The sequence below is a fragment of the Equus quagga genome, unplaced genomic scaffold (assembly GCF_021613505.1).
Source record: "Equus quagga isolate Etosha38 unplaced genomic scaffold, UCLA_HA_Equagga_1.0 146_RagTag, whole genome shotgun sequence".
In the NCBI taxonomy this organism is placed as follows: Eukaryota; Metazoa; Chordata; class Mammalia; order Perissodactyla; family Equidae; genus Equus; species Equus quagga.
The window spans coordinates 4,964,569-5,108,747 of record NW_025796728.1 but is presented as its reverse complement, the minus strand read 5'-3'; the positions used below and the strand labels follow the sequence as shown (position 1 = coordinate 5,108,747).

At 34.9% G+C, this 144,179-nt stretch overlaps 1 protein-coding gene across 1 annotated transcript; it reads right to left on the bottom strand.

The window, feature by feature from the left end:
- Positions 1-66,762: 66,762 nt before the first annotated feature.
- Positions 66,763-135,208, bottom strand: LOC124232981 (gamma-aminobutyric acid receptor subunit gamma-1). Its single transcript, XM_046649963.1, has 9 exons — positions 135,045-135,208; positions 119,705-119,853; positions 105,639-105,706; positions 86,885-87,105; positions 85,973-86,055; positions 82,523-82,660; positions 82,243-82,395; positions 76,806-77,017; positions 66,763-67,032 (listed from the first exon to the last, which is right to left on the bottom strand). Exons 1-9 carry the CDS (start codon positions 135,146-135,148, stop codon positions 66,763-66,765), a joined length of 1,398 nt encoding a protein of 465 aa, XP_046505919.1. The 5' UTR covers positions 135,149-135,208.
- Positions 135,209-144,179: the final 8,971 nt, after the last annotated feature.

Below are 144,179 nucleotides of genomic sequence, written 5' to 3'. Positions count from 1 at the left end.
AAACTGCTTGCCAGAAGAGTCCCATGTTGAGGAAAATTGCATTACCTTCATGCCTCCACCACGCTCAGTCATTGGCTGGGGCTTCCCAAGAAGAGTGTGGCTGTAACTTGAAAGCTGAGGCAATCCTGAGGTGTTAATAGCTGGAGGCTGCCAGACAACTGTGTTCCTTACTACTGAACAGTGAGTGTTTCATGCTAGCCATCCGTGTGGTACATCTCCACGGCTGCCACAATGGGTATTTTAAGGTACCCAGATTGGAAAATTCTGACAATGACATATTCATATGAATAGGTCCAATCAATCATTTAAGCAAACTTAATTGCATGTATGGGGTTGTGTGTGCATATTGTATGTGTGTGTGTGTTTGTGTGTGTGTGTGTTTTCTTTTTCTCTTATGAAAGCAGCAGCAAAAGCTGCCACCTAATATTCCTGAGAATTTACAGGATATGGAATTTCCTCATTTTTATATTCTGGTCTGCAAAATGAATACGAAATGATGACTGGCTTAATTCTCAGTAAATGCCTCCCATATTCCTCTCAGACCTGAATGTGATCTCAAGATACTGTATTGCTTAGTTTCTTGCTTTCATGAAGGTAAGACATTATGATCCATCTTACATGGAGCAGCAGGTGAGGACTAGAAGGTTTAAAGGACTAACATAATATCCGAGATAGCGCATATTATATAAAAATGCTATCTAGAATGGGATGTTTCCAGAAATCTACCCAAACTCCTACAGACGTTGAAGTTTGTGCTGTGATTACAAATAAAAAATTTGTTACATTCGGAGTTTAGTTCAGGACAAATCTATATTACATTGGTTTCCAGACCAAAGAAGATGGATGAGTTTTTTACTCAATCTTGCCCTTAAGTTTCAGAGTTTTATTTGTAGTGATCTATGAGTCATTCCTGACTTGGCCCAGAGGTCAAATGGAAATACCAACTGTAAAATGTAATTGTTTAAGAGAACTAGGCTACATTTTATGATAGTTTTACAAGAATTTGGCTTTGACTTTTAACATGACCCACACATACCCAGGGAAAATAAATTAAGCAGTGTTCTTTATGTTTACTATTCACTATACTTTGCGTTTATTGTGAATATAGCTCAGCTTGAATGGTTGCTGTTATTTATAATGAAATAGATAGAAACATGGATAGGTCAGATTTTTAAAGTTGGTTGTAGCAAGAGAAATGTGATCATTTTATAATCTTACAAATAACCTGTAAATTCCAATAAAATTTTCGTTATAAAAACAGATTTGGCCCGCAGGTCATAGGTTTCTGACCCTTGTTGGAGGGTAACTTTATAGAAGCTTGGAAGCCTGGAAACCATGCGCTTAAACTTTCCTGGCTTCTGAAAGCTGATCCTGATAGTTACCCACAGCCACACTTTTTCCAGAAGCCAGTATGGCTGTGATCTGACAATGTCTAGAGATCAATTTTTGGCTACTGAAACAATCTCTTTTGACTTGTAGAAAGTATAGATCAGAATTTCCAGAGGAAAACTGTTGGGGGCTTCCACTTTTTGCTTTAGTTCATCTTTCCCTTTGCTGATCCCCAACATCCTGCTTCCCCAGCCCCTGCAGAGAACAGGAATTCGATGATACTCAAGCACATACTCTTGACTGATACACTAGGCAGAGAGGAATGGACATTCATGGAAGGCTGGGTCCATTTAACTGAAATCACTGCAGCATAAAGTAAATTGTGCCTTATAGTCTATAACTCTGAAATTTGAGGGAAAACCTGCCTGAAAATTTGCGTGTATAAAATCCGGAAAATCAGAACGAATCCTTAGGGTTAATGGTGACTTGAGATGAATCTAGCACATTTTACGTCTTCTATACACAGTAATGCAGGAAAATATGTATCGCTGTGTGCAGGTTCACTAACACTGGTAAACAGAATTTAGAGCTCAGCATTTGTGTGTCCATTAAAGGAAATTTTACCCATTGGATACACAAAGATTATGGCTTTAAATCATTAACAGTTTAATATCATTTCTTTATTGCATTATTCATCAGCTTCATTTAATTAAACTCAAATCACAGACAGGTAGGATTCAGCCAAGCGTCTCTGTCCCTGAACCACCCCTCTTCCTTTGAAGCCCCTGACATGAAGCGAGAAGCCCAGGACAACCATCTCTTCAGGTTTACCATTAATTTGTTTTTCCCTTGGGAAAAAAAGATAAAAAGTTACTACTGAATAAAACAAAAGTTACTTCTGAACTCAAGAATAAGAAGTTACTGCTGTTACTGAACTCTGAATGCATTGATTCTGCTTGACTTCTATTATTCCTTATATAGTTGAGAATAAATCACAAAAACCCTTAGTAGCATATCTTTGTCTGATATGGAACTTACTTGTTTCATGTGTATTTCTAAAACTGACACTAATTTTTGTGCATCGTGAAAGGAGATCCTTTTATTCAGGGAAAGGTTTAGGCAATTATAAGTTGGTACACTTTGTTTATTTCTGACTCCCCTAATGATTGTAATAATTAATTTAGTAGCTATCATGTATTGCATAATTTCTGTGGGACAGACATGGTATTTGATATTTATCTCCAATCCTTAAATAAGCCACGTGAGAGAACATTATCCTGATTTTACAGTTAAAGAGAATGAGAACACAATTGTTCACTTGACTCGTGCAAAGTTATACTGCTACGTGTCAATGTCACATTTTAATCTCTGTTCTCTTTAGTTTCAAAGTCCTTCTTTGCGTATTTTTTTGTTTTCCCTTTTTCCTGCCATGTCATGCTTGGTTTCCCAGGGAAAAGGAGTCCTCCCGGGTTTAACTTGCTGAATCAGTCTATCTGGATTAGGAAAGGAAAGGAAAATTGTGCTCATTTATCTCTCTTCTCAGAATTCCCGTGTTCCTCAGGCTGTGTATTAAATAATCAACCACTTAATTGCATATTGCCTTAAAGAGGTCTCTGATTTTTGAAAACTTCTTAAAAACAAGTCCTTGTTAGTGGACAAAACTTGTGTGTGCTTGAGCAAATGATTTTTTTTTTAATAAGCTTTGAAAAACCCACGGAGTGACTACCTACAGAAATAAGTACAAAGTAATAACAAGGAAAATAAAAGAAAAAACATGTATTCAAGCTATAAAATGATTACATGGATCAAAGAAGATGACAGCATTGTAGAACAGTGGAAATGTGTATTGTGATATATGAATATAACAAGAGAATTTAAGAATAACACTGATCACACTTATTTTCCCTACACTCTTTTGGAGCAATGTTTACTGCATATATTCATACTGACTTTGGAATTGTATCCTTGGCTGTGACAAATTTTCTTCCTTATATAGGGAGACTATCTGAGAGCTCATTCATCACAATGTCCCACATGGAATCAGGAGACCCATGATTTGATAGAATTACATCAACTGAGTGGCAGGCATGCACATACCAGTATGTTTATATGAACAGTACAGTCCTTTTGTTTTGCCTTTCTATAATTGTTTGAACTGAATGGAGAAGGCAACAGAATGGATTTCAAATTTGCTTAACCAATATTTTCTGACAGTAGATTTTTAAGCATTAGAATGAGTTATTTAGGGATGCAATACAATCCATTTCCTCCTGAGAAAACTAAGAGCCAGACAATTCTATCCAGAATATATTTGAGAAAAATCTACCAGGAGACACAATGTTGGAATAGAGTCTTTTCTCCATTTTTGACTCAGGATTTTTCCCCTAATAATTAATTGGATAAATGCAGCATATCTAAGCAGCCATGTTAAAATCTTGTTTCAATTTTTGTATTCCATTTTCTATATCAGCTTTGTACTCAAGCCTGGATAACAGTATTGTATATTCATGCATTCCACTGCAAAGGGATCAAGTCGTCTGCAGAGCTTTCTTAAATTTATTTTGAAACAAGGTAGACTACAAATAAATACATTAATTAAAAAGTAGAGAAAATCCTCTTTTGGTTAATTTGTTTATTTTAATTGGTATTAGAAATGTTTCTACATGGACAGTTTTGAAACTAATGAAAATCAGACTTTGAAAGAAACTTTAAAATACATTATATTTGCTTTTTAACTATTTTGAACTGTGATTCTGTTGTCCATATTTAGCGGCATTGCTGAGTACATTAAATTTAGTAAGAAAAAAGGAAATCTCAAAAGAATCTTGGAAACATGCTGTGGCTCAAACATTTATCACTGCTACTGGGCAAACTTTCTTCTTCTGCAACTCCTACAGGAAATCTAGTTTCACTGACTCAATTATTGTAATCCTTCAACTAGTAAGCAACTAGTGAAGCAAAGAAGGAGGAAAGGATGAAGTGATAAGAAGAAAATTCTGAATTTAAGTCTCTTAACTTCAAAAAAGTTTTTTTTGCAATTTATGAGAGCTGATTTAATCTTTTCTGTTAATCATTCCAATTTGAGAAGCTAGCCAAACATAATTAACAGAAAAGAGAAGCCGCAGAATCGAGAGAGAAATATCCAGAGGGGATGTTCTGAACAAAAATCACAGTGTTTGGTATTCTAAAACAGAGTTATATGTGGAATCTCTCTCTGGCCATGGTGTACCATGAAAACTACACGAACAAAGAAGAATTATTCTTGGCAGGCCTCTTCCTTTGTGCCACAGTACACCTTGACAGATAGGCAAGAAGACTTAAGAAAAGGCAAAGCCTAATAAAGCCAACCTTCCAAAACCGAGAGTTGGCCCCAAATTAATGTATTTATCCTCCTCCTCGTAAAGCACCATGCACTGGAAAGATGGTCCATGTGATTCTTAGGTCCTGTCCTCTTAAGAAGTGAAGAGACGGGAGAGGTTTTCTTGAGTTTCCCTTAAAATAGGAAACCAGTAATCTTTGTTCATTTCTTTGTCAACTAGGGCCACTGATATTCTCTTCAAGATATGACAAGGCTTTATAGACGAGGACCACTTCAAGCTTTTACTCTTCTTAGCGATTTCTGTGTTTTCGTTTGGGAATAATAAGATACCTAATTCAGATCCTTGAGACTTTATGAATGTCTATTTGAATTTCCCCCCAAAAAACAAAAACACTAACAAAAATAAGCCCTGTGATAGTCAATAAAACCTCTTAAATGGTTCAAAGCATTGTTTAATTTTACCTCACTAGACCAAGAAATCACCGCCGAAACAATACCCTCACCCATTCCATATCATCAGTAACCGAGCTGAGTGGCTAAATTGGCCAAACACTGAACAGAGATACACAATGTGTCACAGAGAGCAAAACAAAGAGATGGTAATGAAAATGATCCAAATATGACTCTGTCTGATCACTCTAACAATTCAGACTTCTTTCATCATGAGTCAATGCTCAAAACTCTTTAGGCCTAATGTTGATAAACAGACCTAATAACAACAGGAGCTTCTATTTCTTAAGTGTTAACTCTGAACCAGGCACTGCATTAATGTACAATATAAATGTGGGACAAAAAAAGAGAAAAATCCAACCAAATGTGCATTAAGTGAAATTTTCCAAACCCATGCTTGTTTATATTAACGCTCCTCTACTCCACTTCCTAATACAGGCTCTATTATATCCTTGTATTGGATCACGCAATCTCTTCTTCTTCTAAAGCAATGGTACAAGAGAGTAAGGCAGGGGATGCAAACCGTGGCCCCTGGGTCAAGTCTTACCCAGGGCCTATTTGTGTTTGGTCCACAAAGCTAAAAATAATTTTTACTTTTAAAGAGTTATGAAGATAAAACAAAAAAAATATGCAACAGTGACTTTATGTGACCCACAAAGCCTAAAATATTTATTATGTAGCACTTCACAGGAAAAGTTTGCCAACCTCCAGATAACACACTGTATTCATTTTCTAGGGCTGTTGTAACAAATTTGACAATCTGGGTAGTTTAAAGCAACAGAAATATATTCTCTCACGGTCTGGAGTTCAGACGTCGGAAATCAAGGAGTCAACAGGGTTGGTTCCTTCTGGAGGTACTGAGGGACAATCTGTTCCATGGCTCTCTCCTAGCTTCTGGTGGTTGCTGGAAACCATTGGTGCTCCGTGGCTTTTAGATGAATCACTCTAATCTTATCACATGACCCTCTCCGCCTGTCTCAGTCTCCATTTTCTTTTCTGGTGATCATTGGATTAGAGCCCACCCTAACCCAGTATAACCTCATATTAACTAATTACCAAAGACTACTCCTGCATAAGGTCATGTTCTGAGGTTCCAGGTAAACAAGAATTTTGGGGGGACACAATTTAATCCAGTACAGGCATTTCTAATTTCTTCTGTATTTGAGAATGTAGCAAACATTCCCCACTATCAACCTAAGAAAATGAGCGTAGTGTGCTTCACCCTATTTGAACAATTATCTCATCTTAAGTGTCCACTTCTACAGAGAGACATTCCTGACCAGTGAGTGTAAAGTAGCTATGTGGTCATTCTATTATCACCCCCAAATTTCAGATGTACTAATTGTCATTTTACTGAAGTGATGATTTAATCATACTTTTTACATGAAAAAAGTGTATAGAATTAAGTTCCTTCCCTATGGAGGGAGTCTTGCCAAACTCCCAATATTCAAAGTTAATGCAGTTTAATTGTTTTTTGTTCTTTCAACTATTGAGAGAAAAAGTCTTTAAAATATTTACTTAAAAAAATTCCTTCTGGGGCCAGCCCAGTTGCGTAGTGTTTTAGTTTGCATGCTCTGCTCTGGAGGCCCAGGGTTCACAGGTTCGGATCCCAGGCGCAGACCTAGCACGACTTATCAAGCTGTGGCGGCATCCCATATAAAACAGAGCAAGATTGGCACAAATGTTAGCTCAGCAACAATCTTCCTCAGCAAAAGGAGGAAGATTGGCAACAGATGTTAACTCGGGGCCAATCTTCCTAAAACACACACACACACACACCCCACACACAAAATCCTTCTAACATTGTTAGTTCTCATGGGGTAATTGAGATCTTCATGCAAAATTAAAGTTGTAAAAAAAATAAGGGGATGATGTCTTTTTTCCTACATTAAGCAATGAGAATTAGTTAATACATCTCACTTAATAAGTTGCAATTATATAGATCCTACAAAAGGGAGGAAGCTATGAATAACAACATAACTTGAGAGAGAAGAATTTTCAACAGTGCCTTATTTAGACACTGGATAAAATGAATATTACTATCTGGAAAGGTCAGATGTTAGACTAAAAATAATAAGTATGTAAAAATAATACCACCACATAAATATATAAATATTTTGTATATTAACTTTTGAAATATAATTTTAATTAAAATCCACAGACTTTTCTATTTATATTTTATAAATGTGAAACTAATAGCACTTTCCAAATATGAAATCGAAAGTGTCAAATATGTTCTTCTAAAAATACGGATAGCTTCTAGTGTTACTGATTCTCATAGAATCCATATGTGGATCTTTGTACATAAATTGATTCACTGGTTTCAGGACCAGAAGCAGTTATGGATAACAAATGTAAGGGCAGACGAAAATTAAAAATAAGAGGTTTAAGTCTCCCAGATAAAAATCAGGGAAGAGGCTCCTCCTCCCTTTCTGCCCTTTTCTTAGAGCACTTACTTTAGAAAACTTGTAATTTTAAATTATTTCTTTGTCTCTTTGAAATGTATGTAAATCTTTTTAAAAGCTAAATAAGGCTCTTGCCAACTTTAAGACCTGGGAATGTCTCTCTCCAGGACCTAGGAAACATCTCTCTCAATGTAATCACGTGGGAAGACAGCATCCTTATCTCCTACTTTCTGTAGGAGGAATAGGCGTCTACGTGCAGTGGGGGCCTAGCTCCCAGATCACCTCCTGTCAGAAAGATGTGAGGAGTTTACTTTCCTTTGGGTGAAGTCAATTAACTAGCACAGATGGTCATCTCCATTACCAGATGAATTTAGGATGAACTATGTGTGATAAATGATTCTGTCAAGTCCTCTTACTGGGGAACTAGTCACTGTTTATCTTGGGAGCATATATGTAATGGGTTGTATCTGTTTGGCTACACAAAGGGATGAGATTTTTTTCCTGTCTTTGCAACCACTTAGCAGATTGCCTGCAATATGTGCCATCTTCTGGTTTAATGCTTATTCAATAATAAAACTATTCTCTTTCTCTTCTACCTTTGTGGAGAGGTTTTCTGGGTTGGGAGAAAATTTTGTTTTTAATTATATTTCCCCTAGATGGACCATACTAAGTAATGCATGCACTCTCTGAGTCAGTATCACATTAAAAATAGTGTCTATTTTATGCTTTCTGATATCACCCATATTAACAGATTGGCTATTCAACTGGGCTTTTCAAAAATGTAGAAGTGTGATTAAATATCTTTTTTAAAAAGTTTTATTCTATCTTTCTGTAAAAATAAAACTTTAATTTGACAATATAAACTCATCCTGGGATGTTGTATTTGATATTTGAGAAAATATTTTAAATTACATTTTTTAAGTTTCAAATTTTATTTGAGGTCATTTCTGATCTTATTTTACTATTAATTTTGGAGTTGCCTGCTAGATATGTAATTTGTAAAGTCTTCCTAGTAGCACACAACTTTACTTTTTAACTCTTTAATACTTTTGCCTTTAATAGTCTTCACTATAATCAGCAAACATGAAGTTAACAGGTAAACAAATATTATGATCACTAACATCACGGTAACTAAAGCTTGTCAAAACACTGATGGCAAGAGAAAATGGGGTGCTGTGGCACCTCAAAGACAATTACAGAAATACCAACCTGTATACAAGTCAAATGATGATATACGTCCATCATCTATAGAAAAAAGCGAGGTAGCATTTAACTTTGGCTTGCTCTAGAGAATTCCCAGCTCTTGCCCCCAATTCTCAGTAAAGTCATGGTCACTATGAGGCTCCTATTTGCTTGAACAACTGGCCAGGCAGGTGGCTGTCTGTTGAGAGAATTGTCAGGTCGTTTTACCCCCATGGACTTTTTATTACACTGCCCATTTGACTAATTCCAAAATAGCAGATTGATTAGAAAGCATGTTGTAGATTTACCTTGAAGATGACTAGATCTGGTACATAGTTACAAATATAGAGTCAATCAAATACAAATTAATTCCCAGCGTGGACATGGCTGTGTTAACTACAACAAGTTACTTAATTTCTCTTCTTGTCTGTTTTCTTCTCATCAGGAAAAGAAACATAATAGCAGCTATTGTAAAAGGCTGCAGTGAGGATATGATGAGGCAATTCACTTAAAGAGTCTGATACAACAACTGGCACATTTAGGTTTCTTGCTACTGGTAAGTATTGTTTATTGTCATTTCACATTGCAGAGAAGGGACTTGTAGGGTAACACTCCAGGGGCTGTTGATTTGTTCTTATGAAAAATGCCTCCATGGGAGTACTTTAGTTCTCCCATTCTTGCATTCAGAGTGCAAATGATTATACAAGATATTGGTGTTAGCAACATGGGAAGAAAATTTAAGAGATTTTCCTACTCAGTTTTACTTTAACAACAGGGTAAAACCTATTTATGTCACTGTGAATTCTGTAGTAACTGATATATTTTTCAGGGATTGTCAGAAGGAGATTTCCCCTTCCCTCAAACTAATTGCAGTCATTGTTGTTAATCCCATTATAAAACAATTGTTGTAGCTGGTATCCAAAAAGTCCTCCCTATGAACTGTGCCTCTGATATTCACTCTGCCGTGTGGTTCCCTCCTGAGTTGAATTTGGGCTGGCCTTATGGAACAGACTGATTGTGGTGAAGGTGACTTCTGAGGCAAAGTCCTAAAAAGTCTTGAAGTTTCCATCTGGGTATCTTAGAAAGCTAACTGGGAGAAGCTGGAGACTTCATATGAAGTTTGGCTATCCTGAACTGACATCCTGTGATGAACCTAAAGCTAATCACATATAGAGGCAATATGGAAAGAAAGAGATGCCAGCCAGTCTCCAACTGTTCCAGCCATTCCTGCCTGGGTGCCAGACTTGTGAAGGAAGAGCCATCTGGTCACTCAGGCAAGTTATACCTCCAGGTGACTCCAACACAAACCTGTGGTTTCTGACTAAAGCCACCTGTGAACCCTAAATGAGAACTGTCCAAGTAAGGCCGAACAACCCACAGAACCATAGACATTGTAAAATATTTCTTAAGTCAGTGTTTTTCAGGTAGTCTGTTACACAGCAATACAAAAAAAATCATTTTTTATACTTAATTTGAAAAAAATGGAAAAGAACGTACCCTTTACTCATTTATGTAATTGGAATTTATACATACTTTGGCCTGAATTGTCCAAAAACATTTAAGAATACAAATCTGACACAAGGTAAAAAACTAAATCCATACATAGGTCACACATCCTGCTGAGGACTTTGAGTCTCGTGATAGTGTTTTGCACTGAAATGCATCCCTTCAAAATTCACATGTTCAAGCCCTAGTCCTGAGTGCCTCTGAATATAACTGCCTTTAAAGAAGTGATTAAGTTAAAACGAGGCCATTAGGGCGGGTCCTAATCCAATCAAACTGGTGTCTTTATAGGAAGAGGAAATGTGGTCAACCTGCAAGACACTAGAGATGCCCGTGCACAAAGCAGAGACCATGTGAGGACACAGCAAGAAGGTAGCCACCTGCAAGCCAAGAAGAAAGAGGCCTCAAAAGAAACCAACCCTGCCAACACCTTGATCTTGGAGTTCCAGCCTCTAGAACTGTGAGAAAATAAATTTCTGTTGTTTAAGCCTCCTTGTCTTGTATTACAGTAGACCTAGCTGACTAATACGGACGTGAAATAAGAGTTAAAATCAGAGTACTCCCACAGCTGATTAAAGGAGTGCACCAGGGTTGGCTAATATCAACCTGCACATCCCAGCCCAGTAGGGAAAGCTGGGTTCTGCCTTCTCTGCCGTGGCTCTGCCTTGAGACTTTCCATCAGTTTTATGAAATCCATGACACACTTTAAATAAATCCCCTTTTCTGTTTAAATTAATCTGATTTGGTGTCTGTAGTTTGTAACCAAGAACAGTACCTATGAAAGATCTATGGTTGAATACCGATATTTAGATGGGTCATAGTAAACCATATACGGTAAGAGACCTCCACAAAATGCCTGTGCATGCCTTTACAGCAGGAAGTGAACACACTTACAAAAACACACGGTGGAAGAAGAAAAGCATCACATTTTGTAAAAATATAGGAGGATGCAAATTTGGCTTAGTGCAATATTTAGAAAGAGCTACAAAATAATAAAAATAGTCATAGTAAAATAATTATTATTATGCTAAACAAGAAGGGGCTGCCAAATGCTTATTAATGGCACTTTGAATAATGAATTATAAGAGAGATCTTAAGAAGTTCTTTGCTTTAGGAGTAAACTAGTGAGTCATGGCATTTATAAGGACTGCTTTTAGAGAAAGACAAATGTGTGATTGAATTCCGACTACATTATCTAACAGACATGGCCTTTAGTAAGTTATTTCTTTTATCTACAAAATGGGGATGTCTTTTAGTAGAATTCTTCTGAAGATTTAAAGAGAAAATATGTATCAAACATTAGTCATGGAATACAACAGAGCCCATATTTTCTTATTTTCAAGTCCACACCTCTGAAAGAGATGGGGAGGATGTGGTTAATTTGCCAAGAAAACTAAATTTAACCTCTTCTGAATGTAAATAGTCTATTTCGATATTAAACAGTATTTGGGGGATAAATATTCAGTCAATTCAAAGTTAATTACCTATCAGGGGTAATCTCTCCTATCAACGGATGATCTTTCTCCTACCTGCTTGCCTAGGAAGATTCCTGGATATGAATGCAGCACATAAGTGACCTCACGCAGCAAGGCAAGTGGTTCTTGCACTGGTGCTTGTGCCAGCTGGTTTGCTGTCCTCAAATGCTGATTCTCCAAGACATGTATTATCCCTATGTGGTTATTGTGCACGTTAACTGCTACTGAACTTTGATGATAGTTTTCCTTTGGTGGAGCTTCAGAGAATAACTCTCTGTGAATTATCAGGGTCTAGTTGTCTGTCTCTCACATCATTGATCATAGGCCCAGTTTAGCAGTCACTGGCACTCCGTCGGTCCTGTATCCCGTCCCTGACTAGGTTGTCGTCTTCATGGTGTCACCATCCCTTCATCACAACAACCCTGTGGTAGACAGGCTAGTACCAGCCTACTATTTCTGGTTCATCTGCTAAGAGCAAGAGAGGAACCTCTATAACTTGCATGCCACAAGGAACAAAGGGGAAGCAATGGAGACCGAGATGGTGGAGTACTAAGGTAGATACTTTTTGAAATTGGCTGTAGCATGCTTCCCTTCCTCCTCTGTAATGCCCATGGTGGAACGAGCGCACATTCAGAAGTGGTCTACACACCCTGACTTCAAAATTGGTAAACTCAAGAAGGATAAAAAAATATTTCTTCTTTTGATCGTCTTCCACTCCCAGCTTGTCTATGTTCTTCCTATCATTCCTCTCGAAGTTCAACTCCAAAGTGGGAGAAGATGAAGAATCAAGGACTTTCTGTCATCTGACTCCTTGCCCTTTCCTCTCTCTCTCTTGTCTTCTTTCTCTCAAGGTCTCAAAAGTGCTCTTTATTTGCTCCTTCAGTGGGTAAGAATCCCCTCCTGTCTCTTCTTGAGGTCTCTCTTAATTAAGGCTCAAATAGTCCATAGAAGCTTGACTTTTGATGTAAAAATGAGAATTCCTTTAAAATTTAAAAACCCTTTGTCTTTCTACATAAAGCCTGTCATTCAAGGTTATTATCTTGCTTTACACACATGCACATGCACACACACACTATATTTCTTATAAGTTAGCAGTGGTTCTTCATTGTTCTTCTCCTCTGTGCATTCCTACCATGACAGTTGTAGTTGCCCTTCTAGCATTGGAGGCCTCAGGTAAAATAGAAGCAAGATCTTTATGTGGAAAAACAGAAGAGAAAAAGCATCTTAAAGTTTTTTTGATGATATCATTCTGTTTAATAAGAGAAATGCTTATAATTGAAATTATATATTCAATTTACTCTTTCATGCAATCAGTGAAAAAATATCTGTTGACCTTCCACTATATGCAAAGACTATGTTAGAAGTAGGAGGACTGAACAGGGAATGAAATGGAAATAATCTCTCTTCTCGCGATGAAGACAATCACAGAACAAGTAATTACAAGTGTGATAAGGATCACAGAGGAGAAATTTAGGGTTCTATAGAACACATTACAAGAGAAAACTCAACTTTTTTTCCTCCTAAGTGACTATTTTTTTTTAACGTTCAAGTAGACCTACCTGAAAAATAAGTTTGAGTGTAAATTACTTTTGAAATAACTGAACATTTATTTTAGGATTCTGTTGAAATCTTGACGTTTTAATCTACTTATTTTATTAGCAAAATTAATTATAAAAATGACAGGTAGGCATTTTCTCTAAAAACTAGCAAACTTTTTTATTAATGAAAAATATTTCTTTATCTGAAAACTTTAAAATCAAATATACTTTTCTTAATTTAGCTGGATAGAAATAAAGAGCATAAGCTATTGAAGGAATGACTACCTGAATTGAACAGGATGCATTAAAATGTATTAAACAAATTTGTTGTGGTGAATGTCTATATTTGCATTTTTATTAACACTGTCATTTAAAGCGGCAATAATTAGCCTCTACCCATTAAGGAAAACTTGATTTACAGATTTATAGCCCATCAACTCTGTGATTTCTGATGTTTAGGCAAAAAAAATCTGGTTGCACGGCAAAAGTGTTTTCCAAGGACAAAAAGCAGCTGAGAAATGAGAGGGCCAATTAATCTCTCATCATTCAGAACAGAAAAGCAAGTGTATTCCATGCTGTCCTTTGTCTAACAGCATGTAAATGGAACAAATCTGCTATGACAAGATAGAGTATAAGACCACAGTCTACCGTGTTCCATCACCTCTACTAGCCTGAGAATGCAGCAGTATGATAAATAATATCAAAGCACAGGAATAATTCTATGCATCATTGGTTTGATTATAGGATTCTGAGTCCCAAAGGTGCCCTAGCTCTCCAGCACACAAAAGAATTTCTGGTTTATCTTTGATGTAATATTTAAAATATATGGGCTTCAGTGGTATTAAAAATCATTTCTATCAAGTTGGGATATATACACATTTCTCTAGGAAAAAAAATAATTCCAGCTTCTATTTATTGAGTGCTCATGTCATACCAGGCTTTATACTAAGGCTATTATATACATTATTTGATGGAAATACCATAAAACCTTATAAGTGAATAGCATCTCTTTTCTAATGAAGAAAGTGAGTTTTGAAAGGTGAAAGAAATTGTTGAATAGCACAAATAATTTCATAGGTAGTAGAATCTGTCTGATTTCCAAGTACACATACCTTACTAATTTTCCTACACACACTTTGATTGTTGTGGCCATATTTTATTTGAATTGAACTTTGTCTTTTCAAATACCTTTTATGTTCACCATCTTATTGAACTGCCGTCAAAATTAAGGGAGCTTGGGAGAGTAGAGTTTTTTTTCTCATTGTATATAGATGAGAAATTTCATAATTAAAAATTTATATATATTATCCAAAGTCATGCAATTTACTAAGTGGTAGCAACAAGACAAATCCTGGTCTTCTAGCTCAAAATCTAGTGCTCCTCTCTTTTTCGTTTGTTTGTTTGTTGACTTTGCTTCGCACTTGCCTTCTTGATTAGAGGAGAGAATTGCCTCAGTCTAAAGGCAGTCCCTGAGGCAGAGTTGCACATTTTGAGCCAGGAGACCTGGGTTTTCATGCTCTTTGAACAAATTCAAAGGAGAGTAATAAGCTCAACCACATGTACATGAGAGAAAAAATAAGTTTTTAACATCCAGGCTCCCTATCTGAACATCTCCTATGCTGTTTTACCCCAAACTATAATCCAATTTCCTGGTGCATGATCCAAGTTCTCTCGAACACCTGTGATGTAAATATGATTAAAGGCCCAAACCATGGACATTTTTATAGGTGAGAATGCCACAGATTTCTCTCTTCTTTTTGGTAGGGTCCTCTTCTTAATTATTTCAAACACACTTTAAACTCTTAAAAATACACTAAAAATAGAAGGGCATTTAAAAGGAGTTATAAAAGGTGAAACAAGGTCTTAGAGACTTCTCTAAAGAGCAGCTTTTCCTCAGCCTGTGGGAGCCTTTACTGGGACTTTATCTCGCTTTGTAGGACACAGTGCAGCAGTGAGGGGGTGATCTGGTTGCCTTAATCTAAATAAAAGGATCTTTGAGTAGGTGATGATGCTGACAGCAGCATTCAGCAAGTACCCAAGATTTTCTCATTCATCACTACACACCCAGTACCTTGCACAAAGTAGGTGCTTGATAAATATGTGCTGATATGTTAAAGGACAGTGATAAATAGCAAAATTGATACCTGTGCTGTGACCAGGCTGAAGAGTAAACTTGAGTGAGTTCAATCTGTTGTAAGATGGTCAGGCACAGAAGCTTCACTTTTGCAGTGATCAATCGGAAGGTGCTCTTTACTCAGCAGAGTTCACGGAACATGTAACTCTATCCACCAACCCCACCACCCCAACCCATGATTTCCTTCTTGGTCACATTCCTGGGAGGAAATTTTTGGAAAACTAATGCTAGAATAAGAATAGCAATGGCAAGAGAAGATCTTCTGACTTGGGGAACCCACTCTCGCTTTTTACCTGGAGGTGTTTACTGGAAGGATAGCTATTGGGAGGAGGCAGAGGGTTTAAGATCTTTTCCTACTAAATCTTGACTGAAGCTGACCTTGGCTTCACCTTTTCAGGAGGGAGCAGTAGAAGTGGGCAACCTCAACAAAGTTCGAATGGGTGGATGGCCTATACTGGAGAGCTATCAGGATAATCAAATATGCAGACACCTCACAAAAGTTATGTGAGTTAATGAAGAGCTGAGGCAGTCTTTGCTAGGAGCTCATAGATCATTGATATTGCAAAGAGGTTTCGGGGACACAGTGAATGGATATTATTTTTACTCTAACTGGAGTAAGCTAGCCATTCTCCTTTGATGATGATGATGATGATGACAACAACAGAAAAACAATTAAAATCCTCTTACTATTTATCCTTTTTATTGATCTTTTGTTCCTCCATTTCTAGATGTGAATATGAGAATTGCAACTGCCTGTGAAGAACTATCATATTAATACTATAAGCAGTGCCATACTGTGGTTTTGCCCTGATTACATATGCAATTTTATTTCAGTGGGTGAACATAAAATATTATTGAATTTTCTTTCTTAACTCAAAACTGTTCAGACTTATAAAAAAGTAAATGAATAAAATATAAAAATTTAGTAAATTGGCTTTTAACCATTCTTGTGAAATAGTTGCAGGCACTTCTAGTGAGTTTTTAAAGTATACATATATTCTTATTTAAAAGTCTGAAACCAAAAGAAAGTAAAAGGTGACATCTCTTAACTAAAGAGAGTTTTCATTTACATTGGATTGATTCTGTACATAAGAGGCACCCTGAAGAAATCAAACTGAAACTTCACAGTCTTAGCAATTGGCTCAAAAAAGTTTTGACTAAAATATTTTATTTGATTTTCACCAAATATGACTTTGTCAATCTATATTAGTTATACAAAAACTGATTCCATTATATCCAAACCTAACATTCACATATGTGTTCAAAAATGATTTAATTTTAAATTACGTAAATCTACTGGTTCCATTTATATTACTCAATCACTACAATGCCATAGCATTTACTGTAGATAATGAAATGTTTGCTTTTGTTTTTATTTTATAAATGATTTATCAGGAATCAAAGTTGTCTTCTTTCTGTAAATGGGCTTATGTAATATTTAAAAAATTCTTATTAGTGTTCTGGTTGTGATTATACACACACACTCAAAATAAATATTTAAATTAACATTTAAACACATTTCGTTTAGAAGTCTTCAAAACAGATATATTTAATTTGGAAAAAAGAACACACAAAGAATTTAGTAAATTTTGTTTTATCATTTAGAAATTTTAAATGTCCTGACAAAATCATTTTATTGATGTTATTTGTTTATTTATGTTGATGTTATAACTTGGCCATCAAGAGAGAACCTTTTATTTGTGAATGGATATTTTAGATAAACATTCTCCTTTTCTATAGTAGGAGGGATCTAGGCTAGCACAAATGCTGGAAATTTATAAGAACTCACACAATGATATACACCAATGTGACCTCAATGAAATAACTATAAAAAAAACTGACAACATACAAGTTCACAAAGTAAGTCTCAACAAATTTCCAAAAATCAATATCATACAGATTAAAACAAAAAGAATTAGATGTAGATGTACATAAAGAGAATCACCCACTTTTAAAGAAGAAAGGAATATCCTTTACTGCAAATCAGTGCTGTTGTTAAGAAAATGCCCTCAGGAACCAGATGGCCTGGATTTGAATCTTGGCTTTTCTACTTAATAGTTTTTTTTTTTACTTTGGAGAGTGTACTTAACTTTCTATGCTTATCCCCTCATGTGTAAAATGGCAATGCTTAACTCCTCTGTTTGTTACGAGAACTAAATAAATTAATAATTATCCAAATCCTAGATCAGTGAAAAACACAGGTTAGGTTAGGTTAAACCATGTGAAATTGTCATTGTTATAACTGAAAAATTATTGCATGTCAGCAATTTTATCGTCCCAGCCTAGTACTACTGTTATTATCTAACTACTACTCCTTCTTTAAGATTCAGAGCAATGATCACTCCCTCCCAGGGCCTTCCCTAACCCTTTACCCTCTCTTTCCTGTGACTAAATTCACAGGAAAGTTCCACAGCTCTCTTCTCTGCTGCTATAAAAAATAAATAATAATATAATATATATAATAAATATATGTAATAAGTATTAATAAATAATAAAAAATCAGAGTATATTTCTCTATTAAACCTTAATTGTATTATTCTCTGTTTATTTCTCAATCTTGAAACATCTTTCTCAAGATTGTGCTTTTTATTTCTGTAGCCCTGGCGCTTATCACGTATTTCATTATATTAATTTATCAAAATTATATTAGAAGTGTCAGTAGCAATATTGGCACAGAACTTTTCTTCTCACCTTGCCCTGTTTCACAGCCGTCCTGTGAGCCCACCCAGAAACAAGCCCCCAGCCCAGTTTGTAGGCTTCCCGCTGTGCCCCTAGGGACTGCATATAGACCCCATGGGATGCAGGGACACAGCAAAGAGCAGCAAAGACACCTGTACTAAATGGAGAGAAAGGGACAATAAAAAGGAAATTGATCCTGCTCTTAGAACTATCTAAACAACAATCCTCCAGAATGAATTCACTATTTTCTAAAAGGTAATTTCCCAGATATAAAATTATGGCCACAGGAGTAATAGGAGATTTGATGCAAGGAGAGGGAGCTCATGATTTCTCACACACAGGGACTGCCATAAAGTGAAAGAGAAACACAGCAATCCTACAGACTTCAAATCTTGAATATCGTATGCATTCCATTCTTACAAAGAAAAAAATGAAAGAAAAAAACAGACACAAGAAAATAAGAGGAAAGAAGGATGGAAGGAAGGAAGGAAAGAAAAAGAGGAGAGGGAAAAGAAAGAAATTTAAAGTTAACAACAGAAAGAAAGATTTTTTATTTATGTTTTTTTTTTTTTTTTACCATAAGTGCATTTATCTCATCATGAACACAAATATAGTATCATGACCAGCGACTAGGCTCTGGAATCATTATAAACTTGGTTTGAATCTTGGCCATTTACTATCTCTGTGAGTTTTAGCAGGTTAATTTCCTCTCTATAACTCAGTTTCTTTACCTATAAAATGGAGATTTTAATTATAGCATCTACCTCATAGAGTTGTGAAGAGTAAATAAAGTAATGTGGATAAATTATTCAATGCAATTCCTGGACTGTAGTAATTGTTCAAGAAAAGTTCATTTCTGTGTGATAGAGGTTGTGCCAGTTCATAACTAGATATGTTATATATATTTATTTTAAAAGTACAATAATCTTGGAAAGGAATATTTTCAGAGGCTATTGCTCAAAGGAGATTTCAAAATGATTGTTTTAAAAAGACCTAATAACCATTATTTTAACTTGTTTTATTATGTACAATTATAATTCTTATTTTGGAAAATGTGAACATCTAAGAATTTACATTCAAATTTGGTAAATGACTCTTGAACCATTGTGGAACTTCCTATATAAGGCTGTAAACAGGAACTTAGACAAGAAAAGTGTTTATTTCTCTCTTAATTACATAAGAGATCCAAAACTGATATGGAAGCTCCACAATGCTGGAGACCCAGACTCCTCCAGCTTCGTCTTCTGCCTTTCATAGGATGTTGATCTGTCCATTCATTAGTCAGTATATGCTATTATATATTAACAAATTAACCCTGAAGTCCCAGAGGCTTCATGTAGGAAAGGTTATTGTCACTCTTTAGCATATCATCAGCAAAAGGCTCTGCTCCACAAAGTCATTCAGGGATGTGGAATGATGGGAACTCTACCATCTGATACCACCATCGAATGGAATATGAAGCTTCCCTAGTTAGCATGGCAGGGGAAGAAAGAGACTGCAGATTGGCACCTGGGTTTTTTCCTGCCTAAACCAGAGTGATATAGGTCATTTCCACTCACAGTTTATTGAACAAAGGTAGTCATGTGGCCTTACCTCACTACAGGGGCCTTTGATATGTTGGGAATACATAGAATGTTTGGTGAGCATAACTATCTCTGTTAGAGCCTAAATTCTCTAACACGGCTTACCACTATAGCTTCTTTCAGCCAGAGGGAAAAGATAAAAAGAGAAGTGGAAGGTATTCTCCTTTTTTTAAAGACAAGATCGAGAAGGTGTGCACACACTTCTATTCACAAGCCACTGGGCCAAACTTAGTGAGGTGGCTATACCTAGGTAGGCAAGGAAGACTAGGGAATACGGTATTTATTCTGATAACTAAGTACCTTTCTACTACTTAAGGGTTCCTTTACTTTAAAGAGGAGATAATGGTTATTTAAATAAAAATTCCAGCCTCAGCCATAAAATTTGTGGACAAAATTATATAATAAGTTCAATTCATTTTGGGGAAATATTTGAATTTCTGGATTCTGATATAAACAAAAAAAATCAAAATTCAAAGCAATCTTAGAGCATTTACTATGTGTCACCAAAATACTTATTTGAAAATCAATAGGCAGTCTATAGATCTGCTGAAATATCATCTTTCCTCCTACTCACAAAGAATTTCTTCTGAATTACCAAGCCAGTTTGTAGGCTTCTAGTGACAGGAAATCTTAGAGGACGTCAGTGAACTAGTGTAGAATACAGATTAAAGAAAGAAGAAACATAGATTTACGGTTCATGGTTTATCTTTCTCTGCAGTTACATGTGGGAAAACAAGTCATCCATTACCATTGCTCAGCAGAGTTTTGATGGCTTCTTTTCTCTCTCAAGAAAGGCTCAATTCTTTGAAAGACACATTTGACAGTTCCAAGAACTAATGTTCCAGTTCTGTAATTATATCAAAATCAATTTAAGGGAGACAGTTGCTGGTTGTTTTCTTCTTTTGACATTATTTTTTAAAAAGACAAGACAACCATTGCCAAAAGCCCTTTGCCCAGTTGAAATTCATCCTTAGATAGTATTTTTTAAAAAATCATTATCACTGACCACCTAAGGATTGCATGAAAGCTAATTGGTAGAAATTACTTTATTATGCTGCCCCTTACAACCTGAAAGAATATTTCTGGCAGTGAATATTTCCTGTAGTGAATCCACTTGGCTGTGAAAGAGAACTATTTTTTTCATGTTTTAGATAACTTCCTTACAAGTTGATTTGTAGTGGACTGGCTTCCTTCAGAATGCCACCAATTTTTAAAGAATGCATAGATTAGAAATGTGTGCTAGTTAAAAATTTCATTATCATTCTAAGGCAAAGTGCAGAAATGGAGAATCATTCCTCTATGTTTGGGACACACTTTATGTAACTCTCCAAGTTTGCTCATCAGTCACTTTCTGCTCTAATCTTGTGATAAACTAATTAAACCTATCATTCTGATGGGTTTAATCTTCTTGGAGGAAGTCTTTCTGAGCTCCAAGGCCACCTTGTCATGAGACCCATAGCCTCATGGAAATATATCTGCTTGGGCAGCTAGACCCTCACTCAGGCTGGGGCTTCTGGTTGGCCATGATGTTCATTGACGTGAATAGGCAGCACTTCACCTCACATCTTTACCCACACAAGTTGCCTTCTACCATGGGTTCTCTTATTCCCTCTGAGACACAAGGTACCCCTGGACCTTTCAGAGGCAGCCTTTGCTACTTTGAGATTGGCTTCCCCAGAAGATGTCCAGTAAAATGGGATGGCAAAACCTGGAACTCTGGGTTTAAGGAATTTTGTGGAGTTAACTTGGCCAGTGGGAGATAAGAAACAGAGGAACTTTCTGCAACAGTGGTTCTCTCAGACGTCCCTCACACTGAATAATTGCCTCTGCTTGTTATGTGGCTATTGCCAGCTCAGAAATACACCCCCTTGTGTGGGATCTTCCTTCATCCTCAGCTCATTTTTCCTCACTCCTATTTTCCTGAGATTTCACTCACCCATAAAATGTTAGCATTTAGGTTTGGGTTTCAGCCACCATTTTTTAGAGAACCTGGGGTAAGACAACCACAATTCAAATATTCTTAATGTCAAGAGCTACTTCATATCTTTCTCCCATTCTTCTTCCATTGTTTCTTCTTTTCTCCTATATTCCTTTCTTCTTTCATTCCTATTTTTTCATTTCCTATTTAGATTTTATAACTAATCTTTAGGCTATTCTGTGGAATTAGCAAGAGCGAAAACAAGTTTACACACATTTGGAGGAAATATAAACTATGCTGTTTTTCTCTTTAAATGGAGATATTATCTTAAAGGACCTCCAAATAAATATGTATTATTACTCCCAATAGAGAAAAGGGCCTACAAATCACTTAGGAGAGTTGCTGTCAAACTGTAAGTTATCGCTCATAAGAAAACTTCGGTTATGTGTTCTTGGCAGATATGAGAATTTATAATGAATATAATTAACATATTAATCTGCATTGGGATTTTTTTATTTGTTTTTGACCATAGGAATTTAGCTGTAAATGTGTAAAATGTAATTTTAGAGACTAAAAAGACCTCAGCATTCACCTAATCTTAACTTTAATTATCATATAAGGCTATTAAGTCTCAGAGAGTTGAAGTGAGTTTTGAAGACATATAGCTTCCTAAGTTCAGAGACTCGACTAACCCAGGTCTTCTGAATCAAAGATCAAATCCTTTAAGTCGCTTGTACTCAGTTTGCTCTATGCCTCAGCTTTAAAGTTCTCTCTACCTTGACTTTTTGAAACTAGAACTGGAAAGAGGAAATTAAAAAATAAACAATAAAAGAAACAAAGGAATTGAACACTAGACTTTGAAAAATCTTCATAAATTGACAGATTTCATTTATGTGTTCCTTTAGGGAAATGGCCCCAAAGCTCTGTTTCTTATGTGCTACAAAACGGAAAGCTGTGGATTCTAAATTATTTAAGCTCATGTCTTTCCAGAAGGCATGGCTTTAAACCGTAGAGAAGGAATCTATTGGCAATACTTGAGATTTTCCAACTTACGCTTCTCTGGAATATTTTGGAAAAGCATTCTTTTTAATGCATACTCAATACTCCGGGCGATAGATGATTTTTAGCAAATCTGCCATGTAGAGATAATGAATCACAGCAGTTAGGGAAACATAACACATTTCTGCTTGCTTGTGCATGTTCTCTAGCTATGATGAACATGTGCAACATTAGCCATATTTTTATTTCATTTTACTTTTAAAATTTTGGGTTTTTATTTGAAAAGTAAATCATAGTAATGATATGAAAAATAGACAATACAATCAAGTAAAAAAATGAAAATAATACTAGTACCTCACAACCCAGAAGTGACAAATATTAAAATTTTGGAGTTTATCTTTATAGCCATTTTTCTATTTACATACATTATTTGTTTTTAGAAACATGGGATCTTACTATAAATACAATTTTTATCCTGCTTCTTTGCTTTAAAATATATAGTATATGTATCTCCAACTCTGAATATTGTTACATAAATTCATGCTAAATGTTTCAAAAATACTCCATTATATAGACTATATCAATATAGAAGTAGAAAGAAAAAAAATAAATATAAATAATAAACAAACTAGGAACTGAATAGTAGGCTGTGAATATTCTTGTTAAACTGGTAAACTTTATCTCTTTCTATTGCATAGACAAGAAACAAATTTTTAATTTATTTTCTTTCTTTTTTGATGGGTCAAAGATATACATTTACAAGATCTTTACTATATCAATCTTTTATAAAAATAATAATAAAATCAGCTAGTATTGATTTTATGCTTATTGAGGGTCAGAAACATAACACCCATCAAAGCTAGATATTTTTATTATCTTCACTTTACAGAAGGGCAGAGACTCTTAAGTTGAAGTAGCTTGCTTTGTAATACAAAGATTCAGATGATGTTTTTCTGTCTTAAAAATTTTGTCTAAAGTCAGGTTTAATTATATATTCTTGTATATGAAATATACATGCCAAAGTATATATAATATATATATATATACACCAAAAAGATTCACCCCATTTAAGTATATTTGAGAGGTTTATACAGTCATGTAAACATCACCATATCAATATATAGAGCATTTCCATCACCCCAAAATGTTTTTGTCTCCACTTCAAAGCAAATTCCATCTCCAGGCAACAACTGACACACCATCTCTACAGTTTACATTTTCAGAATGCCACATAAATAGAATCACACAGTATGTAGTTTTTATGTGTTTGGATTCTTTACCTAGCATAATGCAATCAACATCACCCATATTGTTGCACCTATCAGTCGTTCATCCCTTCACATTACAAAGTATTACACAGTATGCATGTTCCACACTTTACTTATCCATTTAACATGTGCTCGAGAGTTTGCTGACACTTTTTGGTGATTATTAATAAACTTGCCATTTTTCTTACTTAAAAAAATTAACTAGGAAAAGAGGTATGTTGAAAACTCCAACTATAGTCGTGGAATTGTTTATTTCTTTTTTCAGTTTTTGCTTTATATATTTTAAAGTCCTATTATTGATGCATTTTTGTTAGGGATTATTTTGACTTCTTGATAAATTGACTCCTTTATCATTATGTGATATCTCTCTTTATCACACGTAGTATTTCTTGTCCTAAAGTCAACTTTATCTAATAATAATAAAGCCTCTCCTGCTTTCTTTATTTTGAATGGAATATTTTTTCCCATCATTTTACTTGTAACCCATCCATGTCTTCATATTTTAAGTTAATTTCTTCTAGACAGTAAATAGTAGGGTCTTGCTTTTTTAGCCAATCTGTCAATCAATTCCTTTTACTAGAAATATTTACACCATTTATACTTAGTGCAATTATTGATATGCATGTATTTAAATCTTCTACCTTGCAATTTGTTTTTTATTTGTCATATCTTTCTATTCTTTTTCTTCATCTCATGTCTTCTTTTTGATTATTTGAGTATATTTCTATTCCATTTTATCTCTACTATTGGTTTACTATTTATATATTTTTTTATTCTTATAGAGTATGCCCTTGAGTTAACAAAATATATTTAACTTATCCTAGTCTATCTTAAAATAATATTATACTATTTCCAATGCAGAATAAAAAACCTACAACAGTATATTTCCAGTTCCTCCCTCACACCCTTTGTGCTATCATTTTTGTACATTGTATGATATAAACCTCACAGTACTTTGTTAATATTTTTCTTTAAGTAATAAATTATATTTTAAAGATATTAAGCATGATAAAAATTCTTTATGTTTATATTTATTTTTACTATTTTCACTGCTTTTCATTTTTTTATGTAAATCCAAATTTCCATCTAGTATCATTTCCTTCTGCCTGAAGTATTTTCTTTAACATTTCCTTGAGCACAGGTATGCTGGCCATAGATTCTCTAAGTATTATTTTGTCTTGATTTTTGAAGTTATTCTCACTGGTTATTAATTTCCATGTTGAGTGCATTTTTCCCCAATATTTTAAATGTGCCACCACTATCTTCTGGCTTGAGTAGTTTCTGAAGTCTCCTGTAATTTGCTCTCTTTTTGTCTCTGATTTTCTTCCTTTTTCTGGCTTTATTCAACATTTTCTCTTTATCTTTGGTTTTAAACACTTGATTATGATATATCTAAGTGTCTCTTTGTTAGTATTTGTCCTTCTGGCATTTCTCTGAGGTTTAATCATTGTGGCTTGTTGCTTTTCACGATTTTAAAAAATTGGTCATTGTCTTCTCAAGTATTTATTCTACCTAGTTTTCACATTCTCCTTCTTCTCAGACTCCATTTACCATATGTTAGAACATTTGATAATGTGCCATATTTCTTGGATGCCTTGCTGGCTTTTTTCACTCTTTTATCTCTTTGTCTATAAGTTTAAATAATTTTAATTGACCTTTTTCTCAAGCTCACTTATTCTTCCCTCTGTGCTGTGTCCAGTCTTCTCGTAAATCCATTAGAAAATTATTTATCTTGATAACAACACACTTAACTGGCTCCATAATACTCTTAGAAAAAGTTTGCTCATTAGACAAAATCAGGCAAATTAACACCTATAAACGTGAAGAAAAGACAGTTTTCATCGTATTTAAGTTTGTTTTAGTGTTTGTGGTAGATTTGTTTTTGTGAGTCAGAAAATTCTCTATGTCAACTTCTTTTTTAGCCCCTTGAGATGGAGAAGGTACACTGTGTGTTAAGAAAGCAAGTCTTTTGGGGCCGACCCTGCAGCCAAGTGGTTAAGTTCGCGCACTCTGCTTTGGCAGCCCAGGGTTTCTCCTGTTTGGATCCTGGGCATGGACATAGCATTGCTCATCAGGCCATGCTGAGGCAGCATCCCACATGCCACAACTAGACGGACCCACAACTGAAATATACAACTAAGTACTGGTGGAATTTGGGGAGAAAAAGCAGAAAAAAAAAGAAGATTGGCAACAGTTGTTAGCTCAGGTGCCAATCTTTAAAAAAAAAAAAAAGAGAGCAAGTCTTTTAAGTTCCCTTTCTAAAGCAATGACCCATCACTTTGATGACCCATTCTTATGTATAACCAAAAAACTGTATAAATTTTACATTACTTTTTGGTAAAATATTAAAATAATATAAAGATATAAAATCTAAAGTAATGACAGATATACATGAAATTTAAAAATTCATAAAATTGCTTTCAAAGAATATAAAATATTGTACTTATTAATTCTATGTTTTTACACATGTCCACAAAAAATTTTTGGATTTCACAATAACTATTTATGGGACAATAATGAAGTTACAGAGATCGCAGCAGGTATAACCAAAGACAGCCTGCTAAGAACACAGTAGACAAACAAACTATGGTAATTTTTAAATATGTATATATGTTGACCCAAACCTATTATGTAGAAATTCTAGAAAAAACAACACGCAAGCACGTATTCCATTAATAATCAATGATGATGTCATTATATCACATATTCTCTAGAAAAACTCCACTATTAAGAGGAGAAAAGTGAGGATGAGAAACGTAGATCATGACTTAGCATTACTACAAAAATTTATTTTAACCTCTCTGACCCCATGAAAGTCTTAGTGATCCCTAGGGGTCTATGGACCACCCTTTGTAACCCACTGCCTTTGTGTTCCATTTTGCTATTTTACAATTGCATAATTTTTAAAAATCAATTCCTGGTTACCATTATTTATATTAGATTTTCTCAGCCGAAATGACTGAGAGGATTCTGCCTAATTTACACCAGTCCGGGGAGTGCCTCCCTGGAGAGCCCTGCGAAAGGCATCACCCTCTCCCAGGCCTCCTCAGAATAAAGGCATTGTCTTTGGTCCGGCCTATGTTTGCTCTTTATTAGGTTTGGTTCCATTTAGAGCATGCAGAGATCCCCTCACATACTTGCTAAAAGTTTAATCCCCAAATTTTCCTTCACTCTGTTTTTATCCCAGACCCCATGACTGAGTGTTCAAATTGGTAAAAATGGTTCTGAGAAAAATGAGATTTGGAGTCAAGTGGCAGACTTAGTATCTTAACTTCCCAACTACCTTTAATTTATTTTATATCTATAAAGCTCTCAGTTCATTAATTTTTGATTTGAGAATAGTAATACCACCTCTCACCTATAGATTTCTTGAGTTAAATGTGCTGATATGTTTGAAATTGTTTCATAATTTTCAAAACTTTGCCATGCTACAATGGTTAATTATGACTTTTACCCATTTTATTATTAATAATTGCACGCATTGATCAATGATGTAAAAAAAGTGAAAGTATTCATTAAAAGATAACTAAACTTTTTATTCAAATATGTCATACAAATAAACCAATTTATTGTTTAAAATTAAATATCCACACCTTTTCAATATCACATAAGCACTGCTTCACAGTGAGGTGGCATTAATTAACATCCGTTAACTCAGTAAATACTTCTTATGCACCTTCTCAAAGCTTATTACACATTTTTCTTAATTTGACTGCTATGCACATGGCATGGAGAATCTCTCCAGAGATATGAGATGAAGTCAAATGTTTTACTTTTAGCTATGTGAACTTTTTGTTAATACATATTTTTTGTGAAAAAACATTTTCTTTAAACGCAGTGTATGTAACAAATGTGAATAAATTTTTCCTCCCTTAGAAACAATGACAATTGCTAATTTTACATTTTTACTATATGGCTCACATTGTTCTAAGAATTTGAACATTCATTATTTCACTTATTCCTCAGAAAACTTAATTATATAAATAGTATTATAATTCTCATTTTATAGATAAGGCTATTCAGTCTCAGAGAAGTTATTTTTTATCAAAAATCAGACAGCTAGATAGCTAGAATCTGTCAGAATTTGCATACCATTCCAAAACCCATATCAGTCTAGAATCCATACTGTTAGTTATACACTGCTTCTAACTAATAATATTAGTAGTAGTAATAATAATAGCATTATTTCTTTTTGGTGAGGATGTACTAACTTTGGAATTATTCATACCACCCTCCTCTCTCAAAATTTGTAAATAGATACTCATAATACAATACTTAAAGCATTGTATATAGAGTATATGAAGCCTGTGGCAAATTTAGTGAAAAATCACTGAAATCATTTGTACTGCACTCACTTTACAATCCGATTTTACTGCCAAAGATGGAATTTTTATCAGTAAAAAAAAAGTATTTCAGAGAGAGCCTTTGATTTTGCTGGAAAACATTTACACCAATAGCTAAAAAAGGCAATGACCTGTTCTGTACTTTTAAATACATACTCCTAAAACTTGAGTATACTGAATGGTTTCAAGACGTTTTTCATTGCTGAGAAAAAGAGGACTCAACACTCCCTACTTTATCTCAATTGAAAAATGTATCTTAGTTTCCTCTATTAATGAGTAGATCTTTTTGCTCTTTGAAGAATTTGAGCCAATCTGGCGTAAGCAAAAAGGGAATTTTTTTGGCTCATGTAACTGGAGACATCCAGAGGTAGGGCCACTTCCAGGCACAGCTTGATGTACTGGCATAAATGCTATTCTTAACATCTGTTTCCTCCCTACCACTTGGCTCAACTTGACTCTTCATGCTTTGACTCTGCTCTTCAACAGCCTCAAAAAAATCAGCTGTAGGAAGTCAGGACTTTATATTCTCTTAGCTTCAATTCCTTAGGAAGGGATAATGTTTTCTCTCACAGGAATCCCAAGGAAATCTCACTGTGTCTCGTTGGTTTAAAGTGGATACCAACTCTGAACACAAACTTATGGCAGGAGAATTACGTCGCAAATTGGCTTAGGTCCAGGTCACAAGATCTCTCTCTGTCTTAGGTTAGGTTCCCCCAGAAGCTGATCCTGAGACAATGATTCCTCTGTAGCTGATTAAGGTAGTATTTGTAGGAGGAACCAGGAAGGAGGATGGGGATGGGAACGAAACCAAGGAAGGGTGTGATTTCAGGCAGAGTACAGAAAAGTGTGTTTCAGGCGCTGTACAGAAAAGTGTGTTTCAGGCGCTGTCCAGAAAGAGATGTCTTTAACCTTTTCCTGCAGAGAAATCTGGTGTGCAATTTACCTTTACATTTTTCAATTATTGAACACGGATAAACGTAAACTCCAGGCCTTCTGTGTGTGAAGGCAGAGTGGCTCCAGGGTCCTCAGGGCAGTCTTCTGAACAGAAGTCTTAAATGTAGGCCACTGGAAGAAAATAAACATGGACGCTGGGCAGGGGTCCACAAAAACTCAAAAGGATTGGAGCAACAGTGTTTCCTACAAACTCTAAGGTCAAGAGGTAGCTAGGGATCTCACCCTGATGAAAACCAGGGTGAAGCTACCAGAATATGAATGAAATGAGTGCTGTGTAGCACAAAACGAGAGTTGTCCACTACATTCTCCAAATTAAATTTGGAAACGAATCAAAATACTTTTTAGTAAAGTATTGGTTAACTGGTTCATATTAGAAATCTTGGTTTTATATTTTAAAGGACAGTAGCAGTAAATTAAGCGGCTGTTGTGAAGTAGAATTTTTACTGCACAGAGGGCACGATCTGCTCGCCGTGAGACAAAAGCCAATCATCAAGAGGCAAGATGGTGGCAGAGAAAGGGCATTTTATTAGAACTTGCTAGCAAGAGGGAAGATGGTTGACTAACGTCCAAAAGAATCATCTTAAGCGGGGCACAGAATCTTGAAGCAGTTATATAGGCCAGTGGGTTATAGGGGAGGGAGTTGGGAATGTTGACTCAGGAGTCGCCTCACTAGAACTTTCAGTTTTTCCTTGGTGGTGGCTATCAGCATAGACTCTCTGAGGGGAGGGGGTGTCATCACATTCCTAAGGAACTCAAAAGAATGAAGTTATCAATTTGTCGCAACTGGGAGGCACATGGCACTAGCAGGAGTCATAAAATATACAGAACAGGTGTGTCTGCTAGAGGGTGCATATACAGCTAGGTTAGTTAGGCAGAGGTCATTCAAACTTAGAATATGGTTTATTTCCTACAATACGGCTTCGCTTATGTCAACCTGTGTTGAGCCCGTATCAGAATGAGCATAAGATTTAGGAAGAAGTTCTGGTTTCAGCCTCTTATTTGGAGTGTAAATTTGGACAAATTAATTAACCTTACTGAGCCTCAATTCCCTTATCTGCAAAGCGAGAATTAAAATAAGACCTCCATCACTACTTGCAATGAAGATCAAATGAGATAATGAAAGCAAAGGAGGTTTTGTAACTGTAACACTGCTTGGAATGTTAATAGCTCCACCTTGCCCATTTGTGTGTAAATTCCTGAAGGCTGGGACCTTAGCCTCCTCAACTCTTCTCAGTGTTTAGCCTAATGCCTAATCCTAATTTATACTCTTTGGGGATTTAATAAGAAAACATATATTTGGAAGGCAAGAATTTTGCTTTGGGAGCTAGATGTTCATGGGCATGATTGTTTTATCCAAAAATATTTGTTTTAATAGAAATATAATAAACTTTCAGGGTTTTTTTGAGTCCAACTTGTATACTTCATAAGGAGAAGAAATAAAGACTATGAGGCAAATTCTTTCTGTCTTTTTTTGTCTAATGTCTTTTTTGTTTTATTGATCAGGAACTAACTGGGCATCAATTCCAAATGTTTGAAATAATTAGCACTCATTTGTTGCCAGAGTATTCTGGTTCCTTCAGAAAATTAATCTTGTGTGTGTCAGGAAGGAAACTATGAGTGCTTTTCAGAATTAAAAGTGTCATCAAAATTTTCTTAAGGAGACGTAAAAGATGTTGAGGCAGTGGGGAGAGTGAGAGAGAGAAAATGATAGGTAAAAGAGATTCAAGACATTGTAGTGGCTAATTGTCTAGACTTCAGAACGAGGCTACCTTGAGTTATCATTTCAGTTCTCTCAATTTTCTCATCTACATAACAGGCGATCATAATAGCATTGCTCTCAGAGGTTGTGTTGAGGACTAATTGTCTTAATACATATAAAACATTTCATTAAAGCATATGCCTTGTTTTTACCCTAATATGGTTATTGTCAGCCTGAAATTACCATTGGATAAAAGACACTTGGGACATTGTAGAGTATCCATGAATATTAACTGCAAGAATAGACGAACACCTGTAAGGGTGAATAAAATTAAAAATAAGGAGCTTCACTCTCTCTGTTAAAAATAAAGGAAGAGATTTCTCCCCCTCCCTTTTCAGAGACCATTTAGCTTAGAAAATTTGTAGTTCTAAGTTCTCTATCTCTTTGAAATGTATGTAAATTCTTTTAAAAGCTAAAGAAAACTTTCGTTGGCTGTATGAATACCCCAGAACAGCCTTCTCAAGGGCCTGAGAACCACTTGATTGGAATGTGAACATTCAAGGAAAATAGTATCTCTCTCAGTTCTGTGGGAGGATAAGAGCCTAACTTTAGCTAGCTTCAAGTTGCAAAACTGTCTCCTGTGATAGAAATATGAAAAGGTTATTTTGCCTTTGAATAAAGCCAATTAACTAACACAAATGGTCACCCCAATTATCAAGTGAATTTAGGATGAACTACTTGTGACCAATGATGCTTTCAGATCCTCTTCCTTGAGAACTATTGTTTATCTCAAGAACATGTATGCAGTGGGTAGTATCTGCATGGCTATGTCAAGGGGTGAGATTTCTTTCTGTCTCTGCAACCTCTTAGGAGATTGCCTGGGATGCACAGCACATTTTGATTTAATGTTTACTCAATAATAAACTGTTTTCTTTCTCTACTACATTTATGGAGACGTTTTCTGGATTGACAGAAGATTTTGTTTGCAATTACATTTTGCCAAAACACGTTTTTCTTTATATGTGGGCCAAGAGATACCTGAGAGAGAGGAAAGGTGACAACTGGCAAAGAAGCTCTTGGTTTATCCCTTACTCAATCTTTGATAACTTTTTTCTCTGCACAGAAAGCGGTAATCACAAAATCTAGCAAATGTAGGATTTAGATAGATAATCTTTCTTAAAGTGTTGACAAAGAACTAAATCCATCAGAATTACTTGCTCTGCTGATAAAAATGAAGATTTGGGACCCACTGCATCTTACCTCGGTTTAGTACTATTGACCTCCAATTGCCAATCCTATGGATAACTTAACTGTTGTAAGTTTCAGTTTAATCATTATTAGAATGAGGCTAACGATGCCTAGTTCACTGGGTTGCTCTGCTTCATATACTTCCCGTTGTAGTATGTCAGTCTGTTTTCACTAAGGGGGTATTGTGAATTTGCTGTCATCATTATCTTTTTGTTTCACAATAATCTGTGATTATCACCAGATTTCTTGGTTCCAATAAGGACATCTGCTTGCAATTTGATTGTGATTGTGGCTGGAGTAGGTAACACCAAAGCTGTCGACCAAAAAAAATGAAAGATCAAAAGGAATTGAAAAGTTTTAAAAACAGATTTCTATATTAATACAAAAAATGTCCAAGAAACTCAAATCAACAAGAAAACACAGTAAACCTGTTAGAAAAATGGACGAAGAATGTGAACAATCATTTTACAGAAAAAGAAACCCCAGTGACCATATGACAAGGCAATTGACGCCTCTAGTAAATAGAAATGGCGAATTAAGCCTACAGTGACATACCTCAGTCAGACTGGCAAGCATAGATACGTATCAAGGGCTCAATATTAGGTGACAAAATAGTAGCATGAGTGAATTCTTTAGTGGAAATGAAAATGGATCTAGCTATTTTGGAGAGTACTTTAATAGGATGCAGTAAACTTTAAGCATATATAGCATGACCCAGCAATTCTACTCCACATCCAAATATACAAACAGGCTCAGAAGAGAATTTTGCAGAACGTTTACTGCACTGTTGTTTGTAGAAGCAGAGAGTTGGAAATAATTTGGGTATCTCTAATGAGGAGAATAGTTAAATAAAATGTAGTTAATATACACTGTAGGACAGTATGCAGCAGTAGCAATCCAAAGCAATGAATGACATTTGAACCCAAATGTGGACAGGTCTTAAAAATATAGTCTCATGTTGAAATTTAAGATATGGAAATAGATCTATAGAGCAATGCAGTGTACATAGAAGCAGGTTAAAACTTCCAGATTCTAGAGCTGCATTATGTCTGGGTATGACTTCTTGCTAGCTGTATGACCTTGGGCAAATCATATAACCTCTACGTGCCTCAGTTTCCTCATTTGTAAATGGAGAAAATAATAGTACCTACACCATAACATTGTTGTGAGAATTAAATGAGTCAATACATGAAAAACACTTTGAAGAGTGCCTGACACAAATTAAGAGCTGAATAATTCTTAGAAATGTTTATTATTTAGTTTAAAATGTATTTAAAGCATGTAGATTCACCCAAAAGTACTGTATATTTTTGAAAAGATCTATGTAATTTCTTGATGATATATGAAAGTGAGACTCTGTTTAAAGGCAGCATGGGTATAAAATAAAATAAAATGTCGGAAATAAATAAAATAAAACATAAAATATAAGAGAGGACTTGTACAGATTGATGATGATAGAGTCCCATGAGTGGAAGAGCATGAGAACCTGAACTATCCTCATACAACTGAACTGAGAGCCAAACAGAACTAATCTACTTAGTTTTTGTATGCTATTTTAACTTCAACTGTATTCAGGCTTTTTCGGGACAACCTGGCACAGTTAGTTGGAACACAATTTTTATACAAATCCTTAAAGGGAAAATTCACATTTGATTGTGTATGGAGAGAAGGGTATCTTAAAACCTTGTAGGAAATCATGTCAAGACACTCCATCAAAATTTGTGTTCCTCATTCTCGCCATAACAAAATGCACATATGAAACTTCTGATTGTAAAATAAATTATATTCTGATTTGTAGAAAGGGAAAGGGAAATGGAGTTTGCCCTTCTAGAATATGAGTATCTACTTTTTTATTATTATTATTGAGGAAGATTAGCCTTGAGCTAACATCCGTTGCCAACTCTCCTCTTTTTGCTGAGGAAGACTGGCCCTGAGCTAACATCTGTGCCCATCTTCCTCTACTTTATATGTGGGAGGCCTGCCACAGCATGGATTGATGAGCAGTCCATATGTCCGTGCAAGGGATCTGGGCCCTCGAACCCTGGGCCACAGAAGCAGAGCGTGCAAACTTTGACTGCTACATCACTGGCCAGCCCCAGCATGTACTATTTGTTAATAGCTTGGACTCTAGCTCCTATAAACATGCCTGACACTTGATAGATTCTCAATTATGATTTGTAGAGTTAATAAACAGATATTACAAGCAGATATATTCCCTCCTCCCTCACTGCATATTTAAGAACTTATTCTCTCCTAGGGATCCAATGGTCACTACTTCACGAACAGGAAATGTAATCATAACGCTTGATGATCTGCGTCTCTCCATGCCTGTGCTGAGTTGCCCAATTAACGAAGCCTCACAGATGCAGACACAGTTCCTTTCTGTCCCCAGGCCAAGGAAAATGACGCTGGTAGCAGATTAGAAGACTTTGATGCAGCAGAGTCAGCATTTTGTTTTCTGTTTTAAGTCCATTATCTAAAATGGATAAAGCGAGGCCCCAGACCTGAGCTGAGGTGCTCTCCATTCCCTCCTCTCTGCAAACTGTACCAAGGCAGCATGATGAGATTTCTGCAACAGCATTTCCATTATGCTCTCATTTCATCCTGAACTTGTTGGGAGCTATAGCAACTGGTGAGAACTTCATCAGTCTCTTCTCCTTGGTTGAGAAGATCCTACTTCAACTTAGCTGGGACTCAATCTCGCCGTCCCCTCATTTGTGAGTTGAGACTCCTATGGTGGCGCCCACCTCCCAGACAAGTGCCCGTAGATATTTCATGGGTGTGAAGCAGACCAAAGCTTATTTGTTCCACATCAGTGGGCACAGTGTTCTGGGTCCTTGTCCTGCCAGTTCCTCAAAGCTTGGCCTTATCAATTCCCAAGCTACCCCCCTCTTCCTGCCTGCCTGATTCCCATACTGATTTGTGATTAGGTGTCTGCCTGCTAACATAAGTTGTGCAAATGTGTTTGCTGAAGTTTTCTTTTCAATTATCAAAGATTAGCAACCCCAAAAGAACTCTGCTTGTTAATTAAAACAGAACATATGCCAATGAATATGTTTGTCTTGATTTGTAACTATAATAAGCAGCATTTTGTTCCGCTAATGATAGTGATCACTGTCCCCCTTATTTGGAGGAGATAAAACTTCATAGATTTCTCCCATTAAAAGTCACTTCAATAATACATAATAATAAAATGCTGTTTTGTACTGTATAAAATATGTCAACATTAACAGTCTCTTTATCTCTTCTTACTCTTCTTATGCATTAGTTGAAAATTTTAAAAATGGTTTTGAAATTTTCTTTCTGTATAAATCTGACTTACTAATTAAATCTACCACATGTGCTTCAATATGTATCAGTTACTAATTACAGAATGATAGCAATGATGAAAATAAATATAGTAGTGGCAATAGGTTTTCATGTTGAAATATTATGTTTTAGGATCAACAGAAAGTGTGCTTAATTTCTTTTCGCAGTAGATAGTAGAATCACCTGCTACTAAAGATGCTATGAGAATCAAATTTGGCACATATTAAGTGTTCAATACATGTTATATATGATTCTCAATATATACTGTGGTGCCATATAATGTAAGAGAAAATATTTAGCACAGCTTTATATTAAAGTATAACATCAAAAGAAGTGTAAGGTTATGGTAACTTTATTCATTCAGGAATTACATTATTGACAATAGTAGAGAATATTTGTAGCTTCCTGTGGGTTTTTCTTGAAGCTGGCTGATCTAAACAGTTCACTCTACCTGTGAAGACACTAATCAGGGTTCTAGAGTTGACGTTTCAGAAGAACATCTCCTTCTGACATCTCCTGTGGTGGACGTAACCACTGGTCCTAAATCATAATGCCCATCACATCATGCTATGGAGGAAAATACCATGATGCATTGTTTCCCCTGTGGGACATCTTAATGCAGTTTGCCTTTTTACTCAAAACCAAGGTCAACGTTTTCAGTAATCAGGACAGATTTTGCTTTGGTGATTTTTTTTTCAATGGAGAGCTGTAAGTAGCATCTTTTATGTTGACATTAGGTATACAGCCTTTGTCTTGTGCACAAAATTCAAGTGGGAAGTTTTATTTTATGCACTCACTTTCTTATTTAATGTGCATTATAAATTTTTCTGCCACCAAATTATCTAATAAATCATATTGTTTGATGTTTACATCAAACTTGCTATCTCCAGATTGAGAATAATTTCTCAGGCAACTCATGGGAAGTCAGAGAATCTCTATGAACAGTACACCCAATATTTATGAATAATATTTCAAAAAAATATATAGTTGATATTTTTGAATTCCATTCTTAAGAGAATAAAAGTCAAATGAGATTTCAACAGGTCATTTTGAACAGGTATAAATTCACTTTATCAAAGCTACATCTGTATATCAAATTAGAGAGCATGGTGAATTTAGAAGAGATACTTTAGTTCATATCCTCAATATCTGATTAAAAAGATTCTTGCTTTTCTATAGTCACATAAATCATTGCAGACATCTGAATCTTAGCAATTGTATATGGTATTTGGGACTAAGAGCTCAGAATTGGGAACTTAAATATGTTTTATCTTATATATTAATGGATGGCAATTTAAAACGGTGGAGCCATATAGTTTACTCAAAAAAAAGTTAGTTTTTTGCATAACATCAAGAATGGTAACAAATTGTAAAACAAAGTATACCTTTTTTCAAATAATCATTTTTTTTAAAAGGTATGCCTTTTGGTGAGGAAAATTGGCCCTGAGCTAACATCTCTTGCCAAACTTCTTCTTTTTTTTTCTCCCCAAAGCCCCAGTACATAGGTGTATATCCTAGTTTTGAGTCGTTCCAGTTCTTCTATGTGGGACGCTGCCACAGCATGGCTTGATGAGCAGTGTGTAGGTCTGCGCCCAAGATCTGAACCAGTGAACCCTGGGCTGCCAAAGTGGAGTGCACGAACTTAACCACTTGGCCATGGAGCCAGCCTCTCAAATAATCATACTTTATAATTAATCTAGCCCTTGAGACAACATGACATACAGCCAAAGAGCATAGGCTCTGATGCTACATCATCTGGGTTAGAATTCTAGCTTGCCACTGAAAACTATTTAACTTTCCTGTACATTACAGTCCTTATGTGAAGTCCTTATATGCACAGTAAGAATAATAACAGCATCAAATTGGATGGGCTGTTGTGAGAGTTAAGTGTGTTAATACAGGTAAAGCATATGGAAAAGTGATAATATGCAATAAGCTCTCAAAATAATTCTTAATATCAAAAGTTAATATGAAGAACATAGAAGGATAACTATTTGCAATAAATATGACAATATTGGGTTACACTAATTTTTCCCTTAAATCTATTGGAAATACTTAGATCAGTGAAGAAAAGACATAAATAGATCATTTAAAAAGGAGGACGTATATTGCTAATGGGAAAGGTAAACTTCATTGGTAAACAAAGATATACATATTCAAAAAGTGAAAAATAATTTTTATCTTTTAAGTTAGTGTAGATATGGAAAATATAAGAAGGTACTATGCAGGAAATTTACACTTAAAAAGACATTTTTTTCATAATGCTAGTGGGAGTCTAAATTTGCGTAACCATTTTGGAAATGATTTTGGCAATACATAATGAGATTTAAAATGTTTTTATTATTTGACCTAAAAATGATATTTTGTAATTTTGCTTTTAGGTTAAAAAAGATTTAGGAAAAATGATAGTTAGTACAAAGTAATTTGTAAGTGCAAATTTTTGGAAACATTATAAAAGTACAAAAGTAACTGTTAAGTATGTTAAATTTCAATTATCAAAATGCATTTTGTGAAATATAACATGAACTATGCTTATGATGAATTGTTAATTTTAAAAAGGATACAAGGTGAACTATATGATATGATCATAGTTATGTAAAACAAGCAAATAAAAAGTACACATAGGCAAATTACACCAGGAGAAAAACACCAAAATATAATTAAAGGTTATTTGTAGATAAAGAAATAAAAAATATTTGTATATTATTTATATTATTATTTGTATCTTTATAAATCTTTCATATTTTTATATATTGAGCATATGCTACTTATAAAATAAAAAAGCAAACTTTATTTTAGGAAGAAAAATAGTTCATAAACATTTAAGTTGCTTTCAAATTAAATAATTCATAAAGATTTAAATTACTAAAAGGACATTTGAAATGAAATTGCCAAAGCTGCAGGAAAGAAATCAGATTTCATTTTTAATCTGCATATTTCTAATAATAAAAGGTAGCATCAGATTTCCATGTCCCTGATTAAAAAGCACCTTGTAATCATTTTCATAATAGTCACCATGGACTCCATGTAAATATTTTAATTTTAAACTTTTTTATTCAATTCTTTATTTTCAACTCATTTCCTTGATCAGGAAGCTGAAGTTTGGAATGGTAAGACGCTTTGCCTCCGGTAACTCAGCTCATAAATGGTGAAGCTGGAACCCTGGGGTATTCTGACATGAAATGCAAGTGGCTTACTTTATCCTACATGGGGTGCCTCTGCTCTCTTATTTGCAGAAATTCAAGGGACAAAGAATAGGTGAAAATATCATACCAGTTTTGTTATTTAATCACCCAGCATCTGTGGAGCACAACTTGCATCAGATTGTGTGATAAATACGGAAACTAAAAAGTGAATGTCACCCGTAAATCCATGAATCTTGAAGTTATTAGGGTGTCAAAAATAAACACATATAGAAAATGTCATATTGGCAGTGTGTGTCAAATATGTGGAAGAAAAGTCATCTTGGAAGTGTGTGCCAAGTGCAGGGAAAGAACAGGGGAGGCACAAGAATGTCAACGTCGGGAGTCAGGGAAGGCTTCCTAAAGGTGGTGGTCCCCAGATGAGAAAGGATGTAGAGGAACAAAGTCACAAATCAAGCGGCACTTTAGAGGAACAGTAGGTGATTCCATAAACTGGAACCACAGTGTGCTGAAGAAGTAATAAATGAGGCTGGGGACATGAATACGTTCAGACCATCTGGGTGGAATTAAAGATGATTTAAGTAAGATTAAAATATACGGCGTAGTGGAAAGAGCACTAGACCGAAAAGGAAGAAAATTAGGTTCCAGTTTTGACTTTGTTTTATAGGAAGATACTGTGAGTCCTTTATGTGCTAGATACGGTGCTAACCACATAGCTTAAAGCAATTAGCAAGAACAAATAAAAACCCTGCCCAATTGAGCTCATAGTCTAACGGGTAAACATAGATTCAAAAATTATTTACATTACATATTATTGTTGCTAAGAGGTATTTGGTGGGGGGACAAGAGGGAAGGTGTGTTCAGGGAAGTGAGGCAGGATGCCCGAGGCATTAATGACATGGCAGTTCTGACCTGTAGTCTGCAGGAGTCAGATGTAAGGGGAAGGTGTAAGTCCGTGTAGAGCAAGAGATCAGCACTTAGGAAGCCACAGGCCTGCAAGAACGCGCTGAGGTCAGCATGGCTAGAGGATAACACTGGAGAAGGAGAGGTCAGTAGAGTTCAAGCTGGAAATCAGACGTGGCCATATTAGTTAGATTTGTAAGGGAAATTAAGGGGTTATTTTAAGGCAATGGGATTTGATGGCATGAAAGGGGCATTTTTGAATGAGTACTCATTTATCATTGTGTAGAGTGGATAAAGGCAATGATACCACTTAGGTTGGTGTTATAGTCAACAAGGAAAGAGATAGTGGCATCCTCGAGTCACTAGGGTCAGTAGGAGTAGAGAAGTCAATTTCACATAACCTCTCTAAGCCCCAGGTTCATCTTCTAGCAAATAAAAATGTTGGGCTAGATGGACTCAAGTTAGCTTTCTGATGGAAAAATTCCCCCTGAGTGTTTAGCTCACGTACTACAATGAAAGGAGCATCCCACCGGACCACGGGTGTTCAGAGAGCAATGCGATGAGGATTTGGCTTAACACATAGCTCTGAGGGACTAGGCTGCTTGAGTTTGAAAGAGAAAAATAAAAAGGAGCCACAAGAGAAAGAAGGGAAAGCTAATCAAGTGAAATGTCTGCTGGGAACTGCTTCACACAGGTTCATTTGTGAAGATTCCTAGGGGAAAGGAACAAGCTGAGACAGTGTGAAATTTTCATCAGAAACTCCAAACCACATGAACACTGCCTCCTTCCAGGTTTATGCACAAATTTCATACCAAAAGGATTTCATTCAGATTTGTGAATGTTCTCCCTGAGACCAGGAACCTTTCATCAAAGCAGAAAGAGATTCCTGTTAAGCTGTCTAGAGAGGGGTCCTTTCTCGGGTTGATTGTTTAGCTCTTCGCTGGGTGTGCTGCAGTGTAACAAGGAGTGGAGATGGAAGGGAGGGGTTTGACTTTCCTGTGCTATTGCATGGAAAATCAGAGGAGGGATTTTTTAATAATACCTGAAAAAATGTCCAGGCTCCTGCCATTTTTAGTGGCAATGGAGAAAGGACTGAAGAAGAGTCCTCATCTGGCTTTCTCATTGTTATACACTACTCCCCCCATTCTGTCGCCCCCCCCCCCACCCCATTTATGTCCTTTCCCAACAAGGGGCCAGTACACTTCTGTTTCTACCTGATTGTCAGAATTTCTTCAGTTCAGTGATCTACTGGGGCTCACCTGCTGTTCAGACATATCTCTTTCACATTTTACCCTGTTCATACTCAGTGAATTTATGATTAGAGTTATCAAATCTTAAACCTCAAAGGCCTTTTAAGAATCAATCCAACATCTTCATCTTACTGCAAAAGCAACTGAGTCAGAAGTCTATGGCATCCTCTGCCTTCTCAGCCCTGTCCTGAGCCAGGACTGAATAAATGGGAAAAGGATGCTATATGCCAAGTCTCACAACATTGAATAAGGCTCCTTCCAGGGCTTCAGTCCTTCTATTCCCACAGAGGTATCATCTTTGCCACCATTCTCAATTTAATGTAAGGAAATACAATGGCATTGCTGTTTGTTTAGTGTTCTTCCTGAATTTTAGAATACAAACTGCAGCTGTCTTCACAGAATTTTAACCTGATGGTTAAGGTGAAATTGCTGAAGAAATTAGTTCAGAAAAGCATTAGTTTTTACAAACATTATAGGTAGTATCAATCTCTTCATCTCTGTGCCCTGTGATGGCTCCTTCAGCATCTTTTTATGGCTTCTCTAACACTGTCTCCTCATATATCTCGTTACATGCCAGCTTTCTTTTTATACTATAAGCATTTTGATGGCTGTGTGAACGTATACCTCATTTTTGTATTCTAAGCCTCTAAAATTGCATCTAGCAAATAGAAAGGGCTGAGTGAATATTTGCAGAGTGAATCAGTATTTTTTTTATACTGAGGAGACAGCGTCACCTATATTAAACAAAGTCATCATAAAAAATTAAGCAAAAATACATATATCCGTGAATTCTTTCAAGATATCTTAATTTCAGATCTTTTCTGTTTATTCAGAGCTGAGAGAAATTTGAAAAAATGGTTTAAGCAAGTTTAACATGTTCTCAATTTCTTTATATAAAACCAGAAGAGAAACAAAATAGTAAAAGAAATTAGATCACTTAAATTGTACATTATCTCATTTATTAAAGGTATTATGCAGTGTTAAGAAATACTGGCTTGAACTGGCCCATCACGTCTAACAAAAGAAATTATATGTCCACCTAGGATGTGCGAAGAGTTTCTGTGAGTTTTAATATGTATGAGACGATAGTGAGCATGGTCTTTAGCAATAATTATGTCACATATACTAACTTCAATTTCTAGATTTTCAACTACTTTTTATTCATCCAAGGTTGAAATAAATTTTTCAGCAGCAGAGTAGATGTGTAGTGGATGCAGCTCTTAGACATATAGTGACATTTGTCATATTACAATTCCAAGTCTTCTTACACTGAAATCATTGCTGTTACATAAAGAAAGATGAATTTTTTGGGACTAAGGAGGTAGCAATTTATTTGTCTCCTGGATTTGGCGTCAAAAAGAGGCTTTGTATAGATGACTACTAAGCCCCTGACTAGGATCGCCTAATGTGTATTGAACCACCACCCACAAGCAGTAAACTGGAGGCAGTCAAGAGCCCCATCAGCAGACTCTGGCTGAATTTTCCTTTGGATCTTGCCAGAGAAATTTATCCTTGGATGCCTCCTTTTTCAAGGTAGCAAAGAATCCTTGTGTACAGCTTGCACATGTGAAAGTAATATGTTCCCTCTAACTTTGCCACACTGACAAACTTGAGAACATATTTCTGTAGAAATGATCTAGAAGAGCATTTCTTAAAGTGTATTCTGTGTCATGCAGTTTGATTAGATTTCCCCTTTTTTCAAAAGGGGAAAAGGATTCTGTGATCAAATCGTCTAGGGAAACTGGTTGGACAGGCTCCTTTGTTGTCAGACTTCTTAGGAGCTATAAATGCAATTAAGTATCATCTATCTCCAGAAAGGAGATAGAGAATACAGTATTTTCTGAACTTAATGACTGCAAAATCTGTGTTCAACCCTAAAGCATCTTGTAGGAATAGTGTTCTGTTAAAAAACACTTGCAAAAATCTCATTCGCGTTAATGGGATCGGAAGTGAAAAGAACAGCCTATTAATTGAGAAACCTGAGATGAGTTCAAAAGTCAAAGGTTTCCTTAGAGAAAATAATCAATTCAAACGATAAAAATTTACATTTTATACTGATTTATCTAATGCTAATTAAACACAATTAGATTTTTCCTTTCCGCATTCTGTATTTGTCTTCTGTCCTGTAGTAAGAACACTGCCTCCCAACAATATCACCATGTTTACCAATTTGCTTAATCCTACAATACCCATGGCATAATTCCTGCCTCTATGCTCTAAAAAGATACAGAAGAAATGGAACTACAGTCACAGTGTGCACGCCTCACAACTGTTTCTTATTTTCTAAATACCATTCTTCATTAAAAGTAAAACAGGAGGGACTGGCCTGGTGGTGTGGTGGTTAAGTTTGTGTGCTCCGCTTCAGCAGCCTGGGGTTCGTGGGTTCAAATCCTGAGTGTGGACCTAAGTACTGCTCATCAAGTCATGCTGTGGTGGCATCCCACATAGAAAAATAGAGGAAGATAGGCACAGATGTTAGTTTTTTAAGTGATTGTTTTGTTACTACCTACAGATGCTTTGAAAATAAATGAGACGAGATTTGGTCAATTAAAAAAAACACACAACAGACATAAAAGAATTCATGAATCACACATTAACACTAAAATCAAGCAAACAAATAAATTCAGGGAAAGGGAAAAGCTCTTCTTTACACTAAAATGCAAACTAATAATTGTCGAAAGAATGATGGAGTTAGAAAAATCACCGTTCTGTAACCAACGTACATTCAGGCAAGAATGGTCTTTTGTAGAGTGTTTTTTCTACATTACCTGTGGCTTAATTCTTTGTAAGTGGAACTCTTAGCAATAATTGTAATGTGTAGCCCACACAAATATAAAAGAATAAAGCTTTACTAAAAAATTCTGTTAAAAGTCTGGATGCAATGATGGTTTTCTTTTTTCCCAAAACTGTTCTAAATTTAATGGTGTGACTTAGAATTCTTAGCATTTTGACCAATTATCTAAATTGGGTAGTTTATTCTCCACTTCTGTCTCTAATCTTAAGAGTCATTAACTCTTTTCTTGATGAATTCTGATGTACCAAATGTTCTTTTCCAATTTTCTTTTTTGTATCATTTTAACAAACTCCAGTTAACATCAAAGTATAAAATTGACTATTGTACCTGCACACTCTGTTTTTTTGTCTTCTCTATAGCTGTTTTGTTTAGATATTTCATTGCTAACCACCTGATGTACAGCTTTACGTCTACTTTAATTTTTTTTTTTTTTTTGAGGAAGATTAGCCCTGATCTGACATCTGCTGCCAATCCTCTTCTTTTTTTGCTGAGGAAGGTTGGCCCTGAGCTAACATCCATGCCCATCTTCCTCTACTTTATATGTAGGATGCCTGCCACAGCATGGCTTGACAAGTGGTGTGTGGGTCAACACCCAGGATCTGAACTGGTGAACCCCAGGCAGCCTAAGCTGAACGTGCAAACTTAACTGCTGTGCCACAGGGTCAGCCTCAACATCTACTTTAATTTTTTAAAAACAGTTGGTTATTTTCAACAAGTTGGTAAAAATTAAGAAATTAAGGAAATCTATAAGAAACTAATAATCTCGTAAAAAGATTTTAGCAGCTTTCTGAATTTATCAATTATTTTTCTCAAGTTGAACATATTTTTATAATACTGACTTAAAGGATCATATAATTTTCACATTCTAAAGAAATTAATGATATTTTTGCTGACTTTGTCATAATAACTAAGAAGATTGTAAATTTATATAATTAAGGGGCCTTGTTTCATTCTTTTTTTCTTAGTTTCTGGGAAGGCACAAGTATGCATTATGAGCCTAGGAGATGATTTTGACTCGAGATTAAAAACTAAAAGTTAATTATAGAAATAGAAAGTCATTTGAAAATTTTGGGGAATGGGATATATATGTGAACATGTAGAGATATATATGTCCCATTTTGGTGTTTTTCAAACCTTACTGTAGTCAGGTATCCTGTCATAACGAACATCTGTTTCTTTACTGCTTAAAAATCTAGCTTGAGATATCTTTCAATGCTGCAGACATAAACTGACAAGTTAAAAAAAATGAAGTGAACAACTTATTTCAGTATGAATGGTTTATTAAAATTGCAAGATCATTCCTTGATTTAACAAATTCTCTGTCTTCTCTAAAATAGGGAAATCAGACAAAGGCATTTGAAAATAGATTCTCTGTAACTGGAATGTGTTATTAAAAACATTTAATCTACCTAGAGAACTTCATGTTCTTGTAGATCATAAAATACCGTGTAATATAGATGTTAGCACTTATCACTGCTTTAAAGAAATTTTCTGTGGGGGAAGAATGGAAAATCTGATTCGTGAAGAAAGTGCAAACATTTTCTGCTATTAGTCCATATATATCCACAGTCAACTGGATATGAATTTAGTCCTCCTTGAAAAAATGGTGCAAGCTGTTCTGTTCTTCATGATTTAATAATTATAGCAAATATTGTATAAGTTTATGTCCTTGAAATATGAGTATGTTCATCTTTCAAAAGATATAGGTAGAAGAAAATTATGTCAGTTAGCTTGCTAAGATTCTGCAAGAACAAATTAGTCTTCTTCTAAATGGCCCCAAAGCAGTTTCTCGCAAGGAACAAATACAAATGATAACATCAAACTTCACTGATGTAGCATTGGGAAGTGCTATCTAAATTGCTGAAAAATCAGAATCGTTGGAAAATCATTTAAAGACAATCAGCTTCTACCAAAACATAAAATATGAAGTCATTTTAAATAGTGCTGCCACGTAAGGCTAGTTTCTCTGTGTCTGCTTTGATTGGATCACAATTAGGATTAAATAGCCATATGAGTTCTGGAGAAGGTAAGGGCGGGCTATGCTTGTTTATCTTTACATACAGGATGGCTAACTTAGAGCCTGATATATATGAGAGGAACATAATGAAAATTTTCTGCATACATAAATGGCTGAATGAATGAGAATATTTGAGGAGTTTGCTTCCATTGAACAAAATATCTCACAAACTGGTGTTCATTTTTACATAAAAGTAAGCTTTAGTCCCATATATTGACTTGCTAAGAAAATTAGAAAGTGCTTCATCTTAGTTAAAATCAATACTGGGAGAACAACATTCAAAAGGCTTTGTTGAATACCAGCTCTGGTTTTAAACACAATAGTTTCATCCATTAAAAATCCTATATAAAAAAATACTTAACTGTGGCAACACTTTAATAAAAACTTTAGAAAAACAATCTGGGATTAATCATTTGATTCATTTAAAATTGTCACCAAAAGTCATGGAGGAAAGTCAAGTAGAGTAAGGTGTTATCAATTGCAGTGGAGAAGCAGAAAAGAGGTTGCAATTTTATCTGAGTTAGCAAAGGCCTCTCTGATGAGATGATACTTGAACAGAGGCCTGAAGAAAGTGAGGAAGCTAATCTTGAAGCTGTCAGAAGGAGACTTTTTCAGGCAGAAGGAACAGCAAGCACCAAGTGTGGCCTGGAGTGTGCGTATTGTATTTGAGCAAACTGCAAGGAAACTAGTGTGGCGGAGGTGGAAAGAATGAGGAAGGGAGGGAAGTAGATAAAGTCTAGAGGTTAGTACCAAATCTGTTCATGTAACTTTGTAGACCATTTTAAGGGATTTTGGAGTTTTCCTTGAAAGAGATGGGAAGCCATTAAAATCTTTCAAGCAGAGGATTGGAATTATCTCATTTATATACATTTCAATGGATCACTGACTGGGGTGTTAAGAAGGCAAATGAAGAGTCTATTCAACTCAGGCAAGATATGATGGTGACCTGTTACCACGGAGAGAGCTTTGGAAATGCTAGGAAGTAGCCATCAATCTGATAAATTTTTAGGAAAAGCCAGCAAGATTTGTGCTTGAATTAAATGTTTGCTCATGGGCAAACCCAAGGTGTTTGTTTAGCCTCAGCAACTAACCTGAAGGATGAAGTTATGTTTTATTGTGATAGAGATGACTAAAGAAGGAGCATGTTTGAGGAGATGGAAATCAAGAGCTTGCCGCAGGTTTATGATGTCCATTACAGAACCAAATAGAGACATTAAGTTCGCAGCTGAGTGTAGAGTTCATGGAAGAGATATGAATTTAGGAGTCGTTCACATTTAGATGTGTTTACTAGAGGAAATCACCTAGGAAGTGAGTGAATTAGTAAAGAGAATAATCTAAAGACTAAGATCTAAGCACAAATTTCTATACTCCCAAAATGTAATGCAAGATTTAAGCTCATTCATCAGACCTGTCGAGTCTCCTACTTGCAATTATTGAAGATTAAGTTTTATCTTGAAAGTAAAGGAATAGGTGGTATGCATTCATTATGAAGTTATTTATTTTTTGGAATTAGAAAGAAATGGAACATGTTTTGGCACCACAAAGAGAGAGTGATACATATGAGGAATCTGGCTTCTGTTTACAAATCTCTGTGTGACTTTTCAGGCTCAACCACAGGCAATTACAAAGGGTTTACCTGACAGGTCTCTCCAGGGAAGTTGCCCTCCCCACACCAGGCTTGGGGCACAGCCACTGTGCTGCACTGTGTGCAGTCTGTGAGGGGAGTGCAGTCAAGGATTCAGGGCCCCCTGGCTGGTCTCTCTTCTCATATTTGCATTCCAGGCCCTGGCACCTTCTTTCCTAGGTCTTTATCTGAGGCCCTGGGCAGTGATCTTCTGCAGGTGCCTCTGCTGAGGCCTCCTTTTGGGGACTGGAGGAAGAAAACTTGAAGGCATCTTTAACCAAGTCTGACTCAGTACTTCTCCACTCCTAGCCTTTCCCCTTTGCTGTCCTCCCGACCCTAAGGGCCATAAAACTGGTGGCGCCTTCGTTCAGGAGCCTCCTCAACACTGAGCAGACTCCCAAGTCTGTGCTAATCCACTTAACACCTGACTGTGCGCCTTTCTAGGGAGGAAAATAGAGCCACGGGAGTGGGCACTTTTTCGTGCTTCAGACTCCTGCTCATGCCATAGCATTAAGTAATTAAAGGCTTAACTCTCTCATTTCTGGTTTGTTGCTTTAATTGGCTGCTCTGACATCTGATCGCTCACTGCTCTCTCAGCTCACCTGAGCTTCTGACGAAGTAAATTATCCTTTTACATATCTTATCAGAACAAATTTTATATATATGTTTTATATACATATATATATTTTTTAACAGCTTCATGTAGCTTAAATTTGTATTAAGGTATTGTCCTACATTTCACATGTACTGTGATTTTCTTAACATTTTCTGATGTTCGGGTAGTTATTCCCAATATCCTATAAACACCTTTTTTTGTAGACAAATACTGCTTTTATGTTAATCTTTCATGTTCCCACTAATTCCTTAGCAAAAAAATAAAATAAGCAAACCATATTTTATTCACTAGGCTCTTTCTCCTGGTAATTCTTCTAGCAACATTGTTACATAATTGTAACCTAATTAATTAACGGGAAGTCACACACTTGGTGATGTAACTTCAAACTACTTGAATATATTTACAATTAATCAATTTTCCCAAACTTATTTTTACTGCTTGTTTGGTAATAATGTTGATAAACAAAGTTTAATCTGCTTTAAAATCTGTTATTATTTAGTATATAATGTGTTCCAACCTTTCTTTGAGAAGGTAAAACACTGAAATTCAGTCAAAGATCATTCCATTTTGAATCTAGATATATAGAAGAAAGTTCCTTATGCATTATCAGGAAAAGTGAAATGTATCTATTAAAAAGATTACTTAGCTTTTACCCAGTACCTTATATTTCATAAGAATTTTGATATTATCCAAGTACCATTCTTAATTATATTTTTGATGTTGTCATTAGGAATCAAAGGAGCAAAATGTGTTAGACATGACAGGTACAGTTCACCGAGATTTATGAAGAGGAACCTAAATGGGAACAGGTGTCAAAAGCTGGTTCCGTTTTCAACTTTGGAGCTTGCTAGCTAATAACTTCTATCGAAGTCACTAAACCTCTCTGAGTCCCAGTTTCCTCATCTCTAAAATTAATTTAGTCAAGACATTATCATAGGAATCAAATGTGTCGGTATAGTTAAAAATGACATGTATTGTGCTGTACTACTCAATCCTATGGTATTTTTATTACAACATTAAATTTGTGGAATCTCTTGGTGAAATGCATTGGATCTTCCATGTGGCAACAGGTAGACTACGCCTGGGGACGTTTGCGGACTTCCATTTCCATCTCTCAATAACTTTGGTTCTTTGCCCCTTTGTTTCCTTACTGCCTACCATGGTCCAGTCCCTTCTCTCAGCAGGAAAACTTTCTCCATCCTCACATCTCACAGGGCCAGATTATCCGGGCTGGCCAAAGAGAAAGGTCGCTAATCAGTAAGGAATGGTGTTATGGCAGGAAGAGCTCTGGAATCAGTCCTGAAAGGGCTTGAATCTTTGACCTTAATTGACCGCTTCTTTAACTTTCAGAAAATAGCTAGCTCTTGTTTTCTTAGCTGTGTAATGGGGCTGGTGATACTCTTTAGCTACCTCCTAACATTGTGAAGATCAAATAAGGTCCTCAAAAGTGCCTTGTAAACAGTAAAACATATAAAAGCAAGTGGATATTCCATTTCAGATAAACTGATCCATTCTAGCAGAAGGAAGGCAGCAAAAACTCCCTGCAAATCTTTCATGATTATGAGGAGGTATTTAAGTGTTTAACAAAGGCCTTCCAGGGACAAGATCTCTCCCCTATTGCTGAATGGAAAGGAATGGCATAGAAGACAAGCTGGGGAAGGAGATGTATTTAGTCGGGGAGGTGTTACAGGTATCATTTATTGAAAAACTGATAATCTAAGTGTAGAAATGTATATCAAATATACATTATCTTCAATTCTTATTTTAAAAAATCATGCAATGCAAAAATGGTAATGGTAATTCCTCTGGAATTACCCCCAATAAATCCCTTGCATATCTAATCCCCTGTTGGCTTTATCTTTCTTGGAGAACCCAGCTATCCCACCATACATTCACATCCCCACCACTGCACCTGCACCACGGCAGGAATTCCTTTAGAGGACAAGCTCTAGTAGTGACTTCATAGCTGGGGACTCAGTAATGGAAATGAAAAATATTGACTCTCTGATAAGATGAAGTCTTCTTGTTACTCTTAATAACATCAATTGTATATGAAATTGCTTGATGGTTCTTAATTTTGAAAGTTGGATTTTATGACTCCAATGTGTTTCTATACTGATTCTTAAGACTCATAGATATTGTGCTGTGTCTGGAAGAAGTTTCTGAAACAGAAATGAGTAACAGATGGTTTTTCGTGTATTGGAAGGACTTTTGATTCAGATATTCAAGATGAGATTCAAAATATTCGGACTGTATCCAATTGTTCTGGAACTGGTAAATGGAAAACTCCAGTGGTTTATTTAATGTGATTGGAATTTAATGTGATTGGATATAGTAGATGGAAAGTGATTTGTTTGACTCTAACGAACATTTTTTCCTGGTTTCTATGAAAAGACTAGGTGTAAGATATGTCAAATGATCACCATTAGTAGAAGAATTGACAGAGTTTCACAAAACAAACAGAAAATATTTTAAAAGTTGAAAGTTGTTAATATTGGGTTAAAATTTCTATCAAGATTCTGGTTGAATATTTAGTGATATATTTTATATTTAGATGAATAGAAAATTAGAAGTAATCAGTGGAAGAGTTAATGGAGTCAAAAAGAGAAAAGCTGAGTTCAAGGCTTTTGTTAGTTTGTTTTGAGTGGCTAGTGACCACTAACAGCTGGTGCCAAAGAAATCATATTTAGATTATAATCAATTTGAATAGGAATTAAAACCATAGCTAGACTCCTCAAGCACTTTGTGATTATCAAAAACAGGTTGATCATTCCCATTTTTCACAATTCACTAGAAAATTTTGTTTGTTGTTACTTGTTATTTTTTATGACTTCTAAAAGTTTTATATCATTAATAGCTACTTTCATTAATCTTGAGGGCAATTTGGTTTCAGTTTGTAAATTTGTTAATGTACTTTAGAAAAGAAAGTAAGTTTACATTTGTGGCATTTCAACAATTTGGAAATAAAATGTTCTAAAACAATATCATTTGGAAAATAATCCTTGATGTTTATAATAATATTTCACATTGAGAGTCATCATTCCTAATGTTTCTGTGACTTGATTGCTAATTTATTTTGCTTTTTATAGAGGTAACCACATTTCTTTTATCCTTCTCTGTATCAAACCATGAAAGAAGGAAACACACACACACGTACACACACACACGCTCACACTTTATTTAATCAGGCTGATCCAAGTTCAAGTCTTGCTCTCTCATTTACCAACAACATGACCTCAACAGAAAACTCTAGTACTAAATCTTTATTTTAAAATAACTACCTCATAGGGAGACTGGGGGAATTAAATGAGATAATGTATCAAGGATTGCCACTATTTAAGCAAGTATTGACAATGAATTTACTTCCCTATCATGGCTTATTTCTTACCTTTGCCCCCTGCCCTAGCCAGGAATATTTCAAATAGAATTAAAGCATCCATAAAATCATTTATATGCTTTAAAAGTTGACTATGAACAAAGAGGACTCCAAAAGTTTTCTTGTATGAGAGAAAATTAAAGAGGAAGATTGTATAAACTGAGAGTAGTCAGCTTGGATTAATATTTGTAAATTGCAAAAATACTATTTTTGAAAATCTCTTAGTACATGTTCCTTCATTACTTTACTTGGTTTGAAATTTCTTTAATAATGGTAAAATTTCCTGAAAGAAATAATCTGTAAATCCTCTTTTCCATGTTATTTTCCTTCAACTATTAAAAGTATATTTACATATGAGCACATTTATTGCTGTAAGTTCTTGAGCTAACAATATCGTTTTAAACTGTCATATGTATGAGATATCATCCCAAATATTCAGCCGTGGAAATGAAAATGTAGCTTAAGGAAATCCCTCTGTGAATCTACATCTTTGTGATCTCTGTGAGGTATTGCTGATCACGATCCTCTTTGACGATCATTTCAGAAGATCTTGGCAATATGTTTCCAGTAATTTTCTGTCAGCCATGGAACTATGATTGCTGAATTTTATTTGCTAGAATTTTATGTAAAACATATTACCTATACCTATACAACAGGTCTGCAATTTTCTTATTTCTGCCTTTTTTATGGTTTTTAAAACAAACTTTCTGAAAAAATCAAATTGAGACGTTTTAAAAACTTATTTCTAGTCTATTCCTTGAAATATAAAATAATTCATTGATAAATTTCTTTGGTTCCAGTGTGTTTCCCCCTGTTTCATGTCATTATTGTAATAATTAATACTTTCATGTCAATCTTGGATATTCCATGTTGCCTTGTTACTATTGTGTAATTGTAAAAAGTATTCTAGATGTCTCAAGTCTTTCTCCATGAGACGTTTTGTCTTCCTTACGTTTCTAACTTTGGTTATGTAAGTTATCTGTTTTATTCTCACTTGCTTTACCAGTGATTTTTCTCTTTTACTTTTTAATTTCTTGCCTGTGTTTTTCAATTCAATTTACGTCATGTTTATCAATTTATAATTTTGTCTTTATTATTTTTCTCTTTTCTGAATATTCTTGCATTTGTTGTATTATTTGATTGAATTTTTATGTGATCCATTGTGTTTTTTCTAGTTGATAATGATAGCATTAAATACTGTCCATTTGCCTGATTAAATATACCTTGCATTGCATTCTTTTTTAAAAGAACTTGTTCATGTACTTATTGTATTGTAATCAGGGTATAATTATGAGTTTTTTTCTCTTTCAAACCATTATTTCATGATTCTTTCAAATAATATCAATTTCTTCTCATGTGGTAGCTATTTTGGCCTCTGATTTTCTCAAGTTTACAACAAGAGAACAATCAATCAATCAATATGTGCATATATATTTATAAACATTATTGGTTATAGTAAGTGCTGCAAAGTAAATAAATGGGCTCAGATCAGGCAGATATAGAGAAGAGAGAATAATTGTGGGGATCCCACATTTATAGAGTAGTCAGAGGATGTCTCCTTTAGACTACAGTTAAGCTTAGATCTAAAATATAAGAAAAGGCCGACAAAGCAAACTGTAAGGGAAAGAATAACTTAAGCAGAAATCATAAATTATGCCAAGGTTCTTAGTTGTGAACACCCCAGGGTCTTTGAAATGGCACTAGACAAACTCGTTGATGTTGGCAGGGCCAGATATTGGAGGGCTTCCTAGGTAATACATAACTGAGTTAATTTACATTAAAACAAACAAACAAACCTCCAACTGCAGTGTGAAGAATAGATTGCAGTGAACAAGGGTGGAAGTGGGAAAAACAGAGTCGTGAGCCAATTTAGGAGTACGGGAGAAATAATGAAGATGGTGTTCACTAGCTTACAATGGAGGTAGAGAGAAATAAACCATGAAGGTAGAAACAACAGGTATGTAGTATGCATGTGTTTTCCCGGAATACTGATACAAATATTAATTTAAATGCCTTACGTAGGATATATACTTTTGAGTTTGCTCCCCTATCTACCAATCTGCATCAGTGTTGGGGAGGCTGCTTCAGAAATTGTACATGTAAGTAACACACTTGGCCTATATATCCTTGCATTCACAAAGCTCACATTTATTCAGAATAATTGGAGGGATGATGCAGTATAAATATATAGGTTAATGCATTACTATCACTGAAGAATCCTGGGTTCCAGCACTCGGAGCTCCTTAACATCTAAAAAAAGAAAAGTTGCAGTAGTTACTATTATTGCATAAAGTACCCCAATACTTACCGCATGAAGCAATCATGTTAATATGCTCACAGTTTTTGTAGATTAATAATTCAGATATGGCAGAATGGGGATGATTTGTTTTGATTCCACCATGTCTGGGGCCTGAGCAGGGGAGACTAGAAAGCTGGAGCCGATTCAGTGCCTGAGGACAGGAATTGTCTGGGGACACCTTCACTCACATGTTGAGTAGTTTGATACTGGTTGTCAGCTGGGACCTTAACTGGCCTAACGGCAGGAACACCTGCGTATTATCTCCCTGTGTGATTTCTCTGTGTAGGCTATTTTGGGCGTCCTCACAGCATGCTGGCTAGGTAGCAGGACGAAGTGCCCCAAGAGAACCAGAAAAAGGTTGTGTTACTTTTTATGATCTAACATTGGAATGCTCATAACATTACTTTCACTAGAGTCACAAGCCTTCCCAGATTATAAAGAAATAAACTAAGTCCTGCCTGTTAATTGGAGGAAGGTGAAAATCACATTGTAAAAAGAAGGATTGGGAAACGTTTCAACCGTTTCTGGAAAACACAATCTACCCTGCAGCTGGTTCAGTTACTAATGGAACTCTGGATGTATGATTTGATTCCTACACTTTCAAAGTCGTATCTTTACTTCATTGAATGTATCATTTAGTTTAAATGTTATTTTAATTTTCATCTTGATAGTTTAAAGAAAGCAAGTCACGGTTGAAAACTACACCATTTAAAGACCATTAAGAAACATACATTTTCCAGAATAGTGAAAAAAGTATTTTAACGTATTAGCTTTTCCTATGATGAATCACCAAATGAATCAGCTTTACACTAGGAAGTCAGCATGGCTCAATACACTAATCAATGAACTAAAGCTTGAGCATATGGTGCACATACTCTACTCCTCCCAAGATATTTAAGCTCATCAAAATAGTCCAAACCAGATGCACATCCAATTTTTTTTAACGCAACAGTGAAAAATCATACTAGAAAAGATTTTTTGCAAGCTCTGTGGAAGTTCTTACAATATATTCACATGCAGTCTTTAATGTCTACTTTCCTTACTGTTCAATGAATCAATCAGGATATATTGGGCAATAGCTCTGTAAAAAATGAGGGAACCTGTAATACAATTGGCTTTTCGTATTTTATGTAAAGCCAATTCATAAATTACGTATTCATTGACAAAGGTTAAGAAAGTAATAAAAATATTGAATTTTGACATCATGTAGATTGATACTGATGCTTTCTTCTTCTAGCAGATGCTCAACATCATAGAATATGAAATAGAAGGGTTATGAGATGCACATTCAACTAGGCACACATCTGTCAATAATAATTTGCTGCAGGCAAGACACTGTGCAAAGTGCTTTCCTCCTTTTGCTTCCTTTAGTGCTTGCAAAAAACCTGTACATTGTCTTAAAGAATGGAGGATTTGTTTTTTTGATCCATAGACAAGAAATCCTGGGAGAAGTCGTCTAAATCTTATATGGGAACTCAGCAGTGGTATAATGCTCCCTATTCTTCCTATACATCAACTTTTGCACCTCCATGTCTTGTGTCTGAATTCCAGAGAGGAAGAAGAGGAAGCCAAAAGCTGACAGATCTAAGGATTGATTGTACACACCAGCCTAGTATATTTCTTAAGAAGAAAAAGAAAAGCTTGATAGAAAAAACACCCAGGTACTTCCTTACATCTGATTAATGAGAATTGGATCACATGGCCACCCTTAAATTATGCGAAAGTTTGTGAAGACAAATATTTATTTTCTTTTTCTGCCTCTATAGTAGAGAAAGGCAGAGAGGAAGAAAGGGCTGTGAATATCTTTTTAGCATTCACTTCACAGCGCCTGCTGCAAATCCTTTAGAGTCTAACATTTATTGTCATCCGTGTTTTACAGTTGAGATGAGTGTGGCTTGGAGGGGTTAAGTACTTTTCCCGGTGCCTTACGGTCAGTGACTAATGGAGAGGGGGTACCGACTGGTCATCCGAATTCAGTCACATTTTCAACTGCTGTATAATGCTGCTTCCTATTGCAGTCCTGGACCAAAAAGTCATTATTTCAAGAAATCTCCCTTTCATAAGCTTTTCCCCTCACGTAAATATCAGGAGCAGGTATTAACAGTTTTGGAGTATCAGTAAGATGTCAAATGCTTCATAAAAGTTATCTTTATTAAGTTCTTTGAAACACACGTTAGCCCAAATTTTTAGATTAAAAAAAGAAACCACCAAGGCTTATAAGTTTAGGTAATTTGTCCATGACCACACAAAAATAAGGGAGAGCTAGGATTTGATTCCAATTCTGAAAAATTTCAAAGCTGCTTCTTTTATTTACTACACAGCAAGGCTTGAGATTTTCTTAAATACAATGACTATTCCTGACTCCATTCATCTATATCCAGTGTGCAAAGAAGATTGTAGAAGTAATTTATCTATCTATCTATTTAATTGTGATTAAAGAAACGCATAACAAAATTTATCATCTTAATTTTTTTAAAGTATAGCTCAGTTGCATTAACTATATTTACATTATTGTGCAACAGATCTCTAGAACTTATTCATTCTGCAAAATTGAAACTATACCCATTGAATAACTCCCCAATTCCCTTTTCCCCCAGCCCCTGGAAACTACCATTCTACTTTCTGTTTCTATGAATTTGATTACTTTGATACCTCATATAACTGGAATCCACAATCTTTGTCTTTTTATGACTGGCTTATTTCACTTAGGATATTGTCCTCAAGTTTCATCCATGTTGTAGCAGGTAACAGAATTTCCTTCTTTTTTAGAGCTGAATAATATTCTATTGTATGAATATACAGCATGTTCTTTTTCCATTTGTCCATCGATGGCCATTGGGTTGCTCCCTTCTCTTGGCCATTGTGAATAATTTTGCAATGAATACGGGCATGCAAACATCCCTTCGAGATCCAGCTTTCAATTCTTTCAGATAAATGTAGGATTGCTGGATCATTGTAGAAGTAATTTTAATTAATAAAATAACTTAAAACATTAAATCTACAGATTCCATTTGGAGATTGCCCTTTTTTCTTCCCCCTTCATCCTTGCAGTTTCATGCTAGGACAACTAACCTATGGCCTTTGACCTTCCAGTTATATAGATTAATATAAATCATCTTGTTTCTCCAATTTCTCAGACCCTTAGCGAAATCTTCTGTTTTTAATCCCATTCTGGACATGCATGTTCTGCTGACACTATCCTCCAATGTCAGTGGCTATAAAAAGCACATATTCATAGTCATACGTTAGGGCCTCGGCGGGTACGTGGAGCCTGAACACACAGAGGGGCAGTTTTGTAGTGATGTGGGGAACAGGCTCTCAGGCTGTGTGCCTGGGTTCAGTCCCAGTTGTACCATTCACTATCTTTATGTCCTTGAGCAAGTATCTCAACCACTCTGTGCATCAGCTTCCATTTATGTAAATTGTAGACAATAATAATAGCTACTTCTTAGAGATATGTGAGGACTAGGCTAGTTAATATGAATAAAGCTCTTAGTACAATGTCAAGTACATATTATGTACTGGCTATAATTACTTTTTTTAATTGTCATATTACTTTTATCACCCACTCATTTTTTATTCTCAGAAGCCATTCCCTTTCACAAGTCCTCACAGAAAATCGTGTCTCTTTCCCCCACTATAGTTAGGTCAATGAGTCACCTGCAATTTCTTGTATTACAGTTATTGGTCCAAGGTGGTTAAATTACCATTGAACTGTGGTGTGCTCGCATTGTATAACAAATGCTCAATTGCCAGTCAATACTATCAACACATTTTGCAGTTTCACCCTCTCATTTGATTGAGTTTTTGTCAATAATTCTGTCATATAGTGAAAGCTCAGAGTATACAATTTTTACTCTAGTTTATAAGTGATTGAAGTCAGAAGCTGTCATATTCATTGTTCTAATCCTAGCAAGAAAGGAAGAGCTAGGAAGACCTGGATCTTGTCTTTCTTGGCCCAGCCTTCCTTCCTCCATTCAAATTTTCAAGAAAAAGAGTGTATAATGGAGACAAAGAAAAAGAAAAACATTTATATTAAACTGGAACTTTGGCAACAAACATCAATTTTTTAAAAATCTAGTAAATTAGCCCTTGGCTCCTAGAACAAACATATACATAGAAGTTTACTGCATCCTGTGGCAAAAATTTTATCTGCCAGTATCAGAGAAAATGGAGCTGGATAGACACAGAAGCTTGTTTGACGCATGAGTCAAGCTTGCAAAGGGATCCTGGCCCAGCCATGGCTACTGACCCTGCAGGGAGAGGCACAGAGCTCAGAGTCACCAGGTAGAGAGAAAGTAAATATGTTATCATAAAGTGCATTAATTGTAATCAATTCTGAATCTTCCAGTAGTGTCCTCAGGCATTCTTCTGGGTATTTTCCATTTCCCCCCTCCAAATCTCTCCTGGCTTCTGCCCTCTGCCTGAGTCTCAGAAAACTGACCTGTATGGATTAGATCGAAGGCCCCATTGCCCTGTGGTTTCAGCTAGAGTTTGCCAATGAGGAGCACTAGCAGAAGATCAAAGGGAAGAAGGGAAGCAATGTCGACGGGGTGTTTATTCCACAGGTTCCCTCCAGTAGGGCTGCCACCAGCTGCCAGTGTCCTTCAACTGAAGGTCACAGGGCCGATTAAATGTCCTTTTGCCCACAGCTATTTCTTTTTAACTTCCTGTAACTACTCCCTCCTCTTTGGTCCTTTAGCACCACATCCTCCTTCTGGAATTAGTTTCAAGATTCTGGAAGATGCTTAAGGGCTTTCCTAATTGTTTCCTATATTTTCTATAAAGTGTCCTTTTATTAAACTCTCCTTAAATTACACAATTTAAATACCCCATCATTCTCCTTCTGGGATGATGACTGAAAAACATCAAAAATACTGAGGTGAGAAAACATTTTCTTGCATTCCTTCTTCATCCTTGAGGAGACGAAGTCAGGGAAGAGGAGCGGGATTATGCATGCAGTACAAATGGTTCACATTCTTGTAAATATGACTTAAAACTCAGAGTTTGCATTGTCAACACACAATTTGTAAGCAAAAGGCTTGAACTTGATACGTGTAATGTTGTCTGGATCACCTCAGCTCTCTGGCCCACTGTTTTCTTCTTTGTCAAATGGAAAGCTTACTATTGGTTCATTATATGCCATAGGCTTTGCTAATGGTCAGCTGAGATCATTAATATAAAAATACTTGTATAGTAAAACAATATGCTAATATTAATTACTAATATTAATGCAAAGGGAGGTTTTCAAAATTTCAAAATTTTTATTATGAGTAATCTTTTAAGATGACAAGCCAAATGAAGAATTGAAATTTTAGCACAATAATTTGAAGGTAAGAAACTAAAAAGAATTAAAAATCTAAACCTTAGTATGAATGTAAGCAGTTTTCAGTAGTGTACTTGAATCAATATGCAGAGATCTGACTTAGGGTAACTGTAGAGCATAGCATTGGGAAAGTTACCTATTGAGTAGTATTCTCTTAAAGAAGTTTTCGTATTTTATTCAGAGTGTACAATTTTTAACAAAGTACTTTTTGTGACTATTTGAAATGCAAATTTTAATAATTGAAGTGCATGTCCTGAAATGCAGGAGGAAAGCACATGAGTAATGTGCAAGGTGAATTAAATATTTATTCCCATGAAATTATTCAGAGAGGGCTGCTTGGATTTTAGTACAGTGAAAAATGTTAAAAGCAAGACTTTATATTGACACAAACAATTTTAATGAGAAAATAGACTTTACGCTATCTCAAGGGGGAAAATATTGAAATTACCTTAATATTTGCATGTATCACTTTTCTTTTACTTAAAGCATCTTGTGTCAATTTTAGTGGTAACAGCAATCTTTTCTCAAGATTAATCCACTTTATCTACTGCAAAAAACATTGAAATAATTATGAAGAAGCATGTATTTTCATTAATAAAACAGACTTAATATTTTTTTACAGATTCTAAAAAAGAAAGCATAGCTTTGATTACTGTATCTGAGAGGAGTTGAGACTATAAAGTACAGTGGAGAGTAATTAATGGCATTTTTCACATAAAACTCTTCAACCAAGATCTTTTTCTTTTTTTCGTTTTTTTTTTTTTTTTGCTTGAGGAAGATTAACCCTGAGCTAACATCTGTGCCAGTCTTCCTCTAATTTTTGTTTAAGGCATGCCTCCACAGCATGGCTGACAAGTGGAGTAGGTCTGCGCCTGGAATCTGAACCCACAAATTCAGGCTTCTCAAGCAGAGGGTGTGCAACTTTAACCGCTCAGCCACAGGGTTGGAGCCCAAGATCTTCTTTTAAAATTAAAACTAAAATAAAGAATTAAGAAAATGCACTTTTAATAATGTGAGGCCTTTTCAAATGGCACAATAAACTTATTCCAAAACAGGCATTGGCAAACTTTTTCTGTAAAATGCCAGAGAGTAGATGGGTAGGCTTACGGGCCTGGGCTACTTGATTTCTGTTGCACCTACTCAACTCCGCCTTATGGTGCAAAGGCAGCCCGAGACGATACAGAATGGAAGGGGCTTGGCTGTGGACCAATAACCACCACCATGGCCGTAGTCGCCAGCCCCTTTTCTAAAAAGTCAATAGTCTGCATTATATTTGATTGGGACAGTAGGAGTAATTTTTCAAAGACACTATTAGTACATGTTTAAAATGTTTCAGCTGAAATGAAGTCCACACTGTAAATAACAAGGAAGGTGATAAAGATTATGCTCTTACTGGATAATATATTGTTTCTATGCTTTAAATAGAACTAAGTGGGTTGTTTTTTAGGTCTAAACTTCTCTTTTGTGAAAAAGCCTGTTCTAGTGTTGGAATATGAGCAATCACTTTGTCATCAGGTATTTCCAGGTAATTGAAAGACAAGGGTTGTTACAGCTAGAAGTACCTAAACTTAATCTCAGGTTATGGCTATAGGGGCTTGGGGAATGTATCTCATATACTCAGCCTTGGTTTTCACATTTGCTAAATAAAACTCTTTGGTTTGAAGAGTAAATTATTAATGTACAATGCATGTGAAGTTCTAGACGTGGCAAGTGCTCAAGAAACATTATATTCTCTCCCATCTTCAGCTTTTTATGAAAACAGCATGTCTGCTATTTTGGAGCTGAAGAAAGAACCACAAACTTTATTTTTTTAATACTGCACTGTAGTGACAGGGAAGGGAGAACCGGGAAGGTGAGGCAGAAGATACCTTCTTTCCTGATTTTCTGGCTTTTAATTTTCCTTCACTAGCTGTTTCATCAAATTAAATAGGAATGTTTTCATACCACAACATATTTGGAATGGTTCAGGTATTAATCTTAACTAATATATGTTGCTCTTATTGACTCATCTGGGGAAGAGTAGCTGGCAGTTCAGATTAGGATGAAATTACAGGTATTAGAATATTCCAGAAATTCATAGTCTTTGCAGGAAAATTCATGCATAAACATTGACTTTACCCAACCTTTTATAGTTCAGTTCATTTTCAGAACTCTCTATCGAAAAGAAACTCTTATATTTATGTTTTTTTCTTTCTTTCTTGTTTTTTTTTTTTTTGCTGAGGAAGATTGTCCTGAGTTAACATCTGTTGCCAATCCTCCTCTTTTTATTTTTTCCTTGAGAAAGATTAGCCCTGAGCTAACGTCTGTGTCGATCTTCCTTTTTCTTTTTTTTTTTTTTAATGTCAGGCACCTCCACAGCATGGCTGGTGAGTGGAGTAGGTCCATGCCTGGGATCTGAACTCGTGAACTCAGGCCACTGAAACAGAGCACACGGAACTTCAACCACTCAGCCACTGGGCTGGCCTTTATGTTTATTTTCTTAGTCAGAAAATGTGAAATAAAATTAATGAGAAATTGACTTCAATGCTAAAGTGGTGATTACCTAATCTAAAACAATAAAGATACATATCTCCATGAAAACTATCAAAAAAGACACATTTTAAGAGAATGTAACCCTTTATTTCATAATGAGTAACTGAGTTTATTTTGCACTTAGGATCCATAAAAGTACAAAATACTTTGAAAAACTGAGGTACATTTGCCACACACTCACAAAATTCTCCCCAAAATGACAAGGCAGAAGTGGACAACAGAAGCCATTACTTTATTATATGCAAGCCATAAATCTTTATTTTGCGAAGTTACTACATACACGTAATGGATGAAAATAAGTTATTACAGAGATTTATCAAGATCCAAACTATTTCCATTTAGATCAATCATGTCTTAGAAGTCCATTAATTAGCCCTTTCTGCTTAAGTGCATTCCAGTCACCACGGGCTCATCTTTACTATTCAGACTCAAGGGGTCAAGGTACATTTCATTGTCCAACAATAACAATTTACTTATTTATTTTGAGACACATATTTCAGATATTGTTTGAGAATGAGAAATCAACTTCTTGGGTGTGTCTGGCCCCCAGCAGCATATTTCTATTCACAGTTCCCCTCCTTTCATCTCTTTGTCCTAATACATTATTTTTTTCTCAGTTAGAAAGGAGAGAAAGCCATTTGAAGAGCAAGCCCTTTTAATGAGAACAGATTTTTTTAAAAATAATAAGAATCTGGACAGACCTGCCTCATGATTTGTATTTCAGGAGACTATCCTTTTTCTTCATCCCTAATATGTGAAAAACATAGGTGAATAGGAAAAATAAGCATTTGATTAAAATGTTCAAAGTAATGGCAAAAAGATTACATCCAGAATTTCCTTGTAGTGTTTTAGTGTCCATTTACACACAAATAGGTACTATTCAATACAGAACCCCCCTCCCCTCACACACACCATGTCTCTCAGTTCATGTTTCCTGTTAATCGCAGCTTCATGACGGCCACTTGTTTTTCTTATTTAGAGGCTTTCTCCCTCCTCCATTGAACTTCTATCTTCTCCCATTTCATGTATTATAGTAGCTTCCTAACTGGCTTTTCTTACTTCAAACATGACACACTAAGATGAAATTTCTGCAGTGTTAATAATGGCTCTTTTGTACTCAAGTACCTTTGTGAACTCTTCAAAAATCTACCTCACCCATCCTCCTGAAGTTCATATTCTTGCCTCTACCATAGGGCTTGACCTGTCTCTTTAGACTCACCTTTGTCTCTATATGAATGTTAACCTTCAATTAAAATGGAATTTTTTTGTGTGCCCATGCTTCTGTTTCTTTATTCAAGCTGTTTATTTAACTGGAAAGTATGATCTCTGTTAACCTCACCTATTGACATATTGAATCCTCAAGCTCCCATCTCTAAACACATATCTTCAAGAAACCTTCCCAGCGCATCCTCCTGCCCTTAAATTGTATAATTCATCCTCTTACTCTCTGACTATATTATGTACTGCTTGAGGGTTCATCTTTATTCTCTTTTGTATCTAGAACAGTACATTATACACAAAAAGTGCTGCATAAATATCTGCATTTAGATTATATCACTTCCAAAATACAAACACAAAAAAGACAGAACTGACCTTGTGTTTACTGGAGCAGTGTGGTCAATAGTGTTTGGAAATTCCATTTGGATTGTCTCTCTGATAGAGACATGGTAATGGTTTCTGTGACTTTACAGTGGCCTGTTAGGGCTCCCTAGCAGTGAAAAACAATGATGGCCCACAGAGATGTAATACCAAGTATGTCTAGTCTTCATAGGGTATGACATTGAGGAGTTAAATTTGATGATGCAAAGACAAATAGCTTGGTCAATAAATTATCTCCAAAATGTTTATGGTGGGACAAACGCTAAACCATTAAGCATCTATTGGATCAATTCAACTCCAGCACTAAGATCAATGAAAGAATCATGAATGTGGTGTCTTGTTACAGGAAATTTTGCAAGAGTGAAAATAGGCACTGGTATGTATCTTTGATAATTTTATATATGAATTTATTCATTAATTATGTGTTTATTCAATTATTGGTTATTAATTTCAATTTTATTCAAACAAATCATCTTATCTAAATCTCCTCTCTTTTATATGATCAAAGTAAAAGATGCATTTAGTCACAATACATTGACTTGGAATACAATTTCACATTTTCCAATTATGGGCCCCTTGATGTAAGAGTACTAGCAATCATTCTTTTTGATGCTGAATCATTGGCAAGAATGTAGCCCTCAATTTTGGCACCGTTGTTAAGCTAAAATATGGTAAATTTTACTAATATAATTTGATGTCAGCATATGGGAACACAGTAAAGGGAAAAAGCCCCTGGTGATTGTCTCCGTATTTACACACACTTACTGTGCTTTGACCTAAAGTTAATGTTTTAAAAACTCCTTCATGAAGTCTGCGTCTTTAACTCCAAATAAAATGCATGAAATGAATTGTCTAATTCCTACTTACATTAAAACTTTATATTTAGTTAGATTTGCTGGGGAATTTTATCCTTTATCTACTGAATGCTTATTTTTTCCAGAAACTATTTGATATTTTGGAAATTAATTTCAAGTGAACCTAAGTTTATCTATGCAATTCAAGAATAAATAAAATATTATTACGTCACTGTGAAACCAAAAGAATAAAAGTGTGCCTGTGACAATTTCTCTTCTCAGAACTTCTAGATCTTGGTCACATAGTTAGAGGATGGCTCTATATGAATTTACAGTTTTCCAAGTGATTCTAAATCCTGCTGCTCCAATTATCCTTCCCATCCTCTATATCCACCTTTTCAGTCTATGTTAGTGCCAAAGTTATTTAAAGGAGCCAAGAAACACAAGTTCCAGTGAATACGAGAAACTCAGACATAACTCACCTAAAAAAAAGGAGGATTTTTAAAAACATTATTTCTTAAGATGGCAAAATTAATACTTGAAAGAAGGAAGTAGGAGTTAGACTGCATTCCCTTGCAAACACACTCTACTTGATTTCTTGCAAAAAGTCTACTCCATTTTCACCTTTTCATTCTCATTTTTAGAAATAATAAGATTTGTTATTTTGAAGACCTCTCTGATGTTCATATTTAAATAAAACTACTCAAGATACCACAGACTTTAAAAATAAGTGTTTGTTTTGATGGTATATACACTGAATGTATATAGAAAAACATCTTTCATATTTTTATCAATTTTATTTCCACTTGTAAATATTGTCAACATTTAAATCCAAGTTAACAGAACACCAATGAGAACATCAAAGCTATTTATATTAAGATTTTTAAGTATTTTAAAACATAGTCATGCTCAGATAGACTTGTAGGATCCCAAAATTAAAACTGCCCCATGATAATGCACAGATTATAGCTTAAAATATGGAAATAGCCATAACACATTTTAGTGAAATATTTTATTCTTCATGAATACTTCATTTTTACTTTGTCCCTAAATTAATAGTCACCTTAAGAATATCTATCAATACTCAATGTTATAAAAATGAATGCATGAATAATTTGTAGGTGAATATATACATGGCCAAAGTTTAATTTGGCTCTCCATTCAAAAAAAGCAGTGTCGGTGGATATTTGGGCATTATAGTTCAATTCATGCTTACCTTTTTCAGAGGTTTATAAGCAAAGTGAAAAATTCAGATTTAGCTGGGGAACACACAATGAAATATATTTAGATTAAAAAAAACATGTCTTTTAAAAACATAAGTCTAACTATGTCAGAGCATCACTCATGTATTTGCTAACTATGTGGAGGAATTATTGCATTAAAAGCTACAGTATTAAATGCGCAGGTGACAGCTTCTTCTCCACGCCATAAGAAAGGGCTGATCATAATTATCTTCACCCTGACAGTTGTACTTGGCAATGGAAACATTTTTAAATGTTATCATCTCCAAGATCACTCTGGTGATTTTCTAGAAAATTAGGTGATGGTGAATGAATATGAAGTTCTAGAAACAATTGATGTGCCAAAGTAGTTACAGAAATATAATGATTAAAGCTTAAATTTAACTTTCCTTTGAACAAAAGAGACATTTTGAAAACTACTGACAGGTTTTAAACTATAGTGAGACACTCACTATATGAGTCCCAGACTCATGTTCATTAGAAGTGCTCTCTAACAAATCTCCACTTTTAACGTAATTTTTGAGCCTGCTCCCATTTTCTAGAAAAGAGAATTATCATAGCGATTTATAATGAAGTTGTAAAACTGACCAGGTCCAAACTAAAGAGCTGGGAAGGGCAACACACCACACATGCCCAAAACTATGTTTCCAGAATATTTCTGATCTGAAAAACAGTACATATGCAAGACCATAGCCTCAATATGAACTTCAACTGAATTCATTAGATGATAATTCTTTAACCACAATGAGTAAATACAAGCACTCTTCCTCAATGTTTTTGTTAATTTAGGATATGTAACATTTTTGTAGAGCATCAAGGAAAAATCAGTTCTCTCTGCATTTAACTTCAGTGTCGGTAGATCTAAACATTTCAGTGTTAACCTATTCATTCCTTATAAATGCTATGAAGCAGAGAATAAAATGGTTAAATCTAACATTCTTCCTTAGTTTTTCCTCACCTTGCATTTAAAAGAAATGACTTTGGTGGTTTCCATCCTAGTTTGTAAATGACGAAAACTAAATGTAACTGGAGTTCTATCTGATATTGAGTCAGGAGATGCACTGGATTAAAATATAGGTAAAAATTGGTTTTTCCATAAGGTAAACATTGGCCTTTTCTTCTTCTTCTTCTTTTTATTTTTATTTTTTTGCTGAGGAAGATTTGCCTGAGCCAACATCTGTGTCAATCTTCCCCTATTTTGTATATGGGTTGCCACTACAGCTTGGCTGCTGCTGAGTGGTGTAGATCCACACCCACGAACTAAACTGGGGCCACTGAAGCAGGGTATGCTGAACTTAACCACTCGGCCACAGAGCCAGCCCTGGCCCTTTCTTCTTTAATTAATAAAGAATTCAAAACTAATTTTTTCTTGGGAATAAAACATCTTGGAAATAAATCCAAGGAAATCATGGTTTTATGTTTTCAACTAGCTCTATTCTAAACAAGGCATACAAATAACAAGTGAAAAAAAAAAACGCTAACGATATTTTCCAGTCAAAAAATTACTACATAAACATTATGCTTTAGAATAGGCCCTCACTACAAATAATGGTAGATTATATTTAAATAAAATATGTATTAAAATTATTCCATCTCTTAAATATGAATTACAGAACTCATAAATTTGAAATCTTAATAGGATATAAGTAAAATGAGGCAAATTAAAGTAAAAATATATAATGCTATTTTAATATACTGAAATTTGCAACTAATCTGGTTTACATAAATTTAAGTAAATTAATCTGCAAGCTTTAAAATATGAAAGCCTACGAAAGCCTTAAAATAGTTACAATACTACTCACATTTTAAACATTGGTGCCTGCGTGTTAAATTTACACTTCATGTTATTGAAGTACAGCAGATGATGCTGGATTCAGTCAGACTGCTTATGATTTTCGCCTAGTAAGTAGAACTTACAAGTAAAGATAGCCAACCCAATAAACCAGATTGAACAGGGCAAAAGCTGTTGGGAAAAATATTCGAGAATAAGAATCAATTTTGGCAATGCGTATATGTATCCTTCCCTCCCTCCAAGATCCTGTTCTGCAGTCTTCAAAGCAGCAGAAGAAGCTAGCACAATCTTTGCCCTCCAGACACTGATACCCGTCCTCATCTTCTCCTTGTGGCAGAGAAATGTTATTCATTGGAATCAGAGTGGATCCGGGATGGAGTCCAGGAGATATCTGAGTAAAATAAGAAATGAGTTTTGAGAGAAAAAAAAAGCATGAAGAAAGATCAATTTGTCCCCTCAAGGCAAACCCTAAGAGGCTGATATACAATAAAAATACTCTTATTTTCCAAAAATCAAACAGGTATTCAATCTTACCATGTTTTTAGATGATAATTTATTTTGTAACACGTAACAATATTATTTTACATTCCAAAGATTAAGCAGAAAAAAAACACCTTTTGAAAATGAAATATACTGTATACATTTAGAAAGTTGATCTACTAAAATATTGTCAGTCATGAATCCAATTCTAAAATGAGAATAAACTGTATATTTCTGATATTGTACAGTAAAACATTTACATGCTATAAATACCTATTCGTTTGCTATGGTAATATAATGGACTTTGATTATTTTAGTAATAATGAGAACAAACAGCAAAGATGACATTTTGGTAAGGCAGAAAACTTTGAGAAACTGTGAAGGAATAAGAAAGATATGGGGTTTGTAATAGTGGATAAGCACAAGGCATCATATTTAGGAGAGAGAACATGCAGGTGTTAAAAAGTCAGGTTTGGGAACAATTGGTGTTCAAAATTCTGCTCATTCTACCGGTGTAGCTCTCCTCAGAGCTGGAATTACATTGGCACCTAATTTTTGTGATGGCTGTGATGAATTTCATAACTTATGTAAAATGATCCGTGTTCCACTTTGACCGATAATAATAGCTACTATTATTATCAGGAGTATTTGGGACACATATCAAATTAACATTTTATGATAACCATGCTCTGAATAGTATTTAAACAATAAACAGAATTTTTAAAAACATAAAAAATCAAGCGAGGCCAGGCTGCTACGGAATATTAAAGCAATCACTTTGGAGTCAGACAGGCTTGGGCTGAAATTCCAGCTCTGCCCAGCAGAGTTGAATAACCTTGAAGAGAAAATGTCACTTTGTGTCTTCTGCTATACAAAGCTTGCAATAACAACACGTAGATCTGTTTGATGACTAAATGAAATGATGCATATAGAGCACCAAGTAAAATATCGGAAACATAGCAAGTATTTAGCTGCAATAGGTGATACTTATTGTTGTTGATATTGCCATTGCTATTATTGATTCCTAAAGAGGATTATATCACAATTCGCTCTAAAATATGTTCTAAAATAAGCAACAATAACAACAACCTGGACCTCATCAAAAGTGTTACTGGAAAAAAACCACGTTAATTAACACAAATAAAAAAGAAAGTAAAATATGAGTAAAGATGTCAGATTTAATAACTCTTCATCCTTCAGAACTTCCACATATTTCAGGGGTATCTTAAGACGAGAATATCAAAATTTATTATAGTCAGTAGTTTTGTTATCTAAACATTAAATACAATGCTGAGATTATAAATTTTTTAACCTGATATTAAATTCTTTCCAATGAAAATGTTTATAAATTTTTTCATCCTAAGTTTTGAAATAAATAAATCTCAAAGCCATGAAAACTAAATATTGCTTGGAGAAGATTTTAAAAATTAAATGCAAAAAATGAGAATTTCCTAAAATTTGGACCTATATTCAAACCTATTTTATTCCTAAAAGGAAACATAGAAGCCAAACCGCTAAATATTAAACATTCAGTAGATGCAAAAAAGCGAATGATCACATTTAGTGATATTTTAAAAACATAAATGCATCATACAAGTCATAATATCCATGTTAGAGACAAAATGTGCAGGCCGAAGATAAGGAGCAATGCCATAAACACAAATAAATTCAGGATCCATTGCCTAGAAGTATCCAAAAAGGCAGAGGCAGTATATTACTAAATGTTAATGACAGATCTTTTGAGGTTGACATTTGAGGATACCTGACTAAACTCCTAAATTTTAGTGGAGCACTAAAATTATGTATAAAAATGAGACAAATTGATATTCATTTCCTTGTCACTTAATACTTAAATAGCATATGTTCAAATGCTAGTCAGAGTGAAAAGTGATTAAAATACAAGGTTGTTAGTTGGCAATTTCAAGGTTATATGGCATAAAACGCATTCTATATATCACTCAGCACGGCCATGAATGGAAAGATGATGTGTTTATTGGAGATATCAATTGTTCATGAAAGGGATGATTAAACATTAAAGGGCACAAAAATGGAGAAAAACTGCAAGTGGTTCATTTAAAAAATGGACTAATCGCTGGTGGTCAAAATCATGGAGAGCTTTTTTGCAGCTGACAATTTTCTAGTTTCCTGCTGCCCCCCACAACACCACAAATTCATAAACTGACAGAAACTACACTTCAACGAATGATGAATGTGAACAGAAATAGACTTAATATGTGCTGAGAAAAACGTCCAAAGAGCTGACACAGTGTCAATAAAATAAAATACTTTTGACACACAGGTTTGTGACCTGGAAACCACTGAGAGATTAATTGGAAGAATATACATATTCCAAACCTTATTTGTCTGAAGTGTAACTATATTACTCATCTTATAATCTTTCAAGTAAAGATCCTGCTGCCCTTCAAAATGCAAGCATTGAAAAAATAAAAATAAATGAATTTAAGTGATATAAAAGGAAATGATATAATTGAATAGGATTTTCTTTTATTTTGAATGATATAGTTTTGAGAATAAGCCATTTTTCTGTTATTTCGAAAGGTCTTTAAAAATATAGCTAAATTTAACATTTTGAGAAATTTATCCTATTCTCATTATTAAAGATACATATATGTCTGGTTATATATTAAATGTTATATTCCTTATATATTAATAATATAGTTAAATATACAAAATATATTTTAAGATATACTACTATCAAATAAATATCATTAATTAGTAAAACATTTACGTACAAATCATTTTATATATATATTTACATATTATAATTACTGTTTATATAATATGCTAATGTCATTAATACTGTTAAATATTACTAATATGAATAGCAACATTATAAGGTCATGTTATTGATATTATGAAATACTATTATTACTATCATTAATTTCCCATTTAACACATTGCACATGAGAATGCCAACCTAAGCACAGGTTTTCCTCCACTCCACTTCCCCAAAATCTCATTTAAGTATCAGTCAGGATTTCAAAAATTACGAAATCCACATCAGTGTTAAATATAGACATAGGATGGATCTTGGTGATGCTGAGCTGCCAATCAGCATGTCAGAATTTGTGATGAGTTTTTGAAAGACAAAGAACAGATGGCAGTGGGCCAACAGATAAAGTAGACCAAAAGAAGCCAAATGTCAGAAGAGGCTCAGGCGGATAGGAGCTATTCTTCCCATCAAAGCTTCAGAGACACTCACTCTAAGGCAGGAAGAATGAGAATGATAGAATGGAAACCATGGCATTGGCTAAAGGCCCATCTCCTGAACTAGCTTTCCACTGTGCCTGCAGAGAAGAAGAGGTGCTGACAGGTTGGCATTTGCTCCTGGTTAGAACTTTATAACTTCTAAAATAAGTAAATAAATAACCTCACTCTACCCCGGGGAGGACTAGGGCTCCTGAAGCTCATATTGGAATGTCCTATAATATCCTCCTCATCATTTAGAGTGTGTGTGTACATTTGGAAGCAATCAGATGTCATGCTCCCCACACACACACATGAAAGTGAAATCCCACAGTTGCAAACTCATCAGTTATGCGCCAAGTTTGCAGGGCCTGTTGGAGAGAAATCGCCAAGAACTTTCTAGGTAAACCAACAACATAAAAGAAAAAAATGAAAATGAACAGCTATAATTACTGATTCTAATATTTCAGGAAACATAACAGATCATTAAACTTTCTAATTAATTCACTTAGAAATACTTAAAGGGATATTGTGTTCATTTAAGGAAAAAAGGAGGGAGAACAATTAGAAAATAAGAGTTCCCAGAAATTCAAGTTATTATAAATTTAAAAAAAACTAAAGCATTGTAAGATAAAATCTTGAGGAAGTTTCCCATAATATATAGAAAAAAATACGTCAACGAAAAACATCATAAAAAGAAAATCTGGAATACGTGGATTATTAACCAGGGAGGGCTAAATTCATCTAATAATAATTTTACAGGAGAAAGTAGAAATTAATTGGAATAAAGAATCAAGAAAATTCTCCGAAATAAGAGATAGGAATATTAAGTAACAAGGAAGTGAATGAGGTCAAAAAACAGAAAGTGTACTAATCATTAAGAAAATGTTTGTGCCCTGGGGAAACCAATGATGATGAAAAATTTTAGGTAAGAAAAGAAAAGGGTTTACTGACAAAGAAATAATAATCAGATTGGCATTAGAATTAATCATAATAATGAATTAAGAAGTAGAGATTTAAGTGTACTGTTTAAATTTTTTAAACTAATCAGTATAATAAGTATTAATGGTAAGATAAAATATTGAAGAAAAGAACGGGAAGGAGACAATGGGCAAGCTACATTTTTCTTTCATTTATACCAAAGAGTTGTAACTACTTTGAAGTTCGGTACTTCAAAAATTAGTAGTATAATGGAAATAATCATCAGAGGAAAGTAAAAACGGAAATGGTTAAAATGTGGTTAATTCTAATGGTTGAGACCAAGGGTGCAGGGCAGAGAATTTTATTCTTCCTTTGTACATTTGACATTGTTTGATTTGTTCATGTGTTTCAACCTTGTATATATATTACTATTAAAATAATTTTTTAGATGAAATTTTTACTCATGGTTAATCTGGTCCCTTTCAGCTGCAATAATCTATGGCGGTTTCAGTAGGAAGAGAAATATGAAGGAGTGTTATTTGGAAATCAAGGTAGAAGGAGAGCTATTGTTGGGGAGACCTACACGCCTCGAGAGGAGCGTTACATGACCATTGTTATAAGTGATATTAAATGGCTACTCTATCTGTTGAAAACATCCTACATCCACTGACTCTTTAAAGTCATTTAAATAACATTCTTGCTGTATTTCACATTTTACCGAGATCAAATGATCACTCCTGGGAACTTTGCCAAATACTATTATAGGAAGGGAGGTCTATAATTTGTGAAAAAGTATATTGATATAGCTTCTCATTATTTCAGTACTCTGAAAGGTAGGCAAATGTTTATTCATATAGGTATGCAACTGGCTGAAAATAAGCTCTTGTCTTTGCAGGGATTGTGAGCAGAAACAAAAAGCAAAAACACAAACCCTTCCACACATTATTTCCACCCTAATGTGCTGGTTCTGGCTCTCAGTCGTATATTACTTCTTGAACTATTGCAATAGTCTCCAAATTTATCTCCTCGCTTCTTTTGCCATTCAAGTGTATACACTATGCTACTTCTGATTATATTTCAAAAACATATATAAAAATGTCATCTTACTTAAAAACATACACAGCTTACCAGTGCTGACAGGACAAAACCTAAATTTCTTACACAGTACTGGAGATTTTCTACATCTTGGCCATAAACCATTTTTCTATCATAAACCTGGGCTATTTTCCTTCCTATGATTCCTATTTTCTAGATCAGCACTGTTCAATGGAAATTTCTGTGATGATAGACATGTTCTCTATCTGTACTGTTCAATATGGTAGCCACTAGTCACATGTAGTTATTGACCACTCGAAATGTGACTAACGGTACTAAGATACTGAATCTTAAATTTTGGTTAATTTTAATTAATTTAAATGAAGCAACCTAGCTATATATGACTAGTTGCTACTGTATTGGGCAACACAGCTTGGGACTTATACCAGTCTACTGTTTATTCTCACGTGTAAGGCTCAACTCTGCTCACATGGTTCCTTCTGTCTTAAATGTTCTTCCTAATTTGTTCTCCTGAAAACTGCAACTCATTCTTCAAAGATCTACTTCAACAATGTCACACTTTCTCTGTAATTTTCTCTGTCACATTCCCTTTGGAAGAATTAGTTTACGCGCTTTTTGAATACCCTATTTACACTTGAAATGAAAGAAAGCCACCCCACTCCACTGGGGCCCACTGTGACATAGCCTCTTCTCAACACTGTGTGCTTGCTAAGTCGGTGTTTCATAGACCTTAATACATGGTGTCTCAAGATTTCCTCGGTGCAAAAGATAGGCCAAATAAGTCAGACTTTGTAGTACCTGTCTCTATTTCAATAGGAACATCTCCTTTAAAAATAATTTTTATTTATATTCTTTATAGGAAGTATTCTATTTCTGAAAAGGTATTTGAAACCAGTCATCTAATTGTTAATTCCCTTATAATGTCTTTGTTTACTTTTGATTTTTATACTGAACTATTTGTATTATACTTTATTACCTTACATTTATGTTTCTAATGTATTTTTTCACAACTGCATTTAAAGACCCCTGAAAGCAGAGAATACATTTTATCATTATTCTTTCCAAAGTGCCTAGTCCCTGGTTGGCAAAATAAATTTCCATCATTTTACAGTTTAAATTGAGAGATTTCACATAAATTCTATCCTCAAATGGATATATTGGGCCCCTGACATAGTGTAACATGGTTTTCTGAGATTTCTAATCCGCTATGGGCTGCATATTTGAGTTTCAACATGAACTATTCTTTAGTTGGTTGGTTGACCACAATTGCTCTTCTGTGATCTTTATCTGTTCCATAAAGGATCTTGATTCCATGCTCCAGCATAGTTAACTTATTAGATTATCTTGAAAATAGATATTGAAACAAACATACCTGAATCATATTCTTTTTTTTTTTTTTAGGAAGATTAGCCCTGAGCTAACATCCACCGCCAATCCTCCTCTTTTTGCTGAGGAAGGTTGGCACTGAGCTAACATCCATGCCCATCTTTCTCCACTTTATATGTGGGATGCCTGCCTCAGTGTGGTTTGATAAGGGATGTGAAGGTCTGCACCTGGGATCCGGGCTGGTGAACCCTGGGCCGCCGAAGTGGAATGTGAGAACTTAACTGCTGCACCATCAGGCCGGCCCCCATATTCTTAATGAATAGAAATAAGAACACCATAAAATGTATTAAATGGAAATATGGACCAAGTCAAAATTTCATTGACATTTATAATAAAAAATGAAAAAGAAAGAAATGAAGAAATAAGAGAAAAAGGATAGAAGGAAGACCAGAAGGAAGGAAGGGATGAGAGGGAGAAGGAGAGAGTGAGGAAGAAAAGGAAAGAGAGAGAAAGGGTCCAATATATCATGTGGAAAGTAAGGTAGAAAGCATCTTTATTAATTTATGCTCTTCTAGAGGGTTCATTAAAGCTAAAAGTCTATTGTGCTCAAATACCACCTCTTCCTAAAGAAAATAAATTGGAGTGCTCTGGGATTCTCAGTAAAGCAGTCAAAGAGAGGTCAAGAAGGGAGTTTTAGTTTTGCTTAATAACAGACATATTGACCCTTCAGTGACTCTAGTCAAGGTCTTTGGTCCTGACCTATTGCCGTATATAGTTTAGAGAAGAAAAGGGAAAATGCTGGATTTTAAACTACTCAGAATTTTGAGCCTATAAAAGAAAGTGGAGAGATGGAAGCATGGAGAAAGAGGAAGAGAGAGAGAGAGGGAGGAAGATAAACTCACAAACAATTGAAACAGGTGTAAAGGCAAGATGCTGCAAGATTTATGTATTTAGATTGTCCATTTGACTGTCCTGGCTGGAACAGAAGAAAAACACAGATTCCACAAAGCCCTTTAAGTAGACCATTTGAGACAACAGCAAGCAGAACTGTCTATTCTTCATAAAAGTTCGTCCTGATTTACCTGATTAGCAAGACCGTATGACCACTGAACCAGGCAGTGAGTCAGATTTGGTTAGCGATCCCAGTTTTTCACTCAGTTTCATTTAGTATCCAAAGAGCTCATAAAGCACATAACTGAACAGAAAGAAAAGACGATAGAATTTTATATTGGATGGCTCTAAAGGAAACATTTTTCGGACCTGCGTAGTCTATTTAACTTCTGATAGTTGCAATTTGGTGCTTCAACGTTCTCATTTAATTTTTATTCCTTAATTTTTCATCTTTAGAATTTTGCTTCTGGAGCTTGATGCTAAATTTTAAATACTGACATATAGATTTTTTTTTCTTAAATACTTATTCTAGAACAGTGTCTAGAACATGGGTATTGTTAAAAATATTTGATGAATGAATGACTAAATAAACATCATAATTTTAAAGTTTGCACTCCCATGTTTCAGCTTTCTGAGTAAATGCAACGTCTGGTAACGTGGTTGCAAGTGCATGATCTGGACTCAAACCAATCAGCTGCAGTCCTAGTGTAGCCACTTATTGGTTGAGTGCCCTTAGCTAATGTAATAATAGTACAGACATTATATATTCATAGAATGAAATTAGAGAATCCATGTGAGATTGTACACAGCCTGGATTTTAAAGTGAATTATTTTTACTCCAAAAATTTTCATTCACAATTTCCAAAAGCAAAATTTTCAAGGCAGTAGTTGAACACAGCTATAGATGAGTAAATGATGAAATGGAAAATTCAGAGAGGATGCTAGACTTTGATCAGAGGAAAATAGCAGAAAACCTGTGTTTTTCTTTATTTAAAAATTTAGCAAATGGATATTAAAGTTGAAATAATTGCCTTCTGATGGTTTGTCTATTCAGGGGCCATAATATGTCCTATGGATAAGCTAAAATAGTGTCAAATCGAGAGAGTGACAGGGTAATTGTACAATGTAAGTCTCGAATGTGCCAGCAATGTTCTCTGCCTTCTTGGAATACTGTGGCAATCTTAAAGTAAGTATACAAGGGTTTGGTCCTGGAGTATAACATGAAAAGTAAAATATAATTTAAAAGTATGTCAAAGTTTTATGAAGAAACTAATGAAAAATGGGGGAAGGGAGGAAAGAGAATCCTAAAACTTACAAAGTTAGGAGTTAACATGGAAAACTCTATGTCTCAATATATACACACTACGGTAGGTTTACAAGTTTACAACTCACACATAGCTGTTTTATACGTTCTCATTTATTTGGATATTTTGGAACAAATTTTTTTAAAATAATTACTAAAATCAGCAATAAAATGCCTTCGTTGTTGGTATCAGATAAACAGTTAGCTACTTTTCTGAGTCTTATGAGAACAGGAAATACAAAGCTTAAGTTTTGACACCAAAGAAGACCTGGACCCTTCACTTCCTAGGGCCGTCCTTGTGTAAATTACTGAATTTGTATTCGTATGAGCATAAATGAAATCACACATGTAAAATACTTAGAGACATGCCTGGCATACATAGTAAGTGTAAGATATTACTTTAAGATTGTTATAATTACCATTATAACAAGAAATTATAGTCAATCATTCAACACTTACGTATCTTAGAAGCAATAGAATCAATTCTAATATACCAATTTGATGTGCTATAAGTTAAGGTAAATATATGATTGGGAAGGGGGAGTAAGAGCATACAAATATATAAAAAACAAAAAAATTTTTATAGCTATGACTTTCGAACATAGCTCAACACTAACATTAAAGAGAGATCTCTGTTTTGTGGTCCACTTGTTGAAAGTGCAAATCCTAACACAAAAATAGGATCAAAGAGAGATCTTAAATAATTTTTTTAGGTCCAAAGAATCTACCGCTTGGGGAAAATTTACAGCATAAGAAGCCACTCTTTACATGGGTGGTCCGAGAGTCTTTCCTAAGCAGAAATATAAATACTCTTTTCTTGGTGGGCAATGCTAGGGTCTCCAGTTACACCTTAATTTTATTTATCTTTTGCCAGGGTACCTCAAGCGTCCGTATCACTTTAAGCAAATATAACATGAGTATTTAAAACAGTATCTCTAATAGTGAGTTGCTGTTTATAAAAATAGAGATTTTTAACGTACCGAGGCCTTATTTTTTAGCTTTCTGTTTCGTGTGGTCTTTCCTTTTTTGTTGCTGGTGAAATAATGCAATGTGCCATATTCCATCAAAGCTGCAAAAACAAAAATGAAGCAAACAGAAACAAAGAGATCCATCGCAGTCACATAAGAAACTTTAGGTAAGGACTTCCTGGCGATTGTACTCAGAGTTGTCATAGTCAGAACTGTAGTGATACCTGTGGAGGGAGGGAAAAAAAAACCAGAAGTTGGAAAATTACTTAACAGACTATTTTTACTCTTCCACGGGATTAGGCAATATTATGAGTGGAAATTAACAATGGAAACAAAAGGATGTGATTACTCGTGATTTACAAAAAAAATTAAAGTGCCGGTAACCATAGCTACATTATGTTCAGTGTGCTCTTTGTGTCTGTATGAGTTTTTTGGTTTTGGTTTTGGTTTTTTTTTTGAGGAAGATTAGCCCCGAGCTAACATCTGCTGCCAATCCTCCTCTTTTTGCTGAGGAAGACTGGCCCTGAGCTAACATCCATGCCCATCTTCCTCTACTTTATATGTGGGACGACTGCCACAGCATGGCTTGCCAAGTGGTGCCATGTCTGCACCCAGGATCCGAACCAGCGAACCCTAGGCTGCTGAAGCAGGACATGCCAACCTAACTGCAAAGCCACCAGGCTGGCCCCTGTATGAGTTTTAATCATCTAAATTCAGTGGAACGCAAGTAGTTGACTCCCCGTACCCATCCTTCCCTTCCTAGTAACAGACCACCCACTTTTTCGCTGGCATGTGGCTGTCTGGAAGAACAACTTTCTTTGTCACCTTTCTCAGCTATGTGTGGCCGCAGGCTGAGATCTAGCCAAGGAGGATTAAGACAAGGATGTAAACAACGTGTCTGAAAGATGGCGTTAACAACGATTGAAGGGAATCAGAAGGTACAAACTTCCCGTCGTAAAATAAATAAATCATGAATAGCATGGTGATCATAGTTAATAATACTGTATTGCATATTTGAAAAGTGCTGAGAGAGTAGATCTTAAAAGTTCTCATCACAAGAAAAAAAATTTGTAACTATGTATGGCGATGGACCCTAACTAGATTTATTGTGGTGATCATTTCACAATATATGCAAATATTGAATAAGTATTTTGTACACTTGAAACTAATATAATGTTATACATCAATTATCTCTCAATTAAAAAATAGAGATGGCATTAACGAGACAGGAAATGCTCCTTTCTCTCTTTCTCATAGCTTTCTGCTGGAATACAATGGTCACAGCACCAGCAGCCACCTTAGAAAATTAGATGATCATGAGAATTAAAATCACTCACAACACAGCAGAAAGCTCCAAGGAGCCTGAGTCCCTCCCACTGAAGTCACCCTTTGACTTCCTCCCTCTGGACTTTTTAAGTGAAAAACAAACACCCCTCTACCTAATTTAAGCTATGGTGATTTGAGGTTTTCTGCCACACATGGTTAAAATTACTCCAAACTAGTACAGTGTTTTCTTACACAGCAACTTGAATTAAACCTATTTTTTGATCTCAAAGTTTAAGTAAGGAAAACAGGCAAAATTACATCAACGGAAGATTTTAAAAGCACAGAGGAAATCTTCATATTTTGAAGAATTCAGCATATAAAATTAGGATATCACCCTCGGCCCCAGCCCTATGTGTATATCCTTGGGGGTGTCTGTTTCTCTTTACCCATGGCCTTCTTGCCGTTCTTAACTCTTCTAGTTTTAGCCTCCCAACTCACAGTTGCACATGCTTTATCTCTTCTTATCTAAACTGCCATAATTCTCATTCTTTGTCACATGCAATATGGCCCCATGAACGTAATTGTCTACTCTCTAAAAAGTACTCAATAAAATGCCAGATGACTATTAATTTCGCCAATTATTCATAGAGTGGAAATACCTGGGATGAAAATAAAAATAGAAAGGGTCTCTTTGGGATGACGAAGGCAATAGCCACCTCTTTTCCTCGTCTCTGTTGAAACGTGCCCTAATAATTCTTCTTACATGCCTATCTTTTTATTTTCATCATCACTTAGGGTTGAAAAAAAAACTTAAAGATGACACAGGTATGATGGTTTGGGAGTCATGAAGGCAAATTTAGGTTCAAATTCTGATGCTCCCGTCTGTTAGCCCTGTGGCTTTAGAGAAGTTTCTTAACTCCTCTGTGCCTCCCATCTAAAAAAACTGGCACGGTAATATCTTATTTGGTACTATAATAAATTTATATAAAAGGTATTTATTTTACTTATTTGTTCTTAAAAGTGGATACCTGGAATACTGATTTTAAGTCTTTCTTCCTTTCTAATATTAACATTTTAAATCTATAATTTCTCCTTTATGCAACACCTTACCTGCATCTCACAAATATTTATGTTAAATTTTTATTAAAATTCAATTTGAAATATTTTCTAATTTCCCTTTTGATTATTATTTGACCCAAGGGGCATCTAAAAGGTCATTTTTAAATTTCCAAATAAATTATTGTCTATATTACTTTTATTGATTTTTAATTTACTTCGTTTTGGTTAGAAAAATACTCTGGAAAATTTTAGTTTTTGGAATTTTATTGAGATGTTGGTCAATGTTCTATATGCTCTTGAAAATATCATGCATTCTGTAGTTGGGTGTAGTGTTCCATTAACATCAGTCAGGTCAAGTAGTTGATAATTTCATTCAGATTTTCTACAATTAATTGATTTTTTTCGTGTATTCATTTCTTCATCAACGAATGAGAAAGAGTATTAAAATGTCCAGTGATGATTTCAGATTTGTCTATTTCTCCCATTATTCCTGACAGTTTTTGCTTCGCTTATTTTTAAAACAGTGCTATATTTAAAAAGCTTTGCATATATAGTAAGTGCTGAATAATCTCAGTGAACACTAGTCTTCCCTCTTTCTTGCTTTGTATACTGGTTTTCTGATAACTTAGTAAATCACAACATTCTCATAGTCAGACAAAGGTAGATTTCCAAAGATATTCCTAGCTGCCATAATTATGTTCCATCCCAACAAAAAAAATCTTAAAGCTTTGATTTCATTATCAATTATTGTATTAAATTTCACTTTACTAAAATATGACTACATTTCTATTTCATAAAGTAAGGAAAACTAAAGCAGAACTTAGCTTCTAGACATTTATTTCTTTAGTTTTTTTTGTTGTTGTTTTTAGGAAGATTGGCCCTAAGCTAACATCCGTGCCCATCTTCCTCTACTTTATAATGTGGGAGGCCTGCCACAGCATGGCTTGGTAAGTGGTGCGTAGGTCCATGGCTGGGGTCCAGGCCAGCGACCCCTGGGCCTCTGAAATGGAGCATGTGGACTTAACCACTATGCCACCGGGCTGGCCCCTCTCTAATTTAGTAATTATTATGACAGAGTTCAGCTTAAAAAGAACATGGTGGATTTCCTATTAAAATATCTCTGAGTCCACAAAAATAAGAAAATATTTGGGATTTTAAAAGGACTCATTGATATTTCTTCCGTGGCTTCCCCTGTTCAAAGTCCTGCAATAGTCTCCCATCACATTTGGTAGAAAATCCACTCTTTAAAATGACCTACTGAAACTGACATGATTTAACTACTGGCCACCTCTCCAATCTCATTTTCTACTGCTACTCAGTCACCTCTAGCCACATTGTCTTCTTTCTGACTCTCAAGCATGGCATGCAAGGAAGAATCCTCTTCAGAAATTTGTGGTTCTCCCAGCCTGGACTATCTTTTTACCAGGTAGACACCAGGCTAGCTCCCACACTCCATCAGGTCTCTGCCATCTCCTCAGAGAGATCCAGGCTGACTCCACGAGATAATACAGCAAACATCATATCCACCCACATCCCCTGCCGTTCTCTAACCATTCATTTTGCTTTCTCTTCATAGCCTTTACTACTCACTGACATTTTACTATATGCTTTTTAGATTTGTACATTACCCGTATATCCCACTAACATAAATGTTTTATGTTTTAACATGAACATGAGGGTTTTACAACTTTTGTCCACTGTTAACACTACAGCACCTAAAACTCTGCCTGTTTCATAGAAAGCATTTGATGAATGTTTGTTAAAATGCAATGTTGAATAAATGAGCTCAGGCAATTGTCCTTCAATTATATATATATATATATATATACACCTTATCCTTCTAGTTGATATGCTAATACTAAAAAATACGAATTCATGCAAAAATACAATTCCATAATTGGCTATTCTCTTTCACGACACTATGGCATATGGTTTTTGGCTTCATGGAAACCTAATGATAGAAATAATCCATTCAAATTCTATCTGGGAAAAAATACGAGAATAATGTTTAAAAAATACAATTTTTAAGTCATAACTCATAGTAGCATACAAAAAAACTAAAATAATTTATTCACCTTGGAACATAAAATAATTTGAGACAATGGTAGGAAATGAAACGAGGTCTGAGTGCATTTTGTCCCCGAGCTGTGTCTACACCTCTGTTTAGACTCCCAAAGAAACTGCATTTCCAATTACGGAGCTAGATGCCTCAGGCTTTACCTTGCTACTTTTAAGTGATTTGCATTTTACTATATTTATTAAATGGAGTTATTTACCAGCTATCATGGAAACCACATGAAAACCTCTTTACTGTTGAAAACAGAAATTGTCCCAACTTTCTTCATGTTTTTTAAGACACAATTATCAGTAGTGTGATTCTTGTCTTGGGAATGAATCAATTGATCAATAAGTTGTCTATATATACAAATACATGGAAGTAAGTTGTCATTTTCTTTTAAACAAATGTATAGTAATTACATACATTTTCTTTTATGATTTTGATTATTGCTATGAATTGCTAAAGAAAGAAAACAAGAGTCTATTTTATCAAGCATGAATTATAAATTACTCTTTTAATCAGCGTTATTGTACAGGCAACTTTCAAAATATTCACAGACTAATGACACATTTTATAGATTGCAGAAGCCCGGATCTTCTTGTTCCTTTCAGCAACCTGCCCTTTAGGCAGTCGACTCTTCATCAGCACCATTGTAAAAGCAGAGAATTTCAAAGCCTTCTAAACACACACTAGTCAATAAATGCTGGCTATTAATCATTCAGCTAAAAAATAGAATCTTGATGAAAAGTGATTAAAAATATTGACTGAATTAAGACTGAGGGACTATGTGTAATTTTCATGTGTTAATTCTTGATGTGTATTTATGCTTCTCGACCTCTATTAGCAGGAAAAATAAAAATTTTTCTGAAATTTCAAGTTCTTTACAATTCTATTTTTACTTGTTTTTCATATATTCATTCCAACATCATATTGTACTAGAGTATGTCAATTTTTGCCGTATTGTAGTTAAAGGAATATTTCTACTATATTAAACCATAAACTTTTATCACATTAAAATGTTGTTAAAAGTCCTATGACATTATAGCATAATATTACATGTCATACCCAGTGACGTTCTTGCAGGTACTGCATCTTTATTGATCCAAAAAGACACCCAAGAAAGAACAACGGTCAGAATACATGGAATGTAGGTCTGAATAGTGAAATACCCCATTCGTCGGCTCAGGTCAAAAAAAATTGTCATGATAATATAATCCCCTGGAAAAAAAGAAATACGTTTTATTTGGGGTATAAAATATATAAAAGTATAGATTACAATCTGCAGGTTTAAATACAAGTGCCATTTGATGCCAGCATTCGTCACTGATTTGCATTTCCTTTTTACCGGATATCGTGTGGGAGATTTCAGTTGAGTTCCGTAGCCCTACAAATGCAAACTGATATAATCTCCAGTATTTAGGATCAGCCACTTCCACAGAAGGCTTTTTCCACTTATACTCAATTTCATTTTTAGGGTATCCATCTAGATAAAAAATTAAAATAAAGATATGTACATTAGCAGGATCCAAATCTGTTACTCTTGCAATACCAACATTATCCAAAGACAAATTCTTTGAAATTTATTCTCATTTTTGTATTATATGTCAAGTATAGAAAATACTGTATAAAATTTATGTGTATAGTTTAAAGAATAATCATCCGATGACCAAAAAATAATAATTCACGTAACTCCACTTAAATCAAGAAATAAAACCTTGCTAGCTTCCAGGAAAACCTATATGTCCACTCCAATATAGTATTTTCCCTCCCAACCAGAGGTAACTACTAACCTGATTTGTGATAATCTCACCCTTGTTTTTTTTGTTATAGATTTTCTGATATACATTTCTAAAAGATATAGCTTAATTTAGGTACTTTTTGAACACTATTTGATTGTTGCCATACTGGATGCAGTATTTTGTATCTTACTCCTTTTAATATCATATTTATAATAGTCCTCTATGCTATTATATGTAGCTGTAGTAAATTTGTTCCATTGTAAAGGTGTAATAAAATTTATTTATCAATTTTACTGTTATGGGCACTTGTAATGTTTCCTGTTGGTTATTACTAACATTGCCACTATTAACATTATTGTACATGCCTCATAAAACATGTATATGCAAAGGTTTCTCTGGGCCATATACCTAAGTGTGGGATAGCTGGGTCATGGGTTACATATAATTTCCATTTTATGAGACAGTGCCAGTCTTTTTTCCATAAAGAATATACCAATCTCATCTCTCTCACCAGCCACAGTGTGAAAGTATATGGGGCCCCATATTCTCATTAAACTTGATGTGGACAGTCTTCTTTATTATACTGATCTGTAGAATGTATTTTATTTCATATTTTACCAATTATAAATGAAACCCAGCAATTTTTTCATGTTTATTAGATTCTTGGTTTTTTTCTCTGGAGGACTGCTTGTACAATTGCCTACTATTTTATTGGGTTTTCTTTCTTTTTGTCTGAATTCTGTCTGTATTCTGGATACTAGCCCTGTGTTAGTTATCTGTATTGAAAATAATCTTGCCTTCTCTGTAGCTGTCTAGAATGGAGGTGCATTATTTCAACAGGGATATGTTTTAGTTTCTGCCACTTGACAGGGAAATCCACAAAGGCCCTTTGGACCAATGAAGTAAAGGAAATTTGAGCTGCAAGTCCATGTGGGGTGGGCTTGTGATTCAATCCTCTCAAGGAGTTAGTTTATTCTTTCCCTTTAGAGGCAACTTTCCTTTTTAGACCTTAGTGGTTGTGCGTGCTTGTATAGGTGTATGGGGAGCACTTCTTCATTTTACCTTAAGTGCCCAGCCTTTTGGAACCCAGCTGTGTGTAGAAATTATGTTCTTTCAAATTTCCAATCCACAATGCTGCTAAAATCAAAGCTCAAATTTACCTTGTTTGGTAAATGTCCTCAGGTCAAATTGGCTACAAAACTTCTTTCTTTCTGGCTTCAACTTTTTTTTTTTTTTCCTTTTTCTCCCCAAAGCCCCCCGGTACATAGTTGTGTATTCTTCGTTGTGGGTTCTTCTAGTTGTGGCATGTGGGACGCTGCCTCAGCGTGGTCTGATGAGCAGTGCCATGTCCGCGCCCAGGATTCAAACCAACAAAACACTGGGCCACCTGCAGCGGAGCGCGTGAACTTAACCACTCGGCCACGGGGCCAGCCCCTGGCTTCAACTTTTTATGTGGATTTTTGTGGTTGAAAATTCCTTCCTAGTGACCACTTAAATGTTTTTGAGAAGATTTCAATAAGATTATCAGCCCTGCAATGAAACAGCTGTCACCTGTGTAAGGATCTGTTTTCTCTTTCATTTTTCAAACTTCTCTCTCTTGCTCTCTAGAGGTTAAACCATCTTGTTTTTCCATAATTCCCACTCTTTATTATTATTATAGAGGTAATAGAGTATAGTTAAATTATATAGGAGTGCTGGCACAAACAAAAATGGTGAGCTAGTTACTTAACTACCCTAAATCTCATGACAATGACTTTTAAAATGGGGGCCATAATGAAATCTTCCAATTACAATTGTGAAATATTAGACGTAGAAGGTTTAATTCTCTACTGGACCCATATGGAGTGCATGAAAAAGTCAGCTATGACTCAAATGTTTATGTCAGTGACACCCAGTTGCACTCATCAGGATAAAATATTAATTCCCAATAAGACAGTCAAAACTAAAGAGATATCATGCCAAGAGCTTCGACGTGGTATCTAGAGGACAGTATAATAATTGCTACATCTTCAAATATTCGCATATCAACTATTCCTCAAGTGTTCCTATTAATCAAGTCTTTGTTGTGATGTGGCTGCTTTATTTACTGAGAAGCTAATGTTAGAAAATCAAACCAGTGACATATGAGATTATGAATTAAAAAGGACATTTTAATGAGACAAAAATCATTAGAAAAGTTAAGAAAATTGTTAATAAAGGTCAGCAAGAGGTATTGGGAATTTTGTAAGTGAAGTAGGATAAAACTTATGATACTTCTAATCTACTGTGAATAGATTTTAGAATGTGATATATGAAAAAAATTGAATTTCAATAAAAGGAAAATAGCATTAGGCAATTCATGGATATAGGTAATATTATTTTAAAACTCATTTTACATGTTTTCAAGACTTGCTCAATGGTATGTTATCTAGAAAAATATTTTTATAAAAATACATGTGAGGGTAAATAGATTGGGAATATAAAATAAAATTGGCATTTATATAGAAAGACTGTAACTATTTCCTTGGAACAAAATACCAGGTTTTTGTATACAAATTGTTTAGCTCTAATAATTTCTCTGTTTTATGTATCCTTTTGAATAAAATAAACTTATTTCTACCCTGGATTTTCCAATTCATTGAAGTCTTCTCTAATATTTGCTATTAACATAGTAAATACTCTTCACCAAACCAACTTATAAATTATATTTTAAAATCCAATGAAATAAAGTTAAATCTTGCCTCCAGGAAGATGAACAAACTTTGAATAAACTTATTCATGGCATATGAAAACATTTGAACACAATTTATTTTCAAAGTACTTTATTTAATCAAAATAGGAAAAGGGCATTTGGATAATCTAAGATTAGTAAAGAATGATATAATAAAATATATACATTCACTATGCATTTATTGTCACTTTTTAATTTAAAAGCAAGTATTTTTTCTAAAAGAGTTGAACATAATCCACACTTCTGAAAATTGTATAAATCTTCTATCTCATTTCATTTTACATTTTTAAATAAACAGTGTCTGAGGCTAAAATTCTATGAAATTATTAAGCATTTTGTCACTTACAGCTTGAAAATTCCAGTGGACAGGAATGTTCGTCCATAGGAAAGTTATGAAGCTGAAGGTAACATTCTGCATTAATTGTCAATCTATTTAGACGGAAAAATAAATATTAAATAACAAGAAGTAATTTCAAACATTAAAAATGTTTTGTCTAATTTTTAAACATGATTTTGACCTGCAATGTACTAGGAAATAATAATAAGTCTCCAAGTCTTAAGTGGTAATATCATAACATTCATAAATGAGTAAAACATTCTAACATTTTCCTTTCCAGCCAATTAAGATGCCTCTGTAGGCATCTTATGTAGAGATCACACATTTCAGTATGATCTCTGTGTTTACAGTTAAAAATTCATCCTTTGGGATCTCAACAATCACATGTGTACACACACACAGATTAACAGAGTGTACATGGTTAAGTATGGTGATCTTTTCTCTTTATCATAAAAATTTTTCTAAGGATGATTCTTAATAAGCAGATATGTTCAAGAGAATGAATTAAATAAACTTGAATCTTATACATCAACCTTCATTTAATCCTTTCCTAGGATGTTTTACATCATTGAAAATCAAAGTGTTTTAAATGTTATGGCAGGATGGGCTCCTAGAGAAAATCTCCGTCAATCGTTTGCACTATCAATTGAAACCATCATATTCATGCCACTACCTCTTCTGCTTCAAAGGAGGGAAATCAAAGGTTTTTTTTTCTCTTTGCTTTTAGTCCTTTTCACATACTAGTAATCTGAGCTTAAACAAATGTTTTTAAAATATTCTACCACTTTAGAGTTTAGGTATGAAAGGAGCTCCGTATTTCTTACTTTGCAACTTTGAAAGAGGGAAATTTATGAGGTAATCACATATTGGTAATGAAAATAAATTAGAGCAACTACATCTTTTTTTAAAAAACAGTATTACCTTAGAGTATATAGAACTCGGCCATCATTCCAAATTCGAAGAAGACGATTAGGAGTTGTTATCCAATGAGCATCAGATTTTCTTGAGTTTCTGAAGAAAGTGTCAGGAATCCAAATTTTTCCAACCATATTACTGTTTAGCATAAGCACTTTCATGGTACTATTGAATTTTAAACGACTGTCGAACCAGGTTTGGGCAAAAATTATATCTATTGTGTATTCCTAAAAAATAAAAATAAGAGTAACAACTTATAATAGTAAAGCCACTATCTTAGACATTTTCTTCAGACATTTGAACGTTTATATTACAAAGTTTCTGTAAGTAAATAGCACTTAAACTTAGTCTTCTTGGAGTAAAAAAAGCATGCCATTATCCTAAGTTTTCTTTTTAATTGTTTACATGAGTCATGTAAAATAAAATCCAAGATTTCTAGTCATTACTGCTGCCAAATGTGGCTGTAAATTTTTTTGTAAATTTTATTCAAGATTTTATAATATGTAGGATATATTCATTAAAAGCAAATATTCTTAATCTTAATGACTATATTAACTTTTATAATATTTACATGGTGCTTTAGTCACAAAAAATCAGAAATAAGTACAAAATCAAGACGCAAATACTCACCAAATTATCTAAAAGCCCTTACACTGTCCTTTGTCCAAAAACATCAATTATGATTATTTAGATTCACTGTTTTCAAATGTTTGAAAGCAACCACACACAAGAAACCCTACTGAGCATTTAAAATATTCCAAGTACTATGTTGAGCTTTGCCTGTATCATGTCATTAAATCCTTACTACAGCACTGTGACATAGGTACTACTATAATCTTTATTTTACTTTTTTATTTTTTACTGAGGGATATTAGCCCTGAGCTAACATCTGCACCAATCTTCCTCAACTTCATATGTGCGTCACCACCACGGCGTGGCTGACGATTGATGTAGGTCCATGTCCAGGATCCAAATCTATGAACCTGGGCCACCAAAGCAGAGCACACCAAACTTAACCACTATGCCACAGCGCCAGCCTGTATAATCTTTATTTTAAAGTAACATTTATTAAGTAATAGAGAGGTAAAATAATTCTCCGCACATCACAGAGCTAATAAGCAGATGATATGGAAATGGAGACACTGCAGGTTGAATGCCAAATGCCCATCCATAACAATCGCAATATAATGGTGGTCATAATGGGGCCTGACAGATGCCAAGATTAGAGCAAAGGCTCTGTGCACAATCAGCAAGTGATGGAAAACAGGAAATTGCGTGGTACGAGAGAACTCTCAGGAGTAGGGAATTAGCTGTTACCTACCTTTGTCTCCTGACAAAATGCCTGCCACATTGTAAACATTAAAATTTATTTAATAAAATTAACGAATAACAATGTAGTAATAATCAATGCAATTGAGGAAAGAAAGTGGTTATATGTATATGCATGTATAACTGCACTATTAAAAGAGGAGGAACAGTAAACTGAAAACTATGAGGTATTACATGAATTACTTGTGGTGGGAGAGATTGGTTGCTCACTCTTGAGGTAATGCTAGCAATTGGCCAATTTACCTGAGAGAAATATTTAATATAAGAAATGGAAGTGTAATTGGGAGTTTAAGTAATGAACGAAGATTTGAAAAAAACGATGGGGACAATAATAAGTAAATAGACTAGGAGTCAACATGTTAATAGAAAAGTTGGGTCAAATTCTGGTTTCCAGACAGAGTATTCATAATTATAATTTACTTGACTAGAATACATAAAGTAAATTGAGAGGGAAACCTCATTTTATCTATTTCGGTGGGGTTTTTTATTGAATAAATTTGACATGTAACATTGTGTGAATTTAAGGTGTACAGCATGTTATTTTGATATATTTATGTATTGTAAAATGATTGCTATTGTAGTGATATTTATCACATTACCTAATTATGGTACAATATGGTAGTCTATAGTCATTATACTGTGCATTAGATCTCTACTGCTTATTTACTATTCGTTACAAGTTTGTACACTTAAACACCATCATTTCATCTATTTTAGATGAACAGTGTTGCAATTTGGGAAAGGTACATACATATTAATAAAATTATTTAAAATCCAACAGGGGCCAAAACATTATGTAATTGAGTGTGAGATGTATGCTCCATAAAAGAATTAAGATGTATAGATAAATTATTATGGATAATTTGTCCATGTAATGTGTCATATGTGATCATTCAATCATCTATCCATATATTTAGCATCTACTGGGTGTCAGTCATTGTTTTGCATAGATGTGAAGAAATGAAGTCCTTGTGCACAAAATCACTTGTATCATGACCCCTTCTTCTCATAGTCTTATTTGCCATGGTGTTGCCCGAGTAACTTAGGGAGAAAATTAAAATTTAGCTTTTTCCAAACTACGATAGAATGATGCAGAACCAAACTGTGCTGCAGAATATACACTGACAGTGCTTTTGCAACCATGTAAGCTTTATACATTCCACAGCCACAACCTTGCTGATGTACCGTTTGCAATTCAAGCTGAGTTCTAATGCAAAAGACGTCTCACAATACATAATAATGAAGCACATTTATTCTGTAGACACTTAACTATCTTATTAGGTAATGCTAACAGAGTGGTACAAAAATGGGCATGCATTTTCAGTGGGTCAATCGGTCCTGCCAATAACCCTGGTGTACCTGCTCCCTGAACCTTGTGGAAATTCTTGGACAGCTTCACAACAGTCATTTTTAATTCTTATTCTGACCTCCTGCTTCTCAGGCCAGATGTTTTTTCTTTGGACTAAATTATGATTTATCCAAGCAGCCTCTTCAACTGCCACAAATGATTAACCATTCAAAGTCGAACAGTGTAACCTGTCTTAATAACATAGTTTTTGGTTGTAACACTAAATACAAATAGAAAGAAGGCTTACACTCATTTTACGGTAGATCCAAGAAAGAATATTTAATCAATATTATGTGCCAGAATTATGCTGTACTTTTATATGAAATCAAACTGGTTAAGATCAAGGGAGAGGCTAACATAACTGCCAGGATTGTGGCTTGGCAAAGATCCATCCCCGGTTGGTAGAGGGAACCTCATGCTCCCTGGTAGGTAAACTTGGCTGCGGTATTCTAACTAACAGGGCATTACAGTTGGCACTTGAGAACTAATTGTCTAGGGGTGGGATTTAGCAAGTAGTTGTGAATCCTGCTTAGCAGCTGACAGGATCTTCCTAAGAAAATCTGTTTATAAAAGTGCTATCGCTGTTGGAAGAGTTACAACTTCCAAGAGTCAAATTCTCCCAAGCGGAGAGTCTGGGGGAAATATGAAAATTTTCCTACTCACGATTATTCCCTCAATCTAGGATGGAGAAGAAAAACATACAGAGCAAATGTCTTGATAATCTACCCTTCCCAAAGCCTTTGCAGAGGCTAATACTTTCAAGCTCTTTTAAACTGCTAATCCTTAATAAGTGCCTCACTCAGATAAGAAGGTCATTAAAGTTTGTGCCATTTTCTATGCAATTGAAAAATCCAATTTCATTTACTCATTTGTGTTAGTGTAATTTCCAGAAAATGATCAAACTGTGTTCTTGTACTTCATGTTCCTTCTTAGAGGTTATAATTATCTGCATAATAAATAAGGAAAAGAAACATGAAAAGGAACTTTCATTCACTAAGAACAAATACAGTAGCTTCTAGGATAAATACACTGAGACAAGAAATAGTGCATTTAACATGTGAGATCCAATGTACATTAAAAGATTTACTTTGTCTCCTTGCAAGTTAGCTGAGAAACAGTGTTAGTCAATAAAGGTGAAGGGAGCCATCTCTATTTCGAACTCAATCAAATCGATCCATAATTGATGAAAGTGTGTGTAGTGTAGTCTTCATAGCACACTGTCACCTTTGAATTATGCACTTTGTTTCACACTTAAAGAATACTAGTTAATTCACTATTATTGTCTTTCTAGTAATGGAAGAAACTTCACACAAAATGCAGACCTGCCCAGGTAATTAATGTAGGTGCATAATTTCATCATGAGATTTGGTTGGTCCTGATCTGGTCTTTCCATCTTGACATTAATCTCTCCCTAAACCGTCTATTCACATGGTCAAAACAGTATGGTGGGCCAAATAATGGTTAGCAGTAAATCAGATACTAAGGCTATAGCCACGTAAAGTTACAAGTGTAGCTAGTCCACAGCACAAACAGCTTTAGCGGTAAAAGTCCATAGGTATCAGTTCAATTATTGTAAAAGCACCAACTTCTTGATACTGTCACAATCAGGTAAATAGAAAACTTGATGTTTCTTTTGTTTCAAATGGAAAAAGAAATAAGGAACAGAGAGGTTATACTAGCTACTTAAATCATGGAAGTCATCCAGCAATACATTGAGAGATATTTAAAAAGTAGACATGAATCCTGGATTCAGTTACCAACCCTTTAGGATCTATTTTTATGTGTCTAAATGTAGATTGCCAGAGGCACATAGCAGCATATGAATTCATCAGTTAGCTTTATTTTTTTTTTAAAGATTGGCCCCTGAGCTAACAACTGACGCCAATCTTTTTTTTTTTTCCCCTGCTTTTTCTCCTCAAATCCCCCTAGTACATAGTTGTATATTTTAGTTGTGGGTCCTTCTAGTTGTGGTATGTGGGACGCCTCCTCAGTGTGGCCTGAGTGAGTGGTGCCATCTCAGCACCCAGGATCCGAACAGGCGAAACCCTGGACCGCTGAAGCAGAGCGAAGGAACTTAACCATTCGGCCATGGTGCTGGCCCCCTAATCAGTTAATTTTTTGACAAATATTTTTCAGCATTTGAGTTACTTCTATGTTGTTCTGGATTTACAAAGATGAAGATGGAGCCTTCCTATTATGAATATATACATAAAAATTGGAAATTTTAAAACTTAGGAGAAGTAAAGTTAAAGAGAAACGGAAACAACAGAGATTATTTTCAGCTAGAGGAAATTAAGAAAGACTTCATGATACAAGTTGTATTTAACCTGAACCTTGAAGGATATATGAACATTTAAATACATACAGAGGCTGATTAATAAATGTGAGGGGAAAATAAAGAGGTAGTAAAATGTAGAGCATAATGGGAAAAAAAGAAAATAAGCCATATACAATGAAAAAAGTAGTGCATTTTTTGTACATCAAGGAATGTGCATTCCTCAAGTCCACAAGATATTCTACATCTGGAAGAGTTTTTGACAATTATTATCTAAAATTACCAGTTTCCAATAATTGACTCTGCATCCTAGACACACACAGCCCTGTCCCCATGTACTGCTGGACTGAGCATTATGAACTCAAAGTCCTAATGTTTCATTTGCCAAATTTGTGCATCATGCTGAATCATACATTTCCTACCAGATAAATATTCTATAATATTCTATATACATTTTCAAAGAGTAAAACATCACACTTGATATAATCACACATAGCTAAGTTCTACAAAGGATACAAAGAAAAAATAATGAACTCCCAGTCCTTAAAGAGTTTATAATACAATAGAGAAGATAGGGTTAGCTTCCAGGTATATATAATAGGTATCCTGAGATCTGGGGTGGGAGCAACCCTTATAAGCCTGTATTAGGCAGGATTCTCCAGAGAAACAGAACTAATAGGATGAATGGATGGATGGATGGGTGGATAGGGAGGTAGGTAGATCGATAGGACAGATAGATTTATTTTAAGGTATTGACTCATGTTACTGTGGGTATTGGCAAGTCAAAAATTTGTAGGGCAGGCTGGCAGGCTGAAGAATCAGGAAGAGTTGATGTCTCAGTCCTCAGGCAAAAGGCAGTCTGTAGGCAGAATCCCTTCTTCCGCAAGGGACTCAGGTTTTTCGCTTAAAGATTTCATCTGATTGAATGAGGCCCACCAACATTACAGAGGATAATCTGATTTACTCACACTCTGACTTAAATGTTAATCACATCTTTAAAAATGGCTTTACAGCAACATCTAGACTGATGTTTGACATCTATCTGGGTACCATAGCCCAGCAAAGTGACACATAAAATCAACCATTGCAGGACTATAATAGTAGGAATGGCCATTCATGGATTCAGAAAGCCTTAACAAAAATTATGCATGTGTTTCTCTGCTAGACAAGTTAAAATGAATACTTGTTGTGATAGGAAAAAATGTATTCCCCAGCTCATGTTTCCTGTGTAAATAAACTCTCTTTTAATTTTGTCCCATCTCTTACTCACTTTACCTCTCGGAGAAGTTTGTTCCATATTTCTCAATTGGGTGAATATAATATATTAAAAATCCTTAATCAGTAAGTTCTTTTCTCTTTTTTTCTCTGAACTTTATCTGAATGAATGCTCACAAAGTCTCAACTGAGGGTTGGAGTCAGATAGGTGCATGAGACTGCTGACAAACCATTCGGTTCTCACACCCTAGCTCTATTCTATGCCCCAGTTTAATTACTACTAAGGAAGGTTTATTTTTTTCTTTGTCTATTTTATCTCTTACTTTACCTCCTAGTTTATCTCTCGTTTGTTTATTTTTTCTTGTTTGTTTATTTTACCTATCTTCTATGCTTATTTGTCAGTGGATTCAGAATACGGGCAGATGGACAAAAATGAGGGAAGCATTTATTGGTCCTGTCAAACACGAAATATCTGCCAGAAAATACAGATGATCATTTTTTCCCTGCAGAATGCCCATATTAAGAAGTTCTTAGATTCAGTTTTGATATTGCATAAAGGTAATGAAATTTGGAATTCTATTTTTCAGCTGAAGGACTCCTAAAAAAGCCATATGATTATTTGCAAAGTAATTCCAAAATAGTACCTGTGTTACGATTACTGCATGAGATCAAACATATAATATTGCTTATTCCCTGTACCACTCACGGGAGAATAAAAGATGTGAATTGTCCTCCTCCAGGACATCCGTTGTTAGGATAAGAAAGGTCCTGGACATGTCAACATCTTTTTCTACCAGTCTACCATGAGAAATCCCTTACTTCAGATCCTAAAATTGTAAACAAGGTCCTCTAAACATTTATAAATTTGTGAATTTAACTTTCCACAATTATGTATGTCTTGAGAAGTTTCACCAAAATCATGCCCAATGGGATACCACATATCACATGGCAGGGCAACTCCTTGAACAAACTATAGGAACTTTCCCAATGCAAGGACATCAAAATGATTTTTACTGCCCCCCTGTAGTCCTGAAACGGCTATGAAAGAGAAACAGACGTGCACATGGAATGCTCAGCATCTGCCACATGGGGGGATGAACTGAAACGACGACAATCCAGAAGGCAGACGAAAGAACTTCCAGAATCACTACAGCACTGCATCAAGCACAAAGACAGAAACATAAACTGCTGAAGAAAAAGCAGTGAGCCAACCGAGGAATCAGACATACAGTCAAGAGAAACACAACTTCTTTTCAACGTGGACAACTGGACTATTCTGAGCCCTGGAGGTCAGAGTGCACTTTAGTGGGTACAGCTTAGTGCAGTGTCTGGCGGTGGAAGCTACTTTGGGGCAGACTTCTTGGGTTTGAAATTCTGAATATAACAATTTTCATCTGACCTTCAGCAAATTTCTTAGCTCTTTATGATCCAATTTCTTCTTCATGTATCTGGGGATGATATAGTATCTAGTGATTAAGGTTCTTGTTAATATTTAATGTAAATTACGTAAAACAATGATTGACACATAGTTAAGTATTCTATAATATTATGATCACAATAACGAAAGAAAACCTTCTTACTGTTTTAAAATGGGGCAATGGGGCCTTTGCAAATGCTCCATTTTACAGAGATTATAAGGCATAATCATGCAATGCCTCCTCTGGAAGAGATAAACATTTTCCAGATAGACTTTTATTTGTGAAGCAATTTCTTCATATATAGGGACAGCCCGTTCCAATACCAAGACTCTAAGTAATAAAAATTCTCTAGCTTCTGGAAAATTAGTCTATTCTAAATATAATATTATTAGTCCATTAGCAGAACGTGAATCAGTTAATTAGTTTCCATTTCAGGAAACATTTGGTCTATTCAGATCTTGGGACACCACTGAGTCTTGTTTTTCTCCTGCTTCAATGGTCACTCATTCTCAGTCTCCTTTGCTAGTTTCTCTGTATCTTTCCCATGTCTAAGCAATGAAATGCCCCAGAGTTTAATAACGCTCAGTCCCTTTCTCTTCACTCAAAAGAATCTAATCCAGTTTCATGACTTTAAGTATCATCTGAAGATCATCTACTTTAAGTAGCCAGAAGAATGCAAAATCCGTATCTCAACTGCAAATCCCCCTGCTGAAATCCCAACATGTATGTCTGATTGCCTCCTTAATGTCTTCAGTAGGACAGCTAATGGATACCTCAACCTTAACATTCTAAAACGGAAGTCTTGATCGTCATCATCCTCCAAAAAAAAAAAAAAAGAAATCTCTAACTCACTTATCCATCTCATTAAATGAACAACTCCATCCTCCAAGTTTTCAAGTCAAAAAATCTTGGAATCATTCTTGATTCTTTTTCTCTAATACTCCACATCTGGTCTTTCAGAATATCCTGGCATCAAATCACCATTTTCAAATTATTCCAGAATCTGATAACTTCTCACCAGTTTCACCATCATCAACTTTTCCCTTGATCATTGCAGCATTCTTATAACTAGTCTCCCTGCTTCCACAATTGGCCTCTTATAGTTTGTTCTTCATTCAAAAAGAGTTGTCTCATTGAAAACATAAGTCACATCATACCTCTCCTCTGGTCAACATTTTTCTGTCACATTCGCATATTCACTCAGACAAAAATCAATGTCCTTTCAATGTCTTTAAGACTCCAGAAGATCTGAACCCTAACTACACCAACTTCTCCTATCTCTTTTAATCCCTGTTAATTCTACTACAAGACCTACTGGTCTCCTTGCTGTTCCATGAATGTTTTTCTCTCAGAACCTTTGCTCCTGCTATTCCCTCTAGCTGGCACTCTTCCTCTGGATAGCTGCATGACTTGCTCCTTCACTCCTGTTAGATTTCTGTTTAAATCTCACCTATGGAGTGATACTTCCCTTGACCAATATATACAGTAAAACCCCACTACCATCCTGACACTTCCTATCAAGTACTCTGCTTCCCTTCTCTCTATTGCACTCATCACCACTGGATATGTTATATATTTATTTATTTTACAGTGCCTCTCAACTATAATCCAAGCTCCACAAGGGCAAAACATATTTGATTATTCAATTCTGTAACCTCAGCTCTTAAAAACACTCTCTGGCATATAAAAGACACCCAATAAATAGTTGTTTATAGTATAAATTGGTAAGGTGTTATCAATAAATTTTAATCCCTGGTGTCCATAGTGCATTTGAATTAATCTGTAAGAATTAGGCCAAAATCTCATAACTTCATGGCTAAGTTCATAGTTACAGGTGTGTGACCTAAACTAAAGAGTTGTACAACGATAGATCAAACACTGCTACCTCTGCAACATGGAAGAGAGGGTAACATTCTAATGGGAAGCCTGTAAATATCCAGCATGACATCTGGAAAGAAGTAATCTGCATGGTTACCATTGAAAGCATGTTAAGGAACTCTCTGCGATGGCTGTTTGATATTCAGGTGAGAAGTCTTCTTCCTAGAGAAGCCCCATCACCAATAAGGCATTGTGTTTTCCATCCATGTGTACAACATTTGCCATAGATTGGTTCAGTGCAAGATAGCTAGATTATTTGCTCTATGATCTAAGTAAGTTGACAAATGTTTTTGCATCTATAATTACACTGTTTTAAAAGTATATTCCTCAATATTATTATATTTGAAATTTGCTAAAAGGATAGATCTCAAATGCTTTCATGAAAAAAAGAAAAGGTAACTATGTAAGGTAATGGATGTTAATTAGCTTGATTATGGTATCCATTTCACAAGGTGTACTTATATCAAAACATCAACACCTTAATTATATACAATTTTCACTTTCAATTATACCTCAATAAAGCTGAAAAAATAGTTCTTGCTGTCCGAATTAGGCTTCCTATCTAAGCAAGACAGAACTCTATATTTGGGAATGGCATATTTAGAAGGAGTCTGAATGACTCATGTTTCAAATTGTTTATATTATTACCACTTCATGGATTCTTGCCACTGTCCATATTCTTAATGCAGAAAATGAAGAATTTTCTGACACTGTCAGCATGCTGTTAGGATGGCATTGTTTGGACTGCTATTGGAAGCATTGGCTTCCAGTGTTTATCTCAGTAGTTTGGATCCAGTTGTGCATATCACAGAGCTGAGGGCTCTTAGCAGAAAATCTAAGGCTTATCACATAATTTGCACAATTTTCAATACAGAAATTTGGCACAAGTTTCATTATAGCAAAATGTCAAAAGTCAAGACATTTAAACAAACTTTCTCTCCTTCACATTTTAATTAAACTGCAGAGCAACTGATGTTAGTTCAAATCCATTGCCAATCTAAGATCTAAAACTTTAGTACAGCATTTAAGGCCTTTGCGCTAAAAAAATATAAAAATAACACAGTGAATAAGAGATTGAGCATTGCCTTTTAATTATATATATATAACTTTAAATACTTTTCAGAAAATCAACAAAGCTAGTACTGATACATCAAAAGTTTGTGTTGTAGTGAGAAGTTACGATATAGCATAAAGAACACTGGTTGGATGGAGTCAGAAAATCATATCATAGCTCCAATTCTTTGACTTACTAAAATATAATGCTGACCAAGTCACTTACTCTATCTCACTGGAAAAATGAGAACACTAGGCAAAATCACCATTTTGATCTTTCCCAGCTCTAAGGTTCAGTGATCATAAGAACACTATTGATCACGAGAATGTTATAAAATGTTAGAAATTAACTTTTTAAAAAACATTCTAAACATGAATAAGGGTAAAGCCTGAGATGGACATGGTATCTTCCGAGGACCCTTCCTCATAAAACTACTCCCGATCTATAGGTTTCTTTGTTACTTTCATTTAATCCCACCGTATTCCTGCCAAATTGAGGGTTGAAAATGGCTTAAGCTGGTGGCTGCCAAACATAGTTGGCTAGAAATCCCTGAACAGCATTTTCAAAATTCTGATTCCAAGTATCCATCTGATTACTGAATCAGATTGTCCTGGAGCAATGCAGAATTTTAGGGCATTTGAACAAGTTTGGGAGTTAACATCTACAGATGGGAGGATTTGTCCAATATTCCTCAAACTGAACAACGTAGGGTGCCATCTCTCTAAATACAAGCTCTATGTATTAAACACTATATGAGACTGTGTGCATATGTGTGTGTGTGTATGTGTATTTAAGGAAAATTTGGCTTTTAACATTCAGCTAATATATCTACCTCTACACTATTTTACAATGTAATCTTCTAAAATGGTGAAATATTAACCCTCTGAAGTTATGTTAGGCTGTGTTAAAGTACCACCGTATGTGCTAAATTGCTTTTCCTTAGATATTTATTGTTTTGCTGTGTTTTTACATTATTAGCAAAGCATTAATACTTGTCAATATCCTCCTATAAATCAATTTTATATTAAGAAATAAAAAAATCAAAATGATTGCCTAATAACTTTGAGTTCAGAATTGAAAGCCCTTGGTAAGTACTATATAATCCAAATAATTCAATTTTAATCAAAGAAGTAGAAAATGAGAAATTATGATGTAGGTTTGAATCAACCATAACATCTGACGAATGAAATAGTGGCGTGGAGCAGCTAGGTAGAAGCAAGGCTAAAACCAGCTTTTAATCACACGTTTGAAAGTCATGAGCTGACACAATCTAGGCTCTCCTTTTGTCAAGCAAGAAAGGCCCATTCTGCGACATTCTACATCTACTAATCCATAAAGGACTCAAGATTGTAGCTAACTGGGACTCTCTATCTTGAGGCATATCATTAGAAAAGAATTCTAAATAGACACCTCCAAAGTCTGACCAAGAGGTATGGGAGGTATCAGAGGTGTTTGTACCCATATCCTAAGGAAATAATTATGGGTGGCCAAAAGGATTTTGATGACATTAGTCTTAATTACAACAAATTGGAAACATCCCAAATGTTAAAATAATGAATTATTAAGTACATGTGGTACAGATACATCCCCTAAATATTACACAACATTTAATGATATTTTTCAAAAGATAAAGTGCAATAATAGCCATGATATAATCAGAGGAAAGACACAGTTTTATAATAGAATATGTGTAACATTATAGCATTTGGGAAAACTATACACATAAAGTTATTAAAATGGTAAAAGCAATGGTGACCATTGGATAATGATAATCTATAATATTTCAATTTTTTTGTTTTGCCTACATTGAATTTCTAATTTTCCCATATTGAATATGTATTTCTTTCACAATAAAGAAGAAAACTATTTTTATGAAATATTTTTTAAAAATATCATAGGGTCACTATTTTCAACTTAAAATATGTATGGGTTTATGCACAGCATTTTTCCTGGAACTTGCCCTTCTGTACCAATCTAATTTGCATTTTTTAGCTATCCTTCCCACTAGGTTTTATATTTCTCTGAAGAAAGGAGGCCATATCTTTTCTAACTTAGTAGGCAATGCACCATCACAATATAGGTAATAAATACATATAAGACCAAAAAAACCACTAAATAAATAAAAATGCATTTGTGTGCCTCAAGAAATAATAACATGATTTTGATAAATTTTGGAGATTCATAGGTTAACTTAATTTCTTAGCTCTAAAAGCTTTAATGTCCTATTTATGGGGCAAATGAGCATACTGGATGAAAGAAGCATAGAGATGAAAATAACACTCACTCATTTATAATTTTTCATTTTATCTCTGTTAGTGTTGAATCAAAACATACCTAAATTTTATACCGTTTTAAAATAAAGCCAGTGAAAGGAAATAGATTTTAGAGTACCTAGTGGTAAAAAAAAGTTAACGTAATACTCAAAAGGAAAAAATTTAAAACTATAGTAATAAGCTTTAAAATATTGTACAAACCAAGGACATAAACTTAAACTTTTTAAATATAAATGCATTTCTTCAAGTATTTTAATTCATCACATCCAAGACTAAAACCCTTTCTCTTCCCCTCCATTAGCATATGCAGGTCAATTAGCTAGACAGGAGAAAAATATCTTGTTTCCATGCTTTCACTGTTTCATAATTCCTCAACGTAATGTAGCTGGTAAGGAGTAACTGTTCCTGCTAATACAGTAAAAAGGAATAAACGGGGTTTATCTGATATGTAGAAGCTCTCCTTAACGCTATATTTCCTTAAATCTAGAAGCAGCAGGATCAAAAAAGAGAGGGAAGGAGAGGAATAAAAGAGAAAAAGTGAGAGAGAGAGAGAGAGGGAGAAAGGCAGAGAAAAAGAGAAAGAGAGAGAAAAACCTATGAAGATTAGCACCAACTGTATGAACTATGCTAAATAAAATATGCTCCTTACAGTGAAAGAAATTCATGGAGCAATATTTCTCTACGAGCATCCACTTTTTCAATATATTTAGAATGATTAAACACAGGTTATGTGTCTGGGAAGCTTATTATCAAAAACGAGTCTGACGAAACAAGATAAAGCAAAAAAAATTTAAAAGTCAGTTCTTACCATTTTCAAACAGATTAAGTATTACCCTCACACATATGAAACTTGGCCATTCCACTTAAACGAGTGGAACAAAACATGATTACTGAGACAATAGCTTATTTATTCAAGAATAAATAACTTTTATGACTTTCGTAGTCCTACCTATACTTTTGTTTAAGGAATTTCTTTTTTTGTTTTCTTTTATAGGAACAGTTGGATTTTCCTTTTCTGGTAAAAGGAGCCTGGAAAGGGGCATAATTGTTAAATATTTCTATACTGGCCAGAAAAAAAAGCATTCTGTCTTTTGCCAAGTTTCCTTAACTCTGTTTGTGTACTGCTCACCCATTGTAGTCATCTCCAGCATGTAGCTGCTTTGGAGTAGAGCCCAGCTGGTGCCTTGGCTCCTTTCTATGTTGCTCTCCTCATAAGTGGCGTCCTTGTTCCTCAGCCCTGTCTCCATTACCAAGACCAAGTGCAATTTCACCAGCCACAAGAAGAATGTATCCAGCTTCAGCGCCATATTCTAGGACAGTGGAATGTGCCACTTTGGCAGTTAGAAGGTTGTAAAGTGAGCTCTACACACCTGAACTGGGGTCTTATTCTTGACTAGCTTTCATTAGTTGTTTTTCTCTCTGGTCCTACACTTTCAATGTGCCCATACTGGACTCTTAATCTCTTAATACTGGACTACATAATGGTCTACCAGTCTCTATAAGTAAACCCACGTCCAAATTTTAAATTATAACTGCTTTTGCACTCACTATGTTGTGCTTTAGCTCCTGTTAGATACCCATAATATCTTGGCTTCCCTGGAGCTCTCAGTGATTTTGATTTGACTCAGAGAATCACTCTAACACTTGAATATTGCACTTGTTAGTCAGAGGGTAAACTGCTACTGTTTTATTATCACGAGATATTTACTCAAAAGAGGAAAAATAGATAATCTTCCCAAAACCTGAAAAATTAAGAGGTTAAAAAATACTTTAATTCTAGCCTAATAACCTCTATGAACATCTTGCTGCCTTCAGTTCTGATTCTATATTTTTTGTTCTATTTATATTTAGATAGTTTTAGAGCATACATACATAGCTGAACAGCCTCTCTCCAAGTTACTATTTTTTTTCAATCTTCATTAGTGTGTCATTTTGAATTTAAATTCTTAAAATGGAAACTATTTATTGACTAATTTATTCATTCATTTAACATGCAATTATTGAATATCCTATCTTTTGTTAGTGACACCGAGATTAAAGCCATTAATCTAACCTGAAAAAAAGAAGAAAGAAAAACATATCCTATTGTAGAATGATACTGTTTTAGGTTTTATCAGTAATCTACAGAGATACTATTTTATGTAGCCAACCTTAAAAAGAAACAACCGTTTTTCACCAAATCCAATTTTGGCTAATTTAAAAAAACAAAATTGTTAAACCAATACATTAATTTTGTTCCTTACTAGTAACTTAAATTCCATGAGTAGTTAAGAGAGAATAAAACCTACCCTCTTGCTTGTTTAATTACACTCAAGTCTGCTTGCTTGATTACGTTCACATTCAAAGCAATTTTGTTCATTTTACGAAAACTGAATTCTAATTTCCCTGCATTGTTTAGCTAAAACAGTCTTCTATGTAAACTGCTCCTTATTAATCCCTAGTATGACAGTGCTTCTCTTTTAATAACACTGTGAAGTATTCATAGTTTTTTTCCTTATGTGTGTTTTAGTATCACCAGTTTTAACAGCAATTTCATTTAATTAGCTTTTTTAAAAACGATCACTGTCTAAGGTTACAAGTGTGTAACTTGCCCCACTGGGAAAACTAAATCTTTAATACCATGAAAGTTTTATACAGGAAGATCATCACAGAAGCCTCTCGGTAGCCATTCTTGTCAAAGCATTTCTGGAATACTAATTCAGCCTTGAAACCTACTTGTCTTTATTTTAACGACCACACTTTTTTCTTTCATGAATTCATTAAAATTGAAAACAAACGCTCCAAACAAAAAATATACAGTTCAAGAAAACGTAGACTTCCATATGCTCAAACAGGCTTATCTTCTCTAAGCACTGGTTAATTAGCATGAACATTGTAAGATTCTCCCAAAGAGAAAATTAACATTTTAGTAATGCCCTACTTTAGGAACTCCCATATTTGCATAACGTTAAATCAATACACACAGGTCTATAGAATGTTTTACCTTTACAAAAATCAAGAGGTTTGATAGGAATTTGTTTGGGGTAGAAGTAATACCAAACAATTCTTTGAAACTTTCTTTTCTGTTGCTTTCTTTGCCACTGCTTTATCTTCATTTTCTTGCCAACTTTGCTGTCTTATACTATCTCAGCTTCATCTTTCAGTTCCTTAAATGTATGTGTTCCCTAAGGTCTGATAATTAGTTCCTCTTTTCTTCTCTCTTTACTTTACAAGTGTTTTTCCCATTTCTCAGAGGTTTAGTTAATTCCTGACAAATATTTGCTCCAGTCCTAACTTTCTCCTGAGAGTTCACTCTTAATTGCAGACTCTCAAATTAAACTTATCCACAGCCAGTTCATATTCATTTGTATTAAGGTGACAGAGATGTCCCTTATGGTGTGGCCAAAATGCTGTCAGTACATTAGTCAGGGTAGGTAGCTGTGAAAGTTAATGACATTCAAGTGAACATTATATTGAGTAAGAGAAAAACTAAGCATGACTATAATACTAATAGGAATAAGCAGGCAATTGTTAAGCACATAACGGTTATGCAGGTCAGTTAAGACCTATAATAAAGAGACAATTTGATTGTTGTAATAATGAATAAATAAAGTGAGGGAAAAAATCATCAAAGTGTTAGAGAATTATCTTTGGATGGTGTTACAGGCTGAATTGTGTCCACCTAAAATTCATATATTGAAGCCCTAACCCCTAATACAGAAGGTGACTCTATTTGGAGATGGGGCCTTTAAAGAAGTGATTAAGCTAAAATGAGGCCATTAGGATGGGCCCTAAGCCAATCTGACTGATGTCCTTATAAGAAGAGAAAATTTGGATGCACAAAGAGCACCAGGGGTGCATGTGCACAGAGGAAAGACCATGTGGGGACACAATGAGAAAGCAGCCATTTGCAAGCTGAGGAGAGAGGCCTAAGAAGAAACCAAATTTGCTGACACCTTGATTTGGACTTCTAGCCTTCAGAGAAATAAATTTTTGTTGTTTGAGCCATCCAGTCTCCAGTACTCTGTTCTGGCAGCCTGAAAGACTAATACAAATGACAAAATCAAAGAAGATGGAAATACATTATTGAGCCCATTGAATGGGACCTAGTAGTTCGACTCACAGAAATGGGATTATTAGGGCTTGGGATAGAACATTTTTAACCTATTTTAATAATGTATATTGGTTATCTTGGAGGTGTTAATTATGTCCTCCAAATAGTAATAAAACATTATTTATTCGTTGTATAAAAGATAAATCATGAATACCACACTTTATCATTTTCCATCCTAAATGACCTTGCCTTGACATTTTCTCATATTCTCTCTCCCTTCTATATTTCTCTTATACTGTCTCTCACTCTCTCCCTTCTCTACCACGATACTCTTATCTCATAGTGTTCTAAGTCAATTTTCTCAAAATAGTAGTTCATAACATTAACCTGCATTCCCACTTACTCGCCATCACCTTGAAACCAGCGCATGACTGCATGTCTATCCCTGTAGAACTCATGTATGTCTTCAGAGCTCTGTGACAAGAAGCTGGACATGAGACTAATTTTGAGGATGCTAGAGGGACATACAATTCATCTGTTATTTCATTCCTACCTTCACCTTTCATTGAATTTCATACAACAGAGATAACCAGTACCACCTAATTGCAACACCAGTGAGCCCAATTTAATCCATTTCTCATTGGATTCTCATGTGCCTTGAAAATTGATGATTAGTTCCTCCTTATTCATCCTCTTTAATTTCTCAGGTTATATAACGTCATCTTCTCCTGGTTCTTCTCTTACCCTTCTGACTTTTCTGAGTATGCCCCTTTTCTGCTCTTCTCTTTCTCCCACCTATATATTTTATACATTGGTCTCATTATATCATCTGGTCCTCAGATCTGTGCTCTTCTTAATATGCATCTCCCCTTGGATCATTTCATGTATTCTTGAAGTTTTAAGCTATATTATATACTGCTTGTTCCTCTTTTCTTCTCAATTTGCATCTATATCCAGTCCTAACTTCACCCCTGAACAGCAGACTTAAAATCCAAATCATTTCTGGACTGCTCCTCCTGAATGTGCCATTAGCATTTGAGGCATGTGTGGCTATATTCCCTATCTCAAATAATGACTCTACCATCTACAAAGTCTCCTTATGTGTATACCTCAGAGTCAGACTGTGCACAACCAATGAATCATTAAATTTTGGAAAATTCACCTATTTAATATTTCCTAAACATGCTGTTATCTTCTTCTGTTCAATTGCTACTGCACTAGGTAAGGCCTTCAACATCTCTTGCCCAGACTAATGTAACAACCTCATAACTGGTCTCTCTAATCTTGGACTCGGATCCTTACATCCATCTGCTATACTATTGTAAGAGTGATTTATTAAAACTATAAATCTGCCTATGACACTCCCCTAAAGAAAAGATTCCAATCATTTCTCTTATCCAAAGGGATACAATTCATACATAAGTTTCCTATTATGGCTCACAAGACCATTCTTAATAATACCCTTGAACATCCTTTCAGCCTCAATTCCTTACCTTGTACTTTATGTTCCAGCGTCTTCAAATTGCTGGAAGTTTTCTTGATCTTATCAAGCTGTTTCACTGTCTGTGACTCTATGCATACTCCTTCCTCTGCCAGTAAGTCTCTTTTCTTCTCTGACTGACTACTTTTCCTTCAGGCCTTCTGGTTATCTCCTTCTAGATTCCTTCAGGGATCCACCCTTGATGGATCTGGTGATAATTTTTTATGCCCTAGCATAGTTCCTACCACACGTAGCACATTGCAGTAACAGGCTACACATTCTTAGATATGGGGATATTTTAGCTCCAATCCTAACACCCATCACATAGTAACTGCACATGTTACCCTAACCTCATTCAGAATTAGCTATCAGAAATTACTCATAAACTCATTTTACTACTGAGGTGTAGACTCTAGAACTTTATGCAAGATAAGTATTTTTAATATTTACTACTCACCATATTTATAGGATCAACTGGTCCAATGCTGTTTACATAAACATCAGTTTCAATTACTGTAGGCCTCACTGCAAAATACCAACACAAAGCATGGTCAAAGATCTGATCAGAGGTTGTGTTAAATAGATCTTAGTTTTAAACAAATCTGTATAACTAATAATATTTTACTGCTTCAATCATAAAACATTCCTCATTATAAAATCAAGAAATATAGCCCATTATAAAAACACAAAACCTTTTTCAGCTTATAAATCAATACATTTTCAATTAAAAACATTCCAGTGTATAACCTAAAATTGTTAAAATTATGTAAATCATCCATTATAATTAAGAAAGTTAATTCAATAAAAAATGACTAGATAATTTGCTCCACAATAGTTGTAGAATTTGCGGATTGGATAGATTTTAGAGCCTAAATATTATGTAGTCCTACTTCAGGCATATCAGTCGTATGCTGGTAAACAACCTTGTTCTCGGAAAGAGAGGAAAAAAAGCCCTGCCTTGCAGCTTTTGCTGATTTCCATGCTGTCATTACTCCCACAATGGCTGATTTAAAGATACGACTGTAAAGTCATTGAATGCAGAGTTGGGACAATATATAATAAGGGGCTATTTTGAGACTCTATAAGCCAATTCCAGAACACACTGGAACTTGAAGCATAGTTATGATGATTAAAGAACATAATGCATGTAGAGCATCTCCTCCAGGTCTGATTCTTATGAGGAGGTTAATAAATATTTGTTCACGCCTCCTTCTTCCCTCGTTAACAATATTCCTTTAGGTTGTTTATACTGACTCCAGTGTAAGGTGTATTTTCATCTAATTCTCAGAGTATATTATATAGACGTCACTATACACTGCATCTATTGTGTTTTGTACATAATCATTTGTGTTTTTTCAGTTATTCTTTAAATTTACAATTTCTTAGTTATTCTTAACTATAATTTCCCAGTTATTTTTAAATGGTATATATAATGTTTTTATATTTTATCAAAATGTGTAGCACAGGTCCAACCTTTTAAATGTTTATCAAATGATATGTTTAATGAATCTTCACAATAGTGCCATATTTGATGATGATTTAGGCTTTCAACTTTTGCCATGTATTTCTGGCTTCCTATAATGAGATTCACCATAACAATGATAAGTTATAGACATATGCTTTTTGTTTGCTATAAAAAACATTTTCACACAGTTTCTTTTATTCCCTCTCCCTCACCAAAGGAGACATAAAGGGTTCATTTATTGATTCAGCAAATACTTACTGAGCAATGTGTGTATAGGGTTACAAAGCAGACAAGAAGGTGAAAAACATTCCATGAAGAAAATCTGGCATATCTCTTATGGAGATTTATATAGAGATAATGCAAATGAGATAAAGCAGAAAAGCCACCTTGTAGATAAAAAGTTTCTCTACTAAAATAGCATGTTTTTAGTAATGTTTACTCAGTTTTCCTTTCTAAACTTTACCTGACTTCCCTTTCTGGCATAGTATTTATCACTTTTACAATTCAGACGCTATGCTTGGCCCGGCAGGATGCATCTGCTTCTGGAACACACAGCCCAGTCTGCCTGTCTGAGTCTCTATCTGGTCCCAAGTCTCCCCATCTTAGCACCTCCAGTCTGGCAGAGCCCCCAGGGCTAGTAAGCTAGAAAACTTGAGGCATTTTGAAAAACAATGCCTACATAATTTCAAAACAATATTTATATTTACTCTTTGCGATAAAAATACCACACTTAAGGAAACATTAATAACATTTACATAGTTTGTTTTTCCTCAAGCAAAGTTTTTATTACATGGTGTACAAATTATCTTAGCTAGAAAAATAAATGAGATTTGCTAGAAATAGTTTTAGTATGCCAAACTATAGGTTCTAGACTCATACAGTACATGAAAATGTGACTCAATCTGATAGCCAACAATGAGATTCCTTAAATAAAATTAGATCATATGATTTATGGAAAGTTTTGTAATTTAACTTAGGCTGTTGTCGTCTGAAATGAGTGGCTTTAGCCCTTTGCCATTTATTTTTGACTAACTATATATTGCAGCCAATAAATATCATATACTTAGGCTAACTATAGCTATTTTTACAGAATGGTTTTTATAAAAGCCAATTAATAACAAGACAATAAGTTCATTAGTCCATTTGTAAGTATATTTATTGCCAGTTATAAGCAATTAAGTGCAATGAACCAGTCTTATTTAATTAGATTTTTTCAATTCATCTGATAAATCAACAAACACTGAGCATACACTCTTATTGCATGATACTAAGGGCTGAACACTGTCTACGCCAACAAGCAAATAATTTCAGAGGATATTTTTACAGATAGACATACTTTTTCACATTTACAGTGTAGAAAGTTTTAGATATGAGTGATCTATCCTGGTTTCCTGATATCAACATTTCCTTAGCCACTTATAAGACAAATACATACACATGTTAGGGAAATATTAACTCTGGCATTAGGACAAGAGCCACACTTAAGTATTTCAAGATGGACATAGATCAAGTTGATCTGGGATGGGACAGAAGAAGAGTCCCATCAGTGAGTTCAGTGTAGAACATTGCTACTGATAAAGAAGATATTCAAGAGATAAGTTGACAAATATATATTTGCAAACTATGAATATTTTTTTAGTTATTTTGTGCCCCATTTTATAGCTTTGGGCTGTTGATGTTTCATCCAATTCTTTAAACTTCAACCCCAAAACACAAGGAAGAATAAACCTGAAAGTGAACTAAAGTATTTCAGATTAATTTTGAAACTACGGTTAGTGATTATATGCTTCAAAAGGTATAGTCAAGAGGAAAACAATGGAAATTTGTGATTGTTCTTTGATAATGACTCATTACCACTTTTGTTGATTCATACTATGAATAATGAACATGGAACATTCTCCAGGATAGATCACATATTAGGCCACAAAACAAGCCTCCATAAACTTAAGAAGATTGAAATAATACCAAACATCTTTTCTGACCACAACAGTATAAAACTAAAATTCAACTACAGGGAGAAAATCAGAAAAGCCATGAATAGGTGGAGATTAAACAAAATGCTACTGAACAATGATTGGGATAATGAAGAAATCAAAGGAGAAATCAAAAAATACCTGGAGACAAATGAAGATGAAAATACAACATGCCAGAATCTATGGGATACAACAAAAGTGGTTCTAAGAGGGAAGTTTATAGCAATACAGGCCTACCTGAACAAACAAGAAAATAAAGAATCTAACAGTGCACATAAAGGAAATGGGAAAAGAAGAACAAACAAAGCCAAAATCAGAAGAAGGAAGGAGGGGCCGGCCTGGTGGCACAGCATTTAAGTGTACCGTTCCGCTTCTCGGCGGCCTCGGGTTCACAGGTTTGGTTCCTGGGTGTGGACATCGCACTGCTTGGCAAAAGCCATGCTGTGGTAAGCGTCCAACGTACAAAATAGAGGAAGATGGGCATGGATGTTAGCTCATGGTCAGTCTTCCTCAGCAAAAAGAGGAGGATTGGCAGTAGTTAGCTCAGGGCTAATCTTCCTCAAAAAAAAAAAAAAAAAGAAGGAAAGAAATAATAAAAATCAGAGCAGAAATAAACAAAATAGAGACTAAAAAAAAAAATAGAAAAAACCCCAATGAAAAAAAGCTGGTTCTTTGACAAAACAAGAAAATTTACAAAACTTTAGGTAGACTCACCAAGAAAAAAAGAGAGAAGGCTCAAATAAACAAAATCAGAAATTAAAGAGGAAAAAATAGAATAGACACCTCAGAAATACAAAAGATTATAAGAGAGTACTATGAAAAGCTTTACACCAACAAATTGGGTAATTGAGAAGAAATGGATAAATTCTCAAATCGTACAACCTTTCAAAACTGAATCAAGAAGAAGTAGAGAATTTGAATAGACCAATCACCAGTAAGGAGATCAAAACAGTAATCAAAAACCTCCCCAAAAATAAAAGTCCAGGACCAGATGGCTTTCCTGGTGAATTCTACCAAACATTCAAAGACTTAATACCTATCCTTCTCAAACTCTTCTAAAAAATTGAAGAGGAAGGGAGGCTTCCTAACTGATTTGACAAAGCCAATAGTATCCTGATACCAAAACAAGACAAGGACAACACATGAAAAGAAAATTACAGACCAATATCACTGGTGAACATCAATGCAAAAATCCTCAAGAAAATACTAGCAAATCGAACACAACAATACAATAAATCAAGTGGGATTTATGCCAGATATACAAAGTTGGTGCAACATCTGAAAATCAATCAACGTGATACACCCCATCAACAAAATGAAGAATAAAAATTTCATGATGGTCTCAATAGATGTAGAGAGAGCATTTGACAAGACACAGCATCCATTTATGATAAAACTCTAAATAAAGTGGGTATAGAAGGAAAATATTTTAACATAATAAAGGCCATATATGACAAATCCACAGCTAATATCATTCTCAACAAAGAAAAACTGAAAACTATCCCTCTAAGAACAGGAACCAGACAAGGATGCCCACTGTCACCACTCTTATTTAACATAGTATTGAAGTCCTAGCCAGAGCAAACAGGCAAGAAAAAGAAGGAAATGAGATCCAAATTGGAAAAAAGTGAAACTGTCACTATTTGCAGATGACATGATTTTATATATAGTAAAATCTAAAGAATCCACCAAAATATTTAGAAATAATAATTGAATATGGTAAATTTGCAGGATACAAAATCAACGTCAGTTGTGTTTCTATACACTAACCATGAAGTAGCAGAAAGAGAAATTAAGAATACAATCCCATTTACAATTGCAACAAAAAGAATAAAATACCTAGGAATAAACTTAACCAAAGAATTGAAAGTTCTGTACACTGAAAACTATAAAACATTTTTGAAAGCAATTGAAGTCACAAAGAAATGGGAAGATATTCTGTGCTCTTGGATTGGAAGAATTAATATAGGTAAAATGTCCATATTTCCTAAAGCAATCCACAGATTCAATGCAATCCTTATCAAAGTTCCAATAACATTTTTCACAAAAATAGAAGAAAGAATCCTAAAATTTATATGGAACAACAGAAGACCCTGATTAGCCAAAGGAATCCTGAGAAAAAGGAACAGAGCTGGAGGTATCACACTCCCTGATTTCAAAATATACTATAAAGCCATAGTAACCAAAGTAGCATGGCACAAACATCGACACACAGATCAATCAAACAGAATCGAGAGCCCAGAAATGAACACATACACCTATGGACAGCTAATTTTTGACAAAGGAGCCAAGAACATACAACGTAGAATGGAAAGTCTCTTCAATAAATAGTGCTGGGAAAACTGGACAGTCACATGTGAAAGAATGAAAGTAGACCCTTATCTTACACCATGCACAAAAGTTAACTCAACGTGGATTAAAGACTTTAATGTAAAACTTGAAACCATGAAACTTCTAGAAGAAAACATAAGCAGTATGCTCTTCGACATCAGTCTTAGCAACGTATTTTCAAGTACCATGTTGACTGAGCAAGAGAAACAAGAGAAAAAATAAACAGTGGGACTACATTAAAGTAAAAAGCTTCTGCACAGCAAAGGGTACCATCAACAAAATGAAAAGACAACCTAACAATTGGTAGAAGATATTTGCAAACCATATATCTGTAAAGGGGTTAATATCCAAAACATATTAAAAAAACACATACATCTCAACAACAACAAAACTAACAACCCAATTAAAAAATGGGCAAAAGGTCTGAACAGACATTTCCCCAAAGAAGATATACAGATGGACAGCAGGCACCTGAAAAGATGTCCATCTTCACTATCAGGGAAATGCAAATCAAAACTCCAATGAGATATCACCTCGCCCTCATCAGAATGACTATGATTAACAAGACAGGAAATAACAGGTGTTGCAGAAGACATGGAAAGAAGGGAACTCTCATACACTGCTGGTGGGAGTGCAAACTGGTGCAGCCACTATGGAAAACAGTATGGGGATTCGTCAAAAAATTAAGAATAGAACTACCATACGATCCAGCTATTCCACTGCTGGGTATTTATCCAAAGAACCTGAAAATATGAATGCATAAAGTACATGCACCCCTATGTTCATTGCAGCATTATTCACAACCACAATGACTTGGAAGCAACCTAGGTACCCATCAAAAGATGAATGGATAAAGAAGATGTGGGCATATATACACAATGTAATACTACTCAGCCATAAAAAATGACGAAATCCAGCCATTTGCGACAACATGGATGGACCTTGAGGGTATTGTGCTAAGTGAAATAAGTCAGAGGGAGAAAGTCAAATACCATATGATCTCACTTCTAAATAGAAGACAAAAACAACAACAAACAATCACACAGAGACAGAAATTGGATTGGTGGTCACCAGAGAGGGAGGGGGGAGGGAGGAACATGAAAGGGGTGATTAGGCACATGTGATGGTGATGGATTTTAATTAGTCTTTGGGTGGTGAACATGATGTAATCTACACAGAAATTAAAGATAATGATGCACAACTGAAATTAATATAATGTTATAAACCAATGTTATCACAATAAAAAATTTTTTAAAAAATTTTAAAAAGAAGATGTAAATTAAAATGGACTTAAAAAGCATTTTCTCCATAATTGTTTCTAACCATCCTTTCTTGGATGCCTATTCTAACTACTCTAAGATATCTTTAGCAGATTATGCAGCTTTTTGGTCACTTTTGGATATTAAAATTAACTCGTCAATTAAAAATTCTAATCCTGGAGAAAAAGTTTGACAGTTTTTTCTTGTCGCCCCAAAACAGACATAAAAAAAGAAATATCTCCACTGATCCAGATATTGCAGTTATAATACACAGACTTTGAAAGAACTGTGACTAATGTATTCTTATTGTCCTAGAATAGACAGCAGGGGTTCTCAACCCAAAGACGTCATATGTGGGTCCAGATACTCCTTCCCAGGACTTACTAACAAGGAAATGTCGACTAACACTCACCATTTCCCTTCCAAGACAAATAGATACTGGCATATGTACGGATAAAAAGGTACATATGGATAAATAGGTACTTAAGACTGTGTTGTCTACTACTTTAGCCAGTAGATACCAACAGAGAAAGCCAGAAAAGATACTAACACAAATTTTGGACAGAAAAGAATGCCTACAAATATCACTTTAATAATTAAGTCATTTATTATTTATAGTCTGAGATGAACACATAAAATGCTACTATGCATGGTATATATGACTACTTAAATTAAATAGAAATTAATAAATTAAAACAAAAATGTTTTTTCTTAGCCACACTAACCACATTTCAAGTACTCAATAGCCAATAAACAATTTAAAGTATTTAATACTCGTACATATATGTAACTATTATTAATATACATTATATACATTTATAATATACATTTATTACATACATTTATAATATATATTAAATATATATATATATCTAGCTATTGGGAATGTATTCTTAGGTGAATGGAAGAGTGGTGTCTCATCCTACAGTTAAACATCTCTTCAGGCAGCAGACTTAGCAACCTGCTCCTGTTCCTATACCTGATCAAGGGAAAAGAAAGTTAGGAGGGGTGGTAGGACTTAAAGAAACAAAAGCAGTGGAGTATCTGCCACTCCTTCTTTAGAATGTCTAGGATGTTTTAGTTTCTGGTGGGTATAACTCATATCAAAATAAAACAATTGAGCTAGAGGGATTTCACCAGTTTTTTGACCCAAGAGTGTTGTGCGCCAGCAGCACATATCTCCGGACTAGATGATTGAGGAAAGGAACTAAGGAGGGAAGAAGACATAGAGACCCATCCAGATTTCCTATGTCAAGGAAGTAAGCAATATAAAATGCCTATCAACAGAACAACAAAAGCCATTTCTTCCCTCCTACCCATAAAAGAGTCATTATATATATGTCTGCCTCTCAAAGTACACCAAGGGCCAGTTGGTGTTAGCCCAGAGAAATAAAAACTAACAAGACAAAGGTTTCAGTTGTACCCATTGGAATGATCGCATAGACCATTCCCCCTTATATCTCCTGAATGTTCCCATCACTAGGAACCTAGAAGAGGTGAACAGATGGAATAAGAAAGCAGATCACACCAAGTCCATCTCTAGTAGCACTGGTCTACCCGTCCTGGGAGAAGGATAGCTTTAATTCTGTTTGGATATTAAATTTTTAGACAAGATTGAACTATTTCAATCACTGAAACAGTTTGGAAAACCATAGATTCTAGCTGAAAAGTTGTTAAGAAATAGAAAAAGACGATTCAAAATAGAGTTGTTTAGGATTTACCAGAACTACAAAACCTTTTAGTGCTAACTCCCCATTAAGTTTAGAAGCCCTCAGTAAGTTGATTATGTAAGTTTTCATAGCATCAACGGAAAGAAAAATACTAACACAAATTTCGGACAGAAGGGAATACCTGCAAAGGTCACCTCAACAACTAAGTCGCTCATTATATTTACTCCAAGATTCAAGATAAAATGCTACTATGCACGGTACACTTTAGGACATGTTTTATCTAATCTATTAAAAAAAAGTGACAGTCACATGTTTATAGAATTTGAAAGTTCATATCTTGATTTGAAATAATGTATTTTAAATGCTAAATTCACAAATAGAGTAACTGTCAAAATACCTATATATGGAATAAAAAAGATTATATACACTGTGTTCTATTCAGCAAATATTCATTCAGCAAATATTAAGTGAATGTAGTTTATGTTTCAAGCATTGTTTTACCAACTAGGATTCTGCTGATTTCTACTTTCAGGGAACCTACATTAGACAAAGAAAACAGAGTGTCAAATAAGAATAGTGAAGCATGATGAGTAAAATGGAAGTACAGATTTCTGCTTCTTCTTGTGATAAGCAGTTGGTATCAAATTAACCATCTCAATGAACACAAGCATAAAATTTACTTAAAATTTTAAAAATAGTTGAAAGAATCACACAGCAAGTAAGACAGTCAGGATTTGACACAATTTCCTGGAAAGAATGAAAATGCAATGACGTGAGCTCCTCTTTATTCTTTGGTCACTTTTTCCCCTTGGTGCATTTGCTCTTTCACTGCACAGAAATAGTAACTGAACAAAACACAGAGGCTTAGAAGTTGTACCCATCTCATTGGGCTGGAGAGACAAATATTGGCGTTAAGGGCTGTCAAGACAGCTGAGACTTCCCTGGAATAAAGGAAACCACCACGGGGAGTTTAATCAGACATTCTACATGCAACTTCCCCTCAAGGCATTTACTAATTCCTAAATTGTGCATAAGGACAGTGTGATGCTGAGAAACCAAATATAAATCAGCTGCTAAGCATCTACAATAATATGTGGAGATTTCAGCTATTTCAGAAATGTCTGGGGCCACCAAGGAGAGGGATTCTTATCAGGCTACCAGTTGAGACACTTCAAATGGCTATGCCCTAGCAGAAAGGAAAGTTTTACAAAAGGAAATACACTGGCTTTGTCCAAAAGAAGGTGATTTTCCTTTACTCAACCTGCCTACCAAAACAAAATTAAATCCTCTCTGAAGGAAAATAACATCATCTAGAAGCTCCATTATTTTTAATATACTCTACTGGCATTCAATAAAAAATCAACACAATTAAATGAAACACAGGCAAATCACCTTAAACCAAGAGATAAAGTCACACAAATGATCAAGACATTGTGGTTATTAGACACAGACTTTAAAATAACTATCATTACTATGTACAAGAAAATCAATGAAAAGGTGGCAAATTTGATAAAATCCTTGAAATTGATTTCAAAATCATGTGTAAATACAACTGAGAATTATTAAACTGGAAAAGAGGTCAATAATAAAGAACAGATTGAAACACAAAGAGGGAAATATTGAAAGTTACAGAAAAATCTATGAGATTTAATGGACATGGTGAAAATGTCAAACATATCTGCAGCTGGAGTCACAAAGAAATTGAGATAGAAAACGTGTTTAAAGAAATATTGGCCAAGAATTTTCCAAAAGAAAGTAAAGATGCCAACATGTAGATTCAAGCTCTATGAACTACCCCAACTACATACCAAAAATGAAACAAAAAAAATCTAGGGACATTATATAAAACTGTAGAAAACCAAAGACAAAGAAAATCTAAAAACAGCCAGAGATAAAAGATATTTTAACTTTAACATAGCAAAGTTAATGTTGAAAAGTGGTTTTTCAACAGAAATAATAGAAGTTGGAAGAAAATGGAGTGATGCTTATAAAGTTTGGAAAGGAAATAACAGTCGTACTCGGTTTTCATATCCATTGAAAATATCATTCAAAACTGAGGACAACACAAAAATATTTTCATCTTAATAGATCTAAGGAGGAAAAAACTCATGATTATTCCCAGAAATGTTGAAAAAGCCTTTGACAAATTTCAACACCAATTCTTGATTTAAAAACAAAGTCAAGAAAATTGAGCAACAATTTCTCATTGTGAACATACATACGAAGAAACACTAGAGTCATTTTCACTAAGATCTAGAATAAGGCAAAGTTATCCACTATCTCCGCTATTTAATTATACTAGACATTTAGTGAATGCTATTAGATAAGACACATCGATTAGTTGCCTATTAATTGGTAAATAAAATCATTTCTTGGTGTATGATATGATAGCATATTTTGAAAACTCAGATAATAAATGCTTAAACTAACAATAAAAAATCAGGAGAGGCCGCCCCATGGCTGAGTGGCTAAGTTTGAGCGCTCAGCTTCAGCAGCTTGGGGTTCACCGGTTCGGATCCTGAGCATGGACCTGGCACGGCGCATCAGGCCGTGGTGCGGCAGCGTCCCACATGGAGGAACTAGAATGACCTACAACTAGTATATACGCAACTATGCACTGGGGCTTTGGGGAGAAAAAAACAAAAAGAGGAAGACCGGCAACAGATGTTAGCTAAGGGCCAGCTCCTCACACACACACACAAAAAATCAGGGAGATAGTAGGATATAAAATGAGCACTCATAAATCTATAACATTGATATACAAAACCAATAATCAGAAGACATTATGGTTGAGAAAATACCATTTACAGCAGAAAAAATTAAACACAAGATTCAAATGTATGTGAAAAATGTATGTGAGTAAATCTTTAAATTATTCCCAAAAGATACAAAATAAACATGAAGAACTGGAAAGGCAGCCCACGTTCCCACATCAGATGACTCAATGTTATAAAGATGTCAGTTTTCCCAAAGTTATATTACAAATTTAACACAATCTCAATAAAAATACCAACAAGTATTTTTTTATGGAGCTAAACTTGTTCATAATAAAGCTCATATATTTTTTTCAAAAACATGAAAGAATAGTCAAAAAGCTGCAAATGAAAAACACAATAAAATGAAAATATAAGGTGGAACTAGCCTTACAAGACACTACTATTAAATATTTTAGTCTTACTATAGTGTTGAATTTCTACTATTAATATGAAGTCGTGGCAAAGAAACAGAAAAAAATAGATGAGAGAATGGAAAAGAAAGGTCAGAAATAACCAAAGTATATAGGAAAATGTAATAAATTATAAAGTTGACATCTCAAAGAACAGAGGCAAAAAGTGACTTTTTAATAAATGATGCTGAGTCAACAGAAAAGCCATTTGCAAAAGATAAAAATTAGATTCATACTTGACACCATACACAGGAATAAACTCCAAACGGATCAGAGAATTAAATATAAAAAATAAAACAATACAAATTACTAGACGTAAACTCAAAGTAGAATACAACCAGTAACACTTGAACCAAACTGCATTGAAAATGAATAACATAACCACACTGACAGAAATAGAGAAGAAAATAACTAACCTAAGTAACTTTGGGGAACAGTATTTTGATGACACATTGTAAAGCTAAAGACAAAAATAATTATACATGAATATTTAATTCTAGTTAATTTGTTTTCATAGATGTGTTAAAATTCTAAAACTACTTTTATATATTTACTACAATTGAGCAAATAAGAAAATATTTTACGGATAAATGAGAGCCAGGGGCCTACTGTTGGAAAAAGGAGCTACAAATGAGAAAAGGGGGAAAGGCTAGAATGAACCCCATGGTGTTTGGATTGGAATCACAGCTATCAGTGTGAGCTCCTGGTTTATAATACATGTAAAAAGGGACAGAGATAGAAATACAGATGCCTGGAATGTGCACGTAGAACACATATTTCTACTTCTATACACCAAAGGGTCAAGAAGTAATGACACCCTATATTAATAAGTACACCTAGTGGCCAGATCTTGGTTTCTGAATACCACTCTACAAAAAGAGGAACCAGGGCTCCATGGAGAAATGGTGAATTCCATTGCTGGATTAAGATGAGGCTGGAATATCTTATGTGCTAGAAAGTAAGGAGTGTTCAGAAAATCATGGGGACATGTGAAAGAGCACAGAAGCCAAATTATAGAAGGTTCCAGTGGTCAAATTTTTATTTTAAGAAAAAAGGTAAATAATGATAGTAATGAGTTATAAACTATAAAAGAAAACATATCTTTAAGTCTACACTGAGTAAATAAGTAAATGAATAGACAAATAAATGGAAGAGAAGTCACAGTTCTTCCTTATGGTAGAATTACAATTAAAATACGTAGAAGGAATGATGACACTATTGAGTCACCATTTGGCAGACAGCACAGTAATATTGCTGAAGGGAAGACTTATTGCTGGACACTTGGTTAATGGACAAATGTGTGCTGAGAAACGTTTCAATAGTTTCTCCCCACGGCACTATCTCCTCACAGCACATTTATTAACCAAAAAGGGAAAAATAACAACTCTACAGTAGAGAAATGTGGAAGAAACCACACCTAAGCAAGTGATCAAAGTTTAACATCACCAGTAGTAAGATATAGTAACATCACATACCTCCTGATAGAAAACACTGAATGGGTAACATACCACTAGTCCTAGCCAGTGCAACGTGGCATAACAAATATATAATTTTCTAATGAAGTAGAACACTCATTATTTGCAAAATACACTATTTGAAAGTAGTCATTATTTGTAATAGTCATTATTCTCTATCTTTGTAGAAAATCTAGAAGAATATAACAATAATTAAAATTCATAAACAAATTTAGCAAGACTCCTGTATACTGCTAATACAAAATTAGAAAACAAGTTTTTAAAAAACCTATTTACACTTGAATCAAAAACTCCAAATACATAGAATTAAATCTAGTAAAATATATTCAACACTTCTTCACAGGAAAATTGATTAAAAAATAACTATATAGAGCCAGTTCTGATGGTCTAGCAGTAAAAGTTCTGTGTGCTCTGCTTCGGTGGCACAGGTTGGGTTCCCAGACATGAAACCACACCACTCATTTGTCAGTAGCCATGTTGCAGCGGTGGCTCAGACAGAACTTACAACTAGAATATACAACTGTGTACTGGGGCTTTGGGGAGAAAAAGAAATAAATATATAAAGAGAGGACTATATGTTGCTCATGAATTTGGTATGATAAAAATTCAATATAGTAAAGATTTCAATTTCCCTTTATTGACCATAGATTTAATGCAATTCCAATAAAAAGCTTTGATGATTTCTATTTTCATGTGTTAAAGAGTCATGGAGAGGGACTTAGAATTTAATTATGTTATAAAATATACAAAAGACTGAGAATAACAATCTCAACAAAGAACAAAGTAGGATTACCTACACTAAATATACTATCAAGGCTTATAATTTTACATTAATTAAAACAGTGTGGCATTGGCACAAAATTAGAACTCCTACTTGCTTTTCAAATATTTTCTTTCATAAAATATCTCTCAGCTTTTCAGGCAGTTTATCGAAACTTTGCTGTTGTACCCTTTGTTGTAGCAGTTGTAAAATAATTACCTCAAAAATGTTTATATGTCTTTCTTTGCACATCAGACTGTGAACCTCTCAAAGATAGTGCTACAATTCCAAGCAATGATTGTCAAACCCAGCAGTTTCTAACATACATCAGACACTCAAGGAATATGAGATATATGATTAAAATAACATCAGTAGATATGGTTTTCATAATCATCAAAATCCCAGAATGATAGTTCAAACTTACCTCCTATATCTGGGCGAAGTTTATTGTCATACCCTCGAAGCAATGAATTGAGAATTTGTGTTATATCTCCTTCATGAATCTTTGGTGCCAAGACCCAAGTTTTGTTCACTGTTAAATCCTCATCATCTTCATCATCTGCTTTATCAATGCTAAATAATTCAAAAAAAATGTGGATGATAGAAAGTTCAACCAAACTGTGTATTTAAAAAAAGTAGTTTAAGATTATTATAATTATCATAATTTTTTAGGGAGTAGTAAGAGAGAAAATAAGAACCATTAGAAATATGTTACATTAAGATTAACACCTTCATCACATGAACTGTTCTGATATAATAATACTCAAAAATGAAGAATTCAGTATAAGAAATATAACATAATATTAAAATAATGAAATAAATCTTGGCCACCTCCACAAGTGTCATTAAAGGCCACAGAGATTATGCACTGAAAATGTGAATGGTACCCTAGATTTGTGCAGTACACAATCTACACAAAGATGAGTGAAGAAAGGTTTGACCAAAAAAGGGGACAAATTATTGAACACACCTATGCTTCTTCCTTTGAGGTCAGAAGAACCCATTCATCTTATTCCAAAAATTGTGTTAAACGTTTTCTTACCATCAAATCATAAGTGGGTGACTCACTCTCCACATATTTTTTTTTCGAGGGAGGCATGACTATCAAATATTAGGACTGGAAGTGAGACTTTAGAGATCAAATAACCCACTGCTTTCATTTTGTAAATGAGAAAACTAAAGACAGTTGAGAACTAACTAAAGCACAAATCTTTTTATTAGCAAAACTGAAAATCAAGTCCTGACTCTCCCAGTAATGCTTCTTGCTACAACCATGTCTTTAACAAGTACACGGAATCCACTTACTTCTGAGTCATGATAGACAATGCAGTAAGATAGACATTCATCTACAATTCATCAACAGGAACAAATTACTCTTCCTTTATGACGCATAAGTAACCCCCTCTTCATTTGAGAAAGATCATCCTAGACTTAACATACCCTACTTCAGTAATCTTAGTCTACCAGGGAAAAAGATTCAAAAGACCCTTTATTACCACTTACTTTGGTAAAATCAGGCAAATCCATCATTTATTAGTTATCTACATATATTTCAGAGATAGGCTTCTCTCCAGCGGCAAATATGCAAGTTTATCTTAATATCTTGAGTTGATCTTTTCTCCACTATCCATGCAGATCTCTTTTGCTTTGGACCTAAATATCTTACCTAACGCTGCTCCCATGCTCTTTATCCTTCTTTTAAAAATTTTTCTTCCAGTCTTATTAAGGGGTAATTGGCATATAACATTGTATAAGTTTGAGGAGTACAACGAAATGATTTGCTATATGTATGTATAGTGAAAAGATTATTACAATAAGTTTGGTTAACATCTACCCTCTTTATCCATGAGTACAAGTTAACATTTTTAAATTAAAACTTAACCTTTAAAGTATTTGCTACATTTCATATTCATAATAATTCTGTTGATACTTATTATCAACAGATAATAGGGTGCATTATTATTCTCAATACTTCACTTCTCCTTTCTGTCAAGAGAATTGTACTTTTCACTCCATTGACTTCTAAGTTGGTCATGTGACCTAAAATGCTCTTTCCTGTGAGAGGATTATACATCCTTGTCCTATTAAATTCAAGTGTGGCCCTGTGATTTGCTTTTGCTAATGGAATATATGTGACATGTGTCACTACCAAGCAGAAGATTTAACGTCAGTGCACACGGTTCACCATATCTCTCTTGTCCTTTTGCCAGAAGCAGCCATCCTCAAACAGAGGCTGCTCCATTAGTGCAGTCTCAGAGTGAAGGCAGCATGGACACAGCCACAGTTGACCTACAATGGACATGCAGCCTGTATGAGAAATATTTAGCGTTGTAGGCCACTGAGATTTGGGGGGTATTTTATTACCACGATATCCACCGTTCTCCCTATGTGAACTACTAGGGTACATTTAGTTAACAAATTTTTAATGAAATGCTTATTTATATTAATTGTATCACTCTATTTAACTTCTAAAAGTATATACCATTGATATAGTTGTGTGATTTCCTTTAAATAATTTCCTACAATTTTCTCTTAATAAAATATATACATACATACATTCATTCATAAACTAAAACATTGAAAATACTGAAGTATTAAGAATCCTTGCTGGTGTGTTCTCCAGGAAAGTTTTCGTAGCTAATTAGAATTGCCAAGATAGGTCAACAACCCAAATTTTAGGGCATCCGTTTAGCTTTAAATCCCAGTTTTATAGAATGAAACATCTAGTGGATAGAGGCAGGCCACTGCCCATGTAAGTAGTTGATCTTTCTTTGAAATATGACTGCAGTCAAATGGAAGTTCCCAGCAAATATAAAAACGTTTTTCTATTTTTTGCCACAGCAACATCCTGGTAATCCCAAAAGCACATGCTCAGAGTGATTCATATTCCGCTTTTCCCAGCCAGCTCAGAGGGAATATGAAAATCGGCCTCAAGGATATTACAAAGCTATGCTTCCTCATTTCCAGCAATAATAGAAAGGAAATTTCATTATAGTTAATTTTTCTACCTCTTCCTTCCAAGCTTTCTAAATTACCTTCAGAACATTCATTAATTACCATGAATATCATATTGATATTATTTTGGTGATTAAAAGTACTTCCCATAATTTTAAAATAGTTCATATAACATAACTGATGTCTCAATATCTTTCATAGGCTTGGAGATTTTTGTAACATTTACACATGTTGAGTGACTATTCATTTGGGGAAAACAAATACGATCCTTTTACATTATACTCTGAGAATTCCTAGACTTATGCTCAAGCTCTTCTTTTAAATAATTTGAACAAGCGTAAGTTTATCTTTAGTGGAAATACATTTAGACTCCTGAATATAAAATTTTACTAATTGTTTAACAGTTGATGCTTTCATTGTTTTCATCAGCTACTGAGTTCCCATAATGCACCATTAAGTGCCTACCATGTTTCAGGAACTGTGTGATAGGTTCCTTCCACATATTATGTCATTTAATCCAGAATAATCCTATGAAATAAATATTAATATTCCTATTTTATAGGTGAAAAAATCGGTTTATAGAATTTCCAGCATACATATTATTAAATAATAGAGCCAGGATTTAAAATAGATCAATTTACTTTAAAGACTCGTTTGCTCTTTCCTTTGAAGTTTCATAGTATCATCTCATTCTATCTTTATTAAACAACCCAGGGTGGTTGGATTTTGAGTTTTCTAATTCATAAGAACACAGTGACATTTACGGTAAGTAATCTGAAGCGCATTTGGATTGTGCACAGGTAAGATGCCTTAGTCTCCGCCTTTAGTTCCGAGAAGTTAGAATAATAAACTCAAGGAATCACAAACACACTCTCTATGATGGAAAAGACTTTCTAACATGTGTGCTCAACTTCCAATCCAATGCTTTAACTCATTTCTAGAGGAAATCCCACGTACTACAAATGTGCTAAGTGCTGAAAATACAACAGCAAACAAAATTATATTCCTGATCTAGATGATCTTATTTTCTAATAAAGGAGAAAACGATCAAAGAAATGATACAGAAAACCATCATATATAAAGATGCTTATCACAATATTATCTGTGGTAGTCAAGTTTTAAACAATAAGAGTATATTTACATAAATTATGACGTATCCATATGACGTAATGGATGCATACATTCAACTGACGATTGTGAAGAGTCTGTAAAAATATGAAATTATTTTCATAATTTAATGTTATATAAAAATAACATATAACAATTTGCTTTTATCAAAACTGATGTATAAAATGACTAAAGATTTAATAAGAAGTTGGCATAATGAAAATACTAAGTACGCTACACTAGTGGAACTGTAGAAAACTTAATTCTTTTCTGTATATTAATAGTATACTACAATCTTTCTGTATAATTTTGTAATACAAATACATGAAAAACAGTTAATTTTATATTAATGCCTGCCTAAAAATGAACTGCTTTTTCCTATACACCAGACAGATAGGGCTCTGAAATAGATTTCTAATAAAAAATAAATAATTAAATAGAGCCTTTTATAGAGGGCAGCAGAGCTTTATATTCTGCCAAGAAAAAGACAGCAGAAGCCCTGAAAATTTGCCACGTGGTTTTCCTGATGTGGGAGCATAGCTGACTGACAGTTCAGCTGCCAGCCCTCCAGACCAGCACTGTATCTGTGCGAGACCTAGAGCCAGTCACTCAACTATTATAAACTATTTTTCACACGTAGGGCAAACATTGATTGAAGTTTCCTCGGGATGGCCTGGTTTACACCTGTTTCCTAGAATAATTATTAATAGCACCCTCTTTCACTTACAAAATGACCTAATTTGGATGATAAATTATATAGTCATCCTTTATATAGTTCGTGTAAAGGTGACTGCAAATGTCCTGATTCTGACACCTGGAGAAGACTCTTCCATTAATCAGTGAAGAAAGAGCAGATAGAACTCCAAAGCCAGGCCTCATTTGTGATTTATTGCTCATGACCAATTAAATAGTGTTTATTTATAAACATCAGGTATGTTTCTATAAGCATAGTAGTCAAGTGACAAGTTCCAGGAAAGAAACATACTTGTTCTAACGTTTTTGAGTAGAAGATATCCTAATGTCAAAGCCTCCAAGAGCTAGCTTTTAAAGAGGAGCACTCATTTTAGATCTGGAAGTCAAAGGAAGTCAAAATAAAGGAGAAATTAAAAAAAACAAATTTTATTATTTTCTTTTTGCCTCTATATTTTAGCTGCTAAATTCTTTTGGACAAAAATTCCTTTCTAGCGTTGTAGCTCTGAATCATTTTTATTGCTCATAAAAGTTGGTAGGGAAGCAAAATAAGTAAAAGAGTGAAAGGGTTACAGATTTGCACTTCCAGAGTTTTAGAGAGGTGAAATGACAGTCCACTCAATTTTGTGATTATTTCATTAGCACAAAAGAATATGGGGCCCATCACTTAACACACACAGAGACGAATGCTTTGGAAATTTGAAGAGGGAGAGGGGAGCCAAGAATAGATTATTAAGTAGGTGTGCTCTACTATGTGCTTTCACTCTGTTCAGTGCTTAACTCCACCAGGAAATTGATCACATTGCATTTTAATTAACTAGTTTAGATATTTATGACCCTCTCTAAGTTCCTTGAAGGCGTTCAACATGATATCGTTGGCACCAAGACCAATACTTGGCACACGGTAGGTGTCCGATAAAAAAAATCCACTGAATAAGTGAATGAATTAAAAGAATATTAGAGCTCATCTTGCTGTTTGCAGGTAAACTTATAGTGAACCAAGAAAATTAACAACTAGAAACTATTCCTATTGGCCTTAATAAGAGAATTAATTATTGTAGCTAACCTAATATAAAATTAATTTAAAAAATACAGCAGTTTTCTGATACTACTATTAATCTATCATAAACAAAAACAGGAAAAGAAGTGATTCCTTTCAAAATGATAGCACAACCTATAAGACGATTGAGAGGAAATATAACAGGGAAGGTATAAGTCTTATGTAAAGAAATTTAAAAATAAATGAAGGATTTAAGGACAGAAAAAAAAGCAAAGTAAATATTTTGGCTGTAAAACAATATTGTTGATATATCATTCCAAAATTAGTTTATAGATTTAATGAAGTTTTAATTCCATAGTTCGTATGTAATAGGTTTTGAATCATTATGGTTAGGTAGAAGAATCAAGATGAAGGTTTACAAGAAATTATTGAAAAAAGTATTGTTAGATGAAATTTGTCCTGCTAGAATAAAAAGAAAACAAAATAAAGTTACTGTAATCAAAACTATATTGTAGTAAGACATACAGAAATCAGCGAGAACAAAATCAAGTAAATTCAGATCCCGAGTGAATAGAAATTTAGTATATAATAAAAGTGACTAACTGGTTTAGCAATGAAAGGATGAATTATTCAGTAAATTGTACTGCAATGCTTACTAACCAATTTAGAAGAAAATAACTTAGATTCCTACTTATATGATAAATTGTAGATATCTTAAAGATGAAAATATAATAAAGTATAAAAATATTAAAAAAGATATTGCAAATTCTTTTTGACCTTTGGGGTAATGAGGTCTTTCAGGCCTACACCTAACCAAACGAGGAAAGAAAAAAAATTGACAAATAAATAGAAAAATGAAAAATAACTTATGAATGACATAAGACACTTGACAAAGACTAGGGACAAAGGGCAGACTGACACAAAAATATTTACAACATAACAGGTACACAAAGATTCAGAGGGGAAAAAAGTTAAAAAAAGACATAAAATTATGCTAACATCTACTGGTAGCAAGGCATATAGGTTTAAAATGTGACAAATTTTAGCCATCACAATGGCAAATCACTAAAAGATTCATTACATCCAGTAGGGGTGATAATATGGATAAGTGGCATTTTTATAAGCATTAATAGAAAACTAAATTGCTTTATGGTAATTTGGCAACATTGATGAAATATTGAAATTAAGTATAATATATAATATTTCAATGAATAATATTGAAATTATATATAATGTGTATATGTGTACACAAAGTCAATGTGTGATAATACAAAATCACACAATTTTGTTTGATAAACAAAATCAAAGAGAGACTTATGGAATAATTTAAATTATGATTCCTCTATAACATAGATACCACATCATCATTAAAAAGGAGATACAATTACAATGGGGCCAGCCCGTTGGCATAGTGGTTAAGTTCATGCACTCGGCTTCGGCAGCCTGGGTTTCGCAGGTTCAGATCCCAGGTGCAGGCCTAGCACTGTTAGTCAAGCCTCACTGTTGTGGCATATCACATAAAATAAAGGAAGGCTGGTCCAGATGTTAGCTCAGCAACAATCTTCCTCAAGCAAAAAGAGGAGGATTGGCAACAGATGTTAGCTCAGGGCCAATCTTCCTCACCAAAAAAATAAAAATAAAAAAGCAAGAGATACAACTAAGCACACTAATCCAGAAAGATATCTTTAACATTAGTTATGCGACAAAACAAGTGTCAGATTTCATTTGTATAGAAAACTTACACACACAAATTGTATATTCATTCATGTCTAAACTTAGGTAAAAGTCTGGAAGTATAGACTCAAAATTGCTAAGAAATTTTGAGGAGTGGAATAAAATAAGTGACCTTCTTATTTAGATTATATGATCAAAAACATTATGGTTAGGGAAAACAGTTTTGTTTTTCTCCATATATTTCAACAACACCAGCAACATATATATATATACAGGTTTCCGCTGATATCCAAACGTAGAGAATTCCTACGAAATCTTTCCTAAGCTGAAATGGCATAAAGTGAAGAAGCAATTACAATTAATTTATAGGGGAAAAATTTTTGAGCATTCCCAGACCCCAAAAATAACCTACCAAATCATACCCAATAACATATAAAACCCTTATTTCGTTCATCATGATAAAAACTCTTAATTACATCCAGTTTTACACTAAGCATAACACCCTTACGAGCTCTCTTAGGCTTTTCTGATACCTTAGGACGCATCTTGCTAATGGATGCACAAAATAAATCGAGATGAAGCACAGATGCCCACAGACACAGTTCAAAGCTATGGCAGCTTGATGCTGAGATCCTGGGCACAGTTTCCGGGGAAGGACTTGTGGGCGCCACTCTCGACGCCGAGAGTGGGAGCTGCCTCTATAAAGCCAGCACTGAACGATAATTTTGCTTTTCGTCTTTTGTCGTAAAAGTGAAAATTGCCTTCAGATTTCTTCTAGTTAGCGGAAACAGGTATTAATGTAGGTCTTTTGTAAAAGTAAAGTGGCGAAAAGCAAACTTTCAGATAGCAGGGAAATCTGTATATAACTTGGAAATTATTCAAATTATTTGTTTAGAAAACAAAGAAAAATAAGGTCTAAACTATTTGTGGTGAGAAATTTAAAATTTAAAGTATTTTATGTCCAAGAATAGAACAGAAATTGGATTATAAATTAATGATTCTACAATTTGAAGTGTGGAATATTGATCTAAGAGAAAAAAATAAAATGTGACATCTTCATCCTTTGTAAATTTTATGTAGTTTCCTTGGTAAAGCAGAATATACAGAACCCTTCAAATTACATTAAAGATAGGAAATAAATGGCAATAAACATAACTTTTGGCACAGACTGCTTCATTGTTAGTTTCAAAAAGGGGTCAGCACAATTCCTAAATCTATTAGAACATAGTTTGATCTGATTAAATTAGATATAAAAATGTACAGTTCCATTAGTTAATGCCAAAAGGGACAGATTAATATCAGAATAGATTTATAAAAGATCAACTGGTATAGCAGCATGTTTTTAGAAAGAGAATAAAAACAGAGAATTATAAAATAAAGCAGAGATTTTTTTAACATCGTGATTATAGATATGAAATTTCTGAGGCTTAATGATTGATCCTTAATATAACAACAAAAATTACTAACAAAACATTGTCTTTTGCCAATTTTTGGAGTTTTGTTTTTGTTTTGCTTATTTGCTTTGTTTGGCAGGCCAGATCTGCTCTTTAAAACTTAGAAAATTAGGAATCACAAGTCCAATAAATAATCTTCAGGGGGATGGTGAATATCCAGAGATCATAAATGTTCTTTTGGGACCATTTCCATGTGAGTATTTTCTGGAGGAAGGGAAAGAAATTTTCATTACAGTCTATAAAAAAATGAGTACCGGGTAGAAAGTATATTAAAATGAATACCAAATTCTCCATTGCTCCAATTTATATCCATAGTGGTTGACAGAACATAAATTAGAGTTAGAAAGAATACCACTCTTCATGACATTCACATTTTGTAAGCCTTTGATGCTCTTCTACATCAGATAAATTCTACAAGGCTGCTAAAAACTTTGCAAAGTGGAGGCATAATGTTGAGGCTTAATACATTGTAAAGCATATTAAAAGATCTTAAAATTAAATGGAAGAAAGAAATGGGAATTAGTTTCTCTGAATGCAGAAAGATATGCATTTGTTTCCTAAGTCTTGGGATCATAAAATGAGAGACAAAATATTTTCGTTGACATAAGGATCCTCTTAGACCATTCACTTCAATAGGGAGAGAATACAAATGAGTAGAACAGAAACACCAAAACACTCTTTCTTGTCAATTCCAGTTATGACAATTTGATGGTTTTTCAAACAGAATTGTCACTAAAGATATGATAGAAACAAATACACACTCATAAGCCACCTATCAAGAGTAGCAAATTAGTTTGTACAACACAGAGGTCTGAGTTACACTTAAATTTAAAATAGCCAATATAGCTGCTTTGTGCTAATCAGTATGGCTATTTTGTGGAAAAGGTAATCCTTACTCAAGACACTCTACTACATGTGTTGGAAAATTATTCTGCTAATTATATACATCTAGGATGACTGAGAGATGAATGATGTCTCTGTATTTAAGTAATTCACAAATTGTGCAATCATAAGTGATGGTCCTAGGAAGCTACTCAAAGATTAACTTGTTGCCAGGATCCTTGATTCTAGCAACCTTAAAGCTAACTGGAGAACCAAATCACATCCTGATCACACTAATATTAAAATATTTTTATTAAACCCACTATATTCTAATCACAGACTGTCTGATCTTCCCATCCAGCTACAGATTGGAGAGCAGGGTTCATGTTAACTTTTCTTCTACATCCCTAGTGCTTAGCACAGTCCAACTACTGTGTTACTCAATATATTTGTTACTTAATATATTTGCCTAAAAATAAGGAGAAATGTTAAATCTCCAAATACATTGTATCTGGGGGGAAAGGATTCCTACAGTTCAGAAGTTCACCGTTAAACTTAATTCTATAGCCTTTCATAGGATGTTGCTATTTTAATGCCATATGTCAGATGACCAGAGTAAAGGTTTTCCTAGAAGATATAGGAATATCATTTTCATAAGGCCTACCAAATTTTGAGACCATACCTTTGGCCACAGAAGAATAATGCTATTTCTCTCTCTACTCTTCACTAACATTGACCTGAACTTGTGCCCAGGACAGCTGAGAATATTTCATCTTTTCCCAGAGTTGCAATTGATGTCACTCTCCTTAGTGACCCCCCCATAGCTCACCTAGAATTCTAAGTAGCATTTATAGCATTTTACTGTTTTTGTTTATATTAATAAACTATCTCATATAAATTTCTAGAGTTTAAGTTCACTGGGGGCAGGGACCCTGCCTTCTTTGTCCTGTGAATTTAGTACATACACTGTCATATACATATGTCCTGTATACACTACACAAACACTATTAGGGCAGGCATTATGTCTTGCTTACCACTGTATTTCCAGTTCCCAGAATTCTGCTTAACACATAATAGGCAATGAGTAACTATTTCTTGAATGAATGAGCATTATTGATGCTCAATACATGTTTACTGAATGAATTAATAGCTAAGACTATTTCCTGAAACATGGAGCTTGAGTTGGTTAAACTATCTTAGTATTGATAGAATTAGATTGTGACATATTTAAAAGTAGAAAAAAGTATAAATTTCATCGGCGTCCTACAGAGTACAAGGGCTCTAACAAGCTTCTGCTTGAAGAAGTCTAGTGACAAATCATCCATTGTATTGTTAGAGGGCTTTTTATTGAAAGAAAATCTGCCTTCATGCAGCTTTCACCATTTGGTTATGGTTTGTCTGTTACACTTAAACCTAATAAATTGAATCATGATTTTATTTATATAGCATACTTAAAAATAAATAGCCATCTGATTCCTCAGTAAAACTTACCTAAATTCCAAATTCGTGTTTTTAACTCTTTATCCTATGGTGTTTTTTTCTAGATCAAGTACTCCAGTTAAAGTTTTCCCTAAAATAAGTAATCTAGCACTGCTTATAATATTCCTGATTATGTGGTAGGCATAACAATAGATTCTTGTATTTACTGTGCTTTCTATCAGTTGCGTTATCTCTCCTCTCCTTTCCTTTCCTTTCCTCCTTCTTCCCTCCTCCCTTCCCTTTTTCCCCTTCATCCACAGTCATGTTAATTGCTTTGATTTATATTGCATTTGTAATCTGAGAGGTGTGGTGGTTAAGAATGCAGGCTCTGGGCAAAGAACACATGGATTTGAATCTTGGATTCAGCGCGATGATCTTCAGTGAGTTTCTAAAAATCACTGTGCCCTGGTTTTCCCATCTGTAAAATGGGGATAATAACAGTATCTAGGCTTTATTCTCCCTTCATGCTTGATGGGTCATTTGGCTAAGCATAACCTTCTAGGCAGAACATTTGTCTTTAGAATTTTGGTGACATTTCCTCCATAATTTTCCAGTATTGCTGATGAGAAATCTCATGACTCCCTAATTCTCTTTCCTTGATTAAGATCTGTTCCATCAGCACCCTCTATCCTTAAAAGTTTAGACTCCTCTGTTTATCTTTGGAGTTCTGAAAGTATATTTTCTTGTTTTGTCTACAAGATGTTTTCCTTTGATGATTACCACAAATCTAGGTCTTAGCAGTGAATACAAGCTCCATATGGGTAATAATCATGTTTAGTCTTTTCACCCCTATAAACTCAGCCTGTTGCACTGTCTATAGCACACAGAAGGCATTCAATAAATATTTGTTGAATAAAAGAATGAATGATATCTCCCAAATCCAAAAGATATTTAATAATGTACAATGATTCAAGGACTTTACTGAAGTTAAAACAACTTTAACCAGGATAAATAAGACAAGAACATCTGTTGTTATGTCTTTTCAGTTAAAATTTTAAGTGCTACATACTTTGCACAAGTTTACTCTCTTGGTCTTGGAACAAACTGGAAAGGTAGATGTCATTTCCACACTTTACAAATGAGGGCTCTCTGCCTCAAAGATTTGCCTGAAATCACTCTAGTGGGAAATAGTGGAGCTGAAACTAGAATTTACGTCTAATGATCAAGTTCAGAATTCTCAATTGGTACCTAGTGTATATGTGAATTATTCTCCTGAGGCCTGTATATTCAATTTGTGCCCACTCTTCCCCCTACCCCCATGACAGTCATTTATCATATTTTGATAATACCTCGAGAGCCATCTTTTTCTGTTTTCCACCTTGCCTTGTCTCCTCTCTTTGGGATCCCACCTTCATTATCGTTTTCATAGATAAATTTTAATCACCTTTATATAAACATAAAATATTATATGTCTATTTAATGTTTTGATGAAAAGTCAAACTTTTCCTTTTGTTGCTTAGCCAAAATTATGTCTCCTAGTATATAATGGAATGAAATGGAAGGAGAGTATACCTAAAAGACTATACACAGGGGATTTATCAAATATAGCTTTGCATCTTAGCTCCAAAATAATTTTGTCTCTCAGTCCTTCTTTGAATATTTAATTATCTTGGACCATTATTACTCACTTATTTGCCCTCAAGTTTGCATCAGTATTTTATTAGAAAATTAAGCCAACCAAAAATCTAAATGCCTAAAGAAAAATCATTCACTATCACCTCCACAAAATATATTACTGAAGTTCTTTGAAAATAATATATTTTATAAAGCAAGGATAATCGAATATTTTTATTTGGGCAACTGAATGCTAAACTGTGTGATTGTTTTAAAAAATAAAAACAAGGTATTTTCCTTTAGTTTCTCAAAATATAACTTCTTAGTCAATGCTTATTGTAAATTACTTTTTAGAACAGCTAAAATCTCCAAGCACTTTTTCACCTATTTTTAAAAACCTGACTGTAATTAGATTTTTTCCAACGTTACAAATAAGTCAAATCAAGCTTAAGAGATTTTAACCAACTTGTCAAGATGCCATAGAGCCTCACGGGGAAGGAAACACAGGAACCAAGACTACAGCTTTTAGTTACAACAATAGCATAGATTTTCGTAGTTCAGCAATATAAAAATCAGTATAATATCTCTCCTTTATGCTCTTGATGGAAACTAATGAGGAAATAAGCTTTTGTTTTTGATTAGATATAAGAAATAATAGCATCCAATTTGGTAAACCGCAAAATAGATGACTTGGAAGATTTATTTTTGAAATCAGTGTAAAACATCAAAATTCCTATAAACAGAACCATCAGTGGTTAGTTTTTAAAGATCTCTCAAAAGAAGAAAAAAGGAAGAAGAAGATACGAATGTGAATTGTTTATTCATGCTGGCATCAATTTTTTCCAACTAAATCTTAAAAGGATGAAAAGTTCACCACAATGTAACTACTTTAAAAATTAAAGACATATTCTCTCATAATTGAGGCCCAAAGAGCTAATTATAACAGCAACATACAGCTTTTTTTAGTATTTATTTACTCACTGGCCAGAGTAATCCAGATGGTCTATAGTACTATGATAAAATGAATTATTTATCTACTTTAACTTCATAACACCTCTCTCTCACTCACTCATACATATGCTAAAAAGAGTTCATGGCATTCTCAATTAGAATTTCCCTCTTGAAAACTACTAAGAAAAAGCCAGTAAAGCAATCATTACTTTATGTTTAGCTCAAATCTTAGACATATTGAATACGAAAATTTGAAAAAGTCATAAATGATCTACTACTACCCTTCATTTGCTAGATGAAGAAAGTGTGTTCAGAGAGGTTAAGGACCCTTGACACATAAAATCATGTCTCCAGACTGCCAGATCCCATCTCTCTCACCTACACCACACAATTCTTTAATTCGGAGCAGCTGGAAGAGAATTCTGGAGCCAATTATGATGATCATAAAGTAAACATCCTTAAAAACAAAAGATGTTATTTAAAACAAAACATCTCTTTAGAGAGACAGTATGCCCCTTAGCAAGCAGCTTGCCCACTACATCGCAAGGGAAACTTGCACTTAGAATGACAAAGGAGCATACAGGTTGTTATTTCAGAAAACCACAGGCTAAATCTGTTTTTCCTTATGAGAACACAGATTCATTTGTAGCATTATGAAGATGCATGAGAGGACGGGTACGTGTTCTATGAAAATATCTTCTATAAAATTTTATAATATATTTTAAAGAAATAGAACATGACACAACTTGCATATAGGAAACGATTAATCAAGTAGCATATTTGAGCCCATGCAGAACATTTAAGTTTCTAAGGGAAAAGGGTAAATAAACTAAAACTGTAATACTTAAAAAAGCATTGTGTGTTAAATATTTTCTGGCAAGTCTAATATGACTTAGCATACTTTAATCCAATCTCTATTTTCGGAGAAAGAATATAGTTGTTCTATCTGCTGGTAATGGCAAAAATATTCACTCTAGCTATATACTAAAATTAATCATCACAATAATTCATTTTAGCAATGATGCAAATACTTATACAGGCATGTTTCCATCTGCATAGTGATTATATTTTACTTGAGTTCTAAGCAGCATCACATAATACAATAATATAATTTTAAATGTACATTTATATTAAATTTCGTTACATGATATGAGTAGTATGTCAAAGACCTTTATAATGTCTACGTCTAAACCAGTATTGTAACTTCTTTCATCCACTACTCCTAAATCCAGGCGCAATACCTGAGCATTTTAGTTTTCTACCAGAATGATTTCAAAGTTTTATTGAAAAGTATTACAGCCCAAGCAGCTCAAGTCTTGCTTTGGTTAAGTTGGAGGCTTGGGGCTGATAATTTCTCTCTCTATCTCTGTCTGTCTTTCTGTCTGTCTCTCTCTCTCTGTCACATACATACACACACACACACACACACACATACACAGAGCCAGGATATTCATATCATCATACATTTTTTATTTACTTGTAGACAGTCAATGAAAATAAAAATCACCCAAAGCTGGCTCAATAAAATATACATAGTTATTTCTGGCTTAAATATTTCAACTGTGATAGATTTTTTTAAGCTATAATCATAATCTTTCTTGAGGTAAAACTTTGGTGTTTTCCAGAATAGCAAAAACAGAAAAAAAAGAATACCAGAAAAAGCAATATTAGTATATAGAAAAGCATCATACATACCATGAAGTGTAACAAGTTTCTAAAATAACTTTGCTTTTAAAACGAAGAATCATCTGGAAACTTCATCAATGGCATTCATTCATTAAATTTAAAAGCAAAATTATTTCTACTCCCCCACCCCACTCCCGGTAACTGAACCTTTACTAGTTTCGACTTTGCTTCAGGTGAAAAACAACTGAACTAACCTTCTAACTAACATAGGTTAATTTCATTCTATCTGAAAATGAAGAGACGTAATTAGAAAATAAAATGCTAGTAAAATATCGCACACGTGCCCAGGAAAATGCAAGTTACTTAACTTAGAATCATTTTTAAAAGAATGAGAAATGAGGGGGAAGGAGATAGATCCGAAAGAATAGTTTTAGGTCCTTAAATTTACTCACCAGTTTCCCAAATGCAGGGTCAGTAACAAGAACATCAGCCTCACCCCTCTGCTTTGACTCCACAGAAGAAAAGGAGAGAAATGAAAATCTTTCCAAGAACCCATTGGGATCGCTTTTTCTGCTCAAGTCTCCAAGCCAGGACTTTTTCTCCCACCTCAGCTGCAGCCCAGCGAGTACGAGAAGGGAGTGCGGGAAGGCAGTACACCTCCCAACCAGGTAGGATGCGACTCCCAGCGGAATTGAGCAGGGGAGCCAATCAGAACTAGAGGATGTTGGCATAAATTATCTGAAAAAGAGTTGGGCCAATCAAAGGCTCAAAGAGGCGGGGCTTCCCCTACTAGAAATCGTGCCCAGTAGGGAAAAGGGCTTCGTCTTTCTAAAAGAAAAACAAACCTCTTCTCCCTCACAGCCACGGAGAAACGTTTGAGTAGCCTTGACAGACTTCCTTTCCAGGGACAGGCAGCCTGCCTCTTCCCCCTGGCCTTCCCTCCTGCCTGACTCTATTTGGGAAACCACTACCTCTTGCCTCTCCCACGTTTAGATTCTGAATCTGTCCACCGAGAGAGACCCGTGGGAAGCTTGCAGTGTCTAATTGGTTTTCCCCAGGCTCGCGAAGGTTCTGCTAATTTTTGTTTATTATCGTTGATTTTGAGTGTGGGGCGATGTCTCATTTCTCTGCAGACCCAGCACCTGGCGCAATGCCTGGCACAAATGGGCTCTCGGGAGATGTTGAATAAACAACTAATTGAATGAATGAATGAATGAATGAGCGGGCTAGGTGCATCGCCGGTAACGTTTCCTCAACCCCTTCTGTCTTTATGAGTGAGAGGATTTGCAACTCCTTCTTTCTCCGGGTACCAGAAGACGATGCTGATGAATACTGTCAGGCAAGAACGATCTCATTTTACAAAAACATAAACAAAAATCCGTTTTTAAAAAGGTCCTCTTGAGTTGTAGACCTATTACGTGGGTAATCCTTATTCTCTGCTCCCTTCCCAGTTGCCTTTGCGTTTGTTGAGCTCCAGTGTTTGGTACCTAACTTCAGAGGCTCTGCTTTGAGTTTGCAGCGAGCCTAACTGTTGCCATGGCAACCAGAAAGCCTCTGGCAGCTTGAACAACTGTACAGGCAAGACGGCGGTGGTGGTGGAAGCAAGCTGGCTCTGCCCAGCCATCTTCTGCCTTCATGCCTTCCTAAATCCCTACTTCCCATTAAAGCCGCCTAGGGTTGGGGTCTTTGGCTATCTCACTAATCACCCCACAACCACCTGGAATTGGCCACATTCAGGGTTGAACTGCAATTTACCACCTAGTTATCCGAGAGTATTTGTCTCCCGTGAACAGTTCAAGGCAGAAGTAACAGTGTTTGTGCATGACAGTAAGGTAACTGTTGCTATCCTGCCTTCTGAAATCACTTAAAGGAACTGGATGGAGTAACAAGGTTACAGATATTTTCTTGCCCGGAGTAACAGATGGTGCAGTGCTGGGCTTTTCTCTCCCCTCTTGGATTGATTCTCCAGACTTTTAGTCTTCTCTGAAAAAAACGGTATTGACCTCCTTGTTTTTCTTCTCCTACTATACATTAATTGGGCACCATTATTCTCTTCCACAAAGCATGTTAGTCAAGGTAGCTCATCTCAAATAATTTATATAACAATAAAGTTTCGTTAAAATAGATTTTGAGGCGAATAAATTTAGTTAAAAGTTGATAATATAAATCTGGGTAGTATTTTTTTTTCTGCTTCAATTAAGAATGTGCTTCGGATAGCTATTTAACTGTTTCATTGGATGCACAAACTAATCCACTATCTGATTAGTGGGGGAACTAGGAATTAATTCACTAGAAGTATGTAATGAGTAACAAATAGTTGTCTAGTTACTCTTTGCATTTTGCTAAGATTAGGTAAGATTTTTGCATATATTAATGGGAATATGATACTGCATAGTCTTATACAATAGTAATTGATAGTTCTCCCATCAGAAATTCTTAGCAAGGTTTAACTCTTATTGTTGTCATATACAACTGAAGGATGCTGAGAACAGTTAAAGAAATTAATGGAGAGAAAAGGTGAAGGATACACCCTTGGGCAGTTATATATTGCCTGCTTATTCTTGTAAAAGATAAAGACCTGGAGTAATTTCCAGACTGGGAAATCTCCTGTATTTTCCAAAACATAGGTTTTTGCCAATTTTGTGCTGAAATATTTTCGAATTTATTTCATTCTTATCTTTCAAGCAATTGTATCTGACTCTTTATTTCTATGTCTCTTCCTTTGATTTTTTTTTTCCTTCTTATATGTCTTCTGGGAAATTGATCCTATTCTGCTGTCGTAGTTAATTATAATTCCCTGTAAACTATGTAAAAGGGATCTGAGCCCTCCCCTTCAGAACCTGAAGAAGAAATGATGATATTGGATATCAGCCATGTCTTAACCCTGACAGTCTGTCTCATCTGATTTAATAAACTAGCTGTGCGTGTGTGTGTGTGTGTGTGTGTGTGTGTGTGTGTGTGTAGTTGGAGGGGGGATGGCATATATTGTGAGTTTTGGAAAAAGCCAAAAAGGTGCCCTGTACTTACCAAACAAACTGTAGCATCTCACAGAGGAACACTCACAGAGAAGAGATGAAGTGTCTCATGCAATTTTAGAGTAGAAGGCCAGAAGTTGCTATAAGGAAGGGACTGGAGAAAGCTCTCTGTCTTCCATCATGGCTGTGTTTTCCAACTCAAGGCCATTTGACCCCATGGAACGTTTATCAATGTCTGGAGACGCTGAGGGGGCTGGTGAGCTACTGGCATCTTGTGAGTAGAGTCCAGTTACTGCTACACATTCCAAAATGCAAAAGAAAGCCGTCCCATGACAAAGAATTATAGAGCTCACACTGTCAACAGTGCCGAGGGTGAGAAACCCTGCAATACAGATAAAGAGGACAGGGGGCCAGATTCCACTGCAGCTGATGATTTCCTTATATTGTCAGTGAAGTCACCATTCCGCTCCTCCTTCCTTTGACAGGCTGAGCCACTACCATTATCCACCAGTCTTATATCTAGCTGGGATGACTATCAACTCATAGTGCACGGCAATTTTCTTTTTTTCAAAATTTGTCCAGATATCACCTTAAAATAAAATGCTTAGGGTACCTTTAAAAATGCAGATTAATGGGCTTCTCTCCAGACCTAATGAATTAGAATTTTTAGCAAGAACCTCTGGAGAATCTCATAAGTCAAAAAGTTTGAGAACAATTCTCCTATAATCATCTCACAAAATGACCGGTGAGACGGTGACCTGATTATGTATGTGCAACCCTGGCCCTGGCAAAGCTGGGTTTCTGCATGATTCATCTGTCCATTATGAATTTAGTCATTCAAAATATTTATTAAGAAGCTGGTATGTCAGACTCTGAGACTGGCACAAGAATAGAATGGTGAACAAAACTTATCACTTTGTGCCTCAGTTTCCTTATCTATAAAAAGAGAATAAGAATTCTACTTAGTTTACATTGTTGTTTTAAGGATTAAAATATTAATACATGGAATGATTTAAAACAGTATGTGGATAATATAAATTACTCAAACAATATTAGTTGTCATTTATGTAAACTCATTGACAGTATGTTTTAAACCTACTTGATTCACTCCAGCCCTTAGTATGGTACCTGGCACAGAGTAGCAATTTCTGAATGTACAGTCTATCAGGGACGATGGAGAGGTTTACCGGACACTGATGCTCTCACCCCACCATTGACATTATCCTGATACCTGGCTTCTCCAGAACAAGAAGACATTTGCATCGTGTTCCAGTTCTCCTGATGCACTTTTCCTCTCATGGCGCAAACTCTATACTTCAGTCAAAACCACAATTTTGGGGGCCAGCCTCATGCGCAAGTGGTTAAGTTCACATGCTCTGCTTCAGCAGCCCAGGGTTTTGGGGTTTCAGATCCTGGGCGCGGACCTAGCACTGCTCATCAAGCCATGCTGAGGTGGCAATGCACATAGCACAGAAGGACCTACAACTAGAATATACAATTATATACTGGGAGTGCTTAGGGGAAAAGGTGAATAAGAAAAAAAAATAAGATTGGCAACAGATGTTAACTCAGGGCCAATCTTTCAGAAAAAAACCACAATTGCAGGTTCCTAAACTTATCACTTAATATCATACTTTCTTTTGTTGTGTCATATGCCAGTCCCTCAGTTTAGGAGGCCCTGCCTTCTTTATCTGCATAGTTTCTCTTCATTCTTTCTGATTAAGTTTAAGGGTCATTTTTTTTTCCCGAGAAGACTTTATTGATTGTTCACTGCATGTTAATCTGTGGTACAGGTCTGTCCTATAATAATAGTTAATATCGGGCCCACCCAGTGGTGTGGTGGTTGAGTTCATGCTCTCTGCTTCAGCAGCCTGGGGTTTGCAGATTTGGATCCCAAGCATAGACCTAGCACCACTCATCAAGCCATGTTGTGGTGGCATCCCACATAAAACAGAAGATTGGCAACACATGTTAGCTCAGGGCCAATTTTCTTCACACACACACACACACACACAAAGTGAATATTTATTAAGTGTTTACTATGTGTCACCAGGCATTATTCTTAATGGTTCCTAATTTTAAGTGCATATAATCCTATCTCCACTTAAAGCAACCACTTCATACTTGTATCCTAGAACATATCACACTTTTGGAAACTATCTATATTTCTACCCAAACTGTCAGTTCTGTCTTTTTAAACTTTATATATTAAAGATTTATAGTGCTTATCAGACCTGGTATTATATTACATGCATATTTAATATTATTATAGTATATCTATATTTAATATTATGTGTATATTTGATTAGTATTTTTCTCGCCCTAGAATGTGACTCCATGAAGGCAGGGATCTTGTTTGTTTTTGTCACCTATTTTGTTCAAAGCAGTGGATAGCAAATAATAGGAACTTAATAAGTATCTGTAGAATGAATAAGTATTCAAAGCATAATTGAATGAATAAAGACATGAATGACTTTAATTCTTTCATCTATTTCTGGAGCCATTAAGGGATCTCCTTCAACAGCATAGGTCTCAAGTGCCCATTTCTAAATGGACAAAATCCAAATCTTGTTACTTGACTTATTCCTCCCCATGAAACCTTGGGAATTAATTTTTCCTATTTACAGTCACCATGATCAAAATTAACAAACCCAGGCATCCTAGTTTATGTAATCGGATTATTATTTAAATCAAACAGAAGAGAGGGCTAGCACAAAGAGATTTCAAAAGACTGAAGGCACACATCCTTTCTTTGTCAGTCTGTTCAGTATCCTTAATCCTGTACCTGGTCTCTAGAGTGCAGCCAAAAGAGAGAGTTCAGAAGCTGATCCTTGATGGCAGGTGGCAATGGATCTATAGCTTCTAGACCCGAAGTCTATCCCCTTTTTTTGTTTGTTTCTGTATTGTAATTTCTGTATATGACCTTTTGCCACTGGTTTTCTCCACTTTCTTGTATCTTCCGTATTTTACTTTCTATCTGATTTCCCCACCAACATGCAAATATCTCATGTATATTATTAAAATATACATTCATCCTATATTAACCTCATTACCCCCTCTGTCTCCCATGGCTATCACTTACTCCCATTAATAGCCATCCTTCTCATCTTCTTCACCACACATTCACTTACCAAACTCTGTCGTCTGGCTTCTGCGCTTATAACACCAATGCCTCCATGTTTCTAAATCCATTGGAAGCTTCCCATACTCAGCTTGTATGATCTTTCGTTTGCATTTGATCCAGTTAACCATCCCCTCTTTCTCAAAACACTCCTTGGTGTCATACCATGCTTTCCTCGTTTTTCTCATGCATCTTTAGCTAACTCCTTTTAGCCTTCCTTACATGCTTGTTCTACCTGACCCCAACATTTTGGTGTTTCTCAAATATCATTTCAACTTCTTTTTGCATCACACCCTCACGTTGGGCTCTCACACTCTCACATTCTCTCATCTATTTCCCAATCTAGATACACCATTTTCAAAACTGAAATATAGTGCCTGAAATCATATCTCAAATCTAGGAATTTCTATTTGACTTCAGATGTGTATATTCAACTAATACCAGCCAGCTAGTCAAATCAGAAACCTCATAATTTTTCTAGATATATGTATCATCTAATCTGTCATGAACTCTTTTCAATATTACCAAATCTTATCTCCAAGATATCCAGCGTAAATGGACTTCAGTGACCATGGGCTGATAAATAAGACAGCCTGGGTTCAGACTCAAGATTCTTTACTACTAACTGTGTAAGAATAAGAAGCTTACTTATCTTTTCAATGCCTTAATTCGCATATGCTTGCTACGAATATTAAATTAGTCAATTTGCATAAAGCTCTTAGAACTGTGTCTGGCACATAGTAAGTTCTCAGTTGATCTTAATTATTACCATTGTTATTATCATTAGCCAACTCCTTTCTATCTCTACTGCCAATTAATCCAAGCAGCCTCATCATCTCTTGCTTGGACTACTATAACATCTTCCATTTCTAATCTTGCCTACTTCTAATTTATTCTTTATATGACTATCAGAATAGTCTTTTAAAAAGTGGAAATCTGATTATGTTCTGCTTAAACCATTCAATGATTTCCTACTGTGCTTAGGACAAAAACGCAATATTATTATCCTGGCCTTTGAGACCTCCAGCTTCTGGCCCCTCTTGCTCTCCCTGCTGCATGTTTGAGGCTCTTTCCTTTCTTCAATGTGTTCCAGGCAGGATGACCTTCCTTCAGTTTTTTCATTTCCACAATTCCTTGTTACCTTAGGACTTTGCAGATGCTTTCGCCGTACCTGGATCACTCCACCTCCCCCTTCACCCTTCATCTGGCTAGTTCCTCGTCCTCTTCTCAGTCTCAGCTTCACCGGTACATCCTCAAAGAAGCCCCATTTGCCCAATTTAAATTAAGTCCTCCATTACACCATCTAATAGCGCTCAGTACTTTTCCTTCCTGACATTTGCTGTATTTTATAATTCACCAATTTATTCAATTCAAGAAACAGTCACAGAGCATCGGGGTTTCAAGCACTCTTCTATATACTAAAGATAACACAATAAAGCAGATTTTTGTACTCTTGTGGAGCTTGCATTCTATTGAGCTTTCTAGAATATATATTATGCATATTTTCATTCTTAAACGTATTTTTCATAAATTTTATTTAATTTTTTTCTCTTATCTCGACTGTCACTCCTTGATGGCAAAAGATTTTGTCTTTTTTCTTTTTCCACACTATTCCCAACATCTGGTATACTGTCTCATCATAGCCATTTGTTGAATGAATAAGTTAATGAAAGAATGAACTACAACATTGCTCTATTTACTATCTCTATAATTTTGAGCATCATCTCTTCATTTCTGTAAACTTACCTTTATTTTCTATAAAGGTATAAGATCTTAATTTGAAGTTTGCAGAGCTAATGTAATATTATTATATAATATGAAAATACTTAACACGTAATAGGCCTCAATAAATAGCAAGTACTTGTAACCAGGTGGGTAAACCTTTGTGAGCATCATGAATTATATGATTAAGTTATGCTTAAGTTGTAGGAAAGGAAGGAATGTAGAGTCAGGCAACATAAATTTATCCTGTCTACACTAATTATTTTTTTGATCTTTGGCAAAACACATCTCTCTGAACCTCAGATTTCTCAATTACAAAATGGAGATGACAGTTACTCCTACCAAAATGGATATGGAGACGAAATAAAATAACCTTAGCATAATTTTTGTAAACTATTAAATGAAGTAGAAATATTAGTTGTTTATATTATTATTACTTTTTGATGTTCAGCACAAAATGACAGTAATTACAGAAGGCATGACAAAGAAATACAAAATCTCAAGAGCTAATAGTCCTGTATGGATATCTTTCCATACATTGGATATCTTAATTGATTTGGATGTCTAACTTACTGAAAGCTTACGACAATCCTGTGAGACAGTTACTATCATAATTCCTGTATTTTATAGATGAGGAAACTGGAGAACAGAGATTTAGTGACATTCTCAGGTCACACAGCAAGTAAATGGCAGAGCTGGGATTTGAATCTAGGGAGCCAGGTTTCAGAACGCATGTTTTGAACTGCTACGTGATATTGTCTTTCAGATGACAGATGAGTCACGATCTCTGCATTAACAGAAATTGTTCATATTTCTACCAAGGGCAGCTTTGCTCCCTCAGGTTAACCAACACTGTTATTTCAAGGACTACATACCAGGGCATCATTGCCGTGAAAACCTTTCCTATTTTATTTTAAAGGGCCATCCCATAAAAATGTCAATGGGGGAAAGAGTTTTTGAAGAATGATCTTTAAGCAGCCGTGTTTCAAAGGAATATAGTCCTGTTCAGGATATGAGACACTTACAGGAGAGAAATCCAGCACTTGCAGATTTATCAAAGCCTGACATTTAATGAAAACCCTAAAGGTCTTGATGGAGCTTTATTATATCAATTACTCATTTACCTCACATATAGCCTAATATATTTTATTTTAAAAGTACCTTGCTAGCAGGATTGACATTGAAATAGTAGCCCCTGGGGAATCTTTGAATGGGTCCTATCCAAGACCTAACTCCCTACTCATCCAGTTTATAGCCTATGATGTGTCTACTTATGTGGTTTTGACTAGCAGCTAAAGAGTAATATAGTATCCTATGGCCATTAAGGTGCAAAATGAGAGACTCTCCTTTACTTGCATGCTTTATCCCTCATTTGTATCACATTCAAGTTCTTAGTCCAAAAACGAATGCCCCAACAACATATAAATACCAGGAAACCATTTATAGCTCTCAAGTCTCCTCTTAGCCCTATGAGGAGGTGCCATGAACATCAAAAAAATTGCTTTTATTGACAGAAATTTGGGAAGCCTTTATGGGAATGAATTCTAAGTATGTTAGATCAGGGTGAAGCATTATAATGCTGGATTGTCAAAATATGTTGAAATGAGTATGTGCCCAAAGCAAAGATTCTGGATTCAATATGTTAAATCAAGGGACTAAAGGTGTTTCCAGCAGTTTCCTTTAATGGTTGACTAAACCTTTACCCAAAGGTAACAAATAATGAAATTAAAATGTTCTTGATACTGTAAAGTGGTATCCAAAGTTTTAGG

Coding starts and splice junctions, on each gene's coding strand:
- LOC124232981 (XM_046649963.1), bottom strand. CDS start 135,148: ATGGGTTCTTGGAAAGATTTTCATTTCTCTCCTTTTCTTCTGTGGAGT. Junction 119,854..135,044: donor ACCCTGCATTTGGGAAACTG/GTGAGTAAATTT, acceptor TGAATTATTTAG/CATTGATAAAGCAGATGATG. Junction 105,707..119,704: donor ACTTCGCCCAGATATAGGAG/GTAAGTTTGAAC, acceptor GGTATTTTGCAG/TGAGGCCTACAGTAATTGAA.